The 103325-nt window shown below is 45.7% G+C and overlaps 2 protein-coding genes across 4 annotated transcripts; one reads left to right on the top strand and one right to left on the bottom strand.

Moving 5' to 3' along the window:
• Nucleotides 1–30842: 30842 nt before the first annotated feature.
• On the top strand, nt 30843–32004 carry LOC110138727 (alpha-ketoglutarate dehydrogenase component 4-like). The gene is given in 2 exon segments (XM_070469866.1): nt 30843–31086; nt 31089–32004. Coding segments are annotated over 2 exon segments (309 nt in total). The 5' UTR covers nt 30843–30860; the 3' UTR covers nt 31172–32004.
• An 872-nt stretch (nt 32005–32876) lies between these two features.
• On the bottom strand, nt 32877–101866 carry GNG4 (G protein subunit gamma 4). Of its 3 annotated transcripts, none has more exons than XM_070471056.1 (4): nt 101391–101862; nt 69642–69750; nt 66762–66870; nt 32877–36669 (listed from the first exon to the last, which is right to left on the bottom strand). In XM_070471056.1, exons 3-4 carry the CDS (start codon nt 66858–66860, stop codon nt 36541–36543), a joined length of 228 nt encoding a protein of 75 aa, XP_070327157.1. In that variant the 5' UTR covers nt 66861–66870; nt 69642–69750; nt 101391–101862; the 3' UTR covers nt 32877–36540. The 3 variants fall into 3 exon arrangements, with proteins under 3 accessions (XP_070327157.1, XP_070327158.1, XP_070327159.1); XM_070471057.1 differs by lacking the exon at nt 101391–101862 and adding an exon at nt 101146–101369; XM_070471058.1 differs by lacking the exon at nt 69642–69750 and having other exon boundaries at nt 101391–101866.
• Between the last annotated feature and the right edge of the window lie 1459 nt (nt 101867–103325).

The raw sequence follows: 103325 nt of genomic DNA, 5'->3' as shown, positions 1-103325 counted from the left end.
ATTATTCTATTCTACATCACTTATCACCCTCTAATATACTGTCCAGTCTACTTATTTTTATTTTCCCACACAGAGCAAGAACTTCCCTCTTCCATTTTTTTTTTTTGCTGCCATGTCCCAAGATACGCACTTTGTAGGCATTCCATAAATATTTCTGAATGCATGACTGAGTGGATGAGTTAAGAAGTCCTTAGCAACTTGACTGCAGTAGAATCCATGATGATCTTTGATTCCCTAGGGATAGTCTAATAGAGACACAAGGTTTTAGCTACAAGCAGAGGAAGAGGGGATTACAAAGGACACTGAAAGGAAGTCAGAATACAGGAGGAGACCAGGAGAAAGTGTCACAGATGAGAGTGAGGTGGGGAGGGAAGACAAGCAACTGAGAACAGTGCTGTCCATATACGAAGCAAGGTCAAGACTTATAGACTGGGGACTTCCCTAGGGTCCAGTGGCTAAGACTTTGAGCTCCCAATGCAGGGGCCCTGGGTTCAATTCCTGGTCAGGAAACTAGATCCCACATGCTGTAACTAAAAGGTCCTGCATGTGGCAAGGAAGATGGAAGATCCTGCGTGCTGCAGCTAAGACCCAACACAGCCAGGTAAATAAATAAATGTTAAAAAGAAAGGGTGACTGTGTCCCCCACATTCACATACTGAAATCTCACTCCCAACAGTGATGGGATTTGGAGGTGAGGCCTTTGGAAGGTAGTAAGGTCACGAGGGTGGAGCCCGCATGGTAAGATTAGTGCCCTTATAAGAAGAGACTAGAGAGCTAGGTCATAACCTTCTACCAATTTCTAGAACAAGAAATTTGCCGTCTGCAACCTAGCAGAGGGTTCTCATCAAAATCCAATCATGCTGGCACCTTGATTTCAGAATCCAGTCTTCATAACTGTGAGACATAAACTGCTGCCTATAAACCGCTCTGTCTATGGAACTTTGTTAAAGCAGCCGGAACTAATTAGGACAAAGACAGAAAGGGGCCTACTGATTTGATCTTGTAAGTAAGCGGCAGTATTTTGAGCTACTTAGGACAGAAGGGAGTGTCCTGTGAGTGGAGGGAAGAATAAAATGCAATTAAGTAGAAATGGTGTACAGATTACCTTTTCAAGAAGCTTGATTGTGAAGGCAGGAAAGAGAATGGGAGCTAGGAGGAAGGCTCAGATTAACGATGTGTGTGGGCACTTAGTTGGGAGAGATCAGACTAACTCAAGAATTTTATATGATGTATGGAAAGATCCAGTAATAACCATATAATTTATCATCCACTTCAGAGTTTTGCAAGAAAAATGACACCAGACAAGTGTTAATTGGCTAGATGCCAGGACACCTGGGACTTGTAATAAACATGGATATGTGCTGTGCTATGCTCACTCAGTCGTGTCCAACTCTTTGTGACCCCACGGACTGTAGCCCACCAGGCTCCTCTGTCCATGGGGATTCTCCAGGCAAGAATACTGGAGTGGGTTGCCATGCCCTCCTCCAGGGGATCTTCCCAGCCCAGGGATTGAACCTAGGTCTCCAGCTTTGCAGGTGGATTCTTTACCGTCTGAACCACCAGGGAAGCCCAAGAATACTGGAGTGGGTAGCTTATTCCTTCTGCAGCAGATCTTACTGACCCAGGAATCGAACCGGGCTCTCCTGCACTGCAGGCGGATTCTTCACCAGCTGAACTACCAGGGGCAGAGCTCCATCCAAAGCTCGGGTTCTCTATTCCTCTGTGCACTTGGCAGTCGATTGCATTTTCTACCGGTAGGTGGCAGTAAAGAGCTTGCAGCTTTAAAAAGATTATTTTTTGAAAAGGCAACTAAGTATTGGTAAAGGCAGAAAAAATTGATGCTTTTGAACTGTGGTGTTGGAGAAGACTCTTGAGAGTCCCTTGGACTGCAAGGAGATACAACCAGTCCATCCTAAAGGAGATCAGTCCTGGGTGTTCATTAGAAGGACTGATGCTGAAGCTGAAACTCCAATACTTTGACTACCTCATGCGAAGAGTTGACTCATTGGAAAAGACCCTGATGCTGGGAGGGATTGGGGGCAGGAGGAGAAGGGGATGACAGAGGATGAGATGGCTGGATGGCATCACCGACTCGATGGGCATGGGTTTGAGTAAACTCCGGGAGTTGGTGGTGGACAGGGAAGCCTGGCGTGCTGCGATTCATGGGGTTGCAAAGAGTCGGACACGACTGAGCGACTGAACTGAACTGAACTGAACTGAAAGGTTACTTTAGCCCCACGCATATGCTCCAAACAGGAGATTTCAAGCTGGGTTTTACTTTGGGAAAATTGATTTTGTACCTTTTTATGAAAAGAAACATCTTTCTCAGCCCTCAGAGAGGAAATGATATCTGAGCAATTATAAAATATGTTAGTTGTGTTTTCTTAGTGAGTCATTTGACCTTTAAAATATGAACTTCTCTCTTTCTCCTAATACAGAGTAATTTCTATCAATGCCATCAGTTCCATTCAGTACATGCATTGCTTATATATGAATACATTTCTTATTTGTACATATAAATTTTTAGTCAAGTCCAATTTTGATAGATCTTGGGGGACCTGGCTATTGAGAGACTACAAATGTTTCAAAATGATTACAGATGATACCAAAATAATTTTTATCAAAAATAAGACAAGAGATAGCCAAAGATTAAACATTTTAGAAGTTGAAAATGATAAAGTGAAAGAGCACACATTAAGTCATCTTGGCAGAATTTAAGACTTAAAATTCAGAAAACAAATGTAAGAGAAAAAGACAATATTCTTTGCAGGCCCATCAAAGCTGAGTTCAAAACCCAGATTCATATTTGTGTTATGTGACCTTGAGCAAGGAAAATACATAACCTCTTCAGGTCTCAGATTCCTAATCTGTGAAATGAGGCTCACAGGGCATACTTTGAACATTAAATTGATTTGAACATGGAATAAGAAAACATATGGGTGGACTTCCCAGGCGGTACAGTGGAGAAGAATCTGCCTGTCAATGCAGAGGACCCGGGCTCCATCCCTGGTCTGGGAAGATTCCGGATGCTGGGGAGCCGCAGCCCCTGGACGCCTATGTTCTGCAACCAGAGAAGCCGTGTCGGTGAGACGTCCACGCGCCACAGCCCGAGAGGAGCCCCTGCTCGCCATAACTAGAGAGAGCGCTCACGCGGTAATGAAGACCCAGTGCAGCCAAAATAATAAAAGAAATAAATTAGTTACTTAATAAAAAAGAAAACATAAGGGTAAAGTCGATAAATGTTTCCTGCTCTTCTCTAAACATGAAGACAGCTACACTAAAATGAGGCTATCACAATTTTAACTCTTAGAAAATATATCACAAAGATTAAGAAAATGAAATTCTAACAGTTGCTTTAAAACAAGCAAACAAACAATAAAACATCCAAAAGGACTGGACATAACTTGTTTTTTTCAACTTTACAGCTCAATCCCAATTATTTAGTAAGAAGTTTCCTTCAAGGGAATATGGGGACAAAAAATTGCAACGTTTCGATTAGGGCCAGAATTCAAACACCTAGTGGTGAGTCCTCTGCCTTTCTTAAACTTAATGAATAGTATTGTTCTGTCATGTCCTCCACTTCCTCTTCAGCTTCATAGAAATGCTTAACACCATCCACAATATCAACCATATCAAATTTCATGGGTGGTGGTCTCAGTACTGGAGGGGTCTACCCCATACCAACGCCCTGTTAACATTAGAGGTCATGGATGTTGAGATGTATCCTTTGGCCAATCTGGAATTGGCAAAGCCAGAGTCACTAACGGCTTTGACAACGAATAAGTGTCTGCTGTCTGCTTCTACTGGCTCACTTCATCTCATCATGCAGGCATCTTACCATCTCACATCATCACAAGCAGAAGAACGGTGAATATACTACAATAAGATACTTTGAGGGGAGTTCCCCAGTGGTCCAGTGACTAAGACTTTGTGCTCCCAATGCACGGGGTCTGGGTTGGATCCCTGGTCAGGGAACTATATCCCTCATCATGTACCTAAGAGTTCAAATGCCAGAATGAAGATCGCAGATCTCGAGTGCCATAACTAAGACCCAGCACAGTTAGATAAATTTTTTTTTCAAAAGATATTTTGAGACACCACATTTCTATAACTTGTATGGTAGTATATTGTTATAATCATTCTGTTTTACATTGGTTGCATTTATTAATGTCTTACTGTGCCTAATTTACAAATCAAACTTTATCATAAGTATGTATGTATAGGAAAAAATAAACTGTATATAGGGTTTGGTACTAGCTGTGGCTTCAGGGTGCGGAAACTGGGGGCCTTGGAACATAATCCCCCATGGATAAGGGGGCCTATTGTCCATATTTCTCAAGTTACAAAATAATTTAATACCGTTTGAGTGACTTGGGTTTTATGCACAAAAGAAGACATTCATTTGTACCCTTCTCTGCCCTGATTTTTTTTCATCTTGTTCCTCCTTGTTCATTTGTTACCTGGAGATATGTGAGAAATCTTGCTTTTAGGAGATCAAAGAAAAAAGTTTTTCTCCCATACCTCTATGTTCTGTTTAGGTTAAAAATCAACATTGTTTTTCTGTCTGCCTAAGGCACATTATTAAAATTACTTCAAAGATTCTTGACCAAAATCTGTGCAGAGAAGCCTTATGGCAAATTGCAGCGTGATAATTTTGTAAGAAATGAATTTCAAATGCTAGGAGGGAGGATGGTACTGGGTTTCCAAAATGACAGACATTACATTAATTCAGCAAGCGTATCTTAGAGGCATTCTGAGTCAGAGGACAGGATGATATTTTGATCTCAAAAGATAAAAGGGTAATTCCAAATAGCTAATTATGCATGGGAGTTCATTAGCCGCATTGGCATAACTATTAGGGTGAATTTCATCTGTGACAGCAGTGCCTGATCCCATCTTACACACTGCTAAACAGTTTTTCCTTCTGATTTATACACAATGAGATGAAGATCTCTTTCCCCTGATGACTACTGTTGGGGTACAAAACCTATAATTACCGTCCATGGAGACGGCAATCAGATGCTCTGGCGACCTCATCTGATCTCTATAAAGGATTTGGCAGTGCAAGTGGGGTTTCTTGTGAAGTCAGAAGACCTGGTTTGGAATCCTAAATCTGTCACTTACTAAAATCATAACTTCAGATGAGTTACTTCATTCTCTGAGCCTCAGTTGCCTTTTCTGTAAGGAAGTGACAAAGAATGCCTACCTCATAGGACGTTTGAAAAAGTAAATATAATACTATATGTGAAAACGCTCTGCAGGTGCCTAGAAATGTCGGTTTCCTTTCTTCGAGGAGACTAGAGAAACGCAGAGGGTAGAGAGCTGTATCAGCCAGGGACGGCCACACAAGAACCAAACCTCAGCTCAGCGTTCACTCTTGTTCATGTATCTGCAAGTCAGCAGGGGTGACAGCTGCAGACTGGGAATTGGATGGGGTGGCTCTACCTTGCTTGCCTGGCTCCGGGGTTCATGCTGAAGGGACAGACACTACCAGTCCATTTTTATGGCAGAGTCAGAAGCACAGGTGAGGTTTCTTAAAGTTGAGGCACAGACGTGTTAGGTCACGGCTCCCACAGGCCACGCCCAGTGTGTGTTGAAATACACGCTACCTCCAGCAGGGGGAGCTGTGAAGCCACACGCAAAGGGCATGGATGCAGAGAGGGTGAGAACTGGAAAAAACAAGGAACTTCTCAGAGAAGCAAGAGCAGCCCCCATGCCTCCCGGGTCAGTCAAGGTCAGTCTAATCAAACGCCCTGGTCCCCTACGAGTGACGCGATCGGGGTGGGGGAGCGGTCCAAAGAGCGTGGTCTGAAGGGTCGGCCACTCCTCACTTGCAAAGCACAGAGGCCCCTGCAATGTCAGATGAACTCCTTGGTCTAAAAATAGACTAATGACGATGATGAAAATCATAACAACCACTTATCAAATGGCATTACAGAGGTCGACGGTGAGTATCTGCTCCCTGAATTAATGGACGGCCGGGATTGTCTTCTCTTTGATCTGGTATCAAAGAGGGCAGACAGGACTCCCCGGACCGCTCACTTTACACTCCAGGAGGAACTCTGATACAATTCAGGGGAAGATGGGAGCTTCTGGAGGATGCATGCCGGGATGCTCTGGGGGGGGGCGGAGTGCTGGGCGGGAGGAAGGAGAGGGCCACTGTTCCCCTCCTCTGCGCGGGCTCCTCTTGAGCCGCCACAAGTGTGGAGGGACAAGGCCTGGCTGGGGTGCCTTCTGCACAGGAGAGGCAAATAGGATCATGGTGAAGCCCAAGAGAAGCAAGCCTTGATGCCGAGGCCTGCCTCTGCTCCTTCCCCCACAAACACTGACCCAGCCATCTGCTGCGTAAAAGGCTCTGAGCTGAAAGCCTGGCAAGGCAAAGATTAATGGAGAGATGGACTAATAAACAGTCACTGGGACTTCCCTGGTGGTCCAGTGGCTAAGACTCCATGCTCCCAATGCAGGGGGTCCAGGTTCGATCCCTGGTCGGGGAACTAGATCCCACATGTAGCAACGAGAGTCTGCATGCCACAGTGAAAAGAGCCCACAGACTTCAACTAAGACCTGGTAAAGCCGAATAAATAATAAACCCAAGCGAACAACAGTCACAAAATACTGTGATTAGCACCAGAGGGAAAAGGAAACCCAGGTGCTGTTGGAGTACATCAACCTTGGCAAAGTTAAGGAAGGCCGTGCAGAGGAGGTGTGATTCCTGGAATTGGGATGAGAGTTCAGTCCAAGTTCTAGGTCATCAGAGGAAAAGGTGGAATGTTTTATGGAGTTTGCAAGCACAGCTCATGCACACCAGAAATGCAAAAGTGATAAGACAGAAACTCAAATAGGAAAGAGAACAGGGACTCAGTTGTAGTTCTGTGTATATGCCTGGCGAGGTTTAACTCCTTTTCGGTCATTTAACAAATACCATGTGCCTGGATCCAGCAAAGTGCAAGGCAGACATGGCTCCTGCCTTCATGGAGGAAGGGACAATCAGGGTCGCCACAGAGGAAGGACCCGTTGCCTGTGAGCCTCCAGGAAGGGGGTGTGACTACGTAAAGAGCAGGAGGAAAGGCCGGCAGAGGAAGGAGCTAGCCCGGTGAAGCCAGGGCAAGGGAGGGGCATCCCGGAAATACAGACGGAGGGACTACAGAGCCTCCCTGGTGGTCCAGTGGTTAAGAATCCACCTGACAACGCAGGGTCCCCCAGTTCAATCCCTGGTCCAGGAAGATCCCACATGCTGGGGGGCAAGTAAGTCTACACTCTGCAACAGAGAAGTCAGCGCAATGAGAAGCCCATGCACCACGCCTGGAGAGTAGCCCCCGCTTGCTGCAACCAGAGGAAACGCATGCACAGCAGTGAGACCCAACACAGCCAAAAATAAACAAATACTAATTTTTTTAGAAGACTGTAAAAGATCATTAAACTTTTTAAAAAAGTAAGTATTACATAAGGAAATTCAATTCTGCTGTATAGAAAATAAGAAAAGCAACTGGGATGGATAAGAAGCAATGAACTTGTGATGCAGAGGTGGAAATTACATAACATTTTAAGTAATCAATCTGTAAGACATGTCAAAGATAGAATAAACAAAGCACATGTGTGCTCAGTATAAGTAAAAAGGATGGAGCAAAGGAGAGTGTCAATGCTACCCAGAAGGGCTGGGAGCACCAAGCCAGGCCTTACATGTTCACAAGACAAGAGACCTGCCACCTCCAGGCTGATGACGACGCCATTCCTGCCCTGGCCAGAGCTGGTGTCATCTACACTGCCCCGCGCGTGCGGCTCACCCCAAGTGCAGGTGAAAGGCCTGGAGGGTGCCAGGCTGGAGGGGAGCCCCTCTGGCTGGGGTGCTGCCCTGAGGCTCTCTGACAGGGAGATACTGGCTCCGGGCCCCTTTCATCTGCCAGGCCCTCCTGTCCAACCCCTCCTCTGGTCCTCATCCTCAGTGAGGAAGCTGGTGTGGCCGGGGGAGAAACAAGACAAGCAAACACGCAGAACACGGAGTTCTGCCCTGCCTGCACCCCACTCTGAGTGTGCTGACCTGCCCTCTACCTTTCCGCTCACTTCCTCCTGAGTCTTTTAACAACTTGCCGACTAGAGATGTATTAACACGTCTTGACTGGAGACGCATCGATGTTCACTTACATAACGAATCGCTGGCCACAGCCGTTAGTTTCTGCAAAATCCCCCAGTCAATAATGTGTTAGGTTGATGTGTTAACCCACATGACGCAAGCTTTCAGAAAGCATGAGGCTTTCTGCGCTGTGGCTTCCAGATTGTCTGCATGGTCTTCACCACTGTGTCAGAATCATTTCCTGAGTCACATCGTGCTTTGTGAGTTTCCTCCGCAGATCAGCAACCTGAGGGTGAAGGGCATGTTAAAACTAAGATGTGTTTATCCAGGATTGGGCTTCCACCAGGAGGGCTCAAAGAAAACAGGGTAAGGGGGTCTAGGGAGGAAAATAAAGGGCTATGTGAGTGGGAGGAAGTGAGGGATCTGTGTGCTGGAGGCCTCTGAGGGGATGAAGAAGAGGGAAGAATACGGCTGTGAGTGAGTGACAAGCCAGAAGGATGTGAGATTGTGGTGGGAATGAGCTATCTGAATGTGTGCCTTATGTTTGTCATATAACCTTGAAGGGATGAAGCATCTACAGTTCAGAATTGCCTCAATGGCACCTCCATCAACTCAGCACTTAATTCTCAGCACTGCCTTTCATGTCTGTGTAATGACTGGAAATCCACTGTGCTAACATAGCCTTCATCATCTCGACCTCCTTTGCTGGTTAACCCATCACACAGCTAACTCAGAGCTTTTAGTGTAAGTCACCTTTCTACTTCGTTATACTACATGTTTATAAACGTCTTGACATTTGAATGGTTTAAACATTTTACAAAACTTCTGTTTTACATATATAGAAAGGATAGAAAACAAGGGCCTACTGTATAGCACAGGGAACTATATTCTGTATCCTGTGATAAACCACAATAGAAAAGAATATTTTAAAAAGAATGTGTATATATATATAAAACTGAATCTCTTTGGTGTACAGCAGAAATTAACACAACATTGTAAATTAACTCAGTTCAGTTCGGTTCAGTCGCTCAGTCGTGTCTCTTTGCGACCCCATGAATTGCAGCACGCCAGGTCTCCCTGTCTATTACCAACTCCCAGAGTTGACCCAAAGTCATGTCCATCGAGTCGGTGATGCCATCCAACCATCTCATCCTCTGTCGTCCCCTTCTCATCCTGCCTTCCATATTTCCCAGCATCAGGATCTTTTTCCAATGAGTCAACTCTTTGCACGAGGTGGCCAAAGTATTGGAGTTTCAGCTTCAGCATCAGTCCTTCCAATGAACACCCAGGACTGATCTCCTTTAGGATGGACTGGTTGGATCTCCTTGCAGTCCAAGGGACTCTCAAGAGTCTTCTCCAACACCACAGTTCAAAAGCATCAATTTTTTGGCACTCAGCTTTCTTCACAGTCCAACTCTCACATCCATACACGACCACTGGAAAAACCATAGCCTTGACTAGATGGACCATTGTTGGCAAAGTAATGTCTCTGCTTTTTAATATGCTGTCTAGGTTGGTCATAACTTTCCTTCCAAGGAGTAAGCGTCTTTTAATTTCATGGCTGCAGTCACCATCTGCAGTGATTTTGGAGCCCCCCAAAATAAAGTCTGACACTCTTTCCACTGTTTCCCCGTCTATTTCCCATGAGGTGATGGGACCAGAAGCCATGATCTTAGTTTCTGACTGTCGAGCTTTAAGCCAACTTTTTCACTCTCCTCTTTCACTTTCATCACGAGGCTCTTTAGTTCCTCTTCACTTTCTGCCATAAGGGTGGTGTCATCTGCATATCTGAAGTTATTGATATTTCTCCTGGCAACCTTGATTCCAGCTTGTACTTCTTCCAGCCCAGCATTTCTCATGATGTACTCTGCATATAAGTTAAATAAGCAGGGTGACAATATACAGCCTTGACGTACTCCTTTTCCTATTTGGAACCAGTCTGTTGTTCCATGTCCAGTTCTAACTGTTGCTTCCTGACCTGCATACAGGTTTCTCAGGAGGCAGGTCAGATGGTCTGGTATGCCCATCTCTTTCAGAATTTTCCACAGTTTATTGTGATCCACACAGTCAAAGGCTTTGGCATAGTCAATAAAGCAGAAATAGATGTTTTTCTGGAACTCTCTTGCTTTTTCAATGATCCATTGGATGTTGGCAATTTGATCTCTGGTTCCTCTGCCTTTTCTAAAACCAGCTTGAACATCTGGAAGCTCACAGTTCATATTGCTGAAGCCTGGCTTGGAGAATTTTGAGCACTACTTTACTAGCGTGTGAGATGAGTGCATTTGTGCGGTAGTTTGAGCATTCTTTGGGATTGCCTTTCTTTGGGACTGGAGTGAAAACTGACCTTTTCCAGTCCTGTGGCCACTGCTGAGTTTTCCAAATTTGCTGGCATATTGAGTGTAGCACTTTCACAGCATCATTTTTGAGGATTTGAAATAGTTCACCTGGAATTCCATCACCTCCACTAGCTTTGTTCATAGTGATGCTTCCTAAGGCCCACTTGACTTTATATTCCAGGATGTCTGGCTCTAGGTGAGTGATCACACTATCGTGGTTATCTGGGTCATGAAGATCTTTTTTGTACAATTCTGTGTATTCTTGCCACCTCTTCTTAATATCTTCTGCTTCTGTTAGGTCCCTACCGTTTCTGCCCTTTATTGAGTCCATCTTTGCATGAAATGTTCCCTTGGTATCTCTAATTTTCTTGAAGAGATCTCTAGTCTCTCCCATTCTGTTTTTTTCTTCTGTTTCTTTGCATTGAACACTGAGGAGGGCTTTCTTATCTCTCCTGGCTATTCTTTGGAACTCTGCATTCAAATGGGAATATATTTCCTTTTCTCCTTCGCTTTTCGCTTCCCTTCTTTTCACAGCTATTTGTAAGGCCTCCTCAGACAGCCATTTTGCCTTTTTGCATTCTTTTCCATGGGGATGGTCTTGATCCCTGTCTCCTGTACAATGTCATGTACCTCCATCCATAGTTTATCAGGCACTCTGTCTATCAGATCTAGTCCTTTAAATCTATTTCTCACTTCCACTGTATAGTCATAAGGGATTTGATTTGGGTCATACCTGAATGGTCTACTGGTTTTCCCTACTTTCTTCAGTTTAAGTCTGAATTTGGCAATAAGGAGTTAATGATCTGAGCCACAGTCAGCTCCTGGTCTTGTTTTTGCTGACTGTATAGAGCTTCTCCATCTTTGGCTGCAAAGAATATAATCAATCTGATTTCGGTGTTGACCATCTGGTCATGTCCATGTGTAGAATCTTCTCTTGTGTTGTTGGAAGAGGGTGTCTGCTATGACCTGTGCCTTCTCTTGGCAAAACTCTATTAGCCTTTGCCCTGCTTCATTCCGTACTCCAAGGCCAAATTTGCTGTTACTCCAGGTGTTTCTTCACTTCCTACTTTTGCATTCCAGTCCCGTATAATGAAAATGACATCTTTTTTGGGTGTTAGTTCTAAAAGGTCTTGTAGGTCTTCATAGAACTGTTCAACTTCAGCTTCTTCAGCGTTACTGGTTGGGGCATAGGCTTGGATTACCGTGATATTGAATAGTTTGCCTTGGAAAGGAACAGAGATCATTCTGTCATTTTTGAGATTGCATCCAAGTACTGCATTTTGGACTCTTTTGTTGATCATGATGGCTACTCCATTTCTTCTAAGGGATTCCTGCCCACAGTAGTAGATATAATGGTCATCTGAGTTAAATTCACCCATTCCAGTCCATTTTAGTTCACTGATTCCTCTAGGCCCTCCTGTAAATCAACTATACTTAGCAAAAAAAAAAAAAAAAAATTAAAAAGCCCAAATGTCCTGTTTTAAAATTTGATTCAACAAATGATTACATAGCTGCTGAGAGTCAGACACTGAGGCAAGCCCTGGGGTCTAATGGTGAAAAGATAAACATGATGCAGGGTGCTTAGGCAGAGGTCTTGAGGGTGGGGACCTTAGGTGACATGCATATCCATAGAAATATGAGGGAAGGGGGCTGGGCACAACCTTTGAAAGAAAGACATAGCCCAAGGGCACAACATAAACTGCTTAGAACCAAATGGGTCCAAGATGGCAGACAAGTCAACTTGTCTAGACCTTGACCCTCAGTATAGCTCATTGTAACACATTAATAAGCTAAATGACACAGCCAGAGGCGCCACGACAGATCCAAGTTTGACCTCCAAAGACCAAAATGTGGGCAGTGGGCCAACCCCTGGAAATCCCCACCCCCTTCCCCCAAATAGTTGGAATAATCTGCCCACTCATTAGCCTATGAAATGACCTGGCCCATAAAAGCTAACCACAGCATATTTCGAGGCTCCCACACTTGCCCTCTGCCACGGCCTACACTCTGTTTGTGGAGTGTTTTTCTCTCTGAATAAAATCCACTTTTTACCTATCACTTTGTCTCTCACTGAATTCTTTTTGTGATGAGACACAAAGAACCTGAGCCTCAGTAAGTCCAGACACCTGGTGAGTGATTTTAATCAAAAGATCATGGGTTCAAGTCTCAAGGAGGGTTTTGTCTGGGTTCGAATACCAGCACATGGGCTCAAGTTCCAATCTGAGTTAAACAGTTTCATGTATAGCAGACTCAGGACCACCTCCAAAGCAGCCCACTCACCCACACAAGTTTGAAAACCTCTGTCCCACAGGATGCTAACTTTGTCGCAGGCAGAACTGAAGCTTGTTTTCATTTGTTGGCTGCTCCCCACAGCATGTAGGATCTTAGCTCCCTGACCAGGGATCGAACCCTTGCCTCCTGCAGTGGAAGCGTGGAGTCTTAACCACTGGACCTCCAAGGAAGTCCCAGAGTTGAAGCTTCTTTGTTCCCTTCTCCAAGTTATCCAAAATAGTGTATTTGGGGAACAGCCTCTGGCTGATTTTTTTTTTTTTTTAAAGATTTGCTTATTTTCTTGTTTCTGGCCGTGCTGGGTCTTTGCTGCTTCACTTGGGGTTTCTCTAGTTGTGGTGCATGTGTTTAGTCGCCTCCAGGAGAGTGGGATCTGCCCAGACTGGGGATCGAACTCATGTCCCTTGCATTGCAAGGCAGATTCTTAATCACTGGAGTACCAGGGAAGCCCTGGCTCACGTTTTTACACTTTAACTGTCTCTGTGTGTGTCCATCAAAATATGTCATTCTGTTTTGCTTTTCAAATCTACCAAAACAGCATATTTTAATTACTGTTCTATAACTTGCTCTTTTCAGTCAATATTCTATCTTCAAGGCCTTATTTGATATATGTGGACCTAATTCATTCACTTGGGCTTCTGTTTATTATGAAATTGCACCACTGGGTGACTATGTCACAGTTTATTCTGGCAGTTCCCCATGGGATGGACATATATATATATATAAGATTCACAATCTGCTAGGCACGGTTCTAAGGGTTTTACAAATTCTCATTCATGTGTCCTCATAGGTTGCATCATTTCCACCTTCATTTTACAAATGAGGAAACTGAGACACAGAGAGGCTAAGTAACCCATTCAAGGTCACACAGCGGATAAGTGGCAGAACTAAGATTCGAGCCCAGATGTATCTGTCACATCAGAGTGTTCATCCTAACTCCTGAGCTGCGCTGAGGCTTTAGGGTGCTTCCCCACAGGGTCGCAGAGTCAACAGGACAGCCTGCATGCACGGTGAACGTCTTACTTTACTTGTCCTTCTGCACATGAGCAGAGGTTCTTTCCTGGAACTGAGATTGATGGTCCAGATGAGATCTCTCATCGTGAGGAGTTCTCACGGCATTAACTAGACTGAGGAATAAAGCATCAGAGGAGCAATTCTGAGGCTTTGACAGAATTGAGAGCAGTTAAATACTTCTTCCATGTTTTATCCAGCGTTTAACCACAGGCTCTTTTCTGTCCCTGTCATCATGTGAGAGGCGCTTAATAGATGATCAGAATCTTTGAGAGAAGACAGAGAGATCCACGTCCAATCAGCAACTCTTCTGAATTGCTTCATTCTCATCACAAATGCATTTTCACACAACCATATGTTGCTGTGTGCTCCATTTAGGAATTGAACAATTCCTCTGTTTAATTTCAGCCCATAAATTTCACTTATTAGTCTGCTAAACCACTTAGGGGATTCTGTATTACTCTGTATATCATTCTATACCCTGGCCTAAACCAACGATTTTGAGCACATTTTTGTAATATTACTACCATAATATTTGGTTTTGTAAACAGCCAGCACAACTGGCCTAAGCCTTTGAGGACGTTTGTTTAGGTTCTGTCTTCCCACTGTCTTCTCACCCGGGGACAAAATAGAGCACCTTTGTCTGAAAAGGACCAACACACATGTTGCTGTCATAACCAAGGGCACTCATTAAATTCAACAAATAAAATTGTCTTACAGATGAGATGTCCCCAGTGAGCTCAGACATGAAATGGAAATAGAATCAGGAGCATTTTATTAATCTTTTCGGAAGCCTTTTTCCTTTGGCTGAGTTTGAAACAGCAAACACACAGACCAGGACATACATCTCAGAAACAGTGAGGTCCAAGCTCGATGTCTCACCTACTTTGGTTCATTCCTGGGCCGCTTCAGCAGGGGGCCAGGGGAACAGATTTGTGAGTCTGATGCAGATACATCCTGCCTCTGTGGGCTTGTATTTGAAGGCTAGCTCTCAGACCGTCAGTAGAGTGGTCCTGAGACAAGCTGGCATCTAAAACCTGGGATTCTTTGTCACCTGGACAAACATTTCCTTGAGCAACAAAATACAAAGACACTATAGGGGACTAAAAATAACTGCATGCACGCCCAGTTGTGGCAAATTATGAGTAAGGAACACAAAAAGGCCAAAAACCCAACTGCCATTTCTGAGGAGTTTGGAGTGAAAGCAGGGAACTGCACATAACCCCTGCACACAGCACCACCAGCGGGGAGGGCAGACCACCTAAGCCACACCCCCAGCCCCACCCCCAGACACGCCCCCACCCTCACTCCATTTAAGGACCCACCGCCACCCTCCACTCCATTGCAGAAATCAAGCCACTCCCTCCCTAAGCTCCAACAAGAGCACCTGTTACTTGTTTTCACTCCCTTATGCTACAGCTCAAGTCCCCAGAATGCCTCCCCTGAATTCTTCTACTGGCCTCTTATTAATTTCTATTGATTAAAGGATCCAAGAACCTCAGAAGTAATAATCACTTAGTCTCTGCAAACTGTCATTTCCTAATTTATAAAATGGGGCTAATACCATTTCCTCAGTTAACTAGGGAATTCAAGTTGCTGGCAATCCAGTAGGGTAATGTATGCCTGTGATTGTGCATATGTGTAATGCCAGGGAGGAAATCTTAATTTCCTAGCAGGTCAGGAGAGGCACAGTTTTATGGGGTAGATACTGTGATACTCCCTTTCAAGGGAGAACTCCAGCACCTGTAGGTGAACTGGTGCCTTGAACTGAAAGAAACTAACAGCGCTACTTTGTGTGAACACGAAAAGGGAGGCATCTGTTCCTGGGAGGAAGAAGGGAGGAGGGACCCGCCCTGCACCGGGGAGGAGTGACCGGGAGCACCCTCAGGTGGTGGAACAAACTTGGCCAAAGGGACATACAGAGTCAGCCGTGATACAGAACCTTCCTCCATCACTCCTGCCAAATCTCCAGAAAAACCGACATTGGCCGTGAAAGGGATTCTCTTTTGGAGAATTCAAAGGCAACCAGTCCTCTTAGTGAAAGTTGCTCAGTCATGCCTGACTCTTTGTGACCCCATGGACTACACAGTTAATGGAATTCTCCAGGCCAGAATACTGGAGTGGGTAGCCTATCCCTTCTCCAGTGGATCTTCCTGACCCAAGAATTGAACCTGGGTCTCCTGCATTGCAGGCAGATTCTTTACCAACAGGGCTATCAGGGAGCCCAGGCCTCTTAATTATACATAATACAAAAGTGGTTTTCAAGGTGGAGGTCAGGATCCACTGGTGCATCTGAAGGCAACTTAGTATGTATATCCAGCACTTAACAAGCACATATGTGTGTGTGTGTGTGTGTGTGTGTGTGTGTGTGTATAAAACAGAACAGAAACATATAATATTTTACATATAATAGAACACAAAATATATAATAGAACAGAATGGAAAAGATCAGGGAACCTTGCACAGAGTAAGTGTAAGAATACTTTTTGAAACGTTTATATGTGTCTTAGTCTATTTGGGCTGCTATAACAAAACACCACAGGTTGGGCAGCTTGTACTCAATAGAAACTTATTTCTCATAGCTCCGGAGGCTCGGAAGTCCAAGATCAGGGTGGCAGCTTGGTTGGATGAGGGTTCATCTCCTCATTCACAGTGAGTGCCTTTTTTCTCCCTTAATTTTTATTACGGTCTAGCTGCTTTACAACGTTGTGTTAGTTTCTGCTGTATAGCAAAGTGGACCAGCTTTTCGCACACACATATCCCCTCTTCACTGGATTCCTTCCCCATTTAGGTCACCCCAGGGCACTGAGTGGGGCTTCCTGTGCTACACAAACAATAAACGCCGGAGGGGATGTGGAGGAAAGGGAACCCTCTTGCGCTGCTGATGGGAATGTAAATTGTTACAGCCACTGTGGACAACAGTATGAAGGTTCCTTAACAAACTAAAAATAAAGCTGGTGTCTTCACATGGTGGAAGGGGTTAGGGATCTCTCTGGAGCCTCTTTTATAAGGGCACTAACCCCATTCGCGAGTGTCCCACCCTCGAGACTTAAGTACCTCCTGAAGATCCCCACCTCCCAATACTGTCATCTTTGGGGTCAGGATTTCAGCATGTGAATTCTGGGGTTCTACAAAGATTTTAAACCATAGCACTATGTGTGGCCTGAGTTGTGATATAAAATATATTTCTTTTTGTGGACCACGGTAAAAACAAAAGTGAGAAAGCACTACAGTATAATTATTAGAGTAATTAATACAGAATACAGTACTGTGTATATAGTAATTAATACAGTATATAGTATTGTGATTATAATAGTAATCTTGATGGCTCACTCTGCCAGATGCCTAGAGTCTCTATAAGACGAGTCTTGACACCCTTGTCATTGACGTACTATTCACAGTTGCCAAGGGGTAGCAGTAACCTTATGTCCATGGATGGATGAATGGATAAGAAAGTTATGCCCACACAATGGAATATTATTCAACCTTAAACCAGAAGGAAATCCTGCCCTATACTACAACACGGATGAACTTTGAGGACATGATGCTAAATGAAATAAGCCAGGCACACTAGGACTGTAGGATTCCACTTCTGTGGTGCATATCTAAATGAATCAAAGTCACAGAAACAGAAAGTAGGGACTTCCCTGTGGTCTAGTGGCTAAGACTCTCTGCTCTTAATGCAAGGTGGCTGGGTTCAGTTCCTGGTCAGGGAACTAGATCCCACATGCCACAGCTAAAGATCCCGCATGCTAACGGAAGATACCACATGCTGCAACAAAGACCCGGGGCAGCCAAAGAAATAAATAAAATGAAAATAACTATTAAAAGGGATTTAAAAAAAAAGAAACAGGAAGTAAATGGGGATTGCCAGGGCCTGGGGAGGCCAAGGGGAATCAGGAATATAGAATTTGGGCCATGCAAGATGAAAAAGTTCTAGAGGTCTGATGAACAACAGAACACGCATATAACAAGCTATTGCATGTACTTAAAAATTGTTGAGGCTAAACTTCTGTTTTGTTTTTTAACACATAGACAGATGCATCTGTGGAGAAGGAAATGGCAACCCACTCCAGTATTCTTGCTTGGGAAACCCCATGGACAGAGGAGTCTGGCGGGCTACAGTCTGTGGAGTTGTGAGTCTGACATGACTTAGCGACTAAACGACGACAAAACACACAGAAGGAGTCTTCACTCTAAGGTTCCCCACCAGGGGGATGACCAGTTCCCACCTTCCTGACTCTCCCACTTGGCTGCTTTCAAGGTCCTTTGGATCTTTTTTGGCATCTCCGCTGAGCCCCTTTAGACAACCTTCTTGCTCTGGGGCTTGTCTTTGATTTGTGGGAACTCCACTCCCCGCCGGAGGCCGCCCCGGCCTCCAGGCCTGAGGGAAGCTGGCCTGGCAGGCTGGTAGGAAATAGCATCGCAGACACCCTGCGCATGCGCATCCCCTACGTTACCTACATCGCCCACTTCACGGCGCAGCCTGGTCACAGCCTCCCCTCCGTATCTCCCCAAACATGGAAAACACCTGAAAAGGTCCTGGGCACTTTGCTTCTTTCTCTCTCCACTCTCCACCCACTTGCTTCCTCCTGGTAAGAGGACTGTCGACTCCTGAGGACTTGTGAGCTCAGGGCCACCTCGAGGGTCACGCGGTCCACCATGGGCCCATGCGTCTGGCTCCGAGGTTCCTCAGCAGCTGCGCTAACAAAGATCAGCTGGAATGGAGGGTAGAGAAAATGGAGGTCAGGTCAGGGGGGAATACTCACGTCATTTTTCAGTCCTTTCCCCTTACTGTGGTGGCCGGGAGAGTCCAGAATGCAAATCGGATAGTTTCAACCCCCTTCCCCAAACTCTCAGTGGCTTTCTGATGCCCTCAGCAAAATACTCACACCCCAGCCTCAGTCTTCCAGGCCCCTCATCCCCTCCCTTCCTCAGCTCCCTGTCCGGCTTCCTTGCTTATAACTCCTCCTCCAGGGCTCCAGAGCTGCCTGCTGGGACTTCCCTGCTGGTCCAGTGGTTAAGACTTCACCTTCCCAATGCAGGGGGTGCAGGTTTGATCCCTGACCAGGGAGTTATGATCACACATGTCTCTGGGCCAGAAAACCAACACATAAAACAGAAACAATACTGTAACAAATTCAATGAAGACTTTAAAAATTATCCACGTCAAAAAAAAAAAACTTAAAAAAAACCCACATAACTACCTGTAGTTAAAAAACCAGGTAACTTCCTGTAGACACTCCCTCCCACCTTGGACTTTTGTGTCTGCATTTGTTGGGTTCTCGGCCAGCTCTCATTTCTATAGCTTTGCCATCTGGCTAATTCCTACTTATTTTTCAAATCTTAGCAGACTCCACAAATAAAGGCAACTTAATTGTCTGCCCCACCATCTAAGGACCCCTCTGGAACAGAGCATTTTTATGGAAAAAAAATAGAAACAAAATATATAGCATCATCTTTTTCTTTCCCTTTCTCACTGAAGTCTCTAGTTAGAGCCGTTAGGCACTTATTCACTCCTAATTGTGCCTCTGGCTCAAGTGCAGCTCTGGGGACATTAGGGTCCTTTTCCTGTCCCCCTTTTACACTAGTGAATTATTCTTAGCAGAAATTAGTCTCAGCAGAAATGGAGCATTGATCATGAAGCTAGTGAAGCTTAAGCTTCAAGGTGCATGCCAAGCCCTTGCACCTGGTTTGTAATCTGGTATTCGTTTTCTTAAAGTGGGCTACCCAGGTTGTAGAAACCTTAAATAGGCTTCGCAAAACCTGTTTCCAGATCTCAGTGTAGACAATCCCACCTTCCTAACCCTTTAAAATGGGGGTCTTGATCTCTTACATGGGTCCACTGACCGCACACTTCCCTGGGACACCCCTGACTTTGACAGCCTATAGGCCATTTTGGCTCTGAAAGTGATAGAGAAAAAGAATCTGTCTTTGCTGTTTGAGTACCAAACTGCAAAATACATAATAGATGGTAAATAGAAAATGTGGTAAATACAGGCATACCTCATTTTATTGTTTTGCTCTATTGTGCTTTGTAGATATTGCCTTTTATTTTTAACAAATTGAAGGTTTATGGCAGTCTTGCATTGAGCAAGTCTATTGGTGCCATTTTTCCAATAGAATTTTTTAGATTAAGGTATATACACTTTTTTAAAGACATAATAGTATTACACACTTAATAGACTACAGTATAGTATAAACACAACTTGTACTGGGAAACCAAAAAATTTGTGTGACTCACTTTATTGCAGTGGTCTGGGACCCAGCCTACAAAATCTCTGAGATGAGCCCTTCATAAGCTGATTCAGGGAAACAATGCCTTTTCTTTTTGGAAACAATGCCTGTTATGTGTTAAGATATTGCATAAAACCTCTGACAGGAATTAAGACTGCAAAAAGAAATTTTGGTAATTTGGTAATTAAATTTTTAAAAAATGACTTAGATTAACTAGCAAAAAGAAAGTTCCTGAACATTGCCCTGGCATGTGTCTGCAGAGTATGGCTGATTGTATTCCATTTCTCATAAGTTAAAGGAATTTGTGGCAACGCCACAAATAAAGGCAACTTAACTGTCTGCCCCACCATCTAAGGACCCTTCTGGAACAGAGCATTTTTATGAAGGAAAAAAAAAAGAAAGAAACAGAATATATAGCATCATCTTTGTCTTTCCTTTTCTCACTGAAGTCTCTAGGTAGAGCCATCACGCACTTACTCACTCCTAATCGTGGCTCTGGCTCAAGCGCGGCTCTGGGGACAGTAGGGTCCCTTTCCTGTCCCCCTTTTACACTTGTGAATTATTCCTTCTAAAAGCAGGCTAACATAGTGGTTGAGAACACAGTCTGAAGTCAAACTTCCTGGGTTTGAATCACAGCCCTTCCATTTACTGATTGTGTTCTCTGATCTTGAGCAAGTGAGTTGATTGGCTGATGACAACCAATTATTAAATTTTCAGGAACATCGCAAGCCTGTTGATATGTTATTGGTAACTTGACATCAGCTTTGATAGGAGTATTAACACCATGAAAATTGACAAAATCTATAAATCCATACCTGCCCTCTTCCCTAACCTGCTTATTACTATTTTTTAATTTAACTAATTAATTTATCTTAATTGGAAGCTAATTACTTTGCAATATAGTAGTGGTTTTTGCCATACATTGACATGAATCAGCCATGGGTGTACATGTGTTCGTCATCCTGAACCCCCCTCCCACCTACCTCCCCATCCCATCCCTCTGGGTCATCCCAGTGCACCAGCCCTGAGCAGCCTGTATTATCATGCATAGAACCTGGACTGGTGATCTGTTTCATATATGATCATATACACGTTTCAATGCTATTCTCTCAAATCATCCCACCCTCGCCTTCTTCCACAGAGTCCAAAAGACTGTTCTATACATCTGTGTCTCTTTTGCTGTCTCGCATATAGGGTCATCATTATCATCTTTATAAATTCCATATATATGCTTTAGTATACTGTATTGGTGTTTTTCTTTTTTTTTTAGTTTTTTTTTTATTGGTGTTTTTCTTTCTTACTTATTTCACTCTGTATAATAGGCTCCAGTTTCATCCATCTTATTATAACTGATTCAAATGCGTTCTTTTTAATGGCTGAGTAGTATTCCATGGTGTATATGTACCACAGCTTCCTTATCCATTCATCTGCTGATGGGCATCTAGGTTGCTTCCATGTCCTGGCTATTATAAACGTGCTGCAATGAACATTGGGGTGCACGTGTCTCTTTCAGATCTAGTTTCCTCAGTGTGTATGCCCAGCAGTGGGATTGCTGGGTCATATGGCAGTTCTATTTCCAGTTTTTTAAGGAATCTCCACACTCTTCTCCATGGTGGCTGTACTAGTTTGCATTCCTACCAACTGTGTTCGAGTGTTCCCTTTTCTCCACACCCTCTCCAATGTTTATTGTTTGTAGACTTTTTGATAGCAGCCATTCTGACTGGTGTGAGATGGTATCTCATTGAGGTTTTGATTTGCAGTTCTCTAATAATGAGTGCTGTTGAGCATCTTCTCATGTGTTTGTTAGCCATCTGTATGTCTTCTTTGGAGAAATGTCTGTTTAGTTCTTTGGTCCATTTTTTGATTGGGTCATTTATTTTTCTAGAATTGAGCTGCAGTAGCTGCTTGTATATTTTTGAGATTAATTCTTTGTCAGTTTGCTTATCACTGTGTACCAGCACACACCTGCTCAGTTTCCTCATCTGTAAACTGGGAGTAATAACAGTGAATATTGTCATGGAGAATTCTAGGAGAGTTAAATTAAATATGCTTACTTGTACTTGGCAAATACTCAACAATTGTGAGATGCTCTGGGTGTTTCTCCCATTTTACATGGTCCAGAGCCTTTCTGCCATTTCTTCAAACTTGGTGCCAGCCAGGAGAAGGCAATGGCACCCCACTCCAGTACTCTTGCCTGGAAAATCCCATGGATGGAGGAGCCTGGTAGGCTGCAGTCCATGGGGTCGTTAAAAGTCGGACACAACTGAGCTACTTCACTCTCACTCTTCACTCGCACGCATTGGAGAAGGAAATGGCAACCCACTCCAGTGTTCTTGCCTGGAGAATCCCAGGGACGGGGAAGCCTGGTGGGCTGCCGTCTATGGGGTCGCACAGAGTTGGACACGACTGAAGTGACTTAGCAGCAGCAGCAGCCCGTAAAACATTGGTAATTAAATTTTAAAAAATCACTTAGATTAACTAGTGCCTTAAAACAACTAGCTCATAATTGATAGGAAATGTGGGGTCTAATGTTTATGAGGCAGACACTGATGTTTATAAAATCAGAATTTTTCTCAGTCTAGCATTGATAACTTTTTAAAAATTTACTTTTAATTGGAGGACAGTTGCTTTACAATGTTCTGTTGGTTTCTGCCATACATCAATATGAATTAGCCACAGGTATTCACACGTCCCCTCCCTCTTGAAACTCTCTCCTGCCCTCCCTCCCCACCCCACCCGACCCCACCCCACCCCCCTAAGTTGTCACAGAGCAGCAGGCTGAGCTCCATGTGCTATAACAACAACTTCCCACTAGCTGTCTTTTTTACATATGGTTGATTACTTTTGTTATATATATTTCCTTTGGCTAGCTGTTAGAATTTCTTTACGGAATTTCTATTTTTTTCTGCTCCCAAGTAAAGCAAAAGCTACAGAGATAGTTTATACATCTTTTGGTAGTTCAGTAAACAAACATGTTCTAAAAAGTTGAAATAGCTGTGCTAAAGTAAAAGATGTACTGATAATTCACGTTAATTATATACAAGTTAGTCAAGATTTTGGTGGGCAAATAAACTCTTGATAATGTGTTGTTATCTGAGTGCTATAAAAATATAATCTACATTATAAATATCTGACTCACTCTGACCACTAAAGAATTAATCACATATCTGTATTTAAATATAAATATTCTACTGGCAAAGCTTGAGTTTAGTGTTTTGTTAAATGAGTCTCTCATTTATCCTCAATAGATTTGGTGGAGCTTATTTTCTCTTAGTCTTCATGATTCGTGGAATATTTAGATCTTAAGTTCACTTTAACAGCATTTACATTATAGGAGTGCACTAGTTGCTTAGTTGTGGCCAACTTTGTGGTTACGTGGACTGTAGCCCGCCAGGCTCCTCTGTCCATGGGATTTCCCAGCAAGAATACTGGAGTGGGTTGGCATTTCCTTCTCCAGGGGATCTTCCTGACCCAGGGATCGAACCCGAGTCTCCCACACTGCAGGCAGACTCTTTGCCATCTGAGCCACCAGGGACGCCCCAAGGAAAGTGTTGTTAATGCAGAGTCGATCATCACAGAATCATTATAGATTCTGCATCCAGGATACTCTGTATTAGATACTTCTTCCACCAAGATGTTTAGAAGTTCATCTCTTCAAACAGTTCCCCTCTTCACAAAAAAATATAGTCTGCTTTTAGGATGTTTATAAAATGCCAGAGGTCAGCACGGAAAAAGATAACAGCTTTTGGAGGACATGGAATCCATCTCTTCCAAGATGCTCTGATGTCAAATGTGTCTGCTTCTGGGAATCCTCTCTCTCTCAGCAGCCAGTTTTTCCAAGGCTTTCTCTGTTAGTGGAACTGAGTGTGGCCTCAGTGGTCGGTTTCAGGGTAATTACTCTAATAGATGTCCTTCTTTATAAGCGGGCAAGGACATTCCCAGAGGTTGTCACCCCCTGGAAAAGTTTTTCTCCCACTTTCCCCTCCTCCTGCTTTTTCTGGTCTTGAGTTGGGCTTCCGGAGTCCCACACAGTCAGTTCCAATCTGTGTTCAAGTATCCTTGCCCACATCTGTAGAGTTTTGTCCCCAACCCTTCCTAGTGAGGCTGACTTGGAAAACAGTACTTGTCACCTGGCTGAAATCTGTGATGTTCTTCTGATCACATCCACCATCTCTTCTGCTCATGAGGCCTCTGCCCTGAATCCTCAGGCCTGACTTCTGCCTATGGTGTGTCCCAGTCTGCAAGATTAGACTTCTACTGTGGTCTCTACCCCCCATTGCTTTCTGACAAATTCTAGTTCTCCGGACATTTGTGAATCCGGATCTTACTCTAGCCAGGCCCATCACAACTCGGGCTTGGCCCTGTGACCTGCCCTGTGGCTGTGTGCCAGCTACACGAAGTTTCTGTGCTCCCTGCCCCTGTGATGACTGACTGCCTGCTGGGATCCTTCGTGTCACTTGCGTCCTCAATCCCCTGTTTGGCTGCTTGCTATTTTCACTTGAACTCTGGGTATCAAATATTTTATGTTTTAATTTTTTGGCTGTACCCCACAACATGTGGGACCTTAGTTCTCTAACCTGGGATCGAACCCATGCTCCCTTCATTAGAAGGTGACGTCTTAACTACACGACCACTGGTGAAATCCCTGGGTGTCAACTGTTACCCATCTACTCCAAGAGGTAGCCTGGCAAAGTAGTTAAGAGCATGCATTCTGGCACTAAACTATCTGGTTTCCAGCTTTGCCTGTTCCTACTTGGGTGACAAGACAGTCACTCCACTTCCTGTACCTCATTTTGCCATCTTTAAAATGGGCATAATCATTTACTCTAAGTAGTGTTCAGAGGAGCTATAAAGTGATATTTGCAAAGGGCCTAAGAGTTGGATTGGCACCTGGTAAATTCTATATGAAAATTAGAAAATGGTATTAGTTTGCTAGGGCTGCAATAATGAAGTACCACAGACTGGGTGGCTTAAACAAGGGACATTTATTTCTCACTGCTTTGCAGTCCAAGACCAAGGTGTGGGCAGGAATGGTTCCTTCTATGGCGCCTCTGCTTGGCTTGCACTGTCTCCTTGTGTTCTCACACGGTCTTCCCTGCGTGTGTGTCTGTGTCCTAACCTCCCCTTCACCACACTCATGTTGCATTAGGTCCCACTCTAACGACCTCATTTTGGCTTGATTACCTGTCAAGACCTTGTCTCGGGCTTCCCCGGTGGCTCAGTGGTGAGGAATCCACCTGCCAATGCAGGAGACTTGGTCTTGATCCTGATCCGGGAAGATCCCACATGCTGGCAGAGCAACCAAGGCCATGGGCCGCAACTGTTGAGCCCGTGCTCCAGAGTCCGGGAAGCCCAACTGCTGAACCCACGCGCAGCGTCTACTGAAGCCCGGGCCCTCCAGAGCCCGTGCTCGGCAGCAAAAGCCTCCGCAACGAGAAACCCATGCATCACAGCTAGAGAAAAGCCAGAGCAGCAATGAAGACCCAGTATAAAATAAATAAATAAAATTAAAAAAATTTTAAAAAGACCCTGTCTTCAAATGTAGTCACATTCTGAGTTACTAGGGGTTAAGACACCATCATATGAATTCTAGGGAGCCATAATAATTTAGCCTGTAACAATAATTAAATAACTGGCCCCAGACACTGACAAGCCCCTGCTTCTCCCTAGCAGAAGCCCTGGGGACCCCCTCCTCCATCTCTCCTCCAGCATCCGGCTGGGACAACAGGGCAACCATCCTCACCAGTCCAGCCTGACCTCCCGAGCCCTTCCTCCATGTCCTGCAGAACCTGGTATCTGGAGGAGGGGTCCGCCTCAGCCGTTTTGGGCCAGTGTGCGTTCATTCAAGATTGCCCGAGGGGGAGTTCCCTAGTGGTCCAGAGGTTGAGAGCCCACCCTCCGCTGTGGGGGATGGGGCCTCCATCCCTGGCCGAGGGGCTGGTGTCCCACGTGCCACAGGGCTGCTAAGCCCACGGGCCACAACTCAGAAGCCCGAGTGCTGCACCGGAGACCCAACACGGCCAAATAAATACTAAAAACCGTCAAAGGTAAAAACCAGGGGAAGATAACAGAGAAGAATCAGCTCAGCCACAGGAAGCCAGCACCGCCTGGTCACAGTCAGAAAGTTCCAGCCAACAGAGACACTTAGTGGTTTACTTCCTTGGGTGGATATCGTGGTCCCTTCAGAGACACTGAAGGTTTTACCAAACACTTCGTCCCCCTTCAGATAAGTAGTAGTATCACTTTTTAAAAGAGCAATTCTGAAGTTTGCAGACTTACAATTTATAGGCCCGACCACCGGCTCCAACGGTCATGATTGCCAGGTCTTATTTCCCTGCCTAGCCTGAGGCCCCGTCTTCACAAGGCAGCTCTAGGCCTGGGACCTCCTACACTGCCTTCATATATACAGAAGCCTATACTTCTGATGTGTCAAGGTGCTGGCTGCTCAGTCTGACCTTCTCTCCTCCCTGTTTGGTGCCTCTTTGGTAAATGATGTTTTTTGGTAAAAGTTTTTTTCTTCCCCCTATTTTTTGGCATGCAAGATCTTAGTTCCCCGACCAGGAAGCAAATCTGTGCCCCCTGCGGTGGAAGTGTGGTGTCTTATCCACTAGACTGCCAGGGAAGTCCCAAGAAAGTCTTATTTTAAATGCTGAAACTGGTTTTGTTTCCACAGTAAACAGAGTCTTAGTTTAAATTCTGAAGCTGGTTTGGTTTCCACTATAATAAAAGATATATATGGTGGTGGTTCCGTTACTAAGTCATATATGACTCTTTGCGACTTCATGGACTGTAACCTGCCAGGCTTCTCTGCCCATGGGATTTCCCAGGCAAGAATACTGGCATGGGTTGCCATTTCCTTCTCCAGGGGATCTTCCCAACCCAGGGATTGAAGGCAGATTTTGAATTGCAGGCAGATTCTTATACCGACTGAGCCACCAGAGAAACCCTCAAAGATATATATATATATATATATATATATATATAGTCAGTCACTATTTATTGAGCATGTGTATGTCCCAGACAATGCTGAATACTTATGTTATTCCATTGAATTCTTCTAAAATAGGTGTTGCTATCCTCATTTTGCTAAATGAGGTCATGAAAGTTCAGAGCAGTGGTGGAGCTGGTAAATGGCAGAGCTGGGTTTTAATTTGAGTCCCTCTGACTCCAAGACCTGGCTCCTTAGCATTTTGTGTTTTTTTGGTCTCCCAAATACCTCCAGCCTCAATGATTATGTGTTGACCAAGTGGGGCCTCTCCTTTCCTCTTGCGTTTTCTCGTTGCCATGTAATTTTTCCTGCAGCAAGATGCGCTGATGGTGGTCTGTACTTCTAAATATAAGAGGCCAGGCAGAGCTAAGAGGAGACAATACATTATTTGATCAAAAAACAGGTGTCATACAAGGGGCATCAGCTACAGAGGGCTGTCTTCATCAGGGGCAATAATTTTCTTTATTCTGCCTGGGGATTGGTTTCTACTTAAAATTAAGTTAAATGAAGTTTAACTGAAAAACCAGAAAGAGAATTTAATAAAAAACGTAAAAACCCCAAGTAAATGATAAGAATTTTCCAAATGCTTGGGAAGGAAGAGTCAGAGAATTAGTACTTGAGCACACACCTGAGCATGGTAGTTAACAGGCCATTTTTGTCACAGAAACACTTCAGGACCCCTCCTCCAAACAACAGGCATTTAGGCCTGAGCTAAACTGGCTAATGCTCCTTCATGCTTCACGGGACGATGTGTCTTTCCTCTTCCAGCTGTTCTTTTATCACTTACCCAGGAACTGCCCTCCCCTGGCCTGAATTATTATAATTAAACCAGCGTTCAGCCGTACTGTGTGAAGGTGGGTTTATAGCATGCAGGTGCTTTATGGTTTTTAAATGGCTTGAAAGCATAATAATACAGTAAAGCAGTGGTCCCCGACCTTTTTGGTACCAGGGACCAGTTTTGTGGAAGACAATTTTTCCACAGACCTGGTAGGGGGGATGATTTGAGGATGATTCAAGCATTACATTTACTGTGTACTTTATTTCTATCATTATGACATCAGCCCCACCTCAGATCATCATTCCAGAGGTTGGGGACCCCTGCTGTAAAGTCAGGAGGGTTTGGGACTGCCCCGATGGTTCAGTGGTTAAGACTCCATGCTTCCACTGCACGGGGGCGTGGGCTCCATCCCTGTTGGGGAACTAAGATCCCACATGCTGTGGGCACATAGCATGGCCAAAAAACTAGGCAGACCCAAAATGGAAAAACAAGCAGAAATCTGAAGTTCAGTTAAAGTTGGGAAGACAAATAAAATTGCCATTAAAAATTTAAAAAGAGCATTCTACCAGGTTTCCTAGTAGCTTTTTAAGAAAACATGAAGTGAAGGATATGAAAACCTTTAAACTCTTATACTCCTTGATTTGACTGCAGATGCTCTGGTGGTGGTAAGTTAGAAGGACTGATGGGAATTCCAATCCAGCCACTTAGTACTTGTTGAATATTGGGTGAGTTACTTAAATCGAACTTAGTGTCCTCACATACATCTGAGGAATATACATCTACAGAATGAGGATAATGAATCTTACAACACAGTTGCTGTGAGGATTAAAATGTGAACACCTTGGTTGAGCACATTTTTTCCTTTGCAATAAATGATGCACTCAGCAAATAGTGGTTTCCTTCCTTCCTCCCCTTGGTTATTATTTCAGTGTCTTCCGAGGGTTCGTTCACACTGGTTGGCAGCTTATGAGGACTTCTAAGCAGACACTCTCAGGGTCACAGAAGTACTGGTAGTGACTTCCACTCGTTCGTTGGGATCGTACTTACCAGGTTTGCATTGCGCGCCAGGTGACACGTTGGGGGCCCGGGATGAAACCCTGCCCCCGTGGAGCTGACGGTGTAGTCAGGGAGGCAGATGCGCATTGAGCAACCACACGTACCAACGTGGAGCTGCAGCAATGACGGACTGCTTCAGAGCACAGGAGACCCTAAACGTCGATTTCACTTGGTCACAGGGTTCAGGGAAGGCTGGCACCTTTGGACTTGAGATCTGAAGAATAAGACCAAGAGAGGAATGAAGAATGTCCTAGGCTGAGGAAGCAGCAGGTGCAAAAACCCTGTGGCAGCTGGGAACAGGGCTAGTGAAGTGGACTTGAATAACGGCCAGTGTAGATGGAGCACGGGGTTTTGTGGGCAGTGAGGTGTGAAAGTGACTTTGGAGAATAAGTAGGGCCTAAGAGGCCATTCTCGGAGAAGGCAATGGCAGCCCACTCCAGTACTCTTGCCTGGAAAATCCCATGGACGGAGGAGCCTGGTGGGCTGCAGTCCATGGGGTCGCTAAGAGTCGGACACGACTGAGCGACTTCACTGTCACTTTTCACTTTCACGCATTGGAGAAGGAAATGGCACCCCACCCCAGTGCTCTTGCCTGGAGAATCCCAGGGACGGGGGAGCCTGGTGGGCTGCCGTCTATGGGGTTGCACAGAGTCAGACACGACTGAAGCGACTTAGCAGCAGCAGCAAGAGGCCATTCTGGCTTCCCAAGTGGCTCACTGGTAAACACTCCACCTGCCAATCGGGAGACTCAGGTTTGACCCCTGGGTTGGGAAGATGCCCTGGAGAAGGGCATGGCAATCTGTTCTAGTATTTTTGCCTGGGAAATCCCATGGACAGAGGAGCCTAGTGGGCTACAGTCCATGGGGTTGCAAAGAGTTGGATACGATTGAGCGCGCGCACACACACACACACATACACACACACACACACAAGGCCAATCTGTGTCACTGGAGAATCTTTATTTTATTGAAGTACAATTGATTTACCCTGTTGTGTTAGTTTTTGCTGTATAGTAAAGTGACTCGGTTATTCTCTGCGACCCCATAGACTGTAGCCCACCATATACATATATATGAGCTTCCCAGGTGGTGCTAGTGGTAAAGAATCCACCTGCCAATGCAGGAGATGCAGGTTCGATCCCTGGGTTTGGAAGATCCCCTGGAGAAGGAAAGGAAATGGCAACCCACTCCAGTATTCTTGCTTGGAGAATCCCATGGGCAGAGGAGCCTGGCGGGCTATAGTCCACGGGGCCTAAAGAGTCAGACATGTGTGTGTGTGTGTGCTCAGTCACTTTTTCTCATGTTCTTTTCCATTATAGTTTATCACAGGATATTGAATATAGCTCCCTGTGCTATACAGTAGGACCTTGTTGTTTATCCATTCTAAAGGTAAGTGATCACAATTACTTCAGCATTTGGTTAACTACCATGTATGGACCCGAACACCTTATAAGTCAGTAACTTATTAACAGTTAACACAGAATCAAGTGTTAAGGGTTTTATTAGAAATTGGATGGGGTATCAGGTCCTGACCATCAGGAGGTGACATCAGCTCATCCACACGTATCTTTAGGGACATTGAAACTGGGCAGGCCTCCAGCTTATTCGCCACCCTTCCTGCTCTGGCTGTGCATCCTGGGGAGGGTAGAGTGGAATGCACCCTGGGAGAAGGAGCTGGGCCATGGGGCAGGGTGGAGAAACTTCTGTGCCCTGGCTCCTCCCCACCACGCTGAAGGAGATGAGGTACAGAAGTGAAGTCTGTCTAGTCTAGGATCTCAGCCCATCTTCTTCTCAGGTCAAAACACTAGTTGTTTTTTGTTTTGGTTTTTGGCTACATGACGCAGCTTGTGGGATCTCTAGTTCCCCGATCAGGGATTGAAACCATGCCCCCTGCACTGGAAGCATGGAGTCTAAACCACTGGACCATCAGGGGAGTCTCCAAACACTAGTTGTCATTATTTCCATGTCAAATTGGAACAATCATCAGAACAAAATTCCCTCTGACCTTTGGTTTGTTCTCTTCCCATGCCTCCCTCGGAGGGAAGCTGCAGCTGACTTAGACTCACTGTTGGGAAGCTGCCCCTTCTCGGGGGTCATGATGGGCAGCAAGATGGCGTCTGCCAGCAGGGTCGTTCAGGTAGTCAAGCCACATACTCCATTAATAAGGTTCCCTGACAGAAGAGACAATCCTAAACCAAATGTATCAGAAGTTCTACGATCAGCAGGACTACCATCTCATACTTCCTCAATTTCGCAGCATTCTAAGGGAAGTAAATCACCAGACTGGCTGATGCATCAGGGTCCACCAGACACTGCAGAGATAATAAAACTTTACCTCAGAAATACAGAAGGAAACTTGTGTCTCAAGAAGAAATTGAATTTATCCAACGTGGAGGTCCGGAATAATCACTGACAATGAGGCTGCAATGAGAAGAGACAATGAGACTCTTCTTTTAGAAGAGTCTTTCTAAAAAAGGACTTCCAGAATGACAAATGAAAAACTGTATATTAAACAACTTTAATAAATATTCTGTAAAAAGAAAAAAAAAAGATAAAGTATAAAAAATTTAGATGGACACTTATATCTCCTAATTTATGTATCTTGGTCAGCTTCTCTAGAAGCTTACCTGATTGTTTATATACTTTATACCTTAATTAAAGTATACATTTTAAAATGTTAGCCTATTAATTTACTTTTGATTATCAAGCATAACAGTGTTGAACTATTGAAAGCACACAATGTCTAGTGAACCATCAAAGGCTTCCAGTAATTTCACTTTTCTTTCAGTTTCTGTTTAACAATATATTTGGCAGAATTGCAGCTTTCTGGAAGTAATTTTCCTAAACTTGAATGAGGATCCATGAAATAACTCCATTATTCGTTCTTACTTCTCAGTGTTTTTGCATTCACAAAGTTACTGGAACATAACTGGCTTATTAACAAGCATATCCTACTCTAAATGATAAAAATATACCCATGGTAAAACAGTTGACTTTGTGGTATTAAGACTAGGGAGTTAACACACAATATTATATGTAAACTGTATTCAGAAAATGCCAGAGTATAAAATGGAAAATGAGATCAAAATGAATATAGCATATGAATAACATTTGACTAGAAATTGTAATTTATTATGTTTTCAGGGGGGTTAAGAAAGTCTTGTTCTTTGGCTTATCTCTTTGTTTTGATTGTGATCATGTATACAAATCCTGATAATCATAAACTTTCTCAAACTTAATTGTCTGAAAGTCTCATAAAATCAACCTATTTACCTTAAGGCAATTAATAGAATTTTGATAGGGTCTTCCTGTACCAAGGGTATGTATAATTGTGAAAGTAAAGTGAAATAAATTCTCTTCCATACCTTTAAAAAAAAAAATAGACTCACTGTTGAGTTCTGGGGGGGCTGGTGCTCAGAATCAAAGGTAAGACTGTGGATTCGTGTCGCAGGAGTCCCAGCAGGAAGTGGCTCTGTGATCAGCCCGGGATTTGATGCATCAGAGCTGCACAAAGGAGAATGACCAGGCCAGCTGGGAGCTGAGAGACAAGGGGCTCAGGATCAATCAGAGGTTTGGAAGGTGCCCAGCATTCCCATGGGCGGGGGCAGAGTCAAGGCAGCTGAGATTCCCTCCATGTATCTCCAGGTCGGGCTGCCGGGGAGACTGGGTTGCATTCAGAAGATGAATCATTGCAAAGCCAGCTGATGCTTGTAGAGCTCTTTCCCCCAGAGGTGATGTCTGGTAACAGGGCTTTGTGGCCTGTTATCCATTCATTCCAGTGGTCAGAAGGCAGGAGAGGCTGAGAGGAAGTCATCAGCCTCACTGACAGGCTGAGCCAAGAGGGAAATCCCAGGAGGATTCCTCACTGTTCTCCCAACAACACAGATTCCACACATGGCTTCACATGCCCCGTTCACAGGCACTGTCTGCAATGCTTTGGGAGCTACTCTCTGTCCAGAGCGCTGTGGATTACAAGTACTTTGGATTTCAGAATGTTATCACATACTTAAATGTCCCACTAATGATGTTACATCTAAAGAGGAGTAAAAAGTTGAGCTGTCAAAAAAAAATGTCGGGGGTGGGTGATGGGAAATAACCATAGGATTCTCAATTGCTAAGCACACTTTTTTATTGAAGTACAACATACATACAGAAAAGGGCACAAACCACAAGTGTACAGCTCAAAGAATTTTCACGAAATAGACATGCCCAAGTGACCAGCAACCAGATCAAGGAACAGAACATCCAAGGAGCACCCTTGTGCCCCCTAAGAGTAACTTACATAACTACTTGCAAACAGCTTTGCCAGCTTTCTCACCTGATGCTAACGGAACTACACGGTGCGGATTTGCCTCCTCTTGTGAGACTCACAGTGTCGTCGTGTGTCTGCAGGAGCATCCCTTCTCCTTGCTATGTAGGGCTTCACTGTGTGAATATACTATAACTTGTTTATCCATTCGACATGGGCATGTGGCTACTTTCCAGTTTGGGGTTATTATGAACAGTGCTTCTATGAATTTTCTAGTACATTTCTCTTGGTGAATATACATACACATTTCTTTTGGGTAGACACCTAGGAATGGAGTCTTTAGGTCATATGATAAGTACACTTAACCCAGGCTAGTTCACAGAAGAATGAGGAATTTATTGGATGGAGCTTGAATGAAGTGGGGCCAAGGAACAAAGCAGAAACAATCTGCTCAGGACTGTGTCATCCCTAGACACTGCTACCAGTGGACATCACCCCTGCAGCCTGCTAGTCTTGGAAACCTTCATGATGGACCACTGCCGCCCCTGGACCCTCACAACTCCCCTGAAATGAGTCTCAGCATCCCTTAATTTCTGTGTCACTCGCACCAAACTCACAGTCCTAAGCATGGGAATCCACAGAGTTCACCCTAGGTCACTGGTCACTACCTGGTCAGTCTGGTGCTGGAGACGGGGATGCACCTGAGACAGGGAAGACTTTCCCATTTCAGCATCCATGGTGCTGGAGGCACGGCATTCCGCTACAGTTATTTATAAGGGGTGAGTTCATGATTTCCCCCTTTAGGAAAGGGGTCAGGTGCTAGACAGTCAAGCTGGAAACGCCACATGACAACTGCTCACTACAGGCAGCGTCATCAGATCCCTGCTTCTGCTGGGGGGAGGGTCTCGTCCACACATCTGTGTGTCTCACAGCCCATGTGCATGAGTTTGCCTTTAAGGGCAATATTGAGTTTAGGGATACATTAGAAGGGGCAAGCCACACAAAATGCTGTAGGTTTGAAAGGAAAAGGTGTAGTAAAAGGACAAAAAGCATTTCATGGAGCGATGCAAGGCAGACAGGAGGAGAGGGAAAAGTACATGGAGGGATGGTGAAAGTGAAAACAAAGGGAGGAAGTTTGGTGAAGTCGAGGAGCACATTACTTTTTTCTTGACCTGGTTTAGCTGGTTTCTGTGTTGTCCCACTTTCCCAGTCTCTCTGATGTGCTTTTATGGATTGTGCTTTGTTTGATCAAGTTAATGATGTTGACATGGACCACAGGATAAAGAGATCCTGGTCATAAATCAAAATAGAGGGAGACTGGAAGTCATATTATCACAGACAGCATACAATTATGCTATAGTTTGAGCACACAGCTTCCTAACAACACTGGTATTGTCAGGGAGCTTTCATGAAATGAAGAATTGATTTCAACAAAAGAAGCAAAGAATAAAAATGTACTAAAATCATTTACAAGGGCAGCAAGTCACTAATTGATCTGAAAATTATATTTGCCTTTTTTGTGGGTGATTTTACATGATTCTTCCAACTGAACCATGGATCTTTGAAGTCATGCATTCTAGATCCCTATACCATATCCTGGCATTTAGTACATTTACTTGTTTTAAATGATAATCAGAGCCTTCATCTATGTAGCACCTCCCCCTGTCTTAGAGCAAAGACAGGAGGAGTCAGTTCAGTTCAGTCGCTCAGTCGTGTCCGACTCTTTGTGACCCCATGAATCGCAGCACACCACGCCTCCCTGTCCATCACCAACTCCCGGAGTTTACCCAAAGTCATGTCCATTGAGTCAGTGATGCCATCGAACCACCTCATCCTCTGTCATCCCCCTCTCCTCCCGTCTTCAATCTTTCCCAGCACCAGGGTCTTTTCCAATGAGTCAGCTCTTCGCATCAGGTGGTCAAAGTATTGGAGTTTCAGCTTCAACATCAGTCCTTCCAATGAACACCCAGGACCGATCTCCTTTATGATGGACAGGAGAAGTAACTACCCATTATCCACAGTCTGCAGGTTGGAATATTCCAGGCATACAGTAGCTTGCCTTGAATCACACAGTGAAGACACTGCCAGAGCCGGGGTGGGAGTAACAGGGCAAATGGAACAGGGCAAACTTGGACAGAGCACTCACTCTCTGCCCCGTGGTTTATTCCCTTCCTTTATCAGGGGTGATAGGAGTTTGTTTTAGGTGGAACCTGCAAGTTTGTCTCAGAAAAATCAACAGCTGTCTAGCCTTCCAGATGGGCAGCCACATATCATTTTCCATAAGCTGCCAGAATATGGGACTGACATGTCTGCTCCCAGGGAAGATGGGAAGAGAAGTGTGCTGCTGAGCAGACCCCAGCAACGGTGCTTCGTGGCACACGGCTCAGGTTGTTTTCAGGTCTCCCTACCTACCTGCAAACAGGTAGCGCTGGAAGGCAGTGGAACTCAGCGGCTCAGGACTCAGACTGTCTGCACTCAGGTCCCAGCCTTCTGGCTTACTATCTATAGCTTTGGGGAAACTACATGGTCTCTCTGTGCCTCAGTTTCCTCTTTTTAGAACAGATGTATATTGCTGGAAGATTAAGTAAGTGGATACATGTGACTGCTTCGATCAGTGGATGCTACATGGTGAGCTGCTGCCCCTGACTTGCTCCTCTGGGGCAGGGGCCACCCTGGTGAAACCCTGCCGGGCCCACGGCTGTGCCCAGAACAGGCCCTTACTAATGCAGCCCACGCAGGGCAGGAGCCAGAATAGGAGGAAGCAGGATGAAGTGGTATTTGGAGAGAAGAAATGTGCCCCTGGCCTGCTTGGCTGGAGCACGTAAAGAGAAGTAATAGGGCCACATTTACAGTTAAGCTCACTCCAATATCTACCCCACACCTACATTTGTAGAAGGACCACATGCAAAGGGAATCAATGACAACCAGTGGGAGACAGGGGTCTGGGCTCTCCATCAGGGGCTGAGTCACAGGGCCCCCGGATGACCCATATTTAGAAAACCATTCATGATGCGGGTTCTTTCTTTTTTAAATAGGATGATGGAAAAGCAGGAAATAGAAAACTTCCAGAAGTTTTTCCAGGAAGAGAGATGGAACCTTTACCCACAGACTTCAGTTGGTCAAAATGCTCTAATTTGATACTGAATGATGGTAAATGGGCAGCTTATTAAGTACCTTTTCTCTTCTCAATAAATTATCCACTGAAATGCATAAACTTGATGTATGTAAACTTGGGAACTGATGTTTAAAAAATTTAAGCCCTTACACCCATACTTATTTTTAACTTGGCACATTTGCTATTTGGCTATAAAAAATGTGTATTTTCTATTCTAATAATGAAAATAACAGAAACCTGAAAAGAAAAGGTGAAATTGCAGACAATGAAGAAAACTAATGAAAAGACAGGCAGCGGGGTAATGCTGGTCGGGCAGGGGTGAGTGTGGGCAGAGGTCCCTAAACTAAGAGCATGCGCAGTCTCCACCAGGGATTTTAGACAGAAAAGGAGACATTTTCATAACAAATGGAGTCAGAGGATGGTGCAGAAGAACTTCTTCTCTCGGAAGGGGTTTTCCGACGCAGGCACTGGGATGATGAGAGGGTCCTCTCGCACGTGAGCCTCACAGTAGGCCAGGAGGTCCGCCGCTGCCTGGGAGACCTGGGGGGGCACACAGCACAAGGGCAGGGTTAGAGGCCAGTTCACGGTGGCTCCAAGGCAGAGGTGTCGCTTTGGAAAGTGGACAAGCCTGAGGATAGGCTGTGTTGCGTGCACTGCCAATGACAAGGCCATTCCAAGGCCTGGAGAGAGGGCTTGTGCAAATCCAGAGGAGACAGGTTTTGAAAGCTGCTTCCAAGGAAATGTAATAGAAAGAGGCAACCTGACTCCACGTTGGACCTATGCCTTTAGCGCTAACCCTTGTGATCTGTCATCTGGGCTTTGTCGCGCAGGCTCCGCATCTTCCCTAAAAGAACGCTCCTCCTGAAGCATACAGGAGAGCCCATTCTCAAGGCTCTGACCTTTAAAAGCATAACACGTCTCCATCACAGAGAGAGAGAAAGTTGCAGAACAGAGAAGAGCATTTTCCTTGTGGGAGGTTTATGGGAATACTGTGACCAGAGCTCTGTGGGCAGCTGTGAGAACAAAGGATTCCAATACCAAGAAATCTGCAACAACCAGCCACCCCCCTCTCCTCCTTTAGGATAAAAGAAAAGTGAAGTTGTTCAGCCACGTCTGACTCCTTGCGACCCCACGGACTGTAGCCCACCACACTCCTCCGTCCATGGGATTCTCCAGGCAAGAATACTGGAGTGGGTTGCCATTTCCTTCTCAAGAGGATCTTCCCGACCCGGGGATTGAACCTGGGTGTCCTGCATTGTAGTCAGACGCTTTACCATCTGAGTCACCAGGGAACTCGTATAAAAGAAACCTGAGTTCTAATTCAGGGAAGCTGGTTCTTTCGGACACCAGTCCACCATTTTCTCCATCTGCTGGCTCTCTGAATAAAGTCGCTTTTCTTTGCCCTGATAACTCATCTCTCGACTTAGAGGCCCGCCATGTGGACTATGTGACAGAAAGAGGTGCTGCCCGGAAGAAGTGTAGATCACTACCAAGAGAGGTGTGAGGCACCATCAGGAAGGTGTAGACATCTAGTCCTACTCGGAACTGAGTGATGAGTGAAGGCTCCAGGCCAGGAGCCTTACCAGCGACTCTGTAAAACTACCTCTAGACAGATAAAGCCAATTTCTGGCCCTGGCCAAGCCAGTGTGACTGTAATTATTATTATTAGCGCTTTTGTTTTACTGCAATCCACTCTCATGACCAACCCAGGCACTTGATCCTCCCCAGGAGAACACAGATCATAAGCACATTACAGAGAACACACACATAAGCTACACACAGTAAGCGCATACTGAACTTGGAATGGCCACTCCCCTGAGGAAAGAGCTGCTCCCGACCAGAAACCTCTTTGATTTTCCTTTCAGGCTTCTCTGAAGCCTGTTGACACTTGGCAGCTGTGGATCAAATTATCTTCCAGGTAATCTCCAGGAGCTCCAGGGAGGAGCAGGTGCTAAGAGGAGGAAGGGACCAGCTCATTGGGCCCCTGGTCTATGTCACGTGTCCAGCAAATGACTGGTCTGCGTATTAAATCATCCTGCCGATTAGCTTGTTCTGCCTGTAACTGCTTATTAGAGGCTACAGGCTGGACTAAGTATATAGCAGTCAAAAGGAATCCTTTTCATGCAATTAGTGTCTAAATCTTCCCCAGAATGATAAACACGCTGCAGGTGAATGAAAAATGTTTGAAGGCCCCCAGTACACACAAGCCATACACCTTCCACCCAGGTTTTAAAAACTGGCTGTTGGTACTTCCCTAGTGGCCCCGTGGCTAAGACTCCGCATTCCCAATGCAGGGGGCCTGGGTTCAATCTTTGGTCAAGGAGATTGAACTAAGAGTTCACATGCTGCAACTATTAATAAAAGTCTCATGTGCCACAACTAAGACCTGGGACAGCCAAATAAATAAATATAAAAAACAAAACAGAAACAATGCCAACACTCAAAACTTAAAAAAAAACTTAAAAAAACGTAAAACAAAACAAAACAAAAAACTGGCCCATCTTCCAAAACTTTATAGAAAATCTTCTAATTTCCAGCCCAGATTTACCTATTTCAGCAGTGGCTAGAATGTAACAAATAATTTTAGTAGAGATTTGTAATAAATTTTTCCTTCTGACGAAACAACTAAAAGTTGAGCCAATGAGTCAACCTAAATCTTCACAAAGTCTACATTTGTTGGGAGTGTGGAATGGAGCATCAGGCTTCCCTGTCCATCTCCGCCCCAAGATGACTGTGCAACTTCAGGTAAGTCACTCAAACTCTGAGCTTTAGTTTCCTCATTTATAACATTGGGAGAGTTAGCTATCTCCAAGATCCTGTTTACTCTAAACGGTCTGTAGTTTTAGCTCTGATAGCACCACGGCAGTACTGTAGAGCTGAAATAAAATGGATGTTGGGTTGAATGAGAATGAAGTTTGCAGTGATTTACAAGACACCCATGCAGGAATCTCCCAGGTGAGGTGGAGGCCACAAATATAGGGCTGCAGGGGACCTGTGGGGCCGTCACAAGGGATGAGAGAACAGAAGCAGGGACGCTGGCTCTGAAGCCCACAGAGGTGTGATGGAGGGACTCTGCCGGTGGCCTGGTGGCTGAGACTCCGCGCTCCCAATGCAGGGGGCCTGGGTTTGATTCCCGGTCAGGGCACTGATTCCACATACTGCAACTATTATTAAGAGTCATGTGCCGCCACTGAAAGATCCTGCGTGCCACAGCAAAGACCTGGTGCAGCCAAATAAATAAATATATATATTTTTAAAACTCTTGATAGACATACAGAAACCCAGAATCACACCGTCAGTGCTTCAGTGTGGAGCCTGAGCCTGGCATCAGGCTTGTCACCTTCTGAACCAAAGCCAAGGGCTCTCCCCGACTGCCTGGGTCGCAACCCCCTCCTCTCTACTCCAGGCGTCTTCCCCAGCCCACAGAGGCAAGGGGTCTTCTCCGTGGCCGCTGCGTTAGGATGACCACAGAATTCACCCAACGGCTCCTCACACAACCACTGCAAACTGGTCTTCACCACTGCCCAGGCCAGCATGCGCAAGAAGGTGGCGATGTTCGAGCAACTATCTTCCTCCCCTAAGAGCCAGGTCCTCTTAGCTCTAACTTCAGTGACTTCTTCCAGATGCTTCATTTAAGAATGTCTTGGGACTTCCCTGCTGGTCCAGTGGCTAAAACTCCATGCGCCCAATACAGGGGGTCAGGTTTGATCCCTGGGCAGCAAACTAGACCCCACATGCTGCAACTAGGAGTTCAAATGCCACAGCTAAGATCCGGGACAGCCAAATATAAATAAATAAAATATATATATATATATTTAAAAAAAAAGTCTTATCATCATCCCCTATCTCTAGTTTTCATTTTTCCCATCTATTTCACTTTTGGGGACAAGGACATGCTTCCATTAGTTCTGAATTCTCTATAAACCTTACAATTTCATCTAGGAAGCTGTGTGCCAATCTTTCAGCTAACTGAGAGGCTATAGGGGAAAAAATAAGGCAAGACTTCTGCTTTCCAGGGGTCTGAAAAGACTCAAAAATTGTAACATTACTAGAATAATCAGGATGTGCTAAAACATCACAAAAGCACAGCTGCACACCTCTGCAGGGCCATGGAGACAGGGGTGTCAGAGTACCCCACCCCATCCAGTTCCACATGGGGGCAGTTACCCTGGTAAACCTGCCCCTTTTATCCAGAGGCTGGTTCCAGCCAGCTGATCCCAGAGACATGATTTTCCGGCAAGCTAAGAATGGCTCATGTCTTGTGGCAGATCTCGTTAAACAAGTTCAAGAGACAACTTGAATCATATAGAATAGAATCATTAATCAAAATAGAATAGAATCATTAATCAAAATAATAGCTGATATGAACTGAGTCCTTATTATTAATATGTGCCAAGCCCTGTGCTACATACACAGTCACATGTCTTATGTGTGTATGCATGCTCAGTTGTGCCCAACTCTTTGTGACCCCATGGACTGTAGCCTGCCAGGCTTCTCTGTCCATGGAACTCTCCAGGCAAGAGGTTTGGAGTGGGCTGCCATTTGGCAGCCATTTCCTCCTCCAGGGGATCTTCCTGACCCAGCGATTGAACCCACGTCTCTTGCATCTCCTGCCTTGGCAGGCAGATTCTTTACCACTGAGCCAAATTTATGGCTTTTCCAGTAGTCATGTATGGATGTGAGAGTTGGCCCATAAAGGAAGCTGAGCACCAAAGAATTGATACTTTTGAACTGTGGTGTTGGAGAAGACTCCTGAGAGTCCCTTGGACTACAAGGAGATCAAACCAGTCAATCCTAAAGGAAATCAGTCCTGAATATTCATTGGAAGGACTGATGCTGAAGCTGAAACTCCAATGCTTTGGCCACCTGATGCAAAAAATTGACTCACTGGAAAAGACCCTGATACTGGGAAAGATTGAAGACAGGAGGAGAGGTGTACGACAGAGGATGAGATGGTTGGATGGCATCACCGACTCGATGGACATGACTTTGAGCAAGCTGCGGGAGTTGGTGATGGACAGTAAAGTCTGCAGTCCATGGGGTCACAAAGAGTCGGACACGACTGAGTGACTGAATCAAAATGAGCCACTGGGGAAGCCCCATTATATGTCTGGCCTCATCTAATTCTTCTAAATACTATTGTTAAAGTCACTTTACAGATGAGGAAACTAAGGCATGAAAGTTAAGAATCTGTGCAATTTCATAGAACTGGTAAAAGAGAGATCAGAACTGAAGCTAAGCAGTCTGGCTACAGAAGCTAAACACTACAGTAGCTGCCTGATTCCTTGTTCATGAAAACTGTACCTGGAAGGTGGCCTGGAAAGTTCTCGTCTGCTAGGCCAGCACACTCTCTTTGTAGACCAGCTACCTGGGAACTCATGTGACCAGAAGAAGAAGTCCTGCAACTAAAATTTCTTAGGTCATTTGCTTAATCCAGGGACAATTTAAAAATAATCTTTTGGTCATGGTGCACAGCATGTTGGATCTTAGTTCTCTGATCAGGGATTGAACCTGCACCCACTGCATTGTCAGCATGGGATCTTCACCAGTGGACCACCAGGGAAGTCCCCCATGGACAATCTTGCCAAGAAAACCATAACAGTTGAGTGTCAGCAGCTGGGACTGGCTTCCTCTTCCTACGCCCTGGCTTGGATGGATGCGCCAATGTTGCTCTGAGACTCCTTCCTCTAGGCTGTGACTTGCACGCTATTACAATGGGTTGGCTCTAATTCCTTAGGAGCAGCCTTTTTAAACTAAGGGTTTCCCAGGTGGTGCTAGTGGTCAAGAATCTGTCTGCCAAGGCAGGAGATACAAGAGACCCAGGTTCAGTCCCTGGGTCGGGAAGATCCCCTGGAGGAGGAAAATGGCAACCCACTCCAGTATTCTTGCCTGGAACATCCCATGGACTGGAGGAGCCTGGCAGGCTACAGTCCATAGGGTCCCAAAGAGCTGGACATAAGTGAGCACAGCACAGCCTTTTTAAACTAACGCCTAAGCCAGAGAACTTGAGAAAGTGAAACTTAAGACAACACAAACAGCCAGCTAGGCTTCCCCACCTGATGCAGCTGCTTAAGCTAAACCAGTCAAACAGCGCTTTGCTTCAGCATCTTCTCTACAAACACCTTGCTCTCTGCCTGTCAATGGATGGTGCTAACCACCTTTGGTTTGCATTTCCTGCTTCGATTCCACCTATGTCCAAATTAAATCCAAAATTTTTAATGTTCTTCAGTTTACCTGCTAACAACAGGATCCAGCTGGTCTGAAGTTTGCTAAATATCATTAGCATATATTTTTTGGTTTTTTGTTTAATAAATATCATCACATTTTTTTTTTTCTTTTTGGTTTGCTAAATATTATTACCACTTCCTTCCTCTTGATCAGTTTACTTGTTCAGATGTTTGTCGACACCCATTCATTGTGGGCAGATTTGACTAATTTTCTGACAGCGACCGCATCGCAAGGGGGCGCTGCATCCTCAGCCATCAGGCCAGGGCATGGGAGGAGGGGTTAAAAAAATGGGGCTTTAGGGGTCGCCCTGCGGAGGTGGGTTAAGACTGGTCTCCTTCCGGTCTCCCAGTTGTGTATTTGCTCCCCTCACAGCCCCAGGTCTACAACCATGCCATTAACATGTGGCCTCGCTCGCTCTAAGCAGGTTCAACCTCGGGCTTTTTCTGTTATCTATCAAAGGTGATACTGCACTTGATGCCACGATTTGTCTTTCAAGAAAACGAGCTGTTCTTAGCATGCCTCCCTTTGTTGTTTCAGGGTCACAGATGTGTTTGTTCAGTCATATCTACACGCCTCTGGATTGCAGAGTTCCATCTGGAGCGCTTGTACTACAAGAATGAAACCAGAATTGTCAGCACTGGTACCAAGTGATCAGCACCCAGTTTTGTGTGGATCTGGGTTGGCTCCACATAGTATTAGTTTTATAGACGCACTCAAATTACTGAGAACATCCTACAGCACAGTATGAGCATGTTAAGTCATTTTACAACAGGAGTTTTCCACCTTTTCCCACCTTCGCCAGCAGTTTTATTTCATGCAGTGTCCAAGGTCCCTTTACTCCTGTGTAACTAAAGTATCTTGGATAACCCCTGAGGCTTGCTGTAATGGGATCTGAAAAGATACACACCTGTAATGATCATCTTAATGAGCCTTCCACAGGAAAGGTGGCATCTTAACACACGGTTTAGTATCCGGGCATTAATTAAACTAAAAACTACTCCTCAGATTGAAAGGGAGGGTTTCCTTAATCAGCCCTAGATTGATTTTTATGGTTCAAAGTTTCCTTCAGTGTATATAAAATACTGCATGCAGACTTCACCATATCCTAGAAACATCTGCCATCTAAACATAAAATAGACAATTTACTTTCAAAGAAAAATTTTTATTCTGAAGTTTAAAACTCCATTACTGTTTATGTTTTCTTGTGGAGCCTGAAGTCTGCTTTGCCTTTAAGTCTTCTGTTACAAAATGCCCAGAGCATCTCTGCCTCCTCTCCTTAGTACTGAAGTGTTAAGAGTTACAAGATAACAGATGTTGAAAAGAGAAAAGAATTGGGAGCTAGGGAACAACTGTGGAATTTTACCATTACATTTCAGAGTAAAAGAGGTGATTAAAACAGCTCAAGTTAGCACATAATCCCATTTGTTGCACTATAATTACAAGCTTCAATGATGGGGAGAAAATGTTGCAATTACTAAGTCACATTCCAGGACAAGACAGATGACATAATTACTATTCTGGCTGTGACACCCACTGCATTTATCCTTTGCATCTAAAGTACAGCGACTCACACCTATTTTTCAGCAATCCTGGTCTATTTAACAATACTACTTGGAATAGATCACAGGCATTCTTGATCGCTCTGCCTGTTCCTCCCGCCCCCCACAAGAAAACAAAGTGGGATTAGAGTCAAGAGCACAGCCAGGTTGCATCCCCCACTGTGCAGCGATCGATATCTTTTACAAGGTCAAACCTGGTACAGGTGCCAACAGAAGAAATCATATGCCATGTATCCCCAGTAAAACCCTGAGGCTATTACAGGTCTATGCCTCACCTCTGAATTCTGAGCTAAAGTTACAGGGTGAATCCTTGTGGTTTTTTTTCTTTCTTCTAATGTTGCCTATTATTTGAGATTAACATGCCAGTTTTGTTTTGTTTTTTAAGGAATCTACCTGCAAGGTGGGAAACTGGGGTTTGATCCCTGGGTCAGGAAGATCCCCTGGAGAAGGAAATGGCAACACATTCCAGTACTCTTGAGTGGGAAATGCCATGGACAGCGGAGCCTGGCAGGCTACAGTCCATCAGGTCACAAAGAGCTGGACACAACTGAGTGACTAATACTTATTATTTTTTAATTTTATTATTTTTAAAGACTCTATTGAATTTGTTACAAAATTGCTTCTGTTTTAGGCCTTGGAGTTTTTTGTCCCTGAGGCATTTGGGATCTTAGCTGCCCAACCAGGGATCGAAAGGGATCGAACCTGGACCTCCCGCACTGGAAGCACAGTCTTAACCACTGGACTTCCAGGGAAGTCCTAACACCAGTTTTTAAGGGCATTCTCAAGATACTTCCAAAAATTATGCTATAGGCTGAATGTATGTGTCCTCCCCACCACCCCCTAAGTTTATATGTGAAACCAAATCTCCAGTGCCACGGAGATGGGGCTTTTGGAGGTATTTGGAGGTGGGGCCTTTGGTAGGTAATTAGGAAATGATGGTTGAAACTTCATGGCTGGAATTGAGACGGGCTGGGACCTGGGACCCTTTGTTGGAATATTTGCACCTGGACAAGCCTGGTCTCCTTGAGCACCAAAATACAAACTACAAGGGACTAAAAATAACTGTGCTACAATGTACAGCTGGGGCAATTATGGACACAAGATAGGAAAAGACCAAAACCCAACTGCCACTCCTGAAGAGTTGGGAGCAAAAGCAGGGTTCTGTGCATGCCCCTTGCACACAAGAGCACCAAAGCAGTGGGCAAACTCCCTAAACCACCCTCTGGCTCCACCCCTCACCCCAAACAAGGAGCCGGCTTGCCCTGCCTAGGAGGGTGAAGAAGCAAGGAAACCTGTCACTTCTTTCCTCCAGACCCCCACCCACAGCTGTAGCAGGGGCCCCAGAAAAGCCTTGCTTGAATTTCTTGTCTGGCCCCTGGTCAATTTCTAATTGATGAAAGAGGCCAAGACCCCTGGTAGGTGATAAAATTAGTGCTCTTATAAGAGAAAAGGTCTCTCCCTCCCTCCCATGTGAGGTCACAGCAGAGGGTGGCCATCTGTAAGCCTAGAGAGGCCTCACCAGAACCTGACCAAGTTGGTACCCTCATCTCAGACCTCCCAGCCTACAGAGCTCTCAACAATGGATTTCTACTGTTTGTGTCACTGAAGTCCACGGTATTCTGATTCAGCGGACCTCTGGCTTCAGTGGTTTCCAGCAAATGTGTATTGACTAGATCAATATTGGAAATTCTCAATCATTGGTTTCTAGGCCACAAATAGCATCTAGTAGGGAATAAGGTTACTCCTGGAGGAAACCAGAGTGGGTGGGAGATATGTGTGAATACATGATACTATAACAGAGTCCTTCTCTGAATTCTAAAGTCAAATGTCCAGAATAACGAATCAGCTGCTGTTCACTATCACCAGCACACAGGTTTTTTTTCCCACATCAAAAGTTGATTGCACATTTGCAGCAACACAGATGGACCTGGAGATGATCACACTAAGTGCAGTAAGTCAGACACAGAGAGACAAACATTATATGACATTGCTTCTATGCAGAATCTAAAAAAAAAAAAAGATACAAATGAACTTATTTACAAAACAAACAGACTCACAGACTTGGAGAATGAATTTATGGTCACCACCAGGGAAGAGTGGATGGGAGGGATAGATTAGGAGTTTGGGATTGACATGTACACACTGCTATACTTAAAACTGATAACCAACAGGGACCTACTGTAAAAGCTGATTACATATTAAGAGGCAATCTGAGATACTTGAAAGAGAGTTTTAATATCCCCAAGTTAATCTAAGTAAGAGCTTGCTATTACATGGCTTTCACCATCAGGAACTGCAAAGCTCTCAGTTGGTTTAGAGTGATTAACCCAGGCCAACCCAGGATCTTGATTTAACCAAACCCTTTTAACAGGTTGGTATGTGTCCTACATGACTCTGACCACCTGTCAGCTTTGACACATCACAATTTCCCACAAAGGAAGCCAAAATTCAGTCATTTTACAAGTTCACCAACAGAGTGATTTATTTGGTGACAGAAACTAGTGAGTCACTGAAGAGTCTCCTGGGACTGATGTAGGAGTGAAAGATGAACATAACAAGTGGGTTCTAGCTCCAGTGACTCTAGAAAGCCTGCAGCATCTCAGAAAGGAAGCACGGGGTTATGAGTCAGAAACAACGTCCTAGTAGGGCTACACTCAGCGCTGCTGAGCTGTGTCATCTGGGCGCTCAGTTTCCACTCCTGTGGAAATAGCAATACCCGGTAGTTTGTGGCTAAATGATACAATAGATGTATTACATGTACAATGTATTATTGTTTCATTATTCATTTGGCTACTTTTTGGTAGGGTGGGAAAGGTGTTTGGGTCGTAGACATGAAGTGGTTTTGTTCAGCCACTAATCTGTGTCCGATTCTGTGCAACCCCATGAACTATAGCACATCAGGCTCCTCCGCCCTCCACCGTCCCCTGGAGTCTGCTCAAATTCATGTCCACCGAGTCGGCGATGCTATCTAACCATCCCATCCCCTGCTGCCCCCTTCTCCTTTTGCATGAGGTGAGCTCTCAGAAATGATCAGGGCAATTTGATTCTGAGGTGCCCCCACCTAAAATGTCCCCTTGAATTGGGAGGCATGCTTCATCTTCTTACCCTCCTACTCACATTCTACTCTCTGATTTAACTGAAAGATTTCTCTCCTTTTATCTGATACCTATTTCTAGAAGTGCTCATTCATAAACCCCGTTCTTAATTTTATGTCTAAATCTGATTGTAGAATGTTATCATCTGAATCATTTAACTTCTAAAGGTCTGGGCAAGGGCTCCAAATGTTTCTGGCAGAGGAAGGGGAAATGAAGAAAAGGGTTAAACCTCAATTGCTAAACTAGCAGAAGCTGGAATAAGAAAGAGTTGCTACAGAGTATAGAGGAGACATATGAAGAAGGCAAAAATCTACAAGCATTGCCCCTAGACTTTTGGCTAGATCATATGACATAATTTATATTTAATTTTTTTAGAAATGCCATTCTTTCTACTATAACATCATCCAACATCTTTCAAAAAATATTTATTTGGCCGAGTGGCAGGCGAACTCTCAGTTGTGGCATATGAGATCTAGTTCCCTGACCAGGGATTGAAGCCGGTCGCCTGCACTGGGAGTGTGGAGTCTTAGCCACCTGATCACCAGGAAAGTCCCTATTATCTTAATTATATCCCTTTTCCTGGACTTTACCAGACCCTTTAAATCATCCATCAATGATCTATCAGAACGTGAGGATCTCCCCAGTTTTGCTTTTTTAAACTTGTTCACAGGGAACACCATGATATTTAAGCCTTACTTCTTTTGTTTTAATAACTGCTGACTTTGGCTTCAGAATTTTCTATGCTGGCTTCAGAAACTTAACAGTACATGTTTTATCTTTTGGGAAAATAAAACCATAAAAAATTTTTGTTCCCAAGAATTCACAAACTGGCAGCACAGCTGCAACTCTTAGGAAATGCTATAAAAAATATGGATAACATGTACAGATGTGAGACCTGGACCGTGAAGAACAGGCTGAGCATGGAAAAACTGATGCTTTCCAACTGTGGTGTTGGAGAAGACTCTTGAGAGTCCCTTGGACTGCAAGGAGATCAAACCAGTCTATCCTAAAACAAAGCAGTCCTGAATATTCATTGGGAGGTTTGAGGCTGAAGATCCAATACTTTGGCCACCTGATACGAAGAGCTGACTCATTGGGAAAGCCCCTGATGCTGGGAAAGATGGAAGGCAGGAGGAGAAGGGGGCGACAGAGGATGAGATAGTTGGATGGCACCACCTACTCAATGAACATGAGTTTGAGCAAGCTCTGAGGAGATGGTGAAGGACAGGGAAGTCTGGCATGCTGTAGTCCATGGGGTTGCAAAGAGTTAGACACAACTTAGTGACTGAACAACAATGTGTTAAAGATGTATCTATTAGAAGAATTATGAGAAAAAAACCCTGGTTCAAACACACAGGAGAAACAAGAATCACGATGTTGATGCCCAAAGGGCTATGTCAGAAAACTTTTGGACACTTACCACTGGCTCCAGCAAACAGCTCTGGATTATCCAGGCTGCTGGAGGAAGTGATTAGTATAAAGACAATCCCAATCAAATTTACACTTCAATCTGGAATATAAGTTATGATTTCTATGCAATGTGTTTCCATAAAAATATGGTCATATTTTGCACTGGGCAGCTAATACTGAAAAGATAGGAAGACAGATTCTATACAAAAAGAATAATGCACATACAAATAATTAAATTGTTTAACTGAACTGACAGTAGTCAAAAACCACTCCTCGGTTTGAAATACAAGTGGTTTAGGCTGATGGTGTGCTGGTGAGATCCTGCACGGAACAAACAGAGGAGTCTTCTTTTCTGTTTCCTGCACCAAGTGGTCACCTCGGGCAGCCCCTCTTCCCCCTTCCAATGCCCTCGGACCACACAGGTAAGACGTTCAGAGGAGCGACTTCCGGGTGGTCCAGTGGTTGAGAATCCGCCTTGCAATGCAGGGGACGCAGGTTTGATTCCTGGTCAGGGAACTAAGATCCCTCATGCCATGGAGCAACTAAGCCTGCCCACCAAAACCAGAGAGTCTGTGCACCACAACAAAATGTCCCACATAACCCAACAAGGATCCCCTGTGCTGCAACTAAGACCCAGCACAGACAAATAAACAAATGACTATTAAGAAGAAGTTCGGAGGAGGGAGTGGGTAACTGAGTCCTGTGGGGGCGTGATTTCCAGGAAGAACTTGACTTTTGGAAATAGCTTTATTGTCTTTATGACAATAGTAATCGTTATTTGTTTGTAAAATTACCCCAAAGGACAAAGATGGAAGTAAAAATCAACAGAAACTGCCATTTGGAGAGAACATTTGGTGAACATCTTTACAGACATCTTACTATCCATCTTTGTACATACAATCTCACATGCTGTTCTGCAATATGCTTTCACAATCACTCAGAGCACACAGATGTACATCATTTAATCAGATGATACAGTTTAACACTGCCTGTATATAACTTAGGTGAAATAAAATTCGTATTTTATGGCAAGACAAGAAAAACTTAAGACACAAAAAATTTTCTCTGCCATTTGGCTGTCTCTCTCTCCCCACTGTGCATTGTGTATGATGCATTGCACAAACCTCCCCTTTGGCAGAAATACCTGCTCGACCATCAAGTGCAACATTCTCCTAGCATCAATAAGTTCAGTTCAGTTCAGTCGCTCAGTCGTGTCCGACTCTTTGCGATCCCATGGACTGCACCACGCAAGGCCTCCCTATCCATCACCAACTCCCAGAGTTCATTCAAACTCGTGTCCATTGAGTCGGTGATGCCATCCAACCATCAATGTACTGATGTACAAGCATCAGTAAGACAACTCCTCAAAGATGACATTCCTTCTTGACCTAATAGGGGTCACATGGCCCACCACTTTGTACTTGCAGACCAGGATTATGTAAACTGTCAATAACACATTATTTGATGCACAGCCTTCTGTCTCAAAAAACTTATATAACTCTGCTTTGACCTCTAACAGGCGGAACAGTTCTCAGAGCTTTCTGAGATGCTCTTCCCGGGTTATAATCCTCAATTCGGTTCCAATAAAATCTTCCCTTTCTTTCTGATTAATTTTTCGTTGACATTATTTAACCAATCCATGTGTATGCTTAGTTGCTCAATTGTCTCCAACTGTTTCCGGCCCCACGGACTATAGCCCGCCAGGCTCCTCTGTCCATGGGGTTGTCCAGGCAAGAATACTGGGGTGGGTGCCATTCCCTTCTCCAGGGGATCTTCCTGACCCAGGAATTGAACCCAGGTCTCCTGCATTGTAGGCAGATTCTTTACTGACTAAGCCACCAGGGAAGCCCAACCAATCCCTACTGATGGACAAAAATATAATTTTTGACACTATAATAGTGTTCTGATGAAATTCTCACAGGCCTTCATTATTTGTGAGATTGTCTCCTTTGGGTAATCCCGAGAAGATAGAGTGCTGGGTCAGAGTATGCACAACAAACATTTTGATACATATTCCAAACCACTCTTTGGGAAGACTGTAGGTTTCCACTCCAACTATCAAAAAACTGCTCACTTCCTTTAACAGTTGATAACGATACAGGATTTCAGCAACAATTAAAAACATCAATAGTCTGGATCTCAGATTTTTTTTTTTTCCCAAGTGCATCTCAGTGTTTTTTTGAGGCATAACTCTTGTATTATTTTCTGGGTTTTTTTTTGGTTGTTTTTTTTTTTTACTTTTTTTGGCTATGCCACGCAGCTTGGAGGATCTTAGTTCCCGGAGCAGGGATCGAACCTGCAGTTCCTCCTGCAGTGGAAGTGTAGGGTCTTAACCACTGGACCACCAGGAAGTTCCTCCTGTATTATTTTTGAAGCTAAATGTCTCTTCATATATTTGACCCTTTACATGTCTCCTTTTCAAATTGCCTATTCATGTCGGTTGTGCTTTTTTTTTTTTTAAAAGGGAGGATCCTTTTCATCTGCTTTATTTTTTCTTAAATAAATATTTTTTCTTTGCTTTTTATCTTATTTTTCCAGAGAAATTAAATTTAAAGATATTAACCTTTTGTTACTCAGGTAGCAAATGTTTCCCTTAATTTGTTGATTGGCAGATTTTTATCATGTAGATTTTTTTAATGTAATTAAAACTTTTATTTAATGAACTGTAGATTCTGTAATACGCTTGGCCTTCCCAAACTCACATTATAAAAAATATTTGCTCCTATTTTACAAGTACTTTTATGGTTTTGCTATATTTAAATCTTTGATTACAGTTATGGACTGAAATGTTTTCCCAGACTCATGTTGAAGCCATAACCCCTGAAAACATTAATAAAGGGGATTCTCCAGGTAAGAATACTGGAGTGGGCTACCATGCCCTCCTCCAGGGGATCTTCCTGACCCAAGGATTGAACCCGGGTCTTTCACGTCTCCTGCCCTGGCAGGCAGGTTCTTTACCAGCCTCATTAAAATGGAGCAAGGAAGCCAGGAGGAGCTCTCAGGCAGAACTGTGCAAGTCAATTATAGGAAGCATTTCAGTTTCAAACACCAGCAGAAGAATCCTCACAGAAAAGAAACATCAGTTACAAGCCCCAACAGGAAAAGAGGTACATGGAATGTCCTACAAGAAACCCCAGCAACTTGGCCAGAGAGAAACTACCATCACTCTGAACTCTCCATTTTCTCCAACGGACTTTCATTCAAAAGCACCCCTCCCAGCTTTCTCCTTTTTCTCTATAAAATAACATTCCTCTCCTTTGTTTGTTGGACTTGCCTATAGTTTCTGCTGTAGCATGTTCTTCCTGAATTGCAAGTCTCTGCTATTTCCAAATAAATCCATCTTTGCTGGTAAAATAGCTGACTTTTATTTTTAAGGTCAATACTCCCAGTCTAACTGTATTTGGAGACAGGGCCTCCGCAGAGATAGTTGGCCCTCTGTATTCATGGATTTTGTATCAGTGGATTCAACCAACAATGAACTGAAAATGTTTGGGGGCAAAAAAGAAAAACAGAAAAGTTCCAAAAAGCAAAACTTGAATTTGCTACACACCAGCAAGTATTTGCATAGCATGTATGTTGTATTTACAATATTCACATAGCATTTACATTCTATTATGTATTGTAAGTAATCTAGAGATGATTTAAAGTATATGAGGAACCTCCTTGGTGGTCCAGTGGCTAAGATTCCATGCTCCCAACGTAGGTGGCCCAGGTTCAATCTCTGGTCAGGGAACTAGATCCCACATGCTGCAACTAAGAGTTCACATGCCACAACTAAAGATACTGCATGTCATAACTAAGGCCTGGCACAGCCAAATAAATATTTTCTAAAACCTATATGACAGGATGAGTGTGGGTTATATGCAGATACCATACCATTTCATATATGGAACTTGAGCATTCTTTAACTTTGGTATCTAAAGAAGGTCCTGGAAACAATGCCCTACAGATAAGAAAGAATGACTATAATTCTGGCTAGATGAGGCCATAAGGGTGGGACCCTAATCGGACAGGATTGCGTGAGTTTATAAGAAGAGGAAGAGACCCGAGAAGGCTCTCCCTTCACATGAGCACAGAGGAGTGTGTGAGAGCACAGTGAGAAGGCAGCTAGCTGTCTGCCACAGGAGAGGGGCTTCGGCAGACTACTGAAGTGTCTAAATTGGCAACTAAGCTGCCAACGCCTTAACCTTGGGCTTCCAGCCTCTAGAAGGGTGAGAAAAATTCCTGATGTTTAAGCCACATATTCTGTGGTATTCTGTTATGCCAGCCCTAGCAGACAAATATGGGGTCCCCTGGTGAATCAGCAGTAAGGAATCCGCCTGCAATGCGGGAGACCTGGGTTTGATCCCTGGGTCAGGAAGATTCCCTGGAGGAGGGCATGGCAACCCACTCCAGTACTCTTGCCTGGAGAGTCTCATGGACAGAGGAGCCTGGCAGGCTGCAGTCCACAGGGCAGCAGCAGCAGACAAATACAACCCATCTGATACTTATCTGGATAAAACGAGTGGTATGCAGCTTTATTCAAAAGGGTTAGCAATTTCTAGCAACATTAATAATCTGTCCTCTACTAAGATGAGATGCCATCTAGATTGTACTTGAAATTCCCAATACACTTGGGTCTATTTAGGGACTTCCTATTTTTTTCTGTTGATCTATTCCTAAAGGAGTATTATAAATTTTTAAGTACCACAGTTTCATAATAAACTTGTAGGAATACTCTACATATGTTGTGTTTAGTCGCTAAGTCATGTCCAACTCTCTGTGACCCCATGGACTGCAGCAAGCCAGACTTTCCTGTCCTTCACTATCTCTCACTCAGAGTTTGTTCAGACTCATGCCCCTTGAGTCGGTGATGCCATCCAACCATGTCATACGATGTTGCTCCCTTCTCCTGCCTTCAATCTTTCCTAGCATCAGGGCCCTTTCCAATGAGCTGGCTCTTTGATCAGGTGGCCAAAGTACTGGAGCTTCAGCATCAGCCCTTCGAATGAATATTCAGGGCTTGATTTCCTTTAGGATTGACTGGTTTGAGCTTCTGTCCAAGGGACTCCCAAGAGTCTTCTTCAGCACCACAACTCGAAAGCATCATTTCTTTGACACTCAGCCTTCTTTACGGTCCAACTTTCACATCCGTACATGATTACTAGAAAAAACATAGTTTTGATTATACGAACCTTTGTTGGCAAAGTGATGTCTCTGCTTTTTAATAACACAGTCTAGGTTTGTCATAGCTTTTCTTCCAAAGAGCAAACATCTTTTAATTTCATGGCTATAGTCATTGTCTGCAGTGATTCTGGAGCCCAAGAAAATAAAATCTGCCACTGTTACCATTTTTTGCCCATCCATTTGCCATGAGCGATGGGACTGGATGCCATGATCTTAGTTTTTTGAATGTTGAGTGTTAAGCCAGCTTTTTCACTCTCCTCTTTCACCTTCATCAAGAGGGTCTTTAGTTCCTCTTCACTTTCTGCCATAAGGGTGGTATCATCTGCATATCTGAGGTTATTGATATTTCTTCCAGCTTTTCCTCCTCAAATAGATATACTTTTTTTTAAAATTTCTGGATATTCTCACACATTTATCTATCTAATTTAAATTAGAATTAAGTTTGTTTTCTCCAAAAACAGTGATAGAATTACTTTCTTTCTCAAGCTCAACAACATTCTGCTGGGTAGATATACAGACATATCTCATTAATTGTGCTTCACTTTTTAGCACTTCATAGATATTCCATTTTTATTATTCATAATTGAAGATTTGTGACAACCAAGCATTGTCAGATGATGATTAGCAATTTTAGTAAAAATGCTTTTAAATTTAAATTTATGTAACATTTTTTAGACACAATGATATTATTACACACTTAATAGACAACAGTATAGTGTAACCATAATTTTTATATGCACTAGGAAACCAAAACATTTCTGTGACTCACTTTGTTGCTTTACTGTAGTGGCCTTTTAACCAAACCCATAATATCTCCAAGGTCTGCCTGTATACAGTTTATCCATTAATCTGCTGATGGACACTTAGGTTGCTTCTACCTCATAGCATTTCTGAATAATGCTGCTATGAACTGGGTGTACAAATCCCTCTTAAAGGGCCTGATGTCAGTTCTTTGGGATGCATACTAAGAAGTGGGATTGATATATCCTATGAGTAATTCTTTTTTTTTTCCATTTATTTTTATTAGTTGGAGGCTAATTACTTTACATCATTGCAGTGGTTTTTGTCATACATTGAAATGAATTAGCCATGGATTTACATGTGTTCCCCATCCCGGTTCCCCCTCCCACCTCCCTCTCCACCCGATCCCTCCGGGTCTTCCCAGTGCACCAGGCCCGAGCACTTGTCTCATGCACCCAACCTGGGCTGGTGATCTGTTTCACCCTAGATAATATACATGTTTTGATGCTGTTCTCTTGAAACATCCCACCCTCGCCTTCTCCCAGAGTCCACAAGTCTGTTCTATACATCTGAGTCTCTTTTTCTGTTTTGCATATAGGGTTATCGTTACCATCTTTCTAAATTCCATATATATGTGTTAGTATACTGTAATGGTCTTTATCTTTCTGGCTTACTTCGCTCTGTATAATGGGCTCCAGTTTCATCCATCTCATTAGAACTGATTCAAATGAATTCTTTTTAATGGCTGAGTAATATTCCATGGTGTATATGTGCCACAGCTTCCTCATCCATTCGTCTGCTGATGGGCATCTAGGTTGCTTCCATGTCCTGGCTATTATAAACAGGGCTGCAATGAACATTGGGGTACACGTGTCTCTTTCAATTCTGGTTTCCTTGGTGTGTATGCCCAGGAGTGGGATTGCTGGGTAATATGGCAGTTCTATTTCCAGCTTTTTAAGAAATCTCCACACTGTTCTCCATAGTGGCTGTACTAATTTGCATTCCCACCAACAATGTAAGAGGGTTCCCTTTTCTCCACACCCTCTCCAGCATTTATTGCTTGTAGACTTTTGGATAGCAGCCATCCTGACTGGTGTGTAATGGTACCCCTATGGGTAATTCTTTAAAAAAACTCTTCAGAGGAACTGCCCTACTGTTTTTCATAGTGGCCGCACCATTTACATTCTTGGCAATAGTGCACCAAGGTTCCGATGTGCTATTTTCTGTTTTGGTGACAGTAGCCATCCTGATGGGTGTGAGGTGATGAAAAATGTTTTAACACCAAATGCTGATATTTCAGTTTCACCTCTCCTGTAATATGAGTGGGAGCCCAAAGATACAACTGGATGGACTCTACCAAAGGCTTATATGGAGGAGACTCTGAAGCTGGTGGAAAAAGGCTTCGGTAACTTGAAGAAACAGATCAAGAATGACTAGATGTTTGGCTGTCAGCAGGGACTGGTACTGTAAAAGGGATACTGAGGTCAAGTGGACCTCAGCTATTGTCTCACCAGTGACCATGGGGCTTTTGATGTCCTAAAGAGCTCTTCACTGGGCTGGGAGCAGACTCTTCAGAGGGATAACCCTGCAAGTCCAGCTCCTCTAAGAGGCTGGGCTTTCAGCTGAAGGACCCTTTCCCAGAAGATGGGTGGGGCAGGTGACCCTGAAGTGGTCCTGGCAGCTCAGCACAAAGCAACTTCACAGGGCAAGAGTGGACATCTGCCCCAAAGCAGGGCCTTCATTTCTCCACCCTGATCCAAAAAGCATGCTGGCAGCTGTTGTTTTATTTGTGATGTCTGAGCCAGCGTAGTTGCAGTTTCCTGTGCCTTTTTAGTAGGAAAGAAGTCGATGACACGTGGATGGCCTCACCTGACCCTGATTCTCTGCTACTGATCTGGGCTGTTCTAAGCCAGTCCATCCTTCAGTGTGATTCGCTATGACCCACGGAGTGAGTGGGATCCCAAGACAGGATGACACTCAGCCCCTGATCGAAGAAGCTCCTGATCTAGTGGGAATTTCCCCAGAAACTTTCTTACAGTCCTAACATTAATAAATATCACCATGATGCACATTGGTATCTTCTTTCATGAAATTCAACTGTGTAAAATGAAGTGGTTTTGCAAAAAAAAAAAAAAAAAGATGTCTGGGCATTATATTTAACTTTCTTGCCTAATTGAGAATATATTTATATTGCCTATTGGCTTCCCAGGTGGCATGAGTGGTAAAGAATCCACCTGCCAATGCAGGAAACACAAGAGATTTGGGTTGGATCCCTTGGTTGGGAAGATCCCCTGGAGGAGGAAACGGCAACTCACTCCAGCATTCTTGCCTGGACAATCCCAGGGACAGAGAAGCCTGATGTGTTACAGTCCATGGGGTCACAGAGCTGGACGTGACTGAACACTTACATTGCCTAGGACATGCATGACCACTTGGCTAGGTAGCAAATTCTTTGCAGGATTTTAGAATTTTTATAGAATTTTAGGTTGGCATCTTCTCAACTGAGATGCAGTGTTGTCCAGACTGATATTTCTGCCCTTTCTAGGGGGACACCATAGTTTAATGATGATCCAGGATCTGGGTTGGTATCCTCCATTCATCATGTAACAACTGTGGGCCTAGGTTTTCCTGTCTGAGGACTGGTGTACCAGTAGCACCCACATCTGAGGTCAGTGTGAAGATTCAAGCATCCAACACGGGTTAAGTCAGTGTATTCATCCTAAATGATAGCTTCCCCTGTCAGTACATTTGATGGGCCCATTCAAGATTAAGTAATGTCCGCTGTGGGCTTCCCTGGTGGTTCAGATGGTAAAGAATCTGCCTGCCATGCAGGAGACCCAGGTTTTCGATCCCTGGGTTGGGAAGATCCCCTGGAGAAGTGAATGGCTAACCATTCTAGTGTTCTTGCCTGGAGAATTCCATGGACAGAGGAGCCTGGTGGGCTAGAGTCAACGGGGTTACCAAGAATCGGACACGACTTAGTGACTAACACTTTCACTTTCAACCTCAGCTGTATGTGTATTTCAGGGTTGATCATTTTCTGTTACATTCTTTTCTGGAATATGATGAGCCGTCTGGATCTGCACATTCCAATCTCCCTTTTAAAATTCTCTCTTCAGGAGTATTTTCTGTCTCATCTGGTCTCTCTGCCCCAAACATCAGCATTCAATATTGAAATGTTGTTGTCAGTCTTCATTTCTGTCATCCTCTAACTGCGTTGATCTGTGCCTCTTTTTTCTTTCTGCTTACTGTGAGAGTTTCTTAAGTTTGTTCTCTATGTCATTAATTTTGATTTTCTGTAGCATGTGTTACACTCTTTGCTCCTTATTTTATTTTTTTATTGAAGTATAATTGATTTATAATGTTGTGTTAGTTTCAGGTGTACAGCAAAGTGGTTCAGTTATACATACATTTGTATCTGTTTCTCAGGTTCTTTTCCCTTACAGGTTATTACAAAATACTGAGAAGAGCTCCCCGCGCTACACAGTAGGTCCCTGTTGGTTATCTATTTTATAGACAGTAGCGTATCTCTCTGTTATCCCTCTCCTGCTCCTTTCTCCTTTGGTAGCCACAAGTGTGTTTTCTATGTCTGTGGGCCTATAAGTTTATTTGCATCACTTTTTTAAGATCCCACAAAGAAGCAACACTACAATTTGCAAAGATACATCACCCCAATGTTCGCTGCGGCACTGTTTAAAATAGCCAAGACATGAAAAGAACCGAAGTGCCCATCAATAGACAACTGGGCTTAAGAAGATGTGATATATGTATGTACGTGTGTGATGGGATATTACTCAGCCACTAAAGAGAATGAAATATTGCCATCTGCAGCAACATGAATGGACTTAGAGAATAACACACTAAGTCAGTCGGGTAGGGAAAGACAGATATCATTTATATGTGGAACCTGCAAAATAACACGGGCTTCCCTTGTGGCTCAGCTGGTAAAGAATACGCCTGCAGTGTAGGAGACCTGGGTTCGATCCCTGGGTTGGGAAGATCCCCTGGAGAAGGGAAAGACTACCCACTCCAGTATTCTGGACTGGAGAATTCCATGGACTGTATAGTCCACAGGGTTGCAAAGAGTTGGACAGGACTGAGTGACTTTCACTTTCACAAAATAATACATATGACTTTATATACAAAAATAATACAAATGACTCTGTATACAAAACAGAAACAGACTCACAGAGAAAACAAACGCATAGTTACCAGAGGGAAAAAGGCTGCAGGGATCAGTTAGGAGCACGGGATTAACAGGTACACACTACTGCACATAAAACAGATAACAGGGGTTTACTGTGTAGCACAAGGAACTATATTCAATATCTTGTAACAACCACAATGGAAAATATTCTGACATATATACACATAATTGAATCAGTCTGCTATACACCCAAAATAACACAATATTGTAAATCAACCCTACTTCAATTGAAAAATCAAAGAAGTAATACTGAAAAAATGGAAAGACTGGAAATGCCCAAGAAGAGGGGACCAGCTAAATAAATGCATATCAGATGATAAAGATATTAAAGATGTACATTTTAGGAGAGAATTTACTGACCTGGACGTATAATCACAGTATACTGGTCAATGATAAATCAAATTGCAAAAAGTAATAAATTGATTAACTAAAATTTACATTTTAAGGCAAGATAAGATAAATCAAGCACAAAATTCTCTCTCTCTTTCTGGGTCGCCCCCTACCCTCCCTAATGTACAGTATGCATTTGCATTACACATTAACCAGAGCATCTCAAAGATGGGAACGCTTGCTCTATTGTAAAGAGCATTTTCCCCCCTTTCTTCTGATGCTAGGAATATAACTTCTTAAAAGAACAGCATTCTTTTCCAAAGCTGTAGGGGATCATGGTGACTTGTTGCTTCCTTTCTACCTGTTTCCCTGGACTCTCTAACCTTGGTTAACTCTGTAAAATATCAATATGTCATTTTGATGTACGATCCTTTGTCTTGAAAGTGCACGTGACTGTACCATCTACTTTTAACGGGTAGAATAGTGCTCAGAGCTTCTGAGAGTCTGTCTCCCAGGTTATCAGCCTCAGTTGGCTCAAATAAAGTTTCCTTTTCTCTTAACTTGATTGTTAATTTAACTTTTTTCAACAAAATGTACATTATAACAGCATTTTATAAGAAAACTAGGTATAGTTTATAAGGTAAACAGCTAGATGGAAAAACATGAAAATGTAAGTGGCTATAGTTTAAATTTTCTTTATACTTTTCTATATTTTCCAAAATTTTCTAAAGTAAGTGTTATTTGCATAAACAGAAAAATTGCATTATTTTCAAAATAAGATTTAATGCCCCTAGATACAGATACCCACTTTCTCACATTCTCATTTTAATCTCTCCCTTTCTCCTTGAGGAGCCTTAAGTATGCTTCAGGGTGTGTCTAATTCTCTATTACTCATTTATAGTTTGTAGAAAAGTTCTAAATGGAATAAGCACAGCATATGTAACCTCTATCTTGAACACCCATACATTCAGTTTTTGGGTCTTTGTATTTCCCAACTAAAATGTTTTTTGATCATGTAGCTGCTTTTCCTTTAAGCATCAAACAAGAAAATCTCCAAGACCAAAAGTAAATGGGAGTCAGTCTTTCTCTAAAGCTTGTCCCCTTTCCCAAACTGTTTTCACGAAATTTTTCATACCTGTGATGGAGAAGGACTGTGAACACTTGTTATTTCCTGCGATAGAATCTCTCTTCTTTTATGTCAATACTTGCAGCACTAATTTCATTACTGCTCCATGTCTTTGGTAACTTTTTAGCCCACTCATCACCTGCCCCTCTTCCTGACCTGCCCTCCTGTTTTCAGTAGTCTATAGAAGGCTGGCTGATGGGGACATCCCTGGCGGTCAGGCAGTTAAAAATCTGCCTGTCAAAGCAGGGGACACAGGTTCGATCCCTGGTCTGGGAAGATCCCCCGAGCCGTGGGGCAACTAAGCCCATGTGCCACAACCAGAGAAGCCGCTGCAGTGGGGAGCCAATGCACCACGATGAAGGGCAGCTCCCGCTCACTGCAACGAGAGAGTTCGCATGCAGCAGTGAAGACCCAGCACAGCCAACAACAAATACATAAAATCAGAAAAAGAAAGGACGCTGATGTGTAACAGGGTGATCTGTCAAAAATCAGCAAATCAAGCTTAGCTTGACAAAATTAATTTCAGCCTAAAGGCAACCCTTTTGGGGGCTGTGAGCACAAACACAGCTGTTTATCTACTGAAGGTGCGTGAGAGAGCTGGGCCTAGGGCTGCGTGGCAAATGTCAGCTTCCTGATCCCTGGCTGAGAGCTACTAGTTCACTCAGGGTGTCCATCCTTCTCCAGGGTCTGCCAGGATACAGTCCATGGGGTTGGCCCAGTGGCAGGAGAGTCAGGGCACCCTGAGCGGTGCCCAGTGGAGCGGCAGCTCCCAGCAGCCTTCCTGGGGCCTGGGACCTGGCCTGCTCAGGGCCTCTGTGCCTCTTCCAGGGGACAACGACTTCTCTGGATCTGAAGTCTTCTCTTGGGCTGGATAGGTTGGCTCTGGAGACCATTTTCTTCACATAAGCCTCTTCTACTTTGCTTAGCTCATATCTGCCTTCATTTCTCAACAAATTTTTCCTATTTGATGATCCATGCCATGTATGTGCTCTCCCGGTAGAATCTTATGTTGCTTGAGCCTCCAATGGGTGAGAGTACGAATCAGGTTATGGGTGTTCTTTTCCAAGGGACCAAAACATTTTCCAAGCCGTCTTTACGTGCTCTTTGTTTTTTTAGGATCCTGAACATTATTTTCTAAGCTTTCTGTTTTTGGGGAAGCCATACATGTTGAATCTTCCCTGTACTTACAATGAATGAAGTACATATGGATTTTAAAAAATTATTATTATTACTTTAAAAATTTTATTGGAGTATAGGTGGCTCAGACAGTAAAGAATCTGCCTGTAATGTGGGAGCCCTGGGTTCGACCCCAGGATTGGGAAGATCCCCCGGAGGAGGGCATGGCAACCCCCTCCAGTACTCTGGCCTGGAGAATCCCCACGGACAGAGGAGCCTGGCGGGCTACAGTCCCCGCAGTCGCAAAGAGCTGGACATGACGGAGCGACTAAGCACAGCACAGAGTTGCTTCACAACGTTGGGTTAGTGTCAGGTGTGTAGCGAAGTGAATCAGCTGTACACACACATCTCCACCCTTTTTAGATTCTTTTCTCATACAGATCATTACAGAATACTGAAGAGAGTTCCCTGTACTACCCAGTAGCTTCTTGCTAGTTATCTACTTTTTAAAAAAATATTTTTGAGTGGTTACTATCTGCTAGGCACTTTCTTTTGTTTTTATTTTATTTGTTTTGGCTGTGCCCCAGGGCATGTGGGATCTTAGTTCCCCAATCAGGGATCAAACCCATGCCTACTACATTGGAAGCGCGGAGTCTTAACCACTGGATCACGCTAGGAAGATCCCTAGTTACCTATTTTATATGCAGTAGTGTGTACATGTCAAAGCAGCTGATACAGGTTCTCAAAGTGGAACACCCAGCTTTGCTGGGAAATGGCCTGGTGAGCTTGGAGGTGGGATGGAGAAGAGTCACCCAAACGCTGGGGTGACTCAGGGGAGGCAGTCAATAAACATTAAAGGAAGATAGTGTATGCTGCTTTTGGCAAGAAAGAGCTGTCTCCAGGGGGCCCCTTTGTCTTAGCACTAACCTGAAACCAGGTACCCCTATGCTCCACTCATCTCAGGCCCTGGCACACCTTTCAAATCTTTTCATCACACAGTATCTTGCCTAACTTGTGGGTTCTCTCCATAGGTCAAAGAAGTATAATAGAAATGAAACATAAATAATGAACAGGTGACCAAACCTCTTCCCAACTTCACCTTCAGGAATCTCAGAACAAAGTGTGTGAACAAGACAGTATCTCAGGGAAAATCACAAGGAATCAACAGGCCTATGCACAAGCCTGCACGCAGTAGGGGACAGCTCTGATCCCCCACCCCAATGCTTCACCAAGATTACTTCCCCTGTTTCCCTTTAAAAACTTTCATGGCCTAACAGAATCCTCAGAGGTGGTTTCCAGGTAACACCAAGTCTCCCGTTTCCCCAGATGGCCAGCATTCTGATAAAAGCCATTTTTTCCTACCAACATTTGTCTCTCTCTCCAGTATTGATTTTTGAGTGGTGATCAGCTGGATCTGATTTGGTAACAGTACGGAGGTTTAAGAAGGATGTTGAGGGTGAGTGTGGGGAGGGTCTCTGTAACATGTGGGATTTGCGGGATGGCTGGGGGCTACATGGCGAAGTCTTCGTTCTACATCCTACAACATCGGCAATAAAGTCTACTGCAGTCTATTGCACCAGTGCTTTTGTGCAGATGATGTTTGCGGAGACAGACGGGACCTGAAGATCAAAGTGGATGCTGCTACATTTTACCTCCACGAAATGTCCAAACCTCTCTCGAGTTCACACTGATACTTTTTCCTACCTTTGCAACCCAAATAACTGCATAATGCATATTTTTTCCCTTCTCGCCCCTTTACTTCCCTGAGCTACATATATCACCCTTTCCTTCCTTTCCCACGAGATACTCTTCCAAGCAGAGCAAACTATGAAGCCTGGGGGCGGGTTCTGCAGTTGGCAACACACTATGTGAGCCGTGGGGCTCATCCCTGGTTTCCCACTCAATATGTGTCCTTCCCGGGCTGTCCTCTGGGTGCTTTACCCGGAGCTGGCTCTGGGGGACTCATCATTGCCATTATTTTCCCCACAGGGCCTCCAGCTGTTTCCCCTTGTTCATCCCTCTCTCTGGGCTCCGTGGCTGGCACAGCACACAGGGGAACGCCTGGGGTTCCCCTCACTGTATGAGGTCAGAGAGTTCTAGGAACTGCTCCTCTCCGCCTCCCACGCAGCTTCCCTCTGTCATTTACCCCCAGGATCCTTTCTCCTTCTTCATCTCCTGCAATGGACTCCCACCCACCCTAGAGAGGCCACTTCTTTTTCCTGGTGACACTCTTCCTATTTCCTCCCTCCTCAAGGCACCTATTGGCTTCCCTGCTGGGTTAGTGGTAAAGAATCTGCCTGCCTAATGCAGCAGATGTGGGTTCAATCCCTGGGTGGGGAAGATCCCCAGAGAACGAAACGGCAACGCACTCCAGCATTCTTGCCTGGAAAATCCCATGACAGAGGAGCCTGGTGGGCTATAGTGCAGGCAGCTGCAAACAACAAGGCACTTATCATGGTCAACCTGGGGTATCCTTGATGGATTCTCTTTCCACATTCTGTTTGTTGTCTGGCTAATTGATATCAATGTACATCTCCCCCCCCCCAAGTTGTATCAAGTAGATTTTTCCCCAAAGCCCTCCTGCGCCCTGAAGCAAGGGGTGTCTAGTGCTTAAAAATCTAGTGTGAGCTTAACACTCATTAGAATGGCTATTATTTTTAAAAAGGAAAATAAGTGTTGGCGAGGATGTGGAGCAACTGGAACCCCTGTGCACTGCTGGGGATGAAAGTGAAAAGCGTTAGTCACTCAGTCATGTCCGGCTCTTCGTGACCCTATGGACTACAGCTCACCAGGCTAGTCTGTTCATGGAATTCTCCAGGCAAGAAAACTGGAGTGGGTATCCATTCCTTTCTCCAGGGGAGTCTTCCTGACCCAGGAGTGAGGTTGAGGAGGATGTAAAAAGATATGGCTACCATGGAAACCAACATCATGGTTCCTCAAAAAGTTGAACACAGAATTACTATATGACCCAGCAATGCCACTTCTGGATACATACACAAAAGAATTGAAAGCACTGACCCAAATGCTTTCCATGCTCATAGCAGCATTATTGACAGAAGACAAAATGTAGAAACAACTCAAATGTCCATCAACACACGAATAAGTAAATAAAATATGGTAGATACATGTAATGAAATACTATTCAGCCTTACAAAGGAATGAAATTCAGACACAGGCTACACTGGACAAAACTTGAAGGCAGATGCCAAGTGAAATAAGTCACACACAAAATACAAATATTGTATGATTCCACTTATAGGAATGAAGTACCCTGAATAGCCAAATTCATAGAGACATAAAGTAGAAGAGAGGTTTCTAGGGGCTGTGGGGGCAGGGGACGGGGAGTAAGAGTTTAATGGGTGGAGTTTCTGTGTGGGATAACAAAAAAGTTCTAGAAATGGATGACCGCACGATGTTGTGGATGTACATAATGTTATTGAATTACACACTTAAAAATGGTAAAAATGGCAAATTATATGTTATGTGTATCTAAGCACGATTTTAAAAAATTAACGTTTGGGGTTGTGCGAGCACAAACAGGAAACCACGTGTGACTGTGCAGCTCTGGCTGGGATGTGGTTCCTGGGGGCCACCCCTGTCCTCAGGCAGCCCCGGATCATCTCTTCAGGGATCAAGCTCTGCCAGCTCAGACCAGACCTGTCGCAGGCCCTGTGATCACCATGGAGGCTGCAGGGCCCCTGGGAGGCCTCTCGTGAGATCAAGGAGCTGCAGTTCCACAACCCAGAACTGCAAGAATGGGACCGCCCGGCCCGCGACACCACCCAAACAGCATGCTGGGCTCCGAGCTGCCCTGTGACCTCCGCTCCTTCCCTGGGAGACTGCCATATCCTGCAGTGACTCCTTGAGAGCCGCTCCCCATGGGGACACGGACTCCACCACGGCTCCTGGTGCTGATGGTCAGCAGAGAGGATCTGTTACCATGGAGAGCATCTTCCGTGGCAAACCAGAACTCCCCACCATGGCAACGGTCCCACTGCCAAAACCAGCGCCCACCATCTTTCCAGTCCTTTGGCCATGGACTTGACAGCTGGGTCTAGCTTCTCTCGCCCTGGAGACTACCACACTTACCCTCCAAGTTCTGCTGCGTCTGGTGCGTGGTGTCTCCGTCCTGCCTTTGCCCTCTGCCCGCTCTCTGCCCGCTCCCTTCCCCTCTCGGCTTCTCTCTGCAGCTCCTGCTGCCCCCTGGCCTCTGACAGTGCACCCCACAGCCCCGGCTGCGCACGAGCTGTTTTTATGACCTGTTCCTGTGCGCACAGCTGCCTTCCCAGCACAACACCCGGCTTCTCTGTTAAGTCCGATGCTCGCAATGAGCTCATACTAGCCTTCTCTCCGTCCGCACGTCACTTCACAACCAACCCCCAGCTCATGGCTCCGGGCAGTCTTCTCTGAGCAACGTGATGGGAACATTCCATTTGCTTTTCTATCCCAGGACCATGCCAAGGGCAGAGCAGGTGCTCAGGGATCTTTGTCCAATGAGTGCATCCCCTAGCGTCCTTGTCCTCTCAGCAAAAGTCTGTCCTGTCTTTGAACCACTAGTGCCTGCAATGCTCATCCTTAGACCCATTTCTACACCACTGGGCTCCTCCTCTTTTAGAACTGTTTCTTTTCTTGCTCCCTCCTCTAGCCTAGGGATTAAAGATGCTTTATTTGTAGCTGGTGACAGTATGTGCAGATATAGCCAGTCTGCTTAGACCAATGTGTATCATCCTGCATTCCCTTTTTGCTTCATATACATCGTGTCACTTACTGGGCACGTTGTTGCCTCCTTGGATAGCTGGTACCCGGAGGTCCCTGGGGAGGGGGATGGATGGAAGCTGACTGATGGAGCTGGTGTTATCTGGTCTTGGCAGTGGGAGCCTCGGGGAGGGACTGCTTGCTCCACCAACAGAGGGCATTAGGAGTCACCCACTGCCCCACGGATTCTGTCCTATTTGAGTGACAGCCCTGGTTTTACATCCCCACAGTGCACAGACACACTGGACTGGTGTTTTCTGCTGTCAGATGCCCGATGCACTTCCAGCTCCACTCGAGTCAATGATCCTAACTAAGCTGCATCTCAGGGCCACTTGCTCAGCCTGGCTTCCTGCTCCCTTTGAAGTGGCATCTGGGGAAAAGCTGGCTTCGTTCCCCCAGTGTGAAGACATCTCCCTGCTCCTCAGTGACGTGAACACGGTGGGAGGAGGCTGGTACCCTCTTTCCCTTTCCCCCAGGGAGCAGCTAACAAACATGGACATGATTCAACGCGGCACTTCCCCCAGCACCCCTGTCAAAATACCTGATGTCTCATCTCCAAGTCACTGGACCAGGCAGGAAAACTATGATGGATTGCATGGTTCAACTCCCTCACTTGCTTACGGGCATGACAACTGAGCTAAAGAGAGCTGAGATAAACACGGGTCTATTCTAGGCGACTCCTTATGGAATTCGCGCACACTGTGTATTTTGCATCCCTTGGTTCCTCGGGCACGCTTGGAACTCCGGAGCAAACACTCGTCTGTAAACGTTACAGCTGCCAGTGTTGGCTGGATGCTCAATGGAGTGACACGTTCACCCTCACGCAGCTGCTTTGGACACGGGGGGACTGTCGTGAGCTGTGTGCTGGTCAGAGGGCAGGCGGGCCTGTGCACACTTACCTTCACCCTGTCCATGCAGGCTTCCATCTTCAGCTGCTCCACAGCTTTCCGGGCTTGGGAGATGCTGGCGGTGCTGTTATTGGACATGCCTTCTTTCATGCTGCTGCCCCTGGAACAACCAAAGTTAAGGAGGCTGGAAGAGTTGCTTGTTTGAAAGCAGAGCCCCCCTCAACTTACTCCCCCTCCCATCCTCTGCAGCTTCTCTATCCAGGCTGGGGAGCCATGGGAGCACACCCTCCTGGGATCAGAGGAAGGAGCGCTTCACCTAGTGATGGGAGCAAGACATGGGCTTCTGGGGCCACCTGTCATCCGCTCCCTGTCGCCGGGGCTGAGAAAGCCTGACAACAGAAGCCCCTGTCTTTCTCCCATCCTTACACCCCACTGCTGCTGCTGCTAAGTCACTTTAGTCGTGTCTGACTCTGTGCGATCCCAGAGATGGCAGCCCATCAAGCTCCTCCATCCCTGGGATTCTGCAGGCAAGAATACTGGACTGGGTTGCCATTTCCTTCTCCACTTACACCCCAGAGCCATAGGGAATACCTTGACATTTGTTCAGAGATTTGTTAGTAATACATCATCTTCATACACATTTTTGTTTTTTTTTTTTTTTTGGCTGCATGGCATGTGGGATCTTAGTTCCTTGACCAGGGATTGAACCTGTGCCCCCTGCAGCGGAAGCGCAGAGCCTTAACCACCAGACCACCAGGGAAGTCCACCACTGTCACACATTCTTTCACTCTTTCCTCAAGCATCTCTAAAAGTTGGCAAAACAGACTGAGTTGTGTTTTGCACATCAAGAAAGCAAAACCCAGAGAAATGAAGCCAAGAGCCAAAGGTGCCACAGCCAAGACCTGTTGGTCTAGGACCCAAACACAAAGCACCGATGCCTAGGTCAGGGTTCTTTCCTCTCACAGAGCGCCCCCTAGCTGTTTATAGGGCAGAGCACACGTTTCCCCCGCGAGAGCTTGCTTTATCATTCATTTTAATTTGCTATCATTCCAAAAAGTTTATATTATTTTAAAATAAGAACACACACACACACACACCTCCATCCCCTATCCCAAGCACGGAAGACCCTTGTGATGCTAACTGTTCTGCAGGAAAGCACACGCCATAGGTTCCTGTTACCCCGTTTAATGAGACACTCCCTGGAGACCTATGCGGTCAGGCCTGAGAGCTAGGGGGGGTCTCACAGGTTTTGTGAGGTGCACAGGGAGGTGTGAGGGGGCTGGGCCGGTCCCAGGGTGTGCAGACCACACTCTGGGTTTCCTCATTCAAGCAATGACTCTCTGGCCCAGATGAGGCCTGACGTCAACTTCATTTATTCCCAGACAATGCTTGAAAAATAAAACTTGCCTGCTGTGATGCATGGCAGCCACCAAAGTTAGAGTTAACAGGGGTGGGTTCCTCTCTTGGTTGCGAACTTTTATTCAACAAGAAGAGAAGGAGAAGGAGTTGGGGGTTTTGAAACTTGGGGGAGCAGCCGCTGACCCCTTACTCTACAGAGACGTGTGTGCATTTCTGCATGTGTGTTTGGGGCTCTGTCCTTGCCTGTGCCCACGTACCTGATGGGCACACTCTGCCGGCCTGTGTGTGTGTGGCGGTCCCCCTGTGGGTGTTTGTGTTTATGCATCCTTGTGTCCACACAAAAGGAGGGAGAAGACACAGGCCAGTTCCAAGCCTCCCCAGCCCAACCGACAAGGGAAAAAGGACCCTGAAATCACTGCCTTCAGGCCCTGATCCTCCTGCCCCATTTCTGAATCTACCCTCCTCTTTCCTCATCACCAGCTTGGGGCTTTCAGATGTTAGGGGGCTTGGGGGTGGCAGGAACCCAGGGGGCTGGTTAGAGGAAGCTGAACCCAGGATCCGCAGGAGTGAAGAGATGAAGAGGAGGGGAGGGCAGAGAAGGAGGAGGGGACTCTGTGCTGTGTGTGCGAGAATGTGTGGGTACATGAGGGTGTGTGAGTGTCTGGGCACGAGGGTATGTGTGAATGTGTGCAGGTGAGGGTGTGTGTGAGTATGTGCAGGTGAGTGAGGTGTGGATGTGAGGGTATAAAGATGTATGGGTGGGTGGGGGTGAGTGTGCACACAGGTGTATGAGTGTGACGATGTGGGTGAGTGTGTGTGGTCAGGCATCTTTCTCCTCGGGCACACAGATACACTCACACAGACAGCTTGCCTGAGGACGTCCTGACGGCCACACTTTGTGGTGTGTAATTTGGTAAACTCAGGGTCGGGGGCAGGGCAGCGCACGATGCTTCGATCCCCACTGCTGCTGATCTGACCTGACTCAGGATGGTCTTTACAGTTTCTGGGTGAGTGGATGTCAGCGTGCCTTTTAGCCATGCTCCCTAACATGACTTATCTCCACAGACCCTTGTGAAGTGTTGGCTAGCCGAGCTCTGCAGTCTGTGTCTCCAGGAAATCTCTGAAAGACAGCTATTGCCTTTGGCCTGAAGGGACGGAGCAGCTTATGCTTTGGGGGGGGGGTTTGGTTGACCCCCCCACACCCTCCCCACATCCCCTTTGTCATAGCAAGCAGCTGACCAAGGATGCTAGCCTGAGTAATATCTCTATTCCTAGGTGGGGAAGGACACAGCTTGATTTCCAAGCTAAGGCCAGCAACCCATGGAGACAGCTTGTATCTCCTGCTGCTCCCCCATTACCCACTCACACGAGGGATAATGTGAAATGAGGGGTGAAACAGCCTTCATAAGGGCCTTACATCTGGGCTGAGAATGCAGTGATGGCATGAGGACCTGGCCACACATCGAGGGTCCTGACAGCCCGTCTCATCCCAGGCCCACACGTGCACTGCTAGCAGCGACACCTGCCCTCCAGAGAGAACCCGTTCTTGGACAGGGCCCCTTACTTCCTCACCTGCTGAGAGGTGGCACAGTGACAGGCCTGGGCCTGGGACAAGTGGTGGCAGGAGCGGCTGACAGTCGTCAGACGAGAGGCTGCGTCAGGGGCCCTGCTGCGCGCTCGCCTGGAAGCACAACCAGAGATGGGTCACCGATGTGGCAGGAGCCAGTTGATCCCCAAACAGTCCGTCCCTCGAAGTCCTGTCCTCACGGCCAGCAGCTGTCTCTCCAGGAGCAGGCCACAGGGGAGATGGTGAGCTAAAGCCAGGAAGAGAAGCCCCCGAGCTAACAAAGAGCACAAGGGAACACCTGGAGGCCACAGACCACCAAGGGCCTCCCCCAACCCCACTCACTGCCCCCGCTCCAGCCAGACCTCTGCGAAACAGAAACAGTTTACATGTTTTCTTAAATTCTGAAATGATACGCCCATTGTAGAAAAGTGTGAAGATGGAGAAAACTGGCTTCCCTGGTGGCTCAGATGGTAAAGCATCTGCCCACAATGAGGGAGACCCAGGTTCAATCCCTGGGTTGCGAAGTTCCCCTGGAGAAGGTAATGGCAACCCACTCCAGTACTGTTGCCTGGAAAATTTCATGGACGGAGGTGCCTGGTAAGCTATAGTCAATGGGATCGCAAAGAGTCGTACACGACTGAGCAACTTCACTTCACTTCCCTCCTCTGGGGTTTCCCATGGTGGTTCAGATGGCAAAAAGCCTTCCTGCAGGAGACTCGGGTTTGATCCCTGGGTCAGGAAGATCCGCTGGAGAAGGGAGTGGCTGCCCACTCCAGTATTCTTGCCTGGAGATTCCCATGGACAGAGGAACCTGGCGGGCTACAGTTCATGGGGTCACAAAGAGTCGGACACAGCCGAGTGACTAACACACACTCCCTACTCCAAAAAGGATGACTCTGGGACAATGGAACCCCTCCCCCGGAACTCCCAGCACCCTGCCCTGCAGCATCCAGCTCCTGGGATCCCAGTGTTATTGTTGCTCAGTTGTATCTGCCTCTGTGACCACATGGGCTGCGGCACGTCAGGCTTCCCTGTCCTTCACTGTCTCCTGGAGTTTGCTCAAACTCATGTCCATTGAGTTGGTGATTTCATCCAACCATCTCATTCTCTGTCGCCCCTTCTCCTCCTGCCCTCAACCTTTCTCAGCATCAGGGTCTTTTCTAGTGAGTTGGCTCTTCACATCATCAGGTGGCCAAAGTATTGGAGCTTCAGCACCAGTTCTTCCAGTGAATATTTAGGGTTTATTTCCTTTCAGTTTAGTTCAGTCGCTCAGTCGTGTCCGACTTTTTGTGATCCCCATGAACTGCAGCATGCCAGGCTTCCCTGTCCACTAACACCTTCTGGAGCTTACCCAAACTCACATTGATCAAGTCGGTGATGTCATTCAAATATTTTATCCTCTGTTGTCCCCTTTTCCTTCTGCAATCTTTCCCAGCATCACTGTCTTTCCAAGGAGTCAGTTCTCCACATCAGGTGGCCAAAGTATTAAGAGCTTCAGCATCAGTCCTTCCAATGAACACCCAGGACTGATCTCCTTTAGGATGGACTGGTTGGATCTCCTTGCTGTCCACGGGACTCCCAAGAGTGTTCTCCAGCACCACAGTTCAAAAGCATCAATTCTTCAGTCCTCAGCTTTATGATCCAACTCTTATATCCATACTTGACTACTGGAAAAACCATAGCTTTGACTATACAGACATTTGTCGGAAAAGTAATGTCTCTGCTTTTTAATATGATGTCTAGGTTGTTCATAGCTTTTATTCCAAAGAGCAAGAGTTTTTTAATTTAATGGCTGCAGGCACCATCTGCAGTGATTTTGGAGCCCAATAAAAGAAAGTTTCTCACTGTTTCCTCATCTATTTGCCATGAAGTGATAGGACCAGATGCCATGATCTTGGCTTTTTTTAATGTTGAATTCTCAGCCAGCTTTTTCACTCTCCCCAGGTCGGTAGGTGCCCAATATGCTACTAGAGATCAGTGGAGAAATAACTTCAGAAAGAATGAAGGGATGGAGCCAAAGCAAAAACACCACCCAGTTGTGAATGGGATTGGTGATGGAAGCAGGGTCCGATGCTGTATAGAGCAATATTGCACAGGAACCTGGAATGTTAGGTCCATGAATCAAAGCAAATCGGAAGTGGTCAAACAGGAGATGACAAGAGTGAACATCAACATTCTAGGAATCAGTGAACTAAGATGGACTGGAATGGGTGAATTCAACTCTGATGACCATTATATCTACTACTGTGGGCAAGAATCCCTTAGAAGAGATGGAGTAGCCATCATAGTCAACAAAAGAGTCTGAAATGCAGTACTTGGATGCAGTCTCAAAAACAATGGAATGATCTCTGTTCATTTCCAAGACAAACCATTCAACATCACGGTACTCCAAGTCTATGCCCCGACCAGTAATGCTGAAGAAGCTGAAGTTGAACGGTTCTATGAAGGCCTACAAGACCTTCTAGAACTAACACCCAAAAAAGATGTCCTTTTCATTATAGGGGACTGGAATGCAAAAGTAGGAAGTCAAGAAACACCTGGAGTAACAGGCAAATTTGGCCTTGGAGTACAGAATGAACCAGGGCAAAGGCTAAGAGTTTTGCCAAGAGAATGCACCGGTCATAGCAAACACCCTCTTCCAACAACACAAGAGAAGACTACACATGGACATGACCAGATGGTCAACACCGAAATCAGATTGATTATATTCTTTGCAGCCAAAGATGGAGAAGCTCTATACAGTCAGCAAAAACAAGACCAGGAGCTGACTGTGGCTCAGATCAGGAACTCCTTATTGCCAAATTCAGACTGAAATTGAGAAAGTAGGGAAAACCACTAGACCATTCAGGTATGACCCAAATCAAATCCCTTATGACTATACAGTTGAAGTGAGAAATAGATTTAAGGGACTAGATCTGATTGACAGAGAGCCTGATGAACTATGGATGGCCGTACATGACACTGTACAGGAGACAGGAATTAAGACCATCCCCAAGAAAAAGAAATGCAAAAAAGCAAAATGGCTGTCTGAGGAGGCCTTACAAATAGCTGTGAAAAGAAGGGAAGTAAAAAGCAAAGGAGAAAAGGAAAGATATATCCATTTGAATACAGAGTTCCAAAGAATAGCCAGGAGAGATAAGAAAGCCTTCCTCAGTGATCAATGCAAAGAAATAGAGGAAAACAATAGAATGGGAAAGACTAGAGATCTCTTTAAGAAAATTAGAGATACCAAGGGAACATTTCATGCAAAGATGGGCTCAATAAAAGGCAGAAATGGTAGGGACCTAACAGAAGCAGAAGATATTAAGAAGAGGTGGCAAGAATACACAGAAAAACTGTACAAAAAAGATCTTCACGACCCAGATAATCACAATGGTGTGATCACTGACTTAGAGCCGACATCCTAAAAATGTGAAGTCAAGTGGGCCTTAGGAAGTATCACTACGAACAAAGCTAGTGGAGGTGATGAAATTCCAGTTGAGCTATTTCAAATCCTGAAAGATGATGCTATGAATGTGCTGCACTCAATATGCCAGCAAATTTGGAAAACTCAGCAGTGGCCACAGGACTGGAAAGGTCAGTTTTCATTCCAGTCCCTAAGAAAGGCAATCCCAAAGAATGCTCAAACTACCACACATATGCACTCATCTCACACGCTAGTAAAGTAGTGCTCAAAATTCTCCAAGCCAGGCTTCAGCAATACATGAACCGTGAACTTCTAGATGTTCAAGCTGGTTTTAGAAAAGGCAGAAGAATCAGAGATCAAATTGCCAACATCCTCTGGGTCATCAAAAAAGCAAGAGAGTTCCAGAAAGACATCTATTTCTGCTTTCTCGACTGTGCCAAAGCCTTTGACTGTGTGGATCACAATAAACTGTGGAAAATTCTGAAAGAGATGGTAATATCAGACCACCTGACCCACCTCTTAAGAAACCTGTATGCAGGTTAGGGAGCAACAGTTAGAACTGGACATGGAACAACAGACTGGTTCCAAATAGGAAAAGGAGTACGTCAAGGCTATATATTGTCACCATGCTTATTTAACTTATATGCAGAGTACATCATGAGAAATGCTGGGCTGGATGAAGCACAAGCTGGAATCAAGATGGTCGGGAGAAATATCAATAAATTCAGATATGCAGATGATACCACCCTTATGGCAGAAAGTGAAGAAGAACTAAGGAGCTTCTTGATGAAAGTGAAAGAGGACAGTGAAAAAGTTGACTTAAAGCTCAACATTCAGAAAACTAAGATCATGGCATCCAGTCCCATCACTTCATGGCAAATAGATGGGGAAACAGTGGAAACAATGGCTGACTTTATTTTTCTTGGCTCCAAAATCACTGCAGATGGTGACTACAGCCATGAAATTAGAAGATGCTTACTCCTTGGAAGGAAAGTTATGACCAACCTAGACAGCATATTAAAAAGCAGAGACATTACTTTGTCAACAAAGGTCCGTCTAGTCAAGGCTATGGTTTTTCCAGTCGTCATGTATGGATGTGAGAGTTGCACTAGAAAAAAAGCTGAGCACAGAAGAATTGATGTGTTTGAACTGTGGTGTTGGAGAAGACTCTTGAGAGTCCCTTGGACTGCAAGGAGATCCAATCAGTCCATCCTAAAGAAGATCAGTCCTGGGTGTTCATTAGAAGGACTGATGTTGCAGCTGAAACTTCAGTACTTTGGCCACCTGATGGGAAGAGCTGACTCACTGGAAAAGACCCTGAAGGGATTGGGGGCAGGAGGAGAAGGGGACGACAGAAGATGAGATGCCTGGATGGCATCACCGACTTGATGGACATGAGTTTAAGTAGACTCCGGGAGTTGGTGATGGACAGGGAGGCCTGGCGTGCTGCGATTCATGGGGCTGCAAACAGTCAGACACGACTGAGCGACTGAACTGAATTGGACTTTCACTTTCATCAGAGATCCTAAAGGAAGTCCCAGAAACAAAGCAAAAACAAAGCCACACTAGACTCACAATGCTGTTGATTCCCCAGGCTGGAGGGGCCTCCAAATGTGTTTTTGTTTGAGGTGTTTGGCCAGTTGTGTGGCTTCAGAGACACCCAAGCCTTCTGTTTCCAAGGTGATTGCTTATTCCTGTCACAGTAATTTGTTACACCTAGACATTTCCCATCCCCCAAAAGCTGTTAGGCTTTTATGGAGTCCTATCCTCATCTCCTTCCCTGTTTTGTTTTCTCATTCTCTGCTGTTAGAAAACCCTTTTGGTGCTGTAATTTGAAAGGATACATGCACCCCAGTGTTCACAAAAGTGCTATTTACAACAGCCAAGACGTGGAAACAACATAAATGTCCATCAACAGAGGAATGGGTAAAAAGCATGTACATATATGCAACGGGACACTACTCAGCCATAAAAAAGAGTGAAATAATGCCATTTACAGCAACATGGACGAACACAGAGATTATTGTACTAAGTTAAATAAGTCAGAAAGAGTTTACTGATACTAGTTATATGTGGAATCTAAAATATAACACAAATGAACTTATATTTGTGTAAAATAAACAAAACAAATATGCATAAAATATACAAAAGAAACTGACTCACAGACATAGAGGACACTCTTGTGGTTGCTGAGGGGAAGGGGGAGGGGTGAATCAGGAGTTTGGGATTAATGGATGTAAATTATTATATAAAGGATGGATAAACAACAAGGTCCTACTGTATAAAACAGGAAACTATATTCAATATCCCGAGATAAACCACAGTGGAAAAGAATATGAAAAAGAACATATATATAATCTGAATCACTTTGCTATATAGCAGAAATCAACATGACATTGTAAACATTAATAAATTTAAAAAAGGAAAATTCTTTTTGGCCTATTTCTGTTTTTTTTTTTCACTTTGCTAATAGTCCTCTCAAGACCCACTTCAGTCTCTGTTTTCAAGTCACTGGTTTTCCAAGTGGCACGGGATTCTCCACTGCTGGTTAGTTTCAGTCAACTGTGGGGGCCCAGCGGGGTCCTAACTGGAGAAGCCAAGGAGGGTCCGGCAGGTTTTCCACCAGGAATCCCCACTCCCACAATAATCTTCCAAAGGGAGCCAGACAGACGGACAGACATGTCCTGGAGACCATCCTGGTGTCCACTGTGACCCTCCAGCTGAGCAGCCAGATAATGGCCACACCTAAGACTTCCACGGCCAGGGATGCTTTCTCGTGGAGCTGGTCCCACCTCAGGGACCCGAAGCTCCGCTTCCCTCTCTGCTCTGCAGAGAGATCCTGACGTCCTAAGCCTTCCAACTGAGGCGCGAGTCCATTGGCTCCCAGGATTTGCTGTGCATCTGAGTCACGTGGGGTCACAGCTAGTCCCCTTCGGGCACACACTCCACCAGCAGGGCAGGGGGGACCCGCAGAAGCAGCCCTGGGAGCTGGGGGGACGGGTGCAGAATCTCAGCCCCACCCAGGCCTGCATGGGATCCACATCAACCCGAGTCATTCACACGTACCTTGTAGGTGGAGAAGTTCCTTGTTGGACTAGACCTTGAACCCAAGACAGTGAGACCTTCCCCAAGACACCTGAGTTGGTATGAAGGTGGGGGGGTGGGGGGGGTCACTGCTCTCCTGACCTTCAATGTGAGCCACAGTCCTTTCAAGCTTTGGGGACCCCTCTTTCAGATGATTAATTCCGGTGGCACTTTAAGAGACCACACATCAGGAAAAGGCTGTATTGATTTCATTCACTTGGCATTTACACACAGTGTCTTCTCTCTGATGCTTGGCGCATCTTTCAGATGTCAGCCCACCAGATGCTCTGGTCCCTTGAGGGGCTATAGGATCATCGCTGCTTCTCAGAGGAGGCCAGGCGTTGGTATGGCCAGGAACCCAGCTCCTCACTGGCTTCCTTGATCTGGTTGCTGAAACATGCGTTTTTTTTTTTTAATTGGAGGACGGTTGCTTTACAATGTTGTGTTACTTTCTGCTGTCCAACATGTGAGTCAGCTGAACATATACACAGACCCCCTCCCTCACGGGCCCCCCTCCCACCCGACCACCCCACTCCTCTAGGGCATCACAGAGCACCGAGCCGAGCTCCTCGTGCTATGCGGCAGCTTCCCACCAGCGTCTGTCTTACACATGGTAAAAAAAACACTGCTTTCTACTAGCACTAAATGTTACCGTGATGTTTTCCAAAGCTTTTTTCTCCCCCTGAAGAAAATATACTCATCTCTAAACAAAATGCTGTGGTCTCACTGTGGGGGCCTGGGAAGATCTACCAGGTGGCCGTGGGCTGGGAGGAGCCCCTGGTGCACAGAGGTACATGGATGCCTGGGTTCCCAGAGCCAACACAACCCAGGTCCACGTGGACATGACTCTTGCCCGGGCAAGAGCGAATCCGGGCTTCAGAGCAGCAATGTTAATTACCCATGGCTGCTGTTGTTTCAGATCCTAAATGGAGCTAATTTTGCTCCTGGATGTGAAGCAGGGTAACTGCTGCGGCTGCTGCTAAGTCACTTCAGTCGTGTCCGACTGTGTGTGACCCCATAGACGGCAGCCCACCAGGCTCCGCCATCCCTGGGATTCTCCAGGCAAGAACACTGGAGTGGGTTGCCATTTTGCCTTCTCCAATGCATGAAAGTGAAGAGTGAAAGTGAAGTCGCTCAGTCGTGTCCGACTCTTCACGACCCCATGGACGGCAGCCCACCAGGCTCCTCCGTCCATGGGGTTTTCCAGTCAGAGCACTGGGGTGGGTGCCATCGCCTTCTCCGAGGGTAACTGCAGTCACAGGCATTTGCGGACGGCAATGCTGGGCCTTGAGGAGCAGGGGTCACGGTCCCCGTGGGGGGCGTCACAGGTGGCTCCAAGCATGGAGTTGACGGGCGTCTTCCTACACGCGGCAGCGTGTGTTTCTCAGTGGGTGTAGAACCAGAGGACTTGATGCGGACTGCAGCATATGTGTGGGTTTCTGTGAAAGACTCTGAGGCAGGGGGCACGGGGCCGGCCTGTCCCCACAGAGAGCGCAGGGGCTGGAGGAGAATAACTGAGCCGGGGCTGTAGGGTCACAGGTGTACGCGAGTATCTAACAGAATCCACTCTCCCCTTTTCTCATAATAATATAATGGTGGCTGATAAAACAGATGCTCACATACTGAGGTATGGGGAGGTCATTCTGGCTTACATACATGCATGACTTGAATTTTAGATTAGCTAAAATAGCCTGTTTGTGGCTGATCAAACCTACATTGTACAGCTGCTTTAAAAAAAAATCCCACCCCCCCAAATGTTTAAGTATCCTCTTGTATTTCCTGGCCCCTTTATTTTTTTCATTGCATTTTTGTTATTTTTATTTTATTTATTTTTAGGCCATGCCATGCAGCATGCAGCATCTTAGTTCCCTGACCAGGGACCAAACCTCTGCCCCCTGTATTGGGAGCTTGGAGTCTTAACCAGCAGACTTCCAGGGAAGACCCCAAACATCTGCTTTAATAATTAAAGAAAAGGGCACACTGACCATGTGAAAAATAAAGATGAAATGCCCCTCTTTCTGGGACATTAAGGCTGGGACTCCTTTGATAACAAAGACTCTCTTCCCAGGTGCCAAGGTCATGCTGCCTTGCTGGTATATTTGTTTTTTAAAGTTTGAAGGAATGTATCCCTAACTTGTTTAATGTTCTTTGTTCTGACAAGATATGAAACTGTGCTGAATACCTTGAGAGGCTGTCTTCTGGGCTATATCTTCAGTATGGCTTCAACAGAATTCTTTTCTATTCCTATTATAGATTGTTTATTGGTTATTTTCATTGACATGGCCATGAACTCAACTTTCTCCAGCATCCCTGGAAGGTAGGCATGGCTTTGTGAGTTTTCTCACCAGTGGAAAATGAGTGGAAATATAGGGTGCCACTTCCCACCTGGGCCTTAGAATACTATGTGCGTGTGTGTGAGTGTGTGTGTGTGCCTCCACACACCTTCCCCACTCCATAATCTGGACCATGGATGTGTTGGCAATCAGCCAGGGCAGGCTAAGACAGGCCACTGAGCAGTGGTTCCCCAAGCAGGATCCCTGGGCCAACAGCCTCAGGATCACCTGGGAGCTTGTCAGAAATGCAAATTCTCAAGCCCTACTCAGACCTGCTGAGTGGGAGTGGAAAATGGCTTAATCAGCCCTTCAGGGGGTTGAGGTGCTCAGGAGAGACTGAGGACTACAGTCCTGGAGCAGAGAGGGAGAGAGATTATAAGGAGCCTGTGTCTCTGACATGCACTCACCACTCAGCTGCCCCGTCCAGCTGGGCTGCTCACCTCTGGCCTTGGAGGTGATAGAGAGAAACAGTTCTATGCATTTTATATACTGTCTTTCTGGGGCTCTCTGTCACAGCAGCTTTGCATCTCCCTAACCAATGGTGGTGGTTTAGTCACTAAGTCGTGTCCAACTCTTGTGATCCCATGGAATATAGCCCGCCAGGCTCCTCCGTCCATGAGCTTCTCCAGGCAAGAACACTGGAGCGGGTTGCCATTTTCTTTTCCAGGGAACCTTCCCAACCCAGGGATTGAATGCACATCTACATTGGCAGGTGGTCTCCTGCATTGCTGGCAGATTCTTTACCGCTGGGGCACCAGATAAGTGTTTCAGTAGAAGTCTGTAGACTGTGCAAGGGAAACACTGTGGCCTTGAAAAGATTTTTGAGTCTTGAGACAAAAGTACTAACTTAATGCTGAGAACTACACATTAATAAGAGAAACTTAAGATGACTCAAAGAAATGGAAAGAGGAAGAGTCAATATTGTTAAAATGGCCACACTTTCCAATCTATAGAGTTAATGTGACCCCCATCACATTATCCATGACATTTTTCACAGAACTAAGGCAAATAATCCTAAGATTTATATGGAACCATAAAAAGCCCAGAATTGCCAAAGCGATCCTAAGAAAAAGAACAAAGTTGAAGGCATAACCCTCCCAGACTTCAGACAATATTACAGTGCTACAGTAATCAAAACAGCATGGTATTGGCATAAAAACAGACAAATGGACCAATGGAACAGCATACAGAGACCAGAAATGAACTTACACACGTACAGTAAATTAATTTTTAACAAAGGAGGCAAGAATATATGATGGGGAAAAGACATTCCTTCAGCAAGTGGGGTTGGAAAAGTTAGACATCTGCATGTAAATCAATGAAGTAGAAAACTTCCTCACATCATAAACAAAAATAAACTCAAAATGGCTTAAAGACTTAAATGTAAGACATGACACCACAAGATTCCTAGAAGAAAACAGAGACGAAACATTCTTTGACATAAATCATACCAATGTTTTCTTAGGTCTGTCTCCCAAGGCAATAGAAATAAAAGGAAAAATAAACAAATGGGACCCAATCAAAGTTACAAGCTTTTGCATAGCCAAACAAACAAACAAACCATACACAAAAGGAAAAGACAACCTATCAAATGGAGAAAATACTTGCAAATGATGCGACCAACAGGGTTTTACCCCCAAATACACAAACAGCTCACACAATTAAACAACAAAAAAACAAACAACCTAATGGGAAAATGAGCAAAAAACCTAAATAGACATTTCTCTAAAAGGACATACAGATGGCCAATAAGCACATGAAAAGAACTCATCATAGCTAACAAAGAAATGCAAATAAAAACTACAATGAAGTATCACTTAACACTGGTCAGACTGGCCATCATTATAAAGTCTACAAATAATAAATGTTGGAGCAGGTGTGGAGATAAGAGAATTCTCTTACACAGTTGGCGGGAATGTAAACTGGGAAAGCCATTATGAAAAACAACATGGAGGCTCCTCAAAAAACTAAAAATAGAGCTGATACATGATCCAGCAATCCCACTGCTGGGCATATACCGGGATAAGACTCTAATTCAAAAAGATACATGCACTGCTATATTCATAGCAGTACTATTTACAATAGCCAAGACATGGAATCAGCCTAAATGTCCACTAACAGATGAATGGATAAAGAAGTTGTGGTACACAGCTGAAATGGAATAGCACTTAGCCATTAAAAAGAATGAAAGAATGCCATTTGCACCAACATGGATGAACCTAGAAACTATCATACTAAGCAAAGTAAGTTAGGAAGAGAAAGACAAATACCATATGGTATCACTTACATGTGGAATCTAAAATACAATACAAACAAATGTATCTACGAAACAGAATCAGACTCACAGATATAGGCAAGAGACTTGTGGTTGCCAAGGGCTGGGGGAGGGAAGGATTAGGAGTTTGGGATTAAATGCAAATTATAGCATTATATATAGAATGGATAAACAACAAGGTCCCACTGTCTAGCACATGGAATGATATTTAATATTCTGTGATAAACCATAATGGAAAAGAATATGAAAAAAGAGTGTATATGTAAAACTGATTTGCTTTGCTGTATAACAGAAATTAACACAAGCTTGTAAATCAACTAGAAGTCAATAACATTTTTTACTACTAACTTAAGAAATTCTATTTGGAAAACCCAATACAAGGGGGCATCAATTACAGCAAGGATTCCACCCTGAGAAGCTGTATTCATGTCTGGATGACATTTCTGGGCACAGACCAGTGGGGTCAGCCTGCTGAGTCTCAGGGGTGCTCAGGAAAGAATCGGATCACTGGCGAGAGCCCCAGAATAACCCTGGGTTAACAGCCATGCCTGGGGCTGGAGCCACAATTTCTGGTCCCACATGGTGTCTTCACATAGATTTGCTCTCTGATCCAATCCCCACAGGTTAAAGGGGCTACAGGTAGAATGTAAGGAAGTCACTTTGTCACCCTGAGATCCTGTCTGATGCTTGACTCACAGGTGACAATGCTTCTGGCGTGAAAATTGGGGAGAGGCTCTCCCGACATTCAGAGTCATCATCTAGGATCCCTTCTCCTCAGCTTTTGGATAAATTGGTTCAGAACTGTCACAAAGATATCATGCGCTGAGTGCACATTTTGGAGTACCTCATCCCTCACCCTTCCCACCCCCACCCCCCCCGCAACAATGTAGGTCACATCTGCTTCAAAACAAAGGATCACTAAATCACCCCAAGATTCACACTGCTAAAGCGGCAGAGGGTGCATTCTGTATGCATATACGGAAGCCCAAGTGCTGTTTTAGCCTCACATGGCAACCTTTGCTCGCTCTTAGTCATTCTGGGATGGAGATGACGTCTGGGCCACTGGAGGGCAGTGGCAGAGAATCAGCTGCTGTCGCACGGACCGGACCACTTCAGCTCCGCGCCTTCAGTGGGAACACGGCCCCCTCGGTCCTTTGAGCGGGGGCAGGGCCACTCCCGCTCCTGCTAGAGCTACTCTGCAAATCAAATACAGCTGTGGTCAAGCCTGGTGCTTTTTACAATCTGGGTCTCAATTACTCAGCTTACGTCTTGATTGCCTGATGTCATCTGCCTGATCTAATAACAACTAATCACACTGATGCTAACCAGGCACAGGGTAAGAACCGTTCAGCATGGTATGTGGTGGAGTAGATTTGGGAGACAAAGGGTCCTTAGGAGGGACACACTGAGTCTGAGTGATGCTGGAGCCTGCTGGGTACCAGTCCCCTGGTGACTGCCCTTCTGCTCTGGTCCCTGCTAAAGCCAAAAAACTAGACAAGGTTGGCAGAGCAGCTGTTATATTTAAGAGCGCTTGACAAACTGGTGCAGAATAAACAAGAGATTCATCTTCCCTGTGATCCTCCAGCTCAGACACTCCCTAAGTTTTTCTTTGGCCCTTTCAGATGGAGTCCAAAGTCTTAATCAACAGAAACAAGTATTAAAAAGTCTAATAGAGCAGCTTCCCTGGTGGTTCAGTGTTTAAGAATCCACCTGCCAATACAGGGGACATGGCTTCCACTCCTGGTCCAGGAATGTGAAGTTCAAGCTCTCTCACGCCATGGAGGAGTGATGCTTGTGCCCTAGACCCTGTGCTTGGCAACTAGAGAAAGCCTACGCACAGCAGTGAAGACCCAGTGCTGCCAAAAATAAAGTAAATAAACAACTTATTAAAAAGCCTAACGGTGCTCTACTGCTTTTACATTGTGGGCGTCCCTGCTGGCTCAAGCAATAAAGAATGCCCCTGCAACTGAGGCATCCCGGATTCAATCCCTGGGTCGGGAAGATCCCCTGGAGCTGGGAATGGCAACCCACTCCAGTATTCTTGCCTGGAGAATCCCATGCACAGGGTCTCAAAAGAGTCGGACTGAATGACGAAGCACGGTTTCACATCAGCCCTCACAAAGCATGAAGTGACCTCTTTCTGCCACTGGGTTACATGTCCTAGCTGCTCAAGCTGGACCGTGATGCTGAAGGAGGTGGGAGAGTTGGTGTCACAGCGGAAATCTGAAGATGCTGCAAATACCGGCTGGCTTTGAAGATGGGAGGGGGACCTCAAGGAACACATGGAGCCTCTAGAGGCTGGAAAAGACAAGAAATTGGGTTTTGGCTTAGGGTCTCCAGGCAGGGCTGGTTTCTTCTGAGGACTCTCGCTGTGGCTTGCAGGTGGCTGACTTCTTGCTGTGGCCTCAAAGGGTCTTCCCTTGGTGTGTGATGGTGTCCTAATTTCCTCTTTTTATAAAGACACCACATGACCCCAGTAATCAGCTCTTTAAAGGCCTATCTCCAAACAAAGTCATTCTGAATTTCGTGGGGCACACAATTCCGCTCATTATTACCCTCTACCCCCTGGGTCCCCCCAAACTCATGTCCTTCTTACAAGAAAATAAATTCACCCCATCCCAACAGGCCAAAAGTCTTAATCTATTTCAGTATTGACTTGAAGTCCAAAATCTCATCTAAATATCATCTAAATCAAGTGTGGGTAAGAACTTGAGTTATGATTCATCTGGTGGAAAAAATTCCTCTCCAGCTGTGAACCTGTGAAATCAGACAAGTTATCTGCTTCCAAAATACCACAGTGACAGGCATAAGACAGACATCCCCATTCTAACAGGGAGACATCAGACAGGAGAACAGGGTCAAGGGGCCCAGGTAAACCTGGTGTAGGTCAGACTACGTCACATCCCACTCTGACATGACATTATTTCAACAGAAAAGCTCCTTTCCAAAGTGGAAAGTGGCTGACGGACGATGATACTTTTGTTTTCCATGTAATTCTTGATTGAGAAAAGGATAAATGCTCTCATATGTCTGCTCCTAGCATTATTTAAGAAGAACAAATTTTCTGCAGGCATTCTTAGGGCAAACCATTCATTTTCACATTCCTGGAAAATTCAAATTAAAAAAAAAATCACATGATTTTGTTAGAAAGCATCAATATTTTACTCTATATTGTGAGTGTGTGTGTATGTCAATTATTTCCAGTATTATTAATTTCCAATGACTTTAGGAGTAAAACAGATCAAATAAGATTTCTTTCTGGTCTTTGGCTCCATCACTGTTGTGTCTCACCTTTAGCAACCTGCTATTTGTCTTGGTCAAGGGTGCTATTTACAAACCGGCTCCTGAGCACCAGAGAGGAGGACAGACAGTAAACTGTGGCTCTTGGGAAAACCTGTAACACATTAGTGACTCTCTTGAACCTAGGGAAGAACTGACCTTGAAAGCAGCTCCTAGCAGGGGAGTGGACAAATGTATAATGACATGTATCCACCATCACAGAATCGAATAGAATAGTCTCACTGCCAAAAAAAATCTTCCGAGAACTTGTCCAAAGCCATAGAATGTACAGCACCAAGAATAAACCCAGATGTCAGCCGTGGGCCTTGGGTGATGATGGTGTGTCAGTATATATTTATAACTTGCGACTGTGCTAGTTTGTCGAGGACGCTGAGAGCGGGGAGGCTGTACACACGTGGGAGGAGGGGGTCCATGGGAACTCTGTACCTTCTGCTCAACTCTGCTGTGAACCTAAAACTGCTCTTAAAAACCAGTCAATTAAAAAAGAAATCCTCAGTGTTCTGCCAATCCCTGGCAGCCACTTATCTTTTTACTGTCTCCATAACGCTGCCTTTTCCAGAATGTCAAATAGTTGGAATCATACAGCATATGACCTTTTCAGATTGGCTTCTTTTACTTGGTGATATGCATTTAACACTCTTCCATGTCTTACAGATGGTCAATGGGCACATGAAAAGATGCTCAACATTGCTAATCATTAGAGAAAGGCAAATCAAAGCTACCACGAGGCATGACCACACATTGGTCAAAACGGCCATCACTAAAGTCTACAAAAAAACAAAGGCTGGAGAGGAGGTAGAGAAAAGGGTGCCCTCTACACTGCTGGTGGGAACGTATGTTGGTGCAGCTACTGTGGAGGTTCCTCAAAACACTAACTGAAAAAGATATGTGCACGCCTATGTTCATTCTTCACAGCAGCACTATTTATAACAGCCAAGACGTGGAAGCAATCCAAATGTCCATAGACAGATAAGTGGATAAAGAAGATGTGCTACACACAGAAAATGGAATACTATTAAACCATAAAAAGAATAATACAATGCCATTTGCAACAACATGGATGCAACTAGAGATTATGATACTAAGTGAAGTAAGTCAAAAAAGAAAGACAAATACCATATGGTATCACTTATAAGTGGAATATAACATATGACACAGATGAACCTATCCACAAAAAATAAAATTCACAGACAGAGAGAGCAGACATGTGGCTGCCAAGGGAAAGGGGTGGGGGACTGAGTTTAAGTTAGTAGAGGCACAATCAAAACCACAATGAGGTACCATCACACGCCAGTCAGGATGGCTGCTATCCAAAAGTCTACAAGCAATAAATGCTGGAGAGGGTGTGGAGAAAAGGGAACCCTCTTACACTGTTGGTGGGAATGCAAATTAGTACAGCCACTATGGAAAACAGTGTGGAGACTCCTTAAAAAGCTGGAAATAGATCTGCCATATGACCCAGCAATACCACTTCTAGGCATACACACCGAGGAAACCAGATCTGAAAGAGACACGTGCACCCCAATGTTCATCGCAGCACTGTTTATAATAGCCAGGACATGGAAGCAACCCAGATGCCCATCAGCAGACAAATGGATGAGGAAGCTGTGGTACATATACACCATGGAATATTACTCAGCCATTAAAAAGAATTCATTTGAATCAGTTCTAATGAGATGGGTGAAACTAGAGCCCATTATACAGAGCGAAGTAAGCCAGAAAGATAAAGACCATTACAGTATACTAACACATATATATGGAATTTAGAAAGATGGTAACGATAACCCTATATGCAAAAAAAGAAAAAGAGACTCAGATGTATAGAACAGACTTGTGGACTATGTGGGACAAGGCGAGGGTGGGATGTTTCAAGAGAACAGCATCGAAACATGTATATTTAGGGTGAAACAGATCACCAGCCCAGGTTAGATGCATGAGACAAGTGCTCGGGCCTGGTGCACTGGGAAGACCCAGAGGGATGAGGTGGAGAGGGAGGTGGGAGGGGGGACCGGGATGGGGAATACATGTAAATCCATGGCTAATTCATTTCAATGTATGACAAAAACCACTGCAATGTTGTAAAGTAACTAGCCTCCAACTAATAAAAATAAATGGAAAAAAAAAAAAGATGTTAGTAGATGCACACTGGGCTTCCCTGGTGGTGCAGTGGCAAAGAATCCTCCTGCCAAGGCAGTAGGTGCAAGACACATGGGTTTGATCCCTGGGTCAGGAAGATCCCCTGCAGGAAGAAACAGCAACCCACTCCAGTATTCTTGCCTGGAAAATTCTATGGATAGAGGGATCTGTGGGCTACAGTCCATGGGGTCACAACGAGTCGGACATGACTTAGTGACTAAACGACAACAACTTAATGTCTTGATCTAGAAAGGAGAAAGACAAACACAGTAATTCAATTTTCCTTCTAGAGGAAGAGAATTTTTTTAAGACCAAATGACAACTCAAAGTCAGCTGTCTTTATAAAGAGGAAGGAAAGGGGCTTCCTTGGTGGTCCAGTGATTAAGATTCCACCTTCTAACACAGGGGACGCAGGTTCAATCCCTGGTTGGAGAATTAAGATCCCACATATCTCTGAGGTAGCAAAGCTTGTGTGCAACAAGTAGGGAAGTCCATGTGCTGCGACGAAGACCCAGCACAATCAAAATTTAAAAAATAATAAATTAAAGAGGAAGGAAGAACTGATACCGACTAACAGGGCCAATCCTTTGTCACGGGCATTAACGGGATTTCTCCAAGGTGGTTACTCATACTTTGCAGACAGAATGTTTTGTGAGGCTCAAGTGAACTATGCATGGAGGAGGAAATGTTATCAGCAGTGGAAGAAAAAAACAAAACAAAAAACAGGTCCCATTTTAAAAGCCTGAAAATAATCTGGGTATTTTCCAAGAAAAAAGATGCAGAGTATGACCTGAGTTTTTCTTTAATGTGTCAACAGACTGCTGAAGATCCCAGGAAAAGCAGTTGTTTGTGGAGAGTAGCCCCCAAGGAGAGGAGGTGGTGGCAATCGGCAGGGCTGGGGCTGAAGGCAAGCAGAGACAAATTCTCCGTTCCCAGCAGCCAAAGGAGCCACAGCCCCCGGGAGATGCTGAGCTGATCTGACTTGTGCCAGCTTCCCTACGCGAAGCACTGGAGGAGAAAAACCTCCTCTTGTACCAAGTGGTTGGACCACACTGGGAACACTCTGAGCCACGTCTGAGCAAGACAGTGGGCCAGGGAGGCCGGCTCTGTCTTTTTCTCCTTTTAATCAGAAGTCAACTGGCTCTTGTGAAGAGGCATCTGAGATGGGAAAAATCTCACCGAGAAAAGACTATAAAAAGCAAGAAAATGGGGACCTCCCTGGTGATCCAGCAGTTAAGACTTCCTCTTCCAATGCAGGTGTGGGTTCTATCCCTGGTCAGGGAACTAAGATCCCACATGCCTCACAGCCAAAAAATGAAAAAGCATAAAGCATAAGCAATATTGTAACAAGCTCAATAAAGACTTTAAAAAAAAAATGTAAGAAAATGATACAAGTGGTCCGGCTCACATACAAAATCTCTGTAAGTAAATAGAGAAGGAGGCAAAGACCAGTGTCCCTGTGAACAGCAAGGGGCGCCAGCCATACAAGGGACTCGCCTCAATCTCTCCTCTGTTCACTTGAAGCTATCACACTGTTGATTGGCCACTGCGCGTGTGCTAAGTCACTTCAGTTGTGTCTGACTCTCTTCAACCCTGTGGACCAGAGCCCGCCAGGCTCCTGTGCCCATGGGACTCTCCAGGCAAGAATACTGAAGCGTGTTGCTTCAGGGGATCTTCCTGACCCAGGGATCAAACCCACGTCTCTTATGTCTCCTGCACTGGCAGGCGGGTTCTTTATCACTAGCACCACCTGGCAAGCCCCAGTACAAAATAAAAAGTTAAAAAAAAAAAAAACCACCAGTATCCTAATCTGATAAGCAGATAAAATGAAGCTCTGGTACAAGCAAAGGCTCACCTGGGGATGGGAGGAGACTCCAAACCAGAGACGGGTGGGGGAGGTGGGGGTCCCCATGTGATGGCACAGTCCGTCCCACTGATTGAGGGGAGGGTGAGGAACCAACCGCCAGTTTCAGAACTGCTCCCTACACCTAGGCGGGGAGGACCCCTCCCCTGAGTCTGCACTCACTGCCTGTGGAAGGAAGGAAAGCTGCTTAGAGAGTCTTCCTGCTCTGAGGCCAGCGGCTGATGTAGGAAAGCAATGAGGAAAATGTTGACAGCAAAGATATTTGCCCACGGGACTCTCCAGGCAAGAAAACTGGAGTGGGCAGCTGTTCTCTTCTGCAGGGGATCTTCCTGACCCAGGGATAAAACCTGGATCTCCTGCATTGCAGGGAGATTCTTAACTGTCTGAGCCACCAGGGGATTCCTGCATATTTAGAACGCTTATCTTAATAAGACATTGTTAATGAACCACAGAGTGTTAGAAACGGAAGGGATTTCACAGACCATGGTTTCAGTAGTTTAAGCATACAGGTCCCTTCTAAAACAATACTAATATTGAAAAATGCAGCTTCCTTTATGGCAGTACTTATTCATTTATATACTTGGCTGCATCAGGTTTTACTTGTGGCAGGAGGGATCTTCAGTGGCAGCATGCCAGGTCTAGCTCCCCGACCAAGGTCTCCTGTATTGGGAGTGCAGAGTCTCCCTGGACCACTAGGGAAGTCCCCTTTATGGCAGTGCTTTTGAGAACCACTGACTCAGGAGATATAAAATGATCTAAAGAACTCAGTAATAGACTGAGATTCATTGTTACCTTATCACTGTGCAGGAAGCATCACTATGAACAAAGCTAGCGGAGGTGATGGAATTCCAACTGAGCTATTTCAAATCCTAAAAGATGATGCTGTTAAAGTGTTGCCCTCAATATGCCAGACAATTTGGAAAACTCAGCAATGGCCACAGGACTGGAAAGGTCAGTTTTCATTCTAATCTCAAAGAAAAGCAATGACGAAAATTCTTCAAGCTAGGCTTTGACAGTAGGTGGACTGAGAATTCCAGATGTTCAAGCTGGATTTAGAGAAGGCAGAACCAGAGATCAAATCACCAACATCCATTGAATCATAGAAAAAGGAAGAGAATTCCAGAAAAATGTTTACTTCTGCTTCACTGACTATGCTAAAGCCTTTGACCGTGTGGATCACAAGAAACTGGATAATTCTTAAGGAGATGGGAATACCAAACCACTTTACCAGTCTCCTGAGAAACCTGTATGCAAGTCAAGAAGCAACAGTTAGAACCAGACATGGAACAAGAGACTAGTTCAAAATTGGGAAAGGAGTACATCAAGGCTGTATATTGTTATCCTGCTTATTTAACTTCCATGCAGAGTACATCATGTGAAATGCCAGGGCTGGATCAATCACAAGCTGGAAACAAGATTGCTGGGGGACCTATCAACTATCTCAGATAAGCAGATATTCTAATGGCACAAATCAAAGAGGAACTAAGGAGCCTCTTGATGAGAATGAAAGAGGAGATTGAAAAGCTGACTTGCAACTCAACCTTCAAGAAACTAAGGTCATGGCATCTGGTCCCATCACTTCACAGCAAATAGACAGAGAAAAAGTGGAAACAGTGGCAGATTCTACATTCTTGGGTTCCAAAATCACTATGGATGCTGACTGCAGCCATGAAATTAAAAGATGCTTGCTCCTTGGAAGAAAAGCTATGGCAAACCTAAACAGAACATTAAAAAGCGAGACATCATTTTGCTGACAAAGGTCCATATAGACAAACCTATGGTTTTTCCAGTAGTCATATACAGATATGAGAGTTGGACAATAAAGAAGGCAGAGTGCCCAAGAATTGATGCTTTCAAACTGTGGTGCTAGAGAAGATTCTTGAGAGTTCTTTAACTGCAAGGAGATCAAACCAGTCAATCCTAAAGGAATCAACCCTGATCATTCATTGGAGAATTGATGCTGAAGCTCCAAAACTTTGGCTACCTGATGCAAAGAGGACTCACTGGAAAAACTCTGATGCTGGAGAAGATTGAGGGCAGGAGGAGAAGGGGGTGACAGGATGAGATGGTTGGATGGCATCATTGATTCAATGAACATGAGTTTGAGCAAACTCTGGGAGACAGTGAAGGACAGGGAAGCCTGGCATGCTATAGTTCATCGGGTCGCAAAGAGTCGGATATGACTTAGCGACAGAATAGCAACAATTCAAAAGTACAGCATCCCGTGTTCAGTCTATAGGGTTCCTGGTGGAGATGCGAATTTAGAGACTTCTTGCAGTAATTCTAGGTACCACCCTGAGGAAGCTGCAGACTGGCAGAGGGGAGGTAACTTAAGCCCCTTAACTTCTTTTAACCAGTCAGCGGTTGATTATCTGGCCTCACTACATTGCCCTGGTAATAGTTAGGGATCTTTCCTTTCACTTCCATCTCAGGGGCCATGAGGGTCCTACCTTTCCCTAAACAGGTAAGTCCAGACTAGGGTGTAGAAGAATATTCTGACACATCATCTGTGCTTTATTTCCATGCTTCCCTGTTCAGTTCAGTTGTTCAGCTGTGTCTGAATCTTTGCGACCCCATGGACTGCAGCACGCCAGGCTTCCCTGTCTATCACCAACACCCAGAGCTTGCTCAAACTCATGTCCATTGAGTCGGTGATGCCATCCAACCATCTCATCCTCTGTCATTTTCTTCTCCTCCTGCCTTCAATCTTTCCCAGCATCAGGGTCTTTTCCAATGTGTCATTTCTTCACATCAGGTGGCCAAAGTATTGGAGTTTCAGCCTCAGTACTTCCAATGAACATGTAGGACTGATTTCCTTTAGGATGGACTGGTTGGACCTCCTTGCTGTCCAAGGGACTCTCAAGAGTCTTCTCCAACACCACAGTTCAAAAGCATCAATTCTTCAGAGCTCAGCTTTCTTTATGGTCCAACTCTCATATCCATCCATGATTCCTGGAGAAACCATAGCTTTGACTAGATGAACCTTGTTGGTAAAGTGATGTCTTTGGTTTTTAATATGCTGTCTAGGTTGGCCATAGCTTTTCCTCCAAGAAGGAATTAATTTCATGGCTGCAGTCACCATCTGCAGGGATTCTGCTTCCCTGTACCTAACCCTTCTCAGTCGGCCAGAGGCATCCACAATGCCTGCTCGGGAACTAGGATTATTACAGCGAGAAGAGAAAGACAGAGGTGTTTTGCTTTTCACCTGAAAGTAGATTCTGAAAGCCCTCCTCAGAAAGGAGTTTTGGGTGCCAACTGTTGCACTGTACGAGGGAGTCTCTCGCCTCCGTGCTCAGCCCTTCCGTAACGTCTGACTCTCTGCGACCCCACGGGCTGTGACCCATCAGGCTCCTGTGTCTCCATGGACTCTCCAGCAAGAATACTGCCATTTCCTACCCCAGGGGATCTTCCTGACCTAGAGATCAAACTGGGTCTCCTGCACTGACAGCAGACTGGTTATCACTGCGCCGCCTGGGAAGCCCCTCTCATTTATGAGAGGACCCCAAAGGCACCTAGAAAAAGAACAGAGGAAGGCCGGGACTGACCTGTCTCTGGACCCCTGTGTTGAGAGAGAGGAGGTGAGCAGGACAAGAGAACCCAGGGGCCTGGCGGCCATGTGTAAGGAGCGCGGTCACACTGGGAGACCAGGCGTGCAGCAACCTTCACACGTCTCATCAACAACCAAGGGTGCTTCCTGACTCCAGAGCAAACAAGGGGCCACGGCAGGCTGCTCAGGACCATGGGGCGCTGCTCGCTGTGGGGAGGGAGCTGGGAGGGGATGTCTGTGTTCCAAGGTCAAGTATGCACTGTGCGGGAGCAGGTCTTCAGGGCGAGCAGCTGATTTCCCCATCGAGGAGGCTATCTCCTGAGACTGATGCATGCAGGCATCCCAGAGTTTCCGGAAAACCTGAGTCCTGCAGGTGGGGTTTGCTGGGAGTCACATCTCCTGGCTCCAGGGGTGAGGTGGGGGGAAGTGGGAGAGACCAGCCTGGGAAACGGGGCCCCGGGATGCTTGGGCAGGCTGGGGGTGATCAGACGCAAGGAAGAAGGACCCACAGAAACCATCAGCAGTTTGTAAAACTCAAGAGACAATCCTGGGGGCCTCCCTGGTGGCTCAGTGGTAAAGAATCCACCTGCCGATGCAGGAGACATGGGTTCGACCCCTGATCTGGGAGATCCCACACGCCACAGAGCAACCAAGCCTGTGCGCCACCAATTACTGAGCCTGTGCTGTATGTAGAGTCTAGGAGCCACAACCACTGACGCCCCCTCCACTGCCTGCCTCTTCCACCCTGCATCCCGCACACTTGGAAGGTGCAGTGAGGAAAAATCAGCAGAGCAGATAGAGTGAGGACTGTGAGAGAGAGAAGCCCCACTAGGGGCACATTTCACAGTGAAAACCAGAGGGAGCCCAGGCTGGACGGGGCCCTGGGCCAATCTGTGGGCGGCTTAGGCGAGTTGCCATGGTTACCGTGAAGCCTGACCTGGGGCCACCAGAGCTTGGGGGGTGAATAGAGGGTGACCAGGAGGTTCTGCAAAAACAGGAAACAGAGACTCACCCTTTGGGAGAGACACGTTCTCACTGAAGGCTAATAAACTGTCATCCCCGACGTCAGTGAGTGGGGAGAGGTGGCGTGAGCAGCCTCGGATCAAACCCGCACATCAGGGGGACCAAGGAATTGTAAACAAGGAGCAGGGCTGCAGCCGCTCCATCGGCAGAGAATGAGTCACCCAGGGAAGCGGGTGGTGGCGGTTCACTGTGGCTTCGAAGAGACAGGCGGGCTGAGCAGGCTCAGGCACTGCTGGGCAGTGAGGTGGGGCCCTCCTAAGGGACAGGAGAACTTGCAGTAGAAAGAGCATGTGCTCTCCAGAATCACTGTTGTTTTGTCCCAAACTGTGCATCTGTTCTCTGAAGCCTCACTACTTGGTTTCCCTTCTACCCTCCAGGTGCGCAGTCTCGCCCACCGCTGTTATCACCCGGGTACCAGTGGCTGAGGTTCCATCTGCAGCCAGACTTCTGCTCCCCTGGCAGGCAGCTCTCCCCACCCTCCATCTCCTACTCACTCCTCACAGCAGGCACAGAGCCAGGGCTGGGCCCTGCTGCATCCTGCACCTGCTGAGCACCTGCCCGGGCCGCTCCTCCCAGAGAAGGCGCTTCCGCCTGCCACTCACGAGCCTTCATCCCCTGGCTCCGCTCTGCCTTCTCCCCTCTTGCCGCACTCTCCTGACTCTGAGCCTCCACACAGGCTGGTCCCTCTTGCTTAGAAAGCCCTTTCTCCTTTGTCTGGATTGAAAACTGTGACTCAGCTTTCCAGGGCCAGTTTAAGAGCCAAGCTCATGGTCAGGTTCTTGCTGCACCCGCCGCTCCCTGGAAGAAGTGATGCTCCCAGCTTCACTGCTCCCACAGCACTTTAAATGGGGCCGTCAGAGTGTTAACCTGGGGTGGGTGAGCTGTTTACACACACGGATTTCCCTCTAGATTATGAGTTCTTTGAAGGGCATGACTAGGTCTTATTCATCTTTAAATTGCTAGTGCCCAGAATACCTAGTGCATGAACTCAACTGCTTGTCACATGTTCAGTAAATGAAGATCTTTAAAAAAAAACCTATTTGTCTATTTATTTGGCTGTACCGGGTCTTAGTTGTGGCATGCGTTATCTTTAGTTGTGGCATGAGGGATCTAGCTTCCTGACCAGGGATTGAACCCAGGGCCCACTGCATTGGGAGCGTGGAGCCGTAGGCACTGGACCACTAGGGAAGTCCTTAGTAAAGGAACATCGTGAAAGTGTATGATGTATGAACAAGGTCCTACTGTATAGCACAGGGAACTATATTCGATATCCTATGAAATAGTATAATGGAAAAGAATATGAAAAAGAATATATATATATATGCATATATGTACAACTGAGTTACTTTACTGCACAGCAGAAATTGACACAATCTTGTAAGTCAACTATGCTTCAATATAACATAAAATAAAATTGGAAGAAAAATGTCACAATTTTAAAGAGTTCCCTCCAGTGGAAAAAAAAATGTACGGTTTACATACAGTCTATTAGCCAAACATCTACCACTTTCAGCAAAATACATGCATTGAGAAAGTCCTTTCCTGGTGTCCGGCAATCTGGATGAATGTAGTTTTCAGCAGTAAAGCTCAGGAAAAGCAGAGAAAGGCTGGTCACCCTGGGAAGGCTGGTCACAGTGAGGATCAGCAGACTCCGTGGGGACAAATCCCCTCACCAGGAAAATGTGTCTGGGTCCAGGCCAACAATCAACTTATTTCAGACACTGTTCACTAAAACAAGTTCCAGCACAAGGAGAGAAGCTGGGGCGTTCAGAGGAGTCTGACCCCGTAGAGAGCACAGTGGGGGCTGGACAGGACACAGTGGTGTCCGATGTCCTCTTAACAGGTCTAAGGGTGTGGAGACACAGCTGTGGTCACACACACTGCACGTGGATGGAGAAGCACAGAAAAGTCTGTGGGAAACAGCCAGAAAAAGGCACAGTTCGACAAGACCAACCAAGTGGATAAGAGTGGAGCTGAAACATCAAACCCCAACTGCAAGGGAGATGAGGTGAAGCCCCTCAGAGACACAGGTGGGGTGATAGGGTCATCTGGGAACCCAAAGTCTAAGTCAGCAGAAGACTCTGGTGATCCTGTCCTGTCGGATAAAATTCAGCTGCAGAAGAAAATACAGGAGGCTGATGAAGGCCGGTTATCTATCTGCACCTCACCCAGTTACAGAAAGAATCTGGAGGCTGATGTCACTGTCAGCTTCCCTCTGTTATTTCCCTTGAGGTTCAGTGCTTTGGAAATCTCTACTCAAGTTCCATCAGCCTTTCCTGGCCACAAAGCCATTAAAACTCCGGGAGCCTGACTGTTTTTACATCTCTGCAACATTTGCTTCCCCATCAGACATACACGGACACACTTCAGTAATCCGTCTCCTTAGCCAGGACACAACCCTCCCTCACCTGCATGGCCCCACAGGTGTCAGGGGCTAAATGAGCATCTACTGACCACGGGAGACCCTGGGTTGTAAGTACCATCGGCTGGTGCACAGAGAAAACAGAATTTTCCCAAGACTGATGAACAGAAACTAAAAGCAAAGACACGTTAATCATGCTGGTTTAGGATGCTACACGGGCTTTGGGCTTCAGACTTTGCTGAGGAAAGGTTCTGCTAGAAATTCCGAGGCAGATCAGAATGTTATTGTTGTTCAGTTGCCCAGTCGTGTCTGACTCTTGTGACCCCGTGGGCTGTAGCCTGCCAGGCTGCTCTGTTCATGGGATTCTCCAGGCAAGAGCACTGGAGTGGGTTGCCATGCCCTCCTCCCAGAGATCTTGCCGGCCTAGGGATGAAATTCAAGTCTCCTGCATTGGCAGGTGAATTCTTTATCACTGAGCCACCTGGGATCAGAATATACCATCCCCAAAGATGCCACCTTGGTATAAGGATTATTTTGAGCTAAAGGCAGCAGCATGCAGGAGGAACTCTCTGGCCTCCCCCTCTCTACCTAAAACCAGGACATAAATTGCCTTTTGTGAAGGTGTTTCCGCACTCCCGTCACCCAGGAGAAGGAAAACAACCAGTATCACCGAAGAAAGACATCACCAAGGCGGGCCTACACAAGTAGACCTCACTAAAATAGCCCTTATCTGTCATTAACTTTTGCCGCACATATACCCACCCCAAATTTACCACCCCTAGAAGCTCAACCCCCACCCCCAGCTTTGTTATGTCATTTTCCCACAATTCACCTCCCTTTGTTAAAAGGGTATATGTGCTCTGAAGTGTACTCTTTGGGTTTCTCTCCGTCCCGGCAAAGGGCCTGTGTACACGCATAATAAACCCTCCCCCTCTTAATCTAGCTCTATTCCCCGGTTATTTTCACCTGTCAGCAGTTTAATTTGCAGGCCCCAGGTACAGAACATAAGAGGGAAGAGAAAAAGTATCCCCCCTCTCCTACATTCCCAGAAAAGGTATACATAGCAGGTATTCCAGAGCAACAGGACAGATGCCTGTACTGGGAAAACACTCCAGAGGACACCAATTCTTGGGTATGCCTGGACCTTCATACAGATAAGATGGGAGGGTGGAGGCCACTGTGAGAGTGGGATCCACAGATAAAAAAGGGGTCCCTCCAGGATGTGAGGGTCCTGACATCACCCACTGTCTGCCATCCTGGTCTTTGCCCCTCCAACAGTGTCCAGACCTGAGTCACAGATACTGAGGGGCCATCATGGAAAACAAACCTACTTGTAACAAACCGCCCTCAGCAACTTCCATACTTGCTTTCTACCCTTCTCTATACTCCCATTCCTCCTTCCTTCCTGTTTTCTGATTCCAGTTCTCCTACTTGAATCTTTATATTCATATATTGCTTTGGCAAAAATCTCTTGATTTTACAAATTTGTGTGATGAAACATGGGAAGAAGTAACTACAGTTGAATCCGGGAGCTACAGAGGGCACATTTATTTTTCACGTTAATGCCTTTTGCTATAGCTGTAGAGGTGTTCTAATAAGAATTTTGGAAAGAATTTAAAATGTTTTCCTTCTTCCACTGCTACGGCCCTGCTCCTCTTCCTTTGGTGGTGATCCTGGGGAGGGCTTGAAGAGAAGGCGCCACAACTGTTAGTTAGACATGAGAGCCAGGAGGCGGCCCGGGGACTGAGAAGAAGAGCAGAAAGCACAGTTCCTGCCACTTACTGGATTGAGGGCTACTGCTCTGCGTTGTGCCTGCCTATGATGGGGCAGAGAGAATAACCTGGGTCCCAGAGGGATGTTTAAAGCATTACTTCTATCGTCTGTCTCTTCTATCTACTTCTTCAGCCTCACAGCACAAGTCCCATTCAGTTCAGTTGCTCAGTCGTCTCTGATTCTTTGTGACCCCATGGACTACAGCACACCAGGCTTCCCTGTCCATCATCAACTCCCGGAGCTTGCTCAAACTCATGCCCATCGAATCAGTGATGCCATCCAACCATCTCATCCTCTGTTATCCCCTTCTTCTCTTGTCCTCAATCTTTCCCAGCATCGGGGTCTTTTCTAATGAGTCAGTTCTTTGCATTAGGTAGCCAAAGTATTGGAGCTTCAACTTCAGTCCTTCCAATGAATATTCAGGACTGATTTCCTTTAGGATTGACTGGTTTGATCTTGCAGTCCAAGGGACTCCCAAGAGTCTTCTCTAATACCACAGTTCAAAAGTATCATTCCTTTGGAAGAAAGATCCCCTGGAGAAGGAAATGGCAATCCACTCCAGTATTCTTGCCTGGAGAATTCCACAGAGGAGTCTGGTAGGTTACAGAGTTGCAAAGAGTCTGACCTGACTGAGCACATGCGTGAATGCACACACACACATAGATTGGTATATGCACTCCTTTGGTTAGTTTAAAAAGTCACCATCACCCACAAAAAGCCTGTCAGAATACTCCTGGATAAAAAGGACATTAAGGGCACACCACTGTTGTTTTGTTGTTAAAGAGAAACCTTTAACCTGAAATTAGAAGATGACTGCTTCTTGGCAGGAAAGCTCTGACAAACCTAGATAGTGTATTAAAAAGCAAAGACACCACTTTGTCGACAGAGGTCCATATAGTCAAAGCTATGGTCTCTCCAGTAGTCATGTATGGATGTGAGAGCTGGACCGTAAAGATGCTGAGTGCCGAAGAAGTGATGCTTTCAAACTCTGGTGCTGGAGAAGCCTCTTGAGAGTCCCTTGGATTGCAAGGAGATCAACGATGAATTCATTGAAAGGACCGATGCTGAAGCTCAAGCTCTAATACTTTGGACACCTGATGTGAACAGCTGACTCATTGGAAAAGACCCTGATGCTGGGAAAGACTGAAGGTAGAAGGAGAAGAGGGCATAGAGGATGAGATGGTTGGATGGCATCACTGATTCAATAGACACGAACTCGGGGCAAACTCCAGGAAATGGTAAGGGACAGGGAAAACTGGCATGCTGTAGTCCATGGGGTGGTGAAGAGTCAGACATGGCTTGGCAACTGAACAACACAAAGAGAAACCTTGCAGGTGTGCTGTGAGGAGTAAATGAGATCATCCACATGATGGGCCCAGAGGAAGCCTGGTCTTTCTTCCACCGGGCTGCCCCACACTCCCTCTGCTGTCTGGTCCTCCCAGTTTGGGGCACTGGTGACTTGCAGACACCTGGGAAAATCAGGGCTTTGGGCACAGAGTAGCTTGACCACACTCCTCACTTCTCCTTGGACACCCAGGGCCCATTCCTCAAGCATCATATCCTCAACACACCCTCCCCATCCTCACAGGACTCACCATTTTGTTTGCCAGTTTCCACCAGGAAGACTGACTGCACACCAGCTGCTACCTGACGCAACAAAAGCTCCTGGACAATTAAAGTGACTTGGAATGCTCCAGCTAGCTTGTTGAATAATCTCTTTTTAAGTACCCATTGTTTTCCTGTGTAATATTTTCTTTCCTTCCAGCAGTACTCCTTGCTTCTACTTTCTTCCCTAAATGGGAACTTCATTTGCACATCTTCACTTCTAATCATTTAAAAAGATAGTTGGTTTATTCTTCATATGGCTTTAACCAGCAACTTAAGACTTTTCAGTTGTTATTGTTTAGTTGCTAAGTAATGACTGACTCTTTGAGACCCCATGGACTGTAGCCTGCCAGGCTCCTCTGTCCACGGGATTTCGCAAGTAAGAATACAGGAGTGGGTTGCATTTCCTTCGCCAGGAGATCTTCCCAACCCAGAGACTGAACCTGAGTATCCTGTATTGGCAGGCAGATTCTTTACCACTCAGCTATCAGGGAAGCTCCAAGAACTTTCAGTAGCATCACGCTAATTTCTACACTATAACTGATTTCACTGTTTTTCTTTTCTGACACTCATTCAGCTTCTCCTGACTTACAGTTAAAATTCTTTTGCTGGTTATTGTTGAAAGTATTTTTTTTGTAGTATTTTTGGTGTATGAAAGAAGTTAAATTTCAGTTTCTGGTTTAAGAATACTGAGCAATCTCTCTACCTGAGAGTAACAAGAGGCTTACCTAACAAGCCTCTTGATGTCTGAATATGTCTAGAGTGGAAAAAAATTAAAAATGGAGAAAATGTGCAAGGTTAGATACTAGTAAATTCTCATAAAGGTGTTCTGAGAATGAATCAGGTAATATCTTAAAGACATTTCAAAATTCCATTAAGAAAAAAGGGCAATGTACTAGCACATAATGCATTATAAGGTAGTCTCCCTTCTTCAGCTAGAACAAAAATGAGACAAGGTAAGAAAAATGTGACAGTGAAATGCGGCTATAAATAAATGAGAATGATCTGTCTAGTAGACTTCAGTCTTTTCTCAGCCATTTGGCTGCATTCCTCAGTAAGCAGTAGTTATGTGGTGAGTCAGCGTGTGTGTGTGTGTGTGTGTGTGTGTGAGAGACAGAGAGAGAGAGAGAGAGAGAGAGAGAGAGAGAGAGAGAGAGAGAGAGATCATACACAATCACTCCTAAGCCCAACCTCATCCTCCAGGGACAGCTGTCAGGCACTTGCTTCCTGGGAACCCGGGGAACAAGAGGACAGGGTCCAGTTCTCACCATTTCAAAGAATGTAGCAAGATCTGGGGGGCACCATGGATTGTCTTGGCTATAAAAACTGTAAAATGAAAATAAGGAAAAGCCTTTTCCTTGTTTCTCCACCACCGCCTTGCATGAGATGTGTGAAAGGCAATTGTCCGGCCAATCACGGCACTACTGGGAATGACCCTTCTGCAGTGCTTTTTTCTCAGCTAGCCAAACATCTTCCAGGGGCTCTCCCTGAGCAACTGGATGTTAAGGAGGCTGAGGATTGGAGCCATGTGTGGGTGGAGGAGAAAACAGGAAGCGCCTTGTCCTAAATAGTCATTTCAGCCCAATAACCTCAACGTGAGGCCACTCATTAACTAGGGAAGCACCACAATAAACCTTGTATTTACATGAACTAGTTATGACGTGCGATATCCATGTCTCATCACAACTGATAACTCAGCCAACCCCACACTTCAAAAATAATTGCCAGTTTACAATGTACCCTGTCTTGTTTCTCAGGACTGAAACAGGTTTTCCATTTATCACCTCAGTTGCTCCCACAGTAGTCTGCAGGGAACAGGGCCAGATCAGAAGGTGGGTGCCTCCCTTCCCCCACACAATCCAAAAATCAGGAAAAGGATTTCCCCAGAGAATCGAAGCCAGCCAAAGAGCCCCAGTCCCTTCCCTGCCTCTCTGAGGTGTCTGCCACTGAATTTTCTATGAGAAGGAAGCACCACCCGTGAGGGTTCAGGAGCAGATGATAAGACTGGCACGTTTTACTGCGAAACCAGCGCAGCCCAGCAGGCCCTCTCTCCGACTGAACCGGCCAGCCCCCTGCCAGCCTTTGACAGTCCTGGGAGGCGACAGAAAGGGAAGAAAACGGGTGTCGGTGGGGAGCTGGGGAGAGGGTGGGAGAACGCGTGTCCACGATCCACTTTTTCACTTGATGAAACTTTACATTTTTGCATTTCTGAGCATCCTAGCCCAAGACACACAGAAATAAGCAAGTCCTCCTTATTTTTAAATTACGAAGTCTTCTCCAGTCACACCTCTGTCCGCTGCCCCATCCCATCCTTTTGTTATTATTCCTAAGGTAATTTAAAACCGTAAACCAAAATCCCCGCAACGCTGCTGGTTTGCGCGCGGCAAGCGCAGCCCATTTCAGCACCAGACTGGAGGACAGACGCCATAAGGGGCCCCGTGGTCCATTGACGCCGCCGGAACTGCTCCCAAAGCAGGTGTCCCGGTGATGAGGAATCAAGAGGGCTTCTTCGGGCCCAAAGAAATTTCCCCCAATAAAATGACCAACTAGCCACTCCATCTCTTCCGCTACTACTGGCCCCTCCACTTCTTCAATGGGGGACGTCCCTGCCATGACCTACTTACGGAAACAGGGTCCCCAGGAGCTTCCCCTGCTTCAAGCCGGACAAATGGGGCGACCGCGACCCCCAGGAGACCCCTTCAACGTTCCGAGTTGTCTGTCCAAACCTGCGCTCGGGTTTCCCAAGGGCTTTGCGGACGGTCCCGGATTCGAGGAGCCCCCGCCGGGCCGCTGATACCCACCTGTGCCGGTGCCGCGAGGGCCGGGCTCGGCGTGCGCGGCCGATTATCACAGGTGTGCGTTTCGCGAGCTTCCCCCGACAGCTGCAGGACGACGCAGGCAGCAGACCCGTCTCTCCAGTTCCAGAGACGGTCCAGCCCGAGTTTCCCTTTTGTCTGCGGCTCGCCCCGAGCTCACAGGAGCAAGGGCTGTGCCACCGTTCCCCACCGACACGCCCCGACCGACCCGCCGGCGGGCGCCCACTTACCCGGGCCGAGGGCGCCGCTCACGCTCGGGCTTTGTCTCCGGGGCGGTGCTCGCGGGGGGCGGCCAGACCGAGTGGCATCGCCCCTCAAACCCGGGGCCGGCTCCGCTCCGGGACTGCCGCACCTCGATACAGACCCGCTAGCGGTGGAAACGCGCGCCCCGCGCCGCCCCTCCTCCGCCCGCGGGGTCTCCGCGCCGCGTCACCGGCCCCGCCCGCCCCGCGCCTCCCGGCCCGGGCGGGGGAAAGACCACGTGAGGCCGAGCCCCGGCCCCGCTGGAGCGTGCAGTCCTCGGACAGCAAGCACTCTGCTCGGCACCCCAGGCCGGGCTCCGGGCGCGCGGCCAGCCCCGGCCCCCGCAGAGCGCGGACCCCCGGCCCCGGCCTCCTCGCGTCCGCGTTTTGTCGCCCCCACTCCACGGCGGGGTCTCGCCGGGCGCCCGGGAGGGGCCGGGAAATCCCGCCCGCCGCCGTCGACGTCACTGATGCGTCACCGGGGCTCCCGCACCGGGGCTCCGCGCCCTCCGCGCGCCCCCCGGGCCCGCTGCCCGACCCCGCGCTCAGCTCCGCGCGCTCCCGGCTCGGCCCCGCGCCCCCCGTCTGGCCCGGCTCTCCACTCGGAGCGCGCGTCGCCCAGGGGCTGGGGGAAGGGAGTCGAGGGGTAAAGGCAGGGTCTTAGGCCGTGGTCCTCGCGGGCTCTGGGGACCTGAGCCTTTGGCGTCTTCATCCTTGCTTGCGGGTCAGTTCCTGGACCAAGCGTGCTGGGCGCGGCCAGTAGCCATCCATTACTAAAGAACACACAATACACCCACCCCACCCCCAAGGGGGGCAGTGAAAGGAGAAATGCTTAATACACAAGGCACTGTAGATTCACGGGGCATTGTCTCCATTTACCGGGACGTTGCTAAGTAACGGGAAATGAAGGGACGGCCGCGCCAGCCCAGCGCTTTCGGGGTGGGAACGAGGCGCGAGCTGTGCCCCTGGGCTGCGCCCAGTGTTCGTAGACAGCAGAAGCTGTTTCCGCTGGGAAATCCTTGGCGATGCTTCATACCTTCTGAACTGTAAGCGTTTTGTGATGGAGATAGTTTAAACTTCTCCGTTATTATCATCCCTTTCCTTTAGGGAGAAAGAGTTTAGGCGCCGTCCATTTTTCCAACTCATGGTAAAATAATACAAAATCTTTGGAATAGGAAAGCTACGTTACACTTCAAGCAGTGTTTTCCAGACTGGTAGGAAAAGGAGGCCAGTACCTCCCTCCCTTGCGGTAAAGGGCGCGAGGTCCACTGGGTTCTTAGATCTCGAATCCGAGTTGACTTGACATTTGCCTCAGACTATGTGCACCTTCCAAGACGCCAAGTGTCTGACGCAAACGCAGAGGTCAGGAAGGCCCACCTGGGGCCAGCAAACATCTCACCCAGATTTTTTCCCCCCACAGCTTGGAAATGCCCATTTAAGGCACATAATTAAACTATGATAAAATGACTCAGCCAGTGCACTGACCTTTTTGGAAAAGTGAGAAGGATATATGAGTACTGTATTTAAAATTCAACAAATCTAAAATTGGCCTCATTATTTCCACCCTAAATCGATTTCTTCTGTATTTCCTTGACTCAGAGGCACCACTCCCCAGGTAGCTGGCTAGAGTTGAATCCTCCGTTTCCTTAGTATCCCAACTCCCATCTCAATTAATTCTAGTCAATTTGAAGGGAAATCTATACCTACACTTTCAGATTCCTCACTTAATTGTTCATTTTAAAGAGAAAGAAGAGGATCATTCGGAGCCAGTGGCTCCCCCAGTGAATCCATTGACCAGCAGGATCAGCGTCACCGGAGGCTTGTCAGAAATGCAAATTTTCAGGACCAATCCCAGCCCTGCTGAATGGGAAACTCTGGGGATGCAGCCCAGCAGTTGGTGATGTCAGCGTTCCTCTCTAGGTG

Source organism: Odocoileus virginianus, chromosome 7 (assembly GCF_023699985.2).
Source record: "Odocoileus virginianus isolate 20LAN1187 ecotype Illinois chromosome 7, Ovbor_1.2, whole genome shotgun sequence".
Taxonomy (NCBI): Eukaryota; Metazoa; Chordata; class Mammalia; order Artiodactyla; family Cervidae; genus Odocoileus; species Odocoileus virginianus.
The sequence above is the reverse complement of the archived record's forward strand: the minus strand, read 5'-3'. Positions and strand labels throughout refer to the sequence as shown.

What these genes read in the sequence shown, in the direction of transcription:
- GNG4 (XM_070471058.1), bottom strand. Translation starts at nt 66,860, where the DNA reads ATGAAAGAAGGCATGTCCAATAACAGCACCGCCAGCATCTCCCAAGCC. An exon ending in CCTGCATGGACAGGGTGAAG is followed by an intron (nt 36,670 to 66,761) that starts GTAAGTGTGCAC and finishes GTGCCCCCCCAG; the next exon opens with GTCTCCCAGGCAGCGGCGGA.